General features: G+C 46.2%; 1 protein-coding gene across 2 annotated transcripts; it reads left to right on the top strand.

Moving 5' to 3' along the window:
• Positions 1 to 44,914: 44,914 nt before the first annotated feature.
• LOC144807701 (uncharacterized) lies at positions 44,915 to 109,212 on the top strand. Of its 2 annotated transcripts, XM_078673345.1 has the most exons (5): positions 44,951 to 45,064; positions 53,635 to 53,685; positions 80,605 to 80,655; positions 81,801 to 81,919; positions 102,407 to 109,212. In XM_078673345.1, the coding sequence occupies exon 5, from the start codon at positions 103,673 to 103,675 to the stop codon at positions 105,845 to 105,847; it is 2,175 nt and encodes a 724-aa protein (XP_078529471.1). In that variant the 5' UTR covers positions 44,951 to 45,064; positions 53,635 to 53,685; positions 80,605 to 80,655; positions 81,801 to 81,919; positions 102,407 to 103,672; the 3' UTR covers positions 105,848 to 109,212. The 2 variants fall into 2 exon arrangements, with proteins under 2 accessions (XP_078529472.1, XP_078529471.1); XM_078673346.1 differs by lacking the exon at positions 80,605 to 80,655 and having other exon boundaries at positions 44,915 to 45,064.
• Positions 109,213 to 144,179: the final 34,967 nt, after the last annotated feature.

The following is a 144,179-nucleotide window of genomic DNA, read 5'->3' as shown; positions in this document are numbered from 1 at the left end:
GATATATACCTCCAAACTAGCTTGACTTATATGAGCAGTACACAGCTCAACCTGCCATGAGGTGTAGCTGAGACAGTGGGAGCCCCTCTCCTGCTTTACACCCAAGCACTGAGACACAGAAACACCGTCCTGGGGGGGTGTGAAATGACTTGCTGCGCTCACTACCGGACTATGTTAGAAGTGCATTACTCACACACCCAGTGCCTAGACAGGTGACTGCAGGCTCCTTCTTTCTTTTACAATCACCTAACTTCTCATCACCTAATGCACATCTTGTGCTGGCATTTGGAAGCGAAAAGGATCCTTCATGTCTTTTTCCCAGTGAAAGTGTCTTCAAATCTTCCTGCGAGAAGACTACGGTTCCAGTGGAAACTGAGCACCCAACATTAGAACAGGTGTGCCCTCATCACTGGGCCAAGGTGGGGCATGGATGGGATTAGAAGGTGTAGATTTCCAGCTGATCAGCAGAACTTCAATGCAAGCTCATGTTAGCCCTCAACAAGCTGTTAGCTATTTTCTATTTGTTTACATTTTTAATATTCGCCTTTACTAATGGAGTACTGTTTTTTACAATTGAATTCTGTTTCTTATGGTCTAGGTAATAGTACATAAAAGAGTTGTAAGTATCTCATTGTGATTTTCTTTAACTTCTCAAAGCAACACGTTGTATCTCTTGTATAGCAATTACCCATAAATGACCCTGCAGGCTCTGGGGCAGGCTGAGCTAGTCTCTATACGTCTTCATCCTCAGGAACCATGTCCACACAAGAGTTGGTGTCAATGTTACCTGTTCTGTGCAACCAAAGGCTAGCCACCTGGCTCAAGGGCTAAGTGCAATCTAACTGGGTAGGTTAAAAAACCCATTGACTTATGTCAGAGAAGGGATGCCTGACAATTTGGGTTAATATACAATCACTGCATGTTGTCTCAAAAGGTCACTTTAGGTTTCATGAACGGTTGATTGCAACCCCACCAGATATTTACTTCAGAATTGGGGCTAGTGTTGCATTTTGGCCCAGATCACAACTGATATTCGGTGATTTACTAGTGTGAGAAGATACCAAATGTATTGTATTTGCAGGAAGCATCTACCCGCTGAAGCCACAAAACAGTGAAGATTACACACTGTTGTGGTTCTATCTAGGACCCTAATTCGATATTCCTGATTCATGACCTTATGTGGGTATAACAAATAATATCCTTATAAAGGCATAAGAATCATATCCATATTTAGTAATAGCCCAGGCAGTCCAAATACGGCACGGCTACTCCCATAGACTCCTAGAAAGTACAACGCGTTCTTTAAACAAACCAAGCCTCCAGCAGCACAGGAATTCCCCCTGCTTTTGTTTTGATTTGCACAAGAACTCCTGGAGTCCAAAAAGAACTGTTAGTTCTTAGTGACGTCTTATGTCCAACCTTACGTCAAACCTGGCACCTTTCAGGTATAAAATACCAACAGTTGCCTTAAGCAAACACATGGTGGTTGGGAGCAGAGCGATTTTCTACTTGCCTGGGAGCCCAGCTGTTGCGGAGAGCCAAAGGAAACCGCCCCTCCCTTTGACGCACTGAGAGAGACGCTGTCTTTTTCTCCAGCCGAGAAAATCCAGCTCCGGTGTTCCCAAGTTACCCTCGCGCGTTACTGGGAGATCGAGTCCTGAGAAGCGAGATACAAGAACTCCTTCATTCTATAACCAAGGTACGGAGCTGATTAAAACCTTAGAGAGAATTCTTGATTCAGATCCTTGGCAAAAAGAAACCTAACTTAACTTAAGACTGAAACTTACTTACTCCTTCCCACGTATTAGGCTTAGGTCAGGTACACCGGGGTAGGCGTATCTTAGAAGCACCAGTTGAGTTCGTTAGTCAATGTTTTTATGTATGTATATATTTTATCTATTTTGAAGTATCATATGGCTAAGAAACCATATCAATGCTTTTACAGTATTATTTTATAATACTCCTTTTACTGTACGTACTTTACTTTATGATAAGTATTGCAATTGTGGCAATTCATTTCTCTTGCATGAGAAAGAAGACTGCGCAATAAAATACCACCTTTTATTGAAAAACGCCCGACTCTGCACCCGGGTGAAATTAAGCATGCACGATTGACTGAGTGAAATAGTTGTCTATTGTTTTCACACGACTCTAGAGATACACTCTTTATTCTGAGGGAGCAAAGTTGTCATGTTATATGGTTGTCAGAAGCTAATCCCTTCTTGTCCTAATCAGGGAAGTTAACCCCTCCCTATTCACTCGAGAAAGTTTCTGGTGACCTCTGAGCTAGCTGACAAACCTAATTAAGTCTAACATAGTCAGTAGAGACCTAGATGACCTCAGTCCTATGTCTACACTGCTGTTTATGTTATTCCAATGCGCAGAGCCTATGGGAATATAGGAACTACACTACAACACCACAATGGCCTTTTGTCAGACTGCAGGACTTGTTGAAGAAAAAGGCTGATGCAGTTCATGTGCAAAGTGCTTTTCCATTACCCTTCACACTGTGATAAAACATGATTTTCAGCAGTTGTCCATATCTACATTTTTTTTAAAAACAACTTCCATTCATCAAATGACACATATTGCAGGGCTCTGTAACCCAGAGACATCTGCGCAAAAAGCATAAAGCATCATGACTTTGACTTTTCGATAATGAGATTAAGGAGTAATAAAGGGCAATACAGATTAATTAAAACCATATGGAAACTCCAACCCAATAACCCCCCTCCCCCCTGTCTCACTAACAGCATCCCAGAAACAGCCTAGCTGTAAATTCTGCACCACAACCACTCGTTACAGTAAACGTAAATGCAAGAGACTATAGCTTGCACCAGCAGGGTAAAATTAAAGTGGATGGAGGGGCCATGTGGCAGAGACCGGCTCCAGCAGCAAGCCCACCGCTTCCAAACTTTAAAATGCTTCTGCGGGCACGCTCTTGCAGTAAAAATAGGGATTTCCAAGCCCATACAGCAGTCCAGTCCCTTCTTCCATGCCGACACTGAGGGTGGCGTTGGTGCCTTCCATGCTCTAGCAATGTCTCTCTTCGCCAGAGTTATCGGTAGCAACATCAGATGCCGTTTATAGATATTGCCCCCTATCCCATCCATAACATGTAAAAGCACCAATTTCTGCGATTGGGGCAGGTCCTAGCCCAATATCTCAAAGAGGCAGATCACAACCCCTCTCCAGAACCATAACAGCGAGGGACAGTGCCAAATCGTGTGCACCAGGGTCCCTTCCTCTTGCTCGCATCTAAGACATGCAGGGGAGGCCACCAGTCCCGCCCTCCACAAACGGACCTGTGTGAGATAGACCCAATGAAGATATTTAAACTGGACAAAGTGCAGACGTACCGCTATGGCCGCCCCCCGCGGGGAGCCCAGGGCCTCCGTCCAGTCTTCCTCATCAAGTGAACCAACATCTCCCTCTCAGGCCCCTCCAAGCTTCGGCAGTGTGGGGGAGCTGTGAGTCGCCAGGGACTGGTAGATCTTAGATATTTTATGATCCTGAAGGTCCCCCATAAATACCTTTGCCTCTATCGGGCTGAACTCCGCCTGTGACTCCAAGCCCTCCAAACTAGGGGAGAGGTCATGTCAAAACTGGAGGTATTTGTAAAATTGGGTTTTCAGCATTTGAAAAATCTTTTTGTAGGTCTTGAAAGGACTTCAAGATCAGCCCCCTCATGACGTCCCCCAGGGTAGAGATACCTATGTTGTCCCATCCATGAAACCCTGACAGAGTAAATAGTTGTGGCAAACTGCCATTATTCCATGGAGGGGTTTCCCGTGTCAACGAGTTCCACCACCCCATCCTCCGCAAGGCCTGTCGCCAAATTTGGAAAACAACCTGGGTCGCTGGCGGCAGGGATCTACGTATTGGTGCGGAGTACAGAATCGTGTGTAAGGAGAGATCCCCCATAAGACGCTGCTCAACAGCATAGGCAGGTTCATCTCTACCTCCATATCACCACTCGTGTAAGACAAGCAAATGTGAGGCCATGTAATGTGATAGTAAGTCAGAGGTCGCCATTCCTCCACAATACGGGAAAAGAAAGCATGTCCCCAAAGCGACTCTTCCCGCTCCCCCTGCCCATAGAAATTGACCCAAGGCTGCATTGACCAGCCTGAACCATCTAAAGGGAATCGGGCAAGAGTGATCCTGCAATTGATACAGTAAACGGGGGAGCGAGACCATCTTGAAGATGGCCGATCGACCATATATAGACAACGGCATATGAGACCATGTCTTAAGATCCTCCCTCACACGTTCCCAGACCAGAGCCAAATTCCTGTCCCATGCCACAGTGGGTGAGTCTGATAAAAATAACTGAGATACTTCAGCCCGCTGGTAACAACCCAAACTGACAAAGCCCAGGTGCCCAGACCCGACGTGTACCCAAAAAGCCATAAGGTAGACTTGCTGGGGTTTAGGTATACGGTACAAAAGGTGGTGGTAATGGTCGGAGCATCTGAACCAATCAAACACTCACACCCAGTCAAAAGATCTGGGTTTAATCCATCACCGTTCTTTAGCCCACTCTGCCACCCCAGTTCAGACATGGCTATATGCAAATCAGTCTGACCCTGTGCCTCATGGGAACAGTCCAGCCCGAACTGCCAAGCCATGCCTTCCCTGGACCGGAAACAAGCTTCCGAGGACCGGTTTCTGGCATTCCAGCCGTCTTCAGCCCAGCTTGCTTGAATCCAGTGGCAAAGTGAGCAAGGGACTCACGTCTGAGCACATTCTCTGGGGGCATTCAGCTCCGCAATATATGAAGAGAAGCTTTCAGCAATGTCAGAGGAGTCTGTGAGGGACATCCCACTCAGGCCTACTATACCAGGGAGGGGCTGGGAATGGAACATCCCCTGACACAACCGATGAAGTATCTTGCTAGATTTATCCCCCCATTGGTATACCATACTGCGCGTTGCCAGCCAAGTAAGGCGGGCCTCATCCATAAGAAGAGCTACATAGTTCTGTTGCGCCAGCAGCAACTGTTGCCGGACTTGGTTACCCCCAGCGCCTCTACTGCGATGATCGAGATCTGCAATATTAGCCTCTGCTTGTAGCTGAGACTCCCTCTGAGTCCTGCGGGCTGGCACGCAAAAAAAGATATCTGAACCCCGTAAAGTGGGCTTGAATGCCTCCCACAGATGTTCGGCCCCAGAAACCGAACCCACATTAAGCGTCAATTATTGATCGAGCGCGCTCTCCATGCACTCCCTATAGTATGCCTTCTGGAGGTTCCACGTCGAGAGGCGCCAGAGGAAGGGCTGTTTTGCCCAGCTCAGATCAGAGAGACCCCTCGGAAGGATATCCGCCTCCCACACCCTACCAGCTGCCGCCTGGGGGACAAACAAATAGTCGAGGCGAGAGTAGAAATCATGGATCGTGGAGAGATATGTGTATCCCTGAACATTTCCGTGTATCCGGCGCCAGGGATCCACCCAAACGAGCCCAGACACTAACAATGAAAGTTTTGTGACTAGGCCAGCAGCCACCCCCCCCCCCCCCGGTCTCCAACGATCCCAGGTCACATCCATCACATCGTTCCAGTCGCCCCCAACCAGGCCAACCAGCATATCCGCCCATAATGACATAAGCCGCTCTACCAGGCCCCATGAAAGCGGAAGAGGGACATAGACACAGCCCAGCACCACTGATTCTTCTCTGACCATGCCCTGCAAGAACAGGTATCACCCCTGGGTGTCCATCCACGTCTTGATATGTGTGTATAGAACTAGAACTCGGCGGTGAATCAAAATTGCCACCTCCGTGACCTCCGCACAAACCCCGAATGGAACACCAGAGCGTAACCATAACGCTGGAGGCAGAGTGCCTTTGAGCCCATAAGATGTGTTTTTGTAGCATGAGTATGTCGACATGAGCCCTCTTAGCCTGCTGAAGAATGGTCTCACGCTTGATAGCACCTCCCCTGACATTCCAGCTCACTATTTTGAGAGTGCCCGGGAGATACCCGGGCGCCATTAAGTGTGTTGGCCATGGAAGTGCCTGATGAAATACGCTGGTGCGGAAGAAAGTATGTGGTGTGTGCATAGAGGCCTAACAATACTATAGCAAAGTGTGACCAGATGACAGAAACATAAACAACCCAACAACCCCCACCCTATACTTCAATAACGATGAAGCATTTGTTGTGGCAGGTGCTGCCCACGGACCTCAATGGGAAGTCCCGGCACACCTCGACCAATGGGTCCCCAACTTCCAGCCCAAAGTCAGCGGACACCCTCTCCGTCGGAAAGATCCAACAGAGAAGCCAGCCCTCACTTAGGCTCCTCCGATCAAAGCAACAATGTCAAAGTTACACAAGACTGCAATCTCCTCTTCCAATTAGGAGACCGATGTAGTCTGCCGGGAGGCCGATCCTGCCTGGGAGGTTGTACTGAAGGAGTGGGATCAACGGCTGGATCTGGAGCGTCTGCGATCTTTAAGCTTTGAGTGAGGCTGCTTATGAGCTGCCTCGCTGGATGAAGAGTCTGATTCCCAATGAGGAGGTGTATGAGGACGCAACCGTACTGTCTCATCTGTCCACTGAAACACTTCCTAAGGCGAGTCAAAGAAATGGGTTCGGGATCGATACACCACCCGCAACCGGGCCGGATACAGAAGAGCATATGGAAGTTTAAGATCACGAAGTCGAGCCAAGGCCGCAAAAAAGGACCTTCTCCGCTGCTGGACCAGCTTTGTGTAGTCAGGAAAGATCCGTATGCGTTTACTATCAAATAGCAGAGGTTTCTTGGCCCTGGCATGTTTTGGAATGACATCTCGGTCATGATAGTTCAGCAACATTGCGATGACCGGCCTCGGAGGGCTGCAAGGCGGAGGCTTCTGCATAAGAGCCCTATGGGCACACTCAACCATGAAGCAGTGGGACAGGGACTCCGGGGGAAGCCAGCTCTCCAGCCACTGAGTAGGAAACTGCTCCATGCTCCCCTCACACCACTCTGGGAAACCCACAAAGTGGAGGTTGTTACGCATGGAAAACAAAGGTTGAGGAGGGTCAAGGGGACTATGTTTATAGACCTACCAAACTCAATACCCCTAATCAAACTGCAACAAACATAAAGAGTCGGAAGGTCTGTTAAACGACGTAGCTGAGTCTATGAGGTCCTATTAAAGTGACCCTTTTGGATTGCACTGAACCAGACCAAGTGGTCACATGACACGAATATATGTTAGATATCCTATCAGCCCACCCATCTGGCGGAGCCTCGTCATGTAGGACATCTAACCAGGGTGGTGAGTCCAAGCCCAGATGAATTGGCCAGACAACACGCACTACTGGTTCATCTTGTAAAGGTGTCCGTGCCACAGAGTGGTGCTGAAAAAGTGCAGTGCAAAACAGGGAGTGAAGAATAGGTGATCTTAAAATGACGGTCGAGGCAAAGAAAAAAATGTTTTTATTAAAGATATTCACCAAGACGCCAGGTTAAAAAGAAGTGTAGAACAGTGTGAAAAAATCACTGTGATGCTTTGCTGTGTTATGGATTAGGCCAACATGTTTCTGCCGAAGGTGAAACTACACCGGCATTCTTCAGGGCCAGATACAAAAAGGTGTTGCTACTGCAAAGGTACACTCAGACAATTTATACAAAGTGAAACAAAAAAAGGACAGACAAATTGTTTGTTAAAGAACTGTCCAAACTACTGGTGTGGTCTTGTAGACCATCCTACCATATCCTCCAGATCAGTAGTTGATAGAGGAAGAAATCCTATAAAATGGAAACAAAAGAGACAACAAATGTTGTTCATTCTTAAATCATAATAGACTATTCACAATATCAGGACCATCATATAAACTCAGCTAGGCTAGTCCCTATTAGGACGGCCACATATTATAAAGGTTTCATATTCAAGTAAACCACCAGTCATTGCTGAACATTAATTTCAAACAGGATGTAAAGGACTTACCCAGCAATATGTGGGAGTCGAGCCTCACCTCACCCGGCAACGGCTCGGAGATTGAGGCCCCGCTCTGTGCACAGAACATAAAAATATAACATGTCATCCTGAGTTGACTCAGGGGTCTGTAGTCAGTGTCAGGTTGTACAATCTGTGCATATAAAAACTGGTTGTGTGACTGTCCTCACCGAACGCTGTCCCATGGAGAACAAGGAAAAAGACTGGCTAATGGACAAAACTAGTGTCTAGTCACTGGCTAACACAATCAACCTGGAATGAGCACCTATATTTATCTAGTGCCTGTTCTGTGGTTGTACAGTCAGTTGAACACTCCCACCCTCACTGAGCCAAGAAATAGATGTGAATTGTATGGCTCAGGGATGACTGTTTCAGAGTAATGGGCCTAAGTGAGAAGACCCAGGTACTGTGCTCATCTGGAAGAGTACATAAAGTGAATTGAGCCTGGACCTATCCCCCTAATCTGTTGGTGAAGAAGGAGTTAATAAGGAGCTCAATTTTAAGGTTTAGCTAAAAATAGCGTCTGCCTAGAAGGAATATAACCTAAAAATAAGCAATGCATGAAAAGGGGGCCACAGCAAGACCACAGAACCTAGCGGTGCGCGTCACGATCTAGCTACTCACCTCTCCGTCGGTACCTCTAGGCTGACACCTAAGCCGAAGGGGAGGCAACGAGGAGAGGTGAGGCTCATATATTTATACCCCGTCTGATTGGGTAATCGGCAGCAGCTGTGCTCCTATCGCTGCTGCCGGTATTACAATGACATTCCCTATGCGCATGCGCGGCAAGATGACACTGCACAACGCTGTGTGCTCAATAACGGGCATGCGCGATGATGTATACCCAGCTACTGCATGCGGGCGCCGGATCTGGAGCAGCGCACGCGTAGAGGAAAACGGACTAGTCTCAAGAGTAATTCGGAATCGTCCCTGGTGTGCGCATGCTCAGTTATGCATACACAGTACACACTACCAAGAGTAACCATTAAACAAGCGGAGGGCATAGCGGTACTCTACTAGAATAACCCCTACCACTCGCAACTGTCAAACGAGGGATTCTCAGATGGCGGCCACGTTGATGACACGGTAAATTCCAGCTCTCATTACGAGCGTGGCCATATATGCTCTTGTCCCTGCAACGAAACAATGCATCCTAAGGGGACAGTGAACACCAAATTACTGCGCCTATATTGGCAGTGATGTAAATGGCTACAGACCATAGTTGATCAATATACTGTGTAAATGTAGAGACAATGGGTGTAAAAGTGCACGAAATGCCAGGATCAACATCCATATACAGCGGATAGGTCTAAAACGCGGTAGATGTTATCACTATGAGGCAAGGGGGTTCCGACATATAGCAATGATCGCTGGCTATACCCTAGGGTAAATTTACCAGGGACATAGAAAATGGAGCGAACAGAGTCTAACCTAATGCTGTTGGCATGTTGGAAGTGGGATTAACAATTTTCCGACGTGTGCTACACTATATCTAGTTACTGCAGTGGGTCTCCATCATGTGAAGTATAAGTGAAGCCAACTGATAGTGTATTGAGTCATTGATAGGAGATGGCGTCCCCGGAGGCTCCCAGCTGGTCAGATGGACACCCAAGGTATACTATCATTCAACCCTGAGATGTCAGTTTTCAATTTGAAAATCCAGCGTTGTTCCTTGATGAAAAGAAACCTTGAGATGTCTGTTATATGCGGTGGGATGAATGGTTGTTCCAGAACAACCCACCTAAGGTCTTCAGCTTTATGCTTTTTAATCAGAAAGTGGTTTGTTAGACAGGTGGACTGTTTATTACACCGTATTGTGCTCTTATGCTCGCTGATACGGGACTTCACTTTCCTGGTGGTATGTCCAATATAAGCCAGACCACACGGGCATGTGATCTTGTAGATCACTCTCTCCGAGTTGCAGTTGGTATGATTCAACAACTTCCATGGTCTAGCAGTTCCGATGTCGACGGAGAGTGTCTTGCAGGTCTGCGGACACGAAGCACAGTTACCACAGGGGTGGTGCCCTTGAACCGGAGTGGTATTCCAAATGGTGTCAAGGGTGGTGGTAATTTCCTTCCTTTGTGTCCGTGGTCTTGTGTGGTTCAGTGCAATCCAAAAGGGTCACTTTAATAGGACCTCATAGACTCAGCTACGTCGTTTAACAGACCTTCCGACTCTTTATGTTTGTTGCGGTTGTTACGCATGGCCCGTCTCTCCGCATCCTTCACGCGTGTCCCGAGACCCCGCTGGGTTGTCTCAAGGGTGGCCACCCACATCTGTAGAATGGCAACTTCATCCTCTACTCCAGAGATCTGCGTTTCAGACTCCATAATGCGGGCCACAGCAGCCGCAGGTCTTGTTGGACGAGGATGACATCAGAGTCGACTGCCCCTATCTTGACATCAAGTACATCTCTGGACTGCGTTATAGTGGCCATGAGTGCAGCATTGTCTGACATGTCCGGCGCAGCCCCCTGTGCCCCTCCAGGCACGAACCGGCAGCCCTAGGGCCTGTATATTTATCGAGTGTGCTCTTTTTGCCGAGCCCCCACTCACCTTGTCCCTCATCATGGCATCCACTGAGCCCTCTGGTTCACAAGGCCGCCGCGTCTGAGGGCCACGGGCTGTCCTCGTATGGGAAAGAGAGACACACTCCTGAGCACGTATCGGGCTGACACAACCCCCCCAAGTGCAAGGACAGGCAAGGCGGAGAGAGGCCACTGGGCTGTAGATTCAGGGCCCACGCGACCCTATCTGGCTGCCGAGCACAGGAACACCAGCAGGCCACGGAGAAGAAGCGACGAGCTGAGGGGGCCCCAGTGGATGCCCAAAATCAGGCAGACGGAAGTCAAGGGCAATCCCCACCGTCTCAAAGATGGCTATGGCTGCTGCCAACAGGGTTCACAGTCTGGGAGCCAGGGGGTCACCACCACTCTCCCCAGGGCCCCTGTAAATGTCCACCTCCTACCTACAGGATACGCGGCAAGGACCAGGAACCGCCGTGAACTCCTGCAGTCCCATCAGCCGCTCATGATATGGCTGCCGCATCAAGTGAACAGCGCCGCCAATGTAGGTCGAGGGCGGCTCTCTAGGCGTCTATTGACTCAGGGGCACGGTCCCAACATCAGCCCCAGAGCAGTATGGTGGTCGCCGGATACGGTCGCAGCACCTCTGCCTTTCAGCAACCCCGTGGCCCGATGAGACGGCCGATGACTCAGTTTGTTGCCCCCCGCGGCCCGAGGAGACCGCCGACAGCTCTGCCTCAACCCCAGCGGGAGAGAAAGAATAAGCCCAGTGGGGGTGTCTACTGTTCCCACATTGAATTTCTTGTAGCACTTGAAGATTATGATGATCTGTCCTAACCTTGACTGAGTGACACAAACCTGAAATAAGGTGTCTCCATTCGATGCCGGCCTCTTTCCTCGCCATCTCCATCACTGACTAATTCTGTTCAGATGATGAGAAGGTTCTTGAGTAATAAAAAATATTATTCTCCAATCCGTAATCCACTTGCTGATAGAGAAATGCAGCTCCAAGGGTTTTGTCAGAGGCATCTGTGTCTACTACAAATTTTGTCAAAGGATCTTTCTGACTTACTAAAGGGGCTGTAGTGAAAACCTTTTTAGAGCTTGAAAAGCTGCTTCAGCTCGTGCTTCCTGGAAAAATCCAGAGTTTCATTTTCCTTCTTTATTAACCGACAAATGTTACATGAATACACAGAGAATTTATGGCAAACCCTAAAAAAACTTTGGGTTTCTTTAAATGAAGAAGGAGATGGTCAATTTAATACAGCTGGTATGTTACTTGGATCCACCGACAGACCACTGATAAACAGTATAAACCCAAGGTGTTATATCCTACAAAAACTTGGATTATAATTCCGTAATCGATGTAGGACTTCACAGACATAGTTACGATGTTTATCAACTGAAAAAAATCAAAATGTTGTCCAGATAAACTATTACATTTTGATTCAGGTGATCAGAAAAAAATATTTTCCATAACGCATTGGAAAATATCGGGAGCATTGTTTAAACCAAAGGGCCTCACTCAGTACTCAAAGTGCCCAAACTGATTTGCAAAAGCTGTTTTCCATGTGTCTCTTTTATCTTTAACAAATGGTAGGCTTCTCAAAGTTTGAATTTTTATAGTTATGAGCTCCTCATACAGGTTCCAAGGTATCCTTAATTAATAGCAGAGGGCAATGATTCTTTATTGTGATCTTATTCAAACCTTTATATTTAAAAGCAGGGCTTAACTCATTTGATTTCTTGGGTACAAAGAAAAGAGGAGCCCCTGCAAGAGATGTCAATAGAACAATTTGGCTATTCTCCATATTTTCATCAAGATACTGTTGTAGCATCTTCTTTTCTGACGCTGAGAGTAGATACATTCTACCGTAAGGCATCTCAGATCCTGGCTCCAGATTTATAGCACAGCCACAACTTCGATACTGAGGCAGCATTTTAGGGCCAGATTCCAATCTCGCTAGTAAAGCCCTCCGTACGACTCGGATCCGTGGGGCTTTACGAGCGATTTGTGCAACTGTAGTCCGAACGAGCAAGAATTATACATTCTTACGCTTACGGACTTGGTTCGCTCTCACTGCCATTGAACTCTATGGGAGCCTGTATACTGGACGCGTACACAGGCTCCTATAGCAACAAGCATTTGCAATGCAATAGGTCTCGCATTAGGATATTTTGAGCTATTGGTATTGTAAATGACAAATATTTTATTTATGTGATAGTTTTGAAAACAGCAAAATTAATAGCTTAGTTCTACGAGACCATTGTCAAAAGTGTCTGTGCTTTGGGGAGGGGCTTAGACACGTGCATCCAGTTTTAGCTCTTCTTATAGAAAAGATTGGAGATTTGTGCTAAGAGATTTCCTTACACAAGCACAATTATGGCCTTTCACAGCAACCAAGCCAGGCTACCTTAATTTTAGTTTAAAGTTGTCACTCTTATTTACGAATGTACTTACCCTCTATCTTGCTGTGGTATCTGGTTTTCTTTACGGCTTGTGTTTCTGTTCGTTTACGCCATGAATTGCTAATTTATTTACACCAATGAGAGAGCGTGAGTATTACTGTGTATTTCTGTTGTTCAGAATGACACCGCACTCAACTGTGATAGTGGGATAGATTTTACATGAGCCAGCTTTCTAAAGATTTAAATGCAGAGGACTTTCTGAAGGGTCAAGGGGTCGTACATTGTTGATGCTTCCACCCAGCACTTTCCAACGTTGAATATCCTCGGGAGGAAGTCACTGGAAGCATAAAGGTAGAGGACTGGATAGAATGTAAGAGTATCTGCTTTGTCCTTCCTTCTGCCTTCATGCCCAAATATGGGCTAGTAAAATAAGTAAAAAATTACGTCAGCTAAACACGCAATGCTACATTTTTTAGGGAAGAAGCTTAAATTACCCTCGTGTGGATGTGGTGTAAGGGCCGAGCTGCTGACACTGGCGCTGGGGAACCAAGAATTGCAGTACTGAGATACTCACCTCTGTATCTGCTTTTCATGAAGGTAGGGGAGAATAAGGCCGCGTGTTTGTTGTTACACGCAGACACCCGGCTGTGAGAGTCGGAGGGGGGCGTGGGGCAGGCAGGCAGCAGCTGACTTGACACTGGTTCGTGATGGGGGTCGGTTGTTTGCCTCCCCTTTCAATGTGGCTCCCACGCGGCAGGGGTGGACGTGCTGCTCGAGCCTGGAGTGACGGGGGTGTGACTGGTGCCGGGGGGGGGCCCCGCAGGGGCTTTTTAATAGAAACAATGCCGCCTCTGGCAGGCCTACAGTAAGAGGGGGTTTAGTTCTACGAGACCATTGTCAAAAGTGTCTGTGCTTTGGGGAGGGGCTTAGACACATGCATCCAGTTTTAGCTCTTCTTATAGAAAAGATTGGAGATTTGTGCTTAGAGATTTCCTTACACAAGCACAATTATGGCCTTTCACAGCAACCAAGCCAGGCTACCTTAATTTTAGTTTAAAGTTGTCACTCTTACTTACGAATGTACTTACCCTCTATCTTGCTGTGGTATCTGGTTGTCTTTACGGCTTGTGTTTCTGTTCGTTTACGCCATGAATTGCTAATTTATTTACACTAATGAGAGAGCGTGAGTATTACTGTGTATTTCTGTTGTTCAGAATGACACCGCACTCAACTGCGATAGTGGGATAGATTTTACATGAGCCAGCTTTCTAAAGATTTAAATGCAGAGGACTTTCTGAATGGTCAAGGGGTCGTACATTGTTGATGCTTCCACCCAGCACTTTCCAAAGTTGAATATCCTCGTGAGGAAGTCACTGGAAGCATAAACGTAGAGGACTGGATAGAATGAAGTAAAAAATCACGTCAGCTAAACACGCAATCCTTTAGCAAAAAAGAAAAACAAGCTGTTTGCTGCGAAAGTGAAACGAGACGCATGGGGAGCAGCAGCCTTTGATATGCCGGCGGGCCATGCAGTGAATAATTAGGGGAGGAGAGATGCTGGCCTGAGGCAGAGCGCACCATATGGAGAGGGAGGGGGGTGGGCCGAGTGCAGGAGAAATGCTGCTGGCAGGGGGAAGGCTCGGGCAAGCTCGTGCATGAGGAGCTTGTCACGTGATTCTATTCTCGTGAACTGTTTGAAATATTATATTATATTATATTATAGAGACTTTTGTAGCGCGCTCTGTTACTAAAAAATAGTATCCTGGCGCGAGGTGGGTGAGAAGCAGAGCAGAGTGAAATCAGTGAAAAGAAAGGGAAGAGACCCTATACAGTGATGATAAAGAAATGGGTCTTCAGTCCCTTTTTAAACACAGTAATGGAAGGGGCTGTTCTAAGATGGAGAGGAAGGATGTTCCAGGCCCTCGCCGCTCTGACAGAGATGGATTGGCCACCAAGCCTGCTATATTTAAATTTTGGTACAGTCATTTGGTAGAGATTAGATGATCTGAGAGGACGATTGGGAACATATAAGGAAATCTTTTCCTCAAATAGACTGGGCCGGTTTGATGGACAGCTCGATAAGCAAGGACAAGGATTTTAAAAGAAATCCTATGGGCAACTGGGAGCCAGTGAAGAGTGCGGAGGGGTTGACGAACACTTTAACTTTTTGGAATGTTGAACAGGAGCCGTACAGTGGCATTTTGGATGACTTGGAGACGGTGAATCATGTAGGCTGGAAGGCCACAGAAGAGGCTATTCGCGTAATCCAATCTGGATAGTATAAGGGCGCGAATGACAGTCTCCTTGGCCTCTCTCGGAAGGAGCGGGAAGAACCTGCGTAATGTTTTAAGTGTGGAAAAGCAGATCCCCTGAGTTTTTTTAAGTGATCCTCGAATCTGAGGTTATTGTTAAACCAGACTCCAAGGTTTTTTGCAGGGCCTCCGATGGACTTGGGGCATGGTAGATCGGCAGGCCAAAGAGAGTCGCCAAAGTTGTCTGGGAAGGAGCCATATAGCAGGATTTCGGATTTGCTTTCGTTACATTTTAGTTGGGCGAGGGCAAGCCAACGAAAGACAGATGATAGGCAAGATTGGGCTCCAGACGTATCCAGGTTGTTTTTAGGCCATGTGAACAGAAGTTGAGTGTCGTCAGCGTAGGCCATTATTTTTGCTCCTAGCTGTTCGGCGAGATGGATGAGCGGGGTCAGATATATATTAAAAAGCAGGGGGCTAAGGGTAGAGCCCTGAGGGACACCCGTTGCAAGCTTCTTGGGGGAGGAGGCAAAGGGCGGCACCCAGACTTGCTGATATCTATTGTCTAGAAAAGACGTCAGCCAGTCAAGGGCGGAGCCAGTAATGCCTATGGCCGCTAATCTGGTCAGAAGGAGGGAGTGAGGGACAGTATCGAAGGCGGCAGAGAGGTCTAATAAAATCAGAGCCGCTCTGCCACCTCCGTCCAGGCACTCCCGGATGGCCTCAGATATTTCCACCAGCGCCGTCTCCGTACTAAAGGCTGCTCTGAAGCCTGATTGCGCTGGATGGAGTGCCTGGGAATTTTCTACGAATTTGTCCAGCTGTGTGAAAGCGACCTTTTCACATATTTTAGCTAGAGCCGGCAGCAGTGATATGGGCCGGAAGTTACAAATCCGCCTGTTAGGAATTTTCTGGTTTAGCAGTAATAGGTTCGAGTAAACTCGACCTAAAAAGGGGTGGGTGGGGAAAAGCGTATACACTGTGACGGGCATCCCATGGTGCCCACCACACTGTACATGCATGGGAAGAGGGGACCCATGGGAATCCCCACGGATCCGAATCGGAGGGCTCCAGGTGATCGGGGGCCTGCTACGGGCCCCAAGAGAACAATTCTGGCAGCTTTTTCAAACCGGAGATACCGAATCGTGAAGGCTATCCGAATCATGCATCGTACTTGCTCGCTCCGAAGCGTCGTACCGACTGGATGGGGTTGAGAGACGATTCGCTCAAAGCGGACGTGAACTTCACATCGTACTTGGTCGTTCGGACCACTGTACAAATCGGTTGGGAAAAGGGCTACGAATCGGATCTGTTAAAGTCAAATCCGATTCGTAGGTCTTCCGAGGAAGATCGGAATTGACCATCTAGTCTTGTTTTTTTCAAACACATCTCTGAAGTCCTGATATTGTTCAGGAATGAGGGACAATTCAGAAATTAGAGTTTCGGCCACTTCAGGAGAGACCAGGACTTCCTGAACTTTGGTTTGCTTTAACGGAGACAACTTTGAGCACACAGCTCATAGCAAAGGTATAAAACTCTAGTAGATTAGTTAAGACACGGGTTATGAAGTGCTAGCAAAGAAACTCTAAAAATCACAGGATGATTGGTTACTAAATCAAATTCCATGCTTTTATGATAATTACACAGGGACACATGAAGGGGTTCAGTGCACTGAGTAGCTGGTCCCGAAACTAATGAAGTACCTTCTACACTTTGTACAATATCCACCTAAGCCTTTGCTTGAATCAAAAGATTTATCTTTAAGGCCAATTCTTGTTTATAAATATATCTGTAGCCCCGAAATCCCGATGAGACTCAGACTGATATACAGGATGAACTAGATCCGATGGAGCTGGGTAACAAAAATGGAGGACATTCGCAGCCTCACTTAAGCGTTCAGAGGACCAAACTAGAGGAAAGGTTACATCACCCAATTCTTCCTTCCTCTTAAAGGATGGGTTTCTAAGTTTCCGGGTGTTTTTGTTTGTCGAATGGGTCACTGACAAAGCAAATTACCATTCTCTCCATAGTATAGACAAAGCCCCTTCACCTTCATCTTCTCCTCTCTTCTTCTGACAGCGGCTCTCTTGTAGTTTCTATTTGCGTAGGTTCCTCTAAAGATGAACTGGGAATGGGACTCTTGACTTTACGAGGTTCAAGCACCTTAGAAGTTTAATTCAAAGACTGTGACTGAAGCCCTTTTCTTTCTTTCTTCCTTTCATTCAAACAATGTTTGATATGCAAAGCCAACTTGATTGCTTCATTTAAAAATGTGAGACCCTTGTGGAATAGAGTCATAGCATTTTCTCCACCTAAGTCGTTTACGCAGCCAATTATTTAAAACGTGTCACGTAGGACACTACATCATGAGAGCCCTGTTAGATTTCACACACAGCATTCTCAAAATCCACCCTCTCAAACATTAGGGTGAAGGCCAATTGAAACGCTAATTAATCATTTAGACTAGGGTCAGCAGCCATGACATAAGGTGTCGCCCACACCACAGCGTCTTTGGATATTCCATCCTTATACAGGAATGGAGGTGGTACAATTCATCCAACCCACATGTGTCGATCTCAAAGGAGCTCGATGCTCGAGAGTGATTTCTAATTGCCGTCCGCACCCCCCTTTTTTTCAACAGACTCACGGCACCAGTCGCTGTTGAAAGACAACCGGTACAACCCTTTGAACTAAGGCATCCTCATTTTTCGAAAAGAAAACAAATTAACTATGTGGAAAGCGATTTGAAAATCGAAGCAAACCATTGATTTTCCCTGCACACACAGAACCCACCAACCCCCTTGAGATCGACACATGTGGGTTGGATGAATTGTACCACCTCCATTCCCCGGAGGTTTAATAAACGGGGAAAAGAATTCAATTTGCCCTGAGGAGAGTTTGAGAAGACACATCACAAACTCGAAACGCGTAGGCGGACAAGATTAAGTCTTCAGTCCTGACAAACAGATTAAATTGTTAGGAACTACAAGCCTGCTAATACGACCACCGAGAGGTGGTTTTGTTCCTTTTTTGGAGATTCATCAATAGACTCCTTATTGGTTATATTTAACAAATTTCTGATCATGTCATGTTAAAATATATGATTATATATATCTTTTTTCCCCCTTCTTTTGTGATAAATTGCCACATGTTGTTGTGTTTTTTTACACACTGTTTGTTGTGTTTTTTTACACACTGTAAGCTTCACTCATAGTATGCTTTCAGAATTCACGTTGTATGTTGTGTGAAATTATTGTGTTTTGATGCACTGTTTGATTTAAGTTTTTTGTTGTACGCTGGTGGCTAGTACGTTCAAGACACTGTGATTTCTTTAGACCAAAGTGACTCTTCACTTTTTGACAAAATTGAAAAAAATAAAACGGCGCAACTAATCGCCCGGATAAACATATTAAACTTTGTTTATCTCTTTCTTTTTCACCTTAAGTCGAAGGGTGTGAAATCACTGAAGTGTGGGTTCCTTCTTTTTATACACCTTTCTAAAAGTGGCATTTTCGAAATTGTAACTTAAAATCCAACCTCACCATGTTAGAATTTTTCATTCCAATTCCTGAGACACCAAACATTAACTGGGTACCTGTTCTCATTTGAAAATGAAACTTATAAAATGTAATAAGGTAACTTCAATGTTAGCTTGTGGAAGAGATAGACCTTGCAGTAGTAAAAACTCATTTAAGAGTTTTTCATTGCCAAGACATGTGAAACTTAAAAGTACATGTCCTGCTTTTTAAATACATTGCACCCTGCCCGTGTGCTGTTTAGGGCTTACCTTAGGGGTGATGTATATGTATTAAAAAGGAAGGTTTGGGCCTGGCAAAAGGTATATTTTGCTTGGTCAAAATGGCAGTTTAAACTGCGCACTGAAGCTGCTGTTGCAAGGCTGTGAAATATGCTACTTGAGTAGGTGGCACAATCAGTGCTACAGACCCATCAGTAGAATTTAAGTGAAAGGCCCTGGGCACAAGTAGTGCCATTTTACTAGGGACTTACAGGTAAATTATATATGCCAATTGGGGTACAAACCAATTTAACATTTTTTAAGAGAGTACAAGTACTCTAGCAAGTCAGTAAATATAGGAGTTCTGAAGGCAAAAAGTTAGGGGAAAACCATGCCAAGCATGTCAAGTCTAATAGTCTGATTATTTTAGCATTGAGAGAGGAGCTTGACTGGGATGTGTACTTGTACCTTTTCTGTGCACAATCTATATTAATGGTTTCCAAAAGTGTCTGGTGGCCAGCAAATGTGATATGCCATAGTTTGGTTCACAGCCCATTCCGGTACAATTAAAAGCTGATGATGATTTTGTTATGGCAAAAATTGCAATTCGAGCAACGTGTTACCAAATCATGATTTCTGTTTAATGATTTGGTATCTGGAAGGGGCATGTGTAGGGCGTGCCTTTCAAATACCAAAATACAGTAGTATGTATAAATGTTTTGCAACCGAATTACGGTCACAAAACATTCATTTTTTACCAACACCTCAAGGGGGGTGGTGGTAACCATTGGCAAATGGGAAAGGGTCCCAACAGGACCCCTTCCCCTTTGTGGATGTTGGAACAAATATTTTTCAAGGGAAGGCAGTGGTTCAACAACCCACTGCCTTCTCCGAAAAAATTTAACTTAAACATTTCACGTTATTGTTTGAAATGCATTCCTTTAAGAACGCCAGCAGTCCATCATCCCTGAGATGGCTGTATTTCCCAATGGGTCGTAAACTGCAACCCCACGTCATTAATTTTCATGAGGTATGTCTATTTATGACCCCATTAGGAATAGTTAAATGAAATCTAAAAACACAAATTTGTACATATGACCCTTAGAGCTTTGGTCACTTATTCAGAGTACTACATAACATTTCGCCCCCTTATGCTGTGGCTTTTTACATGGTTCAAAGGCCAATAATAAATAAGTATGGGCGAATTTTGCGAATCTCGCGTTCGCGAATTTTGCGGATTTGCGAACTCGCAATCCGCAAAATCCGCGAATTATAGCGAATTTGCGGATTTTTTTTTTTTTGTGTTCGCAAGGATTTCTGCCAGTTTGCGAGGGTTTCGTACCAGTTCGCAATTGCAAACTTACATTTCGGCACGCAACGGTCACGATTATGTTGTTTCTACGTCTGGTTCATCATCACAGGTTCCCAGCACCCTCTGTTTCACCACTGCAACCCTCTGTTACATCAATGCCACCCTCTGGTTCATCATCACTGTGGATTATGGGGGGGGGAAGCAAGCACACCAGCCCTGCTTCAACTGACATGAATTAATTTGGGGTTAGTTTATTAATGTGTCACTGTTTTAAAATTCCAGTCTGGCACCTGCTTCCTTATCTGTAATTTGCTTTCTGTTGCAGTGCATTTTTTTTCCCCAGGACCTTTGTGGCCTACTTGTAGCTATTCTATGAGCCTGCTGTGAAGGTCAGAGAAAGGGTCATACAATTGTTGCAACTAGCAACTGAATTCTGGAGGGGCCCCAGTCAGGAAGCACTACAGGGAATTGTTACTAATGATGAGTTTGAACTCTTGCCCCTGCCGAGTGCTTTCAGTTTTGAAAAACTCGTTTTTCTGCAATTTCGCGGGATTCGCGGGGCGCGAACACGTGCGAGATCGGATTCGGAAGCCGCAAATTCGTGCGAATATGCCAAGTGTTTTTTTGCGGCGTGTTAGTTGGCAAGGTTTTGTGCGTTTTTGCGAGCCGCTCGTAGCGCAAGGCGCGAAGTTACCCTCGCGGTCGTTCAAGGGCGCGGCCATCTTGTTTGCCTGACGTATTTCCATTTCCGGGCGCGAAGTGTAATCTCGCAAAGTCTGCGGCTTGCCAGTACAGTTTCGCGAGTGTTCGCAAGGAAAATCTCGTGCGAACTTACCCGCGCTGTCGTGAACGGGCGCGGCCATCTTGTTTCTCATTCATTGCTATGGTTCTGGGCATGGTCTTTGTATCCTCTGTCAATCTCTGCCATCCTTTGCTTGTTTGAAGTTTTTTTTAATCTATTTTACTTATTATCTATCCCTCTATTTTTCTAGCCCTATATTTTTGTGTTTACTGCTACTTTTGGTTAATTTTAAACTACTTTTTAAAACTCTTTTCTTTTCTTCTCTTCCCTATTCTATTTTCTTTATTCCTTTCCGCCCAGACCATGGTAAAGGGACCCGGGAAGCATCCCGAGAAGGGGAAGGGTCCCGCACCCCGTGTCCGGCTCCCGTGCGGGCGTTTGAGGGGGAGGAGGTCGTACCCAGGGAGATCTTTACCCCGGAGGAGGTGGGCCAACTCATTTTTTATGTTCAGCGCCGCCTCCCCAGGACCATCATGGGAGGCGGCAAGATCAGTGCCGGGTACGGGGTCCGGGAGCGCCGGAAGCGGTGGGAGAAGGTGTGCCAGGCCATTTACCACCACTCTCGGGTCTGGCGCACCTACAACCAGGCCACCCACCGCTGGACGGATGTCCTGACCCGTGAGCGAGATCTGCTCGACCTCCTTGGCCTTGAGATCCCCGGGCTTGGTGAGTAGTAGTAGCTATTTCTTTACTACTATGTTTTCTCCTGCTGTGTTATTATATTGCAAATTTTTGTTTTTTACCAAGAGCAATAATGCTGCTCATTACATTGTAGGTAAATTATATTTCAAAATCTTCTGTGCATTTCAGGTACACTGCTCTCCTTCTTCTCAGTAGTGTTGCTACTATGCTTATTTGTTTTAGATATTGTGTTCATTTCATTGGCCTGTGAAATTATGTATGAGTGTAGTTTAAAGAACTGCGTAATGCTACACACTAAGGTTCTGATTTTTAATTACCGGCGCATCCCTGCAAAGTAGCAGGGATGCGCCAGTAATTGTGCGTCACGCCACCATCACCCATGGTGCGCCGTATTTACAATGCGGCGCACCATGGGCCCAAAACGTCACCAAAGCGTTACGCATCTGTGCCGTAAAGGCGGCGCATTGCTGGAGTTGCGTCGCAACGATGATGCAGCTCCATCAATGCTCTGGGGTGCCCTATCTCCCCAATGCTGCGTCAAGCCGTACGTCTGTTTCAAGCAGGTGCAGGGTTTGAGTCACGCATCATTGTCCTCAAAGTGACTGATTGAAATCTTGTAGATTTCCCTCAGCCACTTTTAGGATGCGTTCCTGCGCAGGAACGCCCTCCCTTGCGCCGGAACGCCCCCTATTGGCGCAGGGCTTTACAACGTGAAGCATCTCCCATATGCGTCACGTTGTTAATATACGACGCACCATTGCGCCTCTTTTGTGCTGTCGCTGCGTCACAAAAGTCACGCAACAATGGAGCAAAAGAGCCGCAAGGGGCTTCTAAATCAGCCCCTACAGACTCAAGTCCAGTCCTTCCTTTGTACACATGGCGATAAGAAGAAATAGTGGTGGTGGATTAATAGTTTGAGTATTTTAATGACTGGTTAATGTAGTAGGAAACTTTAGTGTTGTCGCTGATCTTCAATCACGATGGACTTTGGCTGTCACTTTGCGTGCTGTGGACTGCTGCCTGCCAATCCTAGGCAAACCTTTTTAGTACTTTGTTTAGTGAGTTACATAGGGTAGTTTCCAATTCGACGGTCCGCAAATCAAGCAATACTAAAGTAATAACGTAGTCGACCACATGAGATTGGTCAATAATATATCCCGTGGAGTCGTTGTCTATTTGCTATTTCGCAAAAATATTTTGTTAGTTCTTTTGAAATGTTTGATTTGGTTGAGAAATATCATCCATGTTTTCTGTTTTTCTTTCTTTCATGTTGTACATCAGCCTCCCCCAGGGGCAAGAGGAGGACACAGGAGGAGGAGGAGGAGGGTGCTGTTGACGATGCAGGCCAGGACCGGGCAGGCGAGGGCTCCTTTGCTGGCCCCAGTAAGTTTTAATTTTAATATAGAGTACTTATTTTTTCCTAGCGTTCCTCATTCAATTTTTTCTAAATCGTCTTTGATCTTCTTGTAGACAGGATCTAAATTCTTATCCTGCCTCGACTATGACTCCGTGTGGTATTACTAGATTATTCTTATTAGTCTGTCTGTGTAGCTAACTAAGATTGCACATTTGGCATTTCCATTGGACTCCCATTCTAGTCAGCAATAGCTCTATGCACTGAGTGCAGTCCTCTGGGATTGTCCATAATGTCTTTTCAAGTATTCTAAATGTTTATGATTTGACCATTGCCAACAATAAAAAGGTGAATGACCACCAAGAAAGAATAAGATACTACTTTACTTTTGGTTTGGATAGGAGGACAATCCATTCTACTACTGTTGCAGGGACAAATCTGCACAAACAGAACTATGGACACTAAATAATGCATTGCTTAGCTTATCAATTATAATAGGTGCTGTTAGACTTTCCACATACCTCAGTGATAACAGACTTTGTAGTTGAACCCCCAATCTCCTTACTGACTAGATAGTGTGACAGAGTCATTTAGCTCCCAAAGTCACCGATGGCAGAGGCACGGACTCATGCTTGCAAAAATTCCAAAACCTTTAGCTCATCCACTCTAGTCTGGAGGACCAAAAACTACATAGTCTATTTAAGTTTAAAAGCTTTATTAAAAGTAAACACATTTATTAAAATCAAGTTTGTCATAAAAGTGAACGTGTAACTGAAAATGGAAAAGTGCTTAGTGCTGACGATTAATTGGACACATTTCTTGTGGTCGAGCCGAGCTCTCACCTGGTTTGAACTTGATCCTGCTCGTGTTCTTAGAAGTCAAGCTTTCGTCTGTTAGGAGAAAAAGTGGTGCGTGTTAAAAAGTAAAAAGCAAACATTCATCAGTTGTGCCAAAAAGTGCAGCAAGACAACAGCCTTCCCTGGAAAAAGGGACATTTTTACTTTAGAGTACACAGTCATAAATTATTAAATTGTATACTGTTTTTTTCACATTTCTTTCTTCCTCCTAGACCAAATATTATATAGTAGTGAGTGGTGTATTCTAACATTATTAAATGTAGTTTGTAGGTGGAACATCTGGAGACGGGGCCAGCGCGGAGGTAGTGGTGGCATTGGACGAGGAGGACAACTCTGGGGAGGAGGCGGTGCAAGTGCCGGACAAGGACATGCCTGTGAGGGCTCACACGTTGGTGGCGGGCAGAGGTAAGCTATACATTCCTTAGTCATTGAGATTGAAGACTGCAGAGTGTGCTTTCTGCACGGGTGTATTATAAATAAACCAGGTAGTAGCCTTCTCTAAATGTACTTCGACTTAGCTGCGAAGTTTTTGGCGAGAAGAATCCCAATCAGATCTGAGGTGAACTTGAAGGATGGGATGAACGAAAAGCGAAAGAAGGGTGTAAGTAAGTGTGGAAGGACGAGAAATGTAATGATGACTGGCAAAGAAGAATGATATGTGTTTGCTTGGTCCCCGAGGTGGCTGGGAAGGAAAGAATATGGTATGGTGCATGGCTGGGTGAATGATGAAGCAAGGATGGGTGGAAGGAGAACAGCCTGGGTGGGTGAGACAGAAACTGTATGTGTGCATATACTTTGAATGGATGGATGCCTGGATCATTCATGGTACTATCTGACTCTTAGATAGCATATGTGTATCTAGAGAGAGTAGACGGTCACTGGATGAACTAAGTGTTACTTTGAAGAGCATGTAACACCGCACCCGCACGTCCGTTCCAGTGTAGGAAAGGCAAGGAAAAGAAGTTGTAACGTTGTCCAAATACTACCATGAATAGTAGCAGTAGTTTGTATTGCAACTGCAAGCACAGCATATATCCGGTTATTACGGTGGACACTCCCTACCTCTCTTAATAACTTTAGTTTAGTAGTAGTACGTCATTCATGTGTGGGGGTATCACTGTTCACTCAATAATAAGCAAAGCACCTAAAGTCATCCCATATGTCATCAAATACATCCCATGTGAAGTGATAGATAATCAGATAATTTAGCTTCTTCATTTTCCTTTTCTAATACTCATTTGCACTGTAGGGTGAAAGCTAAATTAATTAAGCAGTAGCCCTTTTAACAGAGTATTCTCAGTGCCACCCGTAATAGAAAGGTAAGAGCTTCACCACCTGCATGTACTGGACCGGTACAGTAACGCAAGTCTGTCTCACTCACCATGGTGTGCGTCTGTTTTTCTCGGGTGCAAGTTCACTGCGCTGGCATTATGCCGGCTTGCATAAGATAACGTAGCAATTTTCCTAAACAAGAGAGAAGAAGAAGAATAAGAGTGGTGTACTGTCATAGTCGACTGTAATGGAAGTCCATAGTGCTCGTAGAATTTGTTCCTTAAACTCCCACTAATGTTAGAGCAAGGATGAAGAAGTCGGAGGTTACATAGATACTGTCCTCAATAGTTATGTACTGTGCTTTCAATTTGCTACTTGCACTGTGACAACTTTCTGCTCAATCATTTTGTGTTAATCTTAAGGAGCATTGGTTACAGACTATGTCTTTCTTTCTTCATGTAGTTGCTCCTTCCAAATCCAAGACACCATCAAGGAGGAAGGAGCTGGCTCGAATGGCCCGGCAACGGAGGCTAGATGCCACTGTCGCTGAATATCGGCGGCTGGTGGCCCTGGAGGAGGAGGAGACGCAGTCTGGTACAACAACAACGTCCACTGGGACAGCTGCATCCTCCTCCGTGCGGGCTGCCAGCCAGCGCAGTGCTCCAGTGGTACGGAGCCAGGCTACCAAAGCCAAACGCCACCGCCGAGCAGCAAAGAACGCAGCTGCCCCTCACAGGATTTGCAAGGCACACCGGCGCCGCTTATCCCTCAGACTGTCCTACCTGGAGCAGGAGGTCCATAACTATAAGTACTCGGTGGAGGGCCTCCGCTTCGAACTTGCCACCCTCCGCAAGGAGCATGATGCCCTGGCTGCTAAATCCAACAGCACCCTGCCATAGTGGCCCTTGCCCCTTCTTAGAGACTTTTGGGGGGTGGGAATTGGGAGTTGGGTTTTTTGGGGACTTTTGAAGGACAGTCGTTGGGGTTAGGGAGGGTCTTGCGGGAGATTATTTTGTTAGGGCTATAAAAATATACTTTTTGAAACTTTATCTGACCATACCTGTTTTTTACTGCTTTTGAGTCTGGTGGGTGGGGGTTTAACAGTAAGTTTGTTTTCCTGAATAGTCCTAGGACTTTAGTAGTACTACCGTCAATCCAATCTCTCGTCTCTCCTAATACTCCATTATACTACCTCCAACCAAACGCCTATCTTACCTGTAATTTCTGTTTGCAAGTAGGGCTAGGCCCAGGGCTGGCTCCACGGGAAACAGCGAATAAGGTTGGCAATCCTGGGCGGATAAAATTTCCTCATAGCGGTGGTACTAGTGGTGTGACACAGTGGCAGTTGCATGCCTATGAAAAAAAAGAAAATGAAATCTGGTTTGTCCTCCTGAGCAATACAACGGTACAATAGAGAATATAGCAGGTGACAGAAGTACACTAGAACATGCCACATTGTAGCCTAACAAATGGTAAAGTATAACTAATTCGGTTGAAGTTCTTTGACATTAGCCATGGGTCTGTGTCAAGCAGAGTAAGAATATATCCTCGGATTTCTTCACCAGCCTGTTGCTATCACCTTATCCTCCCCAGCAAGTGTGTGAATTTATTTCTGTAATTTAGTCACACATCAATCAAAACCACACAGCCCGGGGGAAGAGGGTTAGGGTTTGAAAAATGGATGGGTACGGGGGTTTTTGGGAAAGGTTTTGGGAGACAAGAAAAAATAGCACAGCATGGACAAACAATTGTGAACATAAACAAATCTCTGGGTACAAACCTATCCATCAATCTTTGAAAGTGCATGCACTACTGCATGCATGTCAGTGAAAAGTAAGTAGTACTTTCGACAACTGTGGAAGAAAGAATGCGACAGAACAGGGCGTGTGTGGAATTATTGATAACTATATTCAACATAAGGTCTCTGTTGCCAGATACCTGAGAGCCTTGCTGGTCACTATAAATCCATTCACAACACCCAATGGGGTTGGTCTGGAAGGTATAGTAGATAGAAAAGGAGAAATTGCTCTTTTTCTAGGTGTCCCCTCACTCACCAGGGTTGCCCCTTGGTGACATGCTTCATCATTGGGGCCATCCCAGTCCTCTACGGGCTGGGGCGTGCTGCGACTTGCGAATTACGTAGGAGCACTTACAAATGACTATGTGTGGTGCAGATGTGATTGTGGAGTGGACTAAGTGATGTGTTAAGGGATCATTTTAGAAGCAGAGAGAGATCCAAGAAATGCAGTCACAGTCAGAGAAAAACACAATGGATACTGTATCTGTATGTTGTTGTAGTTGTCCTGTTGAAAGTGGTAAGTAAGTTGCCTGCAGAAAAAAAATCCTCTTATTAGCGGCACTCCTCCATTGCAGCCGACGCTTCGTCCATCGATGTTGGTCACCAGAAGACACCCTGTAAAAAAAGCACAGCATGGACAAACAATTGAACATAAACAAATCTTTGGGTACAAACCTATCCATCAATCTTTGAAAGTGCATGCACTACTGCATGCATGTCAGTGAAAAGTAAGTAGTACTTTCGACAACTGTGGAAGAAAGAATGCGACAGTACAGGGCGTGTGTGGAATTATTGATAACTATATTCAACATAAGGTCTCTGTTGCCAGATACCTGAGAGCCTTGCTGGTCACTATAAATCCATTCACAACACTCAATGGGGTTGGTCTGGAAGGTATAGTAGATAGAAAAGGAGAAATTGCTCTTTTTCTAGGTGTCCCCTCACTCACCAGGGTTGCCCCTTGGTGACATGCTTCATCATTGGGGCCATCCCAGTCCTCTACGGGCTGGGCGTGCTGCTACTTGCGAATTACGTAGGAGCACTTACAAATGACTATGTGTGGTGCAGATGTGATAGTGGAGTGGACTAAGTGATGTGTTAAGGGATCAATTTAGAAGCAGAGAGAGATCCAAGAAATGCAGTCACAGTCAGAGAAAAAGACAAAGGATACTGTATCTGTATGTTGTTGTAGTTGTCCTGTTGAATTTGGTAAGTAAGTTGCATGCAGAAAAAAATTCCTCTCATTAGCGGCACTCCTCCATTGCAGCTGACGCTTCGTCCATCAATGTTGGTGACCAGAAGACACCCTGTCCACTGCCTGCCTGATGCTGAATTTTGGCTCGCTAATGTGAAGCCTGACTCCATCCTTTTTTCCCCATTGCACAGATTGAAACCCGGCCTGTAATTATTCAATGAAAAACAGGAAGTGATATAATATTACAACACCACTGATAAATAAATATAAGGTATGTAGGCTGTGGAGTGCAAAAAGTCACACTTTGATTTTCCTAGTAGAGAGTACAATATTTTTGAAAGTGCGTACTCTGTCTGAGTCACCTTTTGAAGGATAAATAAGTATGGGCAAATTAATGTAGCGGATCTTTCCCCTCAAGCTAGGTGTACTGTAAACTGTGTTTTAGAACAAAATTAGATCTTCCCAGCAGTGCTCCCACCCAGACCCTTACTAAAGCCAGTCGCAAAAATGTAGAAGACCCCCAATCAAATCTCAAAAAACGAGGCCTAGCAGAAAACTGGTGACAAAACGTACTTTGAAAGTAAAAGTAGGCCCAAGTACCCCCTTGCCCACCGTGGATTGCATTCAAACCACTTGCAAGCAACCAAGCAAAAGTATCCATAGCCAGCATCGCTCCAAGACTCGAAAACCCCCCCACCCAAACACATGCAATAGAAATATTGCTAACCATAACGAACCCTAAGTTAAGAGTAGTGTCAAAGGCTTTCTTTAACTATGCCAAATCCCCCCTTTCCCACCATGGATTTTCTTCAAATGACTTGCAACCAAAATTACACATTCTCACGAGTGCTCTAAGACCCCAGAACTCAGTTGCAAAAATCTAGAACACCCCGAAACACTGCAATCCTGCTGCTAGGGTTAACCCTAACGAACCCTAAGTTACAAAAAGTGCCAAAAGACTTTTCCGCGAGGATTTTGTCCCAACCACTTCTACCCGGTATTAGACCTTCCCAGGAATGCCCCAAGACCCGCCAACCCACCCGCCAAAAAGCATAACACCCCCAAACAGGCCAAAAGCAAAATCTCATACTTGCAATATTTCTCGGCCTTCGGTCCAAACGCGCTGCGTAGCTAGGCCATAGGTCCAGTTTGCCACCACGGATTTCCTGAAAAGCAAATGCAATCAAGATTAGAGTGTCCCAGCAGTGCTCCCAGACCCCAAAACTCACCCACAAACACCAGGAAGCCCCCCAAACAGGCCCCCGAAAACGCTACATTGAGCAAAATGTCAGAAATAGCAACAAAAAAAATCGGCGTGGATTTTGTCCAAACCACTTTTATCCGGTATTAGAGCTTCCCAGCAATGGCCCCAGAGCCGTCAACCCAGGAGAAAACGAGTAGAAGACCCCCCCAACAGCCAAAGAGCAAAAGTACAAAAATGGGGACTTTGTCATTTTTTTCCAAATTTCCCAAATCACTCCACGCGCGCTCTGCAGCTAGGCCCTAACTCCCCTCTGCCACCATGGATTTGCTTCAAACCTCTTGCAAAGTAAAGTATATATAGCCAGCAGTGCGCCCAGACCCCGAAACTCACCCACAAACACCAGGAAGCCCCCCAAACAGGCCCCCAAAAACGCTACATTGAGCAAAATGTCAGAAATAGCAACAAAAAAAATCGGCCTGGATTTTGTCCCAACCACTTCTACCCGGTATTAGACCTTCCCAGGATTGCCCCAAGACCCGCCAACCCACCCGCCAGAAAGCAAAACACCCCCAAACAGGCCAAAAGCAAAATCTCATACTTGCAATATTTCTCGGCCTTCGGTCCAAACGCGCTGCGTAGCTAGGCCATAGGTCCGGTTTGCCACCACGGATTTCCTGAAAAGCAAATGCAATCAAGATTAGAGTGTCCCAGCAGTGCTCCCAGACCCCAAAACTCACCCACAAACACCAGGAAGCCCCCCAAACAGGCCCCCGAAAACGCTACATTGAGCAAAATGTCAGAAATAGCAACAACAAAATCGGCGTGGAATTTGTCCAAACCACTTTTATCCGGTATTAGAGCTTCCCAGCAATGGCCCCAGAGCCGTCAACCCAGGAGAAAACGAGTAGAAGACTCCCAAACAGCCAAAGAGCAAAAGTACAAAAATGGGTACTTTCAAACAAAATGTCTTTTTGTGCCCAATAAGTGCATGCACATTCTTTATGAAATGCTATAACAACAATAAAGATACCATCACTTTTTTTATACATTAGGACCAATAGCGCCTGCACTCATTTCTGATCGCCCTTGATTCAAATCTCTGCCAAATAGCCGTGGATCTCTTTTTTTCTGACGCGCTCTGCGCCGCAAAGGTAACACGTCGCAAAAACATCTAACACCTAGAGGTTTGGCACCTTAGTTTACCTCCACTCATCAATTCTCAACGTCTCTTATAGATTATGTCTTACCCAGACTCAACAGCTACAAGCATTTGACCATACAGAGCCCCACTCTATAGGTAACAACACCAAATTCTTTTCTCCAACCTGGGAAATTATACACTGCTCACTAGAAGAACAATATTAGCACACTGGGTGTCAATCTGAAATTACCACTGGCTCTCTTATACCGTTCAAATCTCCTTTGTCTCCTTTATACTAAAACTCCTTTCTGCTGCACTTTCTAAATTTCATCTTTCTTAGATTCTATTTTTAATAAGGTTTTCTGTGCCTATTCTGAGCAGATGGTGCCTATAACCTAGTAAATAATAATTTAATGCCAAAGATGCACTAAATAAGATGTCAAAGAATGCAAAAAAATTCTACATAAATAGTATTTGTAAATTTACACATGTTTTCTTTATTTTCAGAACAGAAATTTACTGTGCAATGCCCCTGTTGTTTTAACCTGTGTGGAGAATATATGTTATCTTGTTATGTGTTTTCCTTGGCCCTGAGGAAGGTGACACTGTCACCGAAACGTACGTCGGCCATGCATCCACAAATCTGGATATAGTTTGGTCAAATCTACACAGACCAACTTCTAAACTGGTAGAATCACCTCATCTAGGTTCTTGTTGCAATCTACCAAGTACACCTTTTGGGTCTTTTTGTCTCATTGTGTCTAGTTTGTTTTCCAATGTTTGTTAGGAATGTTTTTTAATAACTATGATGGTATGTATGGTATGAAAGTGTGTATGTGAGAATGTCAGGATTGAATATATTGTTAGGGGCATTTTCTCTTAAGTTAAATTGTTTCACCTTTGCAGTTTCTCTGTTCACACCAAATGTCTTTTATACTGTGGCGAATTTCTGTATAATATGTTAACTGACAAAATGAAATATGCAGATGCATAAAAAAATTTCTATAAACGATATAAAGTATATATAAAAAATAAATAAAAAATATGTTTTGATAATACCTTCAAGTGTTAGCTTTTCTCTCTGACATCCTCCTCTGTATAAAGATTGTTTAAGATTTACTCTTAGTCAAAAAGCAATATAGGTCATTATCAGAGGTATTTCGCATATGTTGTTTGCAAAAATGGGGACTTTGTCATTTTTTTTCCAAATTTCCCAAATCACTCCGCGCGTGCTCTGCAGCTAGGCCCTAACTCCCCTCTGCCACCATGGATTTGCTTCAAACCTCTTGCAAAGTAAAGTATATATAGCCAGCAGTGCACCCAGACCCCGAAACTCACCCACAAACACCAGGAAGCCCCCCAAACAGGCCCCCGAAAACGCTACATTGAGCAAAATGTCAGAAATAGCAACAACAAAAAATCGGCCTGGATTTTGTCCCAACCACTTCTACCCGGTATTAGACCTTCCCAGGAATGCCCCAAGACCCGCCAACCCACCCGCCAAAAAGCATAACACCCCCAAACAGGCCAAAAGCAAAATCTCATACTTGCAATATTTCTCGGCCTTCGGTCCAAACGCGCTGCGTAGCTAGGCCATAGGTCCGGTTTGCCACCACGGATTTCCTGAAAAGCAAATGCAATCAAGATTAGAGTGTCCCAGCAGTGCTCCCAGACCCCGAAACTCACCCACAAACACCAGGAAGCCCCCTAAACAGGCCCCCGAAAACGCTACATTGAGCAAAATGTCAGAAATAGCAACAAAAAAAATCGGCCTGGATTTTGTCCCAACCACTTCTACCCGGTATTAGGCCTTCCCAGGAATGCCCCAAGACCCGCCAACCCACCCGCCAAAAAGCATAACACCCCCAAACAGGCCAAAAGCAAAATCTCATACTTGCAATATTTCTCGGCCTTCGGTCCAAACAAGCTGCGTAGCTAGGCCATAGGTCCGGATTGCCACCACGGATTTCCTGAAAAGCAAATGCAATCAAGATTAGAGTGTCCCAGCAGTGCTCCCAGACCCCGAAACTCGCCCACAAACACCAGGAAGCCCCCTAAACAGGCCCCCAAAAACGCTACATTGAGCAAAATGTCAGAAATAGCAACAAAAAAATCGGCGTGGATTTTGTCCAAACCACTTTTATCCGGTATTAGAGCTTCCCAGCAATGGCCCCAGAGCCGTCAACCCAGGAGAAAATGAGCAGAAGACCCCCAAACAGCCAAAGAGCAAAAGTACAAAAATGGGGACTTTGTCATTTTTTTCCAAATTTCCCAAATCACTCCACGCGCGCTCTGCAGCTAGGCCCTAACTCCGCTCTGCCACCATGGATTTGCTTCAAACCTCTTGCAAAGTAAAGTATATATAGCCAGCAGTGCGCCCAGACCCCGAAACTCACCCACAAACACCAGGAAGCCCCCCAAACAGGCCCCCGAAAACGCTACATTGAGCAAAATGTCAGAAATAGCAACAAAAATAAATCGGCCTGGATTTTGTCCCAACCACTTCTACCCGGTATTAGACCTTCCCAGGAATGCCCCAAGACCCGCCAACCCACCCGCCAAAAAGCATAACACCCCCAAACAGGCCAAAAGCAAAATCTCATACTTGCAATATTTCTCGGCCTTCGGTCCAAACGCGCTGCGTAGCTAGGCCATAGGTCCGGTTTGCCACCACGGATTTCCTGAAAAGCAAATGCAATCAAGATTAGAGTGTCCCAGCAGTGCTCCCAGACCCCGAAACTCACCCACAAACACCAGGAAGCCCCCCAAACAGGCCCCCGAAAACGCTACATTGAGCAAAATGTCAGAAATAGCAACAACAAAAAATCGGCGTGGATTTTGTCCAAACCACTTTTATCCGGTATTAGAGCTTCCCAGCAATGGCCCCAGAGCCGTCAACCCAGGAGAAAACGAGTAGAAGACCCCCAAACAGCCAAAGAGCAAAAGTACAAAAATGGGGACTTTGTCATTTTTTTCCAAATTTCCCAAATCACTCCGCGTGCGCTCTGCAGCGAGGCCCTAACTCCCCTCTACCACCATGGATTTGCTTCAAACCTCTTGCAAAGTAAAGTATATATAGCCAGCAGTGCGCCCAGACCCCGAAACTTACCCACAAACACCAGGAAGCCCCCTAAACAGGCCCCCGAAAACGCTACATTGAGCAAAATGTCAGAAATAGCAACAACAAAAAAATCGGCCTGGATTATGTCCCAACCACTTCTACCCGGTATTAGACCTTCCCAGGAATGCCCCAAGACCCGCCAACCCACCCGCCAAAAAGCATAACACCCCCAAACAGGCCAAAAGCAAAATCTCATACTTTCAATATTTCTCGGCCTTCGGTCCAAACGCGCTGCGTAGCTAGGCCATAGGTCCGGTTTGCCACCACGGATTTCTTGAAAAGCAAATGCAATCAAGATTAGAGTGTCCCAGCAGTGCTCCCAGACCCCGAAACTCACCCACTAACACCAGGAAGCCCCCCAAACAGGCCCCCGAAAACGCTACATTGAGCAAAATGTCAGAAATAGCAACAAAAAAAATCGGCGTGGATTTTGTCCCAACCACTTCTACCCGGTATTAGACCTTCCCAGGAATGCCCCAAGACCCGCCAACCCACCCGCCAAAAAGCATAACACCCCCAAACAGGCCAAAAGCAACATCTCCTACTTACAATATTTCTCGGCCTTCGGTCCAAACGCGCTGCGTAGCTAGGCCATTAGTCGGGGTTGCCACCACGGATTTCCTGAAAAGCAAATGCAATCAAGATTAGAGTGTCCCAGCAGTGCTGACAGACCCCGAAACTCACCCACAAACAGACTGAACCCCCCCTAAGAGCACCTCAAAGGCAAGCAAGTCAGCAAAAACACTAAAAAATTTGCGCCTCGGATTTGGTCCAAACCACTTTTATCCGGTATTAGAGCTTCCCAACAATGGTCCCAGAGCCGTCAACTCACCTGCAAAGAGGTAGAACAACACCCCCACAAGTGCTGAGTCTTTCTTCATTGGGCGTAAACCAGCCCTCTGCTTTGATGGAAATAGGAGTCTGGAGGAGGAAGATAGAGGAGCTTGTTCTTCTGAACTTGTGAACCTGAGGAATGCAGACTGCGGCACCTTCAAATCAATTAGCAAACCAGTGAAGACAGTTCTGCTGATGGGCTTGTTTTTGTGATTATCTGATTAAAGTTTGAAATATATTAACTGTGCACAACAAAGAAAGACAGACACACAGGAATAAAAGTGAATAAGGACGAAAAAGAAAGTTATTGATTCGTTGTCTCATTTTCAGGGCTCGGTATCACGGTCCAGGAATAAGAATAAGGCTTCGTCATCATACTCTGCGAATTCAGGCAGGGTGAGCTCAGTGTCACCTGACAGAGTAGAAATTCCCTCATCTATGTTGCTGGCCACCTCGTCTTCATCCGGCGCGCTTTCTCGTACTCTGAAATCTGGTGGTATGAGGTGCTGATTCATCTTGATCATTGTTAACCTCTCCACATTTTTGGGCGAGAGGCGGCTCCGTTTGGAAGTTACAATGCCACCAGCAGCACTGAAAACACGTTCAGAAGACACGCTTGCGAGTGGGCAAGACAAGTAGTTTAAAGCCAGGTTGGTGAGCTGTGGCCACAATTCTTTTTTCCCATGCCAATACGCCAATGGGTCAGCATTAACATAGACCTCTGTTGAATCATTCAGATAGTCCTTCACCATCGACTCAAGGTCCTCATCCAAGGTTCCTCCACTTTGCTTAGCTGTTGCTGTGCCTCTGACCTTTTGAGAACCAAACCCAAGCCGAGCTAGCCAATCCTCTTCAGCCTCCAATGTTTCTGTTGTGTCTGGTGCAGATGATCTGGTTGCCGGTGTCTTTAACGGCTGAGAGGTCACTTGTGCCACAGCCACAGGTGCAGAAGTGGATTGTTTTGACTGGGGATGGCCTGCTGATGTACTGCCATTTCCTTCAATTTTCTGCCGTTCTCTTTCAAACCTCTTGGCTGACAAGGCTAGCCAACGTTTGTACTTTGGAACATGTTCATCATCAAAAGGAAAGAATGCTTGGCCTGCCAGCGCCTTTTTGTAGCGTGGATCCAGAATAGTAGCACAAATGTAATGCTCTTCTGAGTGGATCATTTTAAGACGTTCATCACCTTGTAGAAGCTCTAATAATTTCTCAGCCAGAACAAAAGAGTCTTGATTTTTTACATCTTTTTCAAACACAGAACACACCTCCTTCAGTTGGTGCTCCAGCATGTACAACAATGGGATAGCTTTTCCCAAATTACAGTCCTCCTTGCTGACTGCACGCGTGAAGAACTCAAAAGGACGAAGCATGCGTGTCAGGCTTTGAACTATGTTCCATTGCGCCGGACCCATCCTCAGGTCCTCCTGAGCTGTACCCTCTGTTAAAAAATATTGATCGAGTACCGTATACTGCTCATACAGACGCTCAAGCATGTAGAAGGTTGAGTTCCAACGTGTTACCACCTCCTGGATGAGTGCTTTCACTGGCATTTGACGTTGATATAGCAGGCTCCTCAGCTGCTTCCGGGCCTTAAAAGAATGGCTGAAATGGTTGCACATTTTTCGGCAGGTGTCCAATACTCTGTACGCTGCACTGCCTTTATTACCCAAGAATTTTTGGACAACCAGGTTTATACAGTGCGCTAAACACGGCACTCTGAAATACTCACCCAGCCTCATGGCCTTAACTATATTGGCGCCATTGTCCGTGGAAACATAACAAACCTGGCGTTTTTTGGGGGACAGCCACTTAAGGACCTTTGTGTTAAAGACATCCAAAATGTTTTCTGCTGTGTGACGTTTCTCCAAACCAAACATGGCTAGTGTTGCATGTTTCCGAGCAGCTTTAAAAACAATGTCCGCGTCAACACCTGCGTTTAGCTTTGCTTTAGCCCCTGAAAAAGAGACCCAGTGTGCAGTGATGCACATGTAATCAGCGCCTGCGCCACTGGTCCACATGTCTGTTGTCAGATGTATAGTGTGAACAGCACTCTTCTGCAAAGCTGCCCCAATCACCTTCAGAACATCTTCATGTAGTGCTGGAACCGCAACTCGGGCAAAATAGAACCGGCTAGGAACCTTCCATTTAGGGCAGAGCGCTGCCACTAATTCTAGAAAACCAACCCCTTCTACAAAAGAAAAAGGGAGAAGGTCCAGAGCTAGCATTTTAGCCAGCTTAGTGTTATACAGACGCGTCAGTGGGTGGTTGCGTTCATATTGCGCTTCTGTAAACAACATCTTTTTAATGTTGCCCTGGACCAAGGATTTACGGGATGATGATGATATCTTCGACCCAGTTACGCTCGCTGATGAACTTTTCCGCATTGATGTCTCACTCTCTCCCACACTCTTAGTGTGGCTCACATGGGGTGTGCTGCTGACAGGGGTACTGGGTGTAAGTGAAGTGTTTGAATCGTCTTCATCCTCCTCGTCATCATCAGATGAAAAATCAACGTTTTCATTACGTGCAATTCGGGCTTCCTTGACCGCCTCTAGGTGCGCAAACCATTGGACAGGGTGCGCTCTCCTAAGATGACCTCTCTGGCCTCCGGTACCATTGTTGGTACCAAACTTACCACGACTAACTCGAAGCTTACAAATGCTACAAATGGCTACGTTTTCCATTCTTGGGCAAACACTAAAGAAGTCCCAAACTGGAGACTTGAAATGTCTTTGGGGGCCGGAGGAGGCGGCGATACTGGTGGTGGTGGTCCTGCTGCTAATGCCAGATGAAGTGGAGGATGTGGGTTGCCGAACTTCAGTACGTTTTGCACTTTCACCACCACTAATTGAGGTCGAGGTGGATGGAAGTCTCTTCTTGCGAGGAAGAAATATGGAAGCGGTAGGTGTTGGTGTACTAGTTAACTCCAAATCCAATGATTGTTGTGTTTCCATTGACTCCTTGTCGACATCATCATCACGCTCAGCAGCTTCTCGGGATAGGGTCAAAATGTCTCTTTGCTGCATGCCCGCTGGGGCTGCAGTGACCTTTATGATGACTGGCTCGTCGTCGTGAGAGGCTTCATCAGCAGCAGTATGCGTCACTTCTTGTTAAGCCTCATCACACTCCATAGCTATGAGTTTTTCGACGACCTTCCTTTTACGCTTAGGTATCTTTGTCAGATCATGGTGTGCCTCACTCTCAGGCTGCCGTGGTGGTACCCAATCGTCATCCAGATCATCAGTAGGAGGTGGGCTTGAAGAAGATGTAGACACCCCCCTTGATCTTTTCCTTGCTAGGGATGTGGAAGACAATGAATGATCATCAGGAGGAGTGGCTTCCTCAAATGATACCTCGGTCTGATTGTCAATTTCCTGATGTGCCCCTACTTCGGGAGGAACAACTATTGTGGGCACTTGTGACCCTCCATGCACCTCTGCTTGCGCATCTCCTTGCGCTGCCTCTCCTTCCACATGTACTTGGGCTTGTACTACTTGCACATGTTGTTGTTGCGGCTGTGGTTGTTCAACACTTGTCAGATGAGTTACAACAACCTGTGTTGATTCAGGGACATTGCTGCTACTTTCTTGCGATGAGCCAACATCACTGGTCGATGGTGATTGGAGAAGTACACTGACTGCCTCTGAAGCACTCAAGAGCTTTGACTTGGTGGTGGAGGCACTGAACCCAATGGAGCGGGGGTGCTGCTCCCAGCTTGGTCCCCAGCAGATCCTGCTGCTGCAGGCGTACTTTTTTTTTTGCTCCCAAAAAACGTGGCGGTTGGCACACCAGCCTCCTTGGTAACTTGCTTCTTCTGCTCCTTACTAGCAACTTTCTTGCTAGAGGAGCTACGGAGACCTTTTTTTGGGGCCATCTTCTTCAGAGCAGGTCAAACAGCAGGCCGCAGTTGCACGAATTGTAGAGTTGTCTGAGGCCAGACGTGACGTCGCGTGATGTTATGCTGCACACACACACCGCTGCAGGACTTCTTCCTGGCACTGGTGGTTCTCTTGAGTCTTGTACACCTAAAAACAATGGAAGACAGAGGAACATCAGTTCAGTTATACACCCCCAAAAAATCGAAAAAAAACCCAGAAAAATCAGCACAATCCCATTCCATCCATGCCCTCCATGATGTTTAAGTTCAAGACACCCCACAGAAAGACTAGGCCCATGCAAGACTCACTACCCCTGGGCATAAAGGTTGAAAAGTAGGCAAAATGGTTGCAGGCCTAACAACAATGCCTGCATTCAAAATGGCCACTTGCCTCCCTGCACATGGCCAGGGCCTGTAGCAGCACTCAAAATGGCCCCCAGCCACATGGCCTGTCCCTCCCCATGAACACCCCCAAAAATCGAAAAACACCGAAAAATCAGCACAATCCCATTCCATCCATGCCCTCCATGATGTTTAAGTTCAAGACACCCCACAGAAAGACTAGGCCCATGCAAGACTCACTACCCCTGGGCATAAAGGTTGAAAAGTAGGCAACATGGTTGCAGGCCTAACAACAATGCCTGCATTCAAAATGGCCACTTGCCTCCCAGCACATGGCCAGGGCCTGTAGCAGCACTCAAAATGGCCCCCAGCCACATGGCCTGTCCCTCCCCATGAACACCCCCAAAAATCGAAAAACACTGAAAAATCAGCACAATCCCATTCCATCCATGCCCTCCATGTTGTTTAAGTTCAAGACACCCAACAAAAAGACTAGGCCCATGCTAGACTCAATACCCCTGGTGAAAAGGCCACAAGTACAGCCCCCAAAAACGAAAATCACTGAAAAATCAGCACAATCCCAATCCATCCATGCCCTCCATGATGTTTAAGTTCAAGACAGCCCACAGAAAGACAAGGCCCATGCTAGACTCAAATACCCCTGGTGAAAAGGCCACAAGTACAGGCCCAAAAAACGAAAATCACTGAAAAATCAGCACAATCCCATTCCATCCATGGCCTCCATGATGTTTAAATTCAAGACAACCCACAGAAAGACTAGGCCCATGCAAGACTCACTACCCTGGCCTGGGCATAAAGGTTGAAAAGTAGGCAAAATGGTTGCAGGCCTAACAACAATGCCTGCATTCAAAATGGGCACTTGCCTCTCCCAGCACATGGCCAGTGCCTGTAGCAGCACTCAAAATGGCCACCAGCCACATGGCCTGTCCCTCCCCATGAACACCCCCAAAAATCGAAAAACACTGCAAAATCAGCACCATCCCATTCCATCCATGGCCTCCATGATGTTTAAGTTCAAGACAGCCCACAGAAAGACTAGGCCCATGCTAGACTCAAATACCCTGCCCTGGTGAAAAGGCCACAAGTACAGGCCCAAAAAACGAAAATCACTGAAAAATCAGCACAATCCCAATCCATCCATGCCCTCCATGATGTTTAAGTTCAAGACAGCCCACAGAAAGACTAGGCCCATGCTAGACTCAAATACCCCTGGTGAAAAGGCCACAAGTACAGGCCAAAATAACGAAAATCACTGAAAAATCAGCACAATCCCAATCCATCCATGCCCTCCATCATGTTTAAGTTCAAGACAACCCACAGAAAGACTCAGTCCACCCACCACTGAGTACCCCTGGGCAAAAGGCCCCAAAACAGCTCAAAAATCGAAAATTCCAAAATTTTAGTTGCAGCAACTGTAATGCCCCAAACAAACTTACTTGTAAAATTTCTAATCCAACAGTGATCCAAAGAAAGTCCAAAAGGCCTCAAATCCAAATATCCAGCAGCATCCACAAAAAGTAATCCTTCCAGCTCCAGATCCAAATGAAAAGTGACCAGGAGATGGACAAAGCACTGGGAGGAGCCTGATGGACAGGAACAGGAAGTTGAAGACTGTGGGGCACTTCCTTCCTCCCACCCCCCCCCTCCCCAAAATGGACTCTTCGCTAAAAAAGTGCAGGCAAATGTCAACCTAAGGAGTTATTCAGATAAAAATCATCATTTCAAGAAGGTTTATGCTGCTTGCTGGTGGATTTCTTGTGCAGAATTGCATATTTGATATTTTCGCTTCTGCGAGATTGTTGCTGCTCGCCGCATCTCAAATCTCGCAATTGCGAAGTACCGCGAGACGTGATCTCGCCGTACTCGCGTTGACAAAGTCTCGCTGTGCAAGTTGGCAAGCCGCGATGACGTAATCGCGCTCGCCAAATTCCCGCGGGATCACACAGCAAGATCCAAAATGGCGCAGCACTCGCAAAATATCGAGAAAAACAACTCGGCAAACGATGATAAACGCCGCGCGCCGCAAAAATTGTATCACCAACGACGCGAGCCGCAAAAAAAATCCGCTGCGTGCGAATTTGCGGATTTTGCGGGAAATTCGCAAATCTCGCGGATTGCGAATTTCCCAAAAATCCGCAAAATCCGCGAGCGTAACGGATTTTCCGCCCATGCTTAAATTGTATATAACAGAGATGTTTATCATCGAGCTGGATCTTGGTCACCGCTGGGTATGTATATACGTCACGGTTAGTTGAAATGTATATAACAAAGGTGTTTATCATCGAGCTGGTTCTTGACTCACCGCTGGCTCTGTAAATGAGTCACGGTCAGATGAATTGTATATAACAGAGGTGTTTATCATCGAGCTGGTTCTTGACTCACCGCTGGCTATGTAAATGAGTCACGGTAAGATGAATTGTATATAACAGAGGTGTTTATCATCGAGCTGGTTCTTGACTCACCGCTGGCTGTGTAAATGAGTCACGGTAAGATGAATTGTATATAACAGAGGTGTTTATCATCGAGCTGGTTCTTGACTCACCGCTGCCTGTGTAAATGAGTCATGGTTAGATGAATTGTATATAACAGAGGTGTTTATCATCAAGCTGGATCTTGGTCACCGCTGGCTCTGTAAATGAGTCATGGCTAGATGAATTGTATATAACAGAGGTGTTTATCATCGAGCTGGTTCTTGACTCACCGCTGGGTATGTATATAAGTCACGGTTAGTTGAAATGTATATAACAGAGGTGTTTATCATCAAGCTGGATATTAGTCACCGCTGGCTCTGTAAATGAGTCACGGTTAGATTAATTGTATATAACAGAGGTGTTTATCATCGAGCTGGTTCTTGACTCACCAATAGTTGTGTAAACAAGTCACGCTTCGATGAATTGTATATAACAGAGGTGTTTATCATCAAGCTGGATCTTAACTCACCCAGCGCTGATTATGTAACTGATTCACGGTTAGATGGATTGTATACAACAGAGGTGTTTAGAATTGAGCTTGATCTTGGCTCACCACTGGCTGTGTAAATGAGTCACGGTTAGATGAATTGTATATAGCAGAGGTGTTTATCATCGAGCTGGTTCTTGACTCACCGCTGGCTATGTAAATGAGTCAGGGTAAGATGAATTGTATATAACAGAGGTGTTTATCATAGAGCTGGATCTTGGCTCACCGCTGGGTATGTAAATGAGTCATGGCTAGATGAATTGTATATAACAGAGGTGTTTATCATCAAGCTGGATCTTAGTCACCGCTGGCTCTGTAAATGAGTCACGGTTAGATGAATTGTATATAACAGAGGTGTTTATCATCGAGCTGGTTCTTGACTCACCAATAGTTGTGTAAACAAGTCACGCTTCGATGAATTGTATATAACAGAGGTGTTTATCATCAAGCTGGATCTTAACTCACCCAGCGCTGATTATGTAACTGATTCACGGTTAGATGGATTGTATACAACAGAGGTGTTTAGAATTGAGCTGGATCTTGGTCACTGCTGGCTGTGTAAATGAGTCACGGTCAGATGAATTGTATAAATATATGTGATGAGTTTCTTATTTACAGAGACTCATTCAACCACATTCTAACTGGTTTAGGACAGAATCAATGCTTGACGGCAAAATTATTTATGGGAACTATTGTGGAGTGGAGGAGCTCAGTACAAAGAGCTTCTCATAAACCTAAGAGCATCAAGTAAGGGTAAAGGGTCATCAGTTATAAAGTAATGGTTATTTGATTTTTGTTGAAACGCTCCTGCAAAGGTCATAATCCAGAATGTTGCTCCTCTTAGGTCTCGGACTAACTCATCGTTTTATACTTTTTCTCATAGTATGAGAGGCTATTTTCTGAACACCTTACTGTGATAAAGTCCTAGCAAAGGCTGTCTACGGAGCTTCTTCACTGTGATTACTGAGTAAGATCTTCTTACACCTCTGCCAAGTTACCTGTAAAAGAGAATTTTATGAGATTGTCTAGGGGCTAGTAATTCCATAGTTCTATAGGTGCTTAACTATAAATATTATATATATATATATATATATTTATATATTTATCCACTGAAAAAAAAACAAAATGTACAGGGACGTTCTAGTTAGGAAATAGAATTTAAAAAAACCTGAGAAATTAGCTAAAAAAAAAAGGTTACAGGGACGGTATAGTTCGGATCACAATTTATACACAAAACCATAGAAATTCAGCAGTAATGGTTAGAGTTATCTCAAGAAACTATAACACGTGCCCTCGGGTAACTATAACTTGCACGCCCACCATGCAGTTTTCATATCAATAATTTTACTGCAAATGATATCATCAATGATGGTATAGAAGTTATCATGAGTGATGTAATATGTGGGGTAATTAGCAGTGCATGGCCAGGGTGTGAGTTATAGTTACATTAGGGCACTGCCTCTGATGCTCCACGCCTCCGGCATGTACCAGCATTGCTCCCGCTCGCAGGGAGAAGCTAAAAATGCTGCTCCCAGCATGCAAGAGCAATTTTTTTATGTTTCTCTGCCCACTTCACAGCTGGCAGGGAAACAATTGTAAAGTTTGCTCACAGCAGCTAGGTGCATTTTCTAATGCTCCTGCCTGCTGGGAGCAGACGTAGTGTTTATTCTCGCTTTGCAGGAGCTTTAAAATTGCTCCCACAAAGCGAGAGCAAACACAGGTTTCCGTGTCCGGACCAGTGCGGGCAGGGAAACTGCTATGCTCTGGCTGGGGCGGACAAAGCGATACCAGGTATCTCTTTGTTCGCTTGGAGTTGGCAGGGTATGCCCAGACGTGGGTCACTTGCTCCCTCTACTGCTGGATTCAAGATAGCCTGACTGATGAGGATTATGAATCCGAAACCGGTCCCAGGATGTTTGTTTCCGGTCCAGGGAAGACATGGCTTCGCAGTTCGGGCTGGACTGTTCCCTTGAGGCACAGGGTCAGACTGATTTGCATATGGCCATGTCTGAACTGGGGGGGTGGAGTGGGCTAAAAAATGGTGATGGATTAAACCCAGATCTGTTGGCTGGGGGTGAGTGTTTGATTGGCTCAAAGGCTCCGGCCATCATCCCCTTTGGTATCACATGGTATATCCTCTAGGCACTACCTTGAATACTTCCCAAACTGTAACTGCTAAGAAGAAGTTTGACAAGAGTATCATCTAATAACCACCAGGCATTCAAACACCACATACTTTTCAACTCCCACTGTCGATGTCAGAGGGCTAGTTGGACTGGTGAATGATCGAAAAGCCCGCAGGAGAGAATGACATATTTACCTATGTCATCTACATGAACTGTCTCTACTGAAAATGGGAAGGACCTACAGAGGCGAATGAAGAATGGCAAACCCTGTGAACCACTGAGTAAATCCTGCATGATTGACACAGGTGTATGTGTACTACCAAGGAACACACACGTTGTACCTAGTAAATGAGTCTCTTGAAGTAACAGGATATCATGGGTGTGATGTTCAACAAACAACATAACGTCCCCTCTTAATTTTAGTATTCAAACTATTATCAGTCCATGACTTTATACTATATCCCATCTCACAGTCTGACAACAATTTGTTAGTCATTAGAATCAAAGTGATCCTGTTCAACTCGCAGGAGCATGTGCCTGGTAACATTAACAAAATGAAACCCTGAAGAATCTAAACTAAAATCCATCCCCTTTACACCCCCACCCTATATTTCCATCCTAGAAATATCAGACATCCCAAATAATATGTAATAATGAACTGTGAAACTCAAGTGAAAATACAAACAAGCAAGCAAATGGAGTGATTCACTTTGAATGAAGAGCCCCTTTTCTTATAGAGTCCCTTTTCTTTTCTCTTTCAGGGGCTTTGTATTGTGCAGAAAAGCTGAACATGAAGTCAGTCCTTTCATAATGGTCTCTGTTTCCACATGGGAGTGAGTGGGTAAAAAATGCAGAGAAATGCAAAACTTAATTTGGGGCAAATCGTTGGAAAGTTGTTTGAATATACACAGTCCTATCAAATATAAAGAATTACCCACAGAAACAGGAAAAATAGAAAAACAGAAAAACGTTGAGTAGTTTAATTACGGCAGTTTTCTTACATTTTCATGTATTTAATGAAATTCAGGATGTCATTTCCAATTCACTTTTAAAGACTGGAGGCGGTGGTTCCGTCAGCGGCCACCAGAGGGCGCTCCTCGTCTGCTGATGAAACACTGAACTGTACATCGGCTGAAAGGGAGAAGGGTTTCCTTTTCCGGGTCAGCGGTGGCAGAGACAGCACAAGCAGCGGTGCTGACACCACTTCCGGCCTCTCCTGGTGTGTTCAGCCTGCAGCAGAGAAGGAAGGAGCCCTGTCTGGTGGGCAGATACCTCCATCTACGGACCCCCATCAGCCCCCCAGGAGGAGGAGAGAGCCTGGACAGGTTTCTGCTCAGGTAGGAGACCTGCCAACTCACTTGGCTGCAATTTATTAATCCATGGATCAGATGCCCCCCCCCCCCCCCCTTCCTGGCATTCATGGTGATGAGCCTGAGTGGGGAGCGGAGGAGATGAGGCCTGCCCAAGGGTGCAGAGGAGGAGATGCCTGTCCAGGGGTGCAGAGGAGGTGAGGCATGTCCAGGGGTGCAGAGGAATAGAGGTCTGTCCAGGGGTGCAGAGGAGGTGAGCCCTGTCCAGCGGTGCAGAGGAGGCGAGGCCTGTCCAAGGGAGAGGCAGAAGAGGTGAGGCCTGTCCAGGGGTGCAGAGGAGGAGAGGCCTGTCCAGGGGCAGAGGAGGAGAGGCCTGTCCAGGGGGGCAGAGGAGGAGAGGCCTGTCCAGGGGCAGAGGAGGAGAGGCCTGTCCAGGGGGGCAGAGGAGGTGAGGCCTGTCCAAGCGTGCAGAGGAGGTGAGGCCTGTCCAGAGGAGCAGAGGCAGTGAGGCCTGTCCAGGGGTGCAGAGGAGGAGAGGCCTGTCCAGGGGCAGAGGAGGAGAGGCCTGTCCAGGGGCAGAGGAGGAGAGGCCTGTCCAGGGGCAGAGGAGGTTAGGCCTGTCCAGGGGTGCAGAGGAGGAGAGGCCTGTCCAGGGGCAGAGGAGGTGAGGCCTGTCCAGGGGTGCAGAGGAGGGGAGGCCTGTCCAGGGGCAGAGGAGGTGAGGCCTGTCCAGGGGTGCAGAGGAGGTGAGGCCTGTCCAGGGGTGCAGAGGAGGTAAGGCCTGTCCAGGGGTGCAGAGGAGGCGAGGCCTGTCCAGAGTGCAGAGGAGGTGAGGCCTGTCCAGGGGTGCAGAGGATGAGAGGCCTGTCAGGGGGGGGAGAAGAGGTGAGGCCTGGGGGTGCAGAGGAGGTGAGCTCTGTCCAAGGGTGCAGAGGAGGTGAGGCCTGTCTAGGGGTGCAGAGGAGGAGAGGCCTGTCCAGGGGTGCAGAGGAGGTGAGGCCTGTCCAGAGGAGGGGCAGAGGAGGTGAGGCCTGTCCAGAGGAGGGGCAGAGGAGGAGAGGCCTGTCCAGAGGAGGGGCAGAGGAGGAGAGGCCTGTCCAGGAGTGCAGAGGAGGAGAGGCATGTCCAGAGGAGGGGCATAGGAGGAGAGGCCTGTCCAGGTGTGCAGAGGAGGAGAGGCCTGTCCAGGGGTGCAGAGGAGGTGAGGCCTGTCCATGGGTGCAGAGGAGGAGAGGCCTGTCCAGGGGCTGAGGAGGAGAGGCCTTCCCAGGGGTGCAGAGGAGGAGAGGCCTGCCCAGGGGTGCAGAGGAGGAGAGGCCTGTCCAGGGGTGCAGAGGAGGTGAGGCCTGTCCAGAGGAGGGGCAGAGGAGGAGAGGCCTGTCCAGGAGTGCAGAGGAGGAGAGGCATGTCCAGAGGAGGGGCATAGGAGGAGAGGCCTGTCTAGAGGAGGGGCAGAGGAGGAGAGGCCTGTCCAGGAGTGCAGAGGAGGAGAGGCCTGTCCAGGGTTGCAGAGGAGGAGAGGCCTGTCTAGGGGTGCAGAGGAGAGGAGGCCTGTCCAGGGGTGCAGAGGAGGAGAGGCCTGTCCAGGGGCAGAGGAGAAGAGGCCTGTCCACGGGTGCAGAGGAGGTGAGGCCTGTCCAGAGGAGGGGCAGAGGAGGAGAGGCCTGTCCAGAGGAGGGGAATAGGAGGAGAGGCCTGTCCAGGAGTGCAGAGGAGGAGAGGCCTGTCCAGAGGAGGGGCAGAGGAGGAGAGGCCTGTCCAGAGGAGGGGCAGAGGAGGAAAGGCCTGCCCAGGAGTGCAGGGGAGGAGAGGCCTGTCCAGCGGTGCAGAGGAGGAGAGGCCTGTCCAGGGGTGCAGAGGAGGTGAGGCCTGTCCAGGGGTGCAGAGAAGGTGAGGCTTTCCAGGGTTGCAGAAGAAGTGAGGCCTGTCCAGAGGAGGGGCAGAGGAGGAGAGGCCTGTCCAGGGGTGCAGAGGAGGTGAGGCCTGCCCAGGGATACAGAGGAAGAGAGGCTTGTCCAGGGGGCAGAGGAGGTGAGGCCTGTCTGAAGAAGCAGAGGAGGAGAGGCCTGTCCAGGGGGGCAGAGAATGAGAGGCCTGTCCAGAGGAGGGGCAGAGGAGGAGAGGCCTGTCCAGAGGAGCAGAGGAGGAAAGGCCTGTCCAGGGGTGCAGAGGAGGTGAGGCCTGTCCAGTGGTGCAGAGGAGGAGATGCCTGTTCAGGGGTTCAGAGGAGGTGAGGCCTGTCCAGGGGTCCAGAGGAGGTGAGGCTTTCTACGGGTGCAGAGGAGGTGAGGCATGTCCAGGGGTGCAGAGGAGGAAAGGCCTGTCCAAGGGTTCAGAGGCGGAGAGGCCTGTCCAGGGGTACAGAGGAGGTGAGGCCTGTCCAGGGATGCAGAGGAGGAGAGGCATGTCCAGAGGAGGGGCATAGGAGGAGAGGCCTGTCCAGGAGTGCAGAGGAGGAGAGGCATGTCCAGAGGAGGGGCATAGGAGGAGAGGCCTGTCCAGGTGTGCAGAGGAGGAGAGGCCTGTCCAGGGGTGCAGAGGAGGTGAGGCCTGTCCATGGGTGCAGAGGAGGAGAGGCCTGTCCAGGGGCTGAGGAGGAGAGGCCTTCCCAGGGGTGCAGAGGAGGAGAGGCCTGCCCAGGGGTGCAGAGGAGGAGAGGCCTGTCCAGGGGTGCAGAGGAGGTGAGGCCTGTCCAGAGGAGGGGCAGAGGAGGAGAGGCCTGTCCAGGAGTGCAGAGGAGGAGAGGCATGTCCAGAGGAGGGGCATAGGAGGAGAGGCCTGTCTAGAGGAGGGGCAGAGGAGGAGAGGCCTGTCCAGGAGTGCAGAGGAGGAGAGGCCTGTCCAGGGTTGCAGAGGAGGAGAGGCCTGTCTAGGGGTGCAGAGGAGAGGAGGCCTGTCCAGGGGTGCAGAGGAGGAGAGGCCTGTCCAGGGGCAGAGGAGAAGAGGCCTGTCCACGGGTGCAGAGGAGGTGAGGCCTGTCCAGAGGAGGGGCAGAGGAGGAGAGGCCTGTCCAGAGGAGGGGAATAGGAGGAGAGGCCTGTCCAGGAGTGCAGAGGAGGAGAGGCCTGTCCAGAGGAGGGGCAGAGGAGGAGAGGCCTGTCCAGAGGAGGGGCAGAGGAGGAAAGGTCTGCCCAGGAGTGCAGGGGAGGAGAGGCCTGTCCAGCGGTGCAGAGGAGGAGAGGCCTGTCCAGGGGTGCAGAGGAGGTGAGGCCTGTCCAGGGGTGCAGAGAAGGTGAGGCTTTCCAGGGTTGCAGAAGAAGTGAGGCCTGTCCAGAGGAGGGGCAGAGGAGGAGAGGCCTGTCCAGGGGTGCAGAGGAGGTGAGGCCTGCCCAGGGATACAGAGGAAGAGAGGCTTGTCCAGGGGGCAGAGGAGGTGAGGCCTGTCTGAAGAAGCAGAGGAGGAGAGGCCTGTCCAGGGGGGCAGAGAATGAGAGGCCTGTCCAGAGGAGGGGCAGAGGAGGAGAGGCCTGTCCAGAGGAGCAGAGGAGGAAAGGCCTGTCCAGGGGTGCAGAGGAGGTGAGGCCTGTCCAGTGGTGCAGAGGAGGAGATGCCTGTTCAGGGGTTCAGAGGAGGTGAGGCCTGTCCAGGGGTCCAGAGGAGGTGAGGCTTTCTACGGGTGCAGAGGAGGTGAGGCATGTCCAGGGGTGCAGAGGAGGAAAGGCCTGTCCAAGGGTTCAGAGGCGGAGAGGCCTGTCCAGGGGTACAGAGGAGGTGAGGCCTGTCCAGGGATGCAGAGGAGGTGAATGACAGGGTACCAGGGCACATCAAGTCAAATTGAATCAGTGGTCTGTCAAAAATTGGGGGGTTACTATAACAGAAACCCACTTTCCTACAGGTAGTCTTTGAACAAAATGTGGAGATGCATACCATGCGTTCTAACTTGTCATTTGCTGGTCTATTTTCCAGAAGGGTCTCTCTTGGAGTCCACCAAGCATGTTTCATCGTATTTTCAGCAACTTGTTTGGGTATCCGCGTTCCTTTAATTTGTGCACAAGAATTTCTGCATTCATGAAATAATCACTTTTACCTGAGCAATTCCGTCTTATTCGGAGAAATTGGCCCGAAGGCAAATTGTCATGTAAACTGTGTGGATGATGACTTGTATAATGTAGGGCATTGTTCCTAACCCTTGATTTGGTAAACACTTTATTTCTTTAGTTATAAAGTTTTATATAGCGCAAACTTGATCCCGAAGGATATCAGAGCGCTTTACAGTTAGAGGGAGAGGAAGGAAACAGATCACAACAAGACTAAAATGGTGAAACTAATAAGCATAAAATCACATAGAGCAAACATAACAGATCCTATCTAATTCAGGGTTAACGTAGAGTGGGCTCATCAAAGATAAAATGACATCAAGGGAGTGATGATACATAATGATGTAAGCGGGGCAAATACAATTGTAACAAACAGAATTATCAACCAATGCTGTAGTATTTACAGAGCGATTAGGGTCCGTCGTGATAAGGTAAGAACTTATTCATGAGGAATCTTTTTGCTTCCAACTTGAAAGCATCCTTGGAGGAGATTCTATGAATTTCCGGTGGGAGAGAGTTCCAAATATTTTGTGCAGCGCCAGAGAAGGCTCGTTGATGGTAGTTCATAATCTGCCATTGTGGCCAAAGACTGCTACATCCAAAAATGTGATAGATGACTGGCTACTGGACACACAGAATTGTACATCTACTGATCTGGCATTCAACCATTCAATAAACACATTTAAGATATCATCTTGTTCATCCCAAAAGCAATGTGTACCACCCAGAGGCAATGTCTATGTGGTAATCAAACTCTTGTGTCATCGGTAGGCTAAGAGTAAGATTTATTCACCACTCACCCAACTGCACCAGGAATGTAACTGCCGGTAACAACCTGGCAACGCATCAACAACAACATTCCAGGAGCCGCTGGAAGGAATCATTAGTTAAAGACGCATCACCACAGTCTGGGTCCATTTTAAAAAGCACAGTTTTACTTACAACTTTAGAATGGTTGTATATACCCCTGATCTTGGACATAAATGGGGGAAAGGCATACATTTAGTTAGTGATTCCTGAAGCTCACTATTTCACACATTGTAGGTCAGGAATAAACACAGAGTCTCCTGGTTGTCCAGTTTCGTAGTGCAGTAAACCACACTTGGGGTGTTGGAGATTATGATGGAGAGGCAGAGGGACTACAATCCCTGGATAATGACCTGTATAGTGGCACTGTCGAGAAGTAACATTTGGTGTCTATTTTCAGCATATTTAGGTAAAGTGGTAAAGCCGGGATTAGATGTTATGTCTAGTGGTGTTGTGCGCACATGCCTGTGAATTGCCCACCTCTTTAAGGTTTGTGTCAAGGGTTATTTTTACATCATTTTTCTAGATGTATTGAGCATATTTATAAGTGCCTTCCCACCATCAATGCCCGCTCCTTAGGCAAACATAAGGATGAGATAGCAGAGCTACTCACTGATCATAAACTCGATGTCCTTTTTATAACAGAGACTTGGACAGACCCTGCATCTGGACCAGACCTCGTAGTGGCTACGCCCGAGGGCTATTCTGCCTTAAAACCAAGATAGACTGCACAATAAAGGAGGCAGGCTGGCAATAATTTTTCGCAGCCAGCTAACTACTAAAATAGATCCTATCCCCTCTTCCATTTGCGAAGCACTATACTTCAGGATCCTGCTCACTCCATCCCAAACATTTAAGGGGATACTACTATACCGCCCCCCAGGATCGAGAACAGAGTTTCTGTCCGGCCTAGGTAACCTCCTAGAATCCACAGTAGCCGAAGATACCTTCTCTATTCTAGGCGACTTCAACTTTCATTTAGAAAACCACCTAGATAAGGACACCTCGTCACTACTTGCAGACCTAGAAGCAGCAGGGCTGTCACAGCGAGTTCATAAAGTCACCCACACAGCGGGTCACACGCTGGATGGCCTTTTCACAAATAACCAAAATATCCGTGTAAAAAATATACTCCCTCTAGTGTGGACCGACCATCACGCAATCATATTTGACATTTCAACCCACAGTAAGCCTTTCCTAAACGCCAGCATAAATAGGCCAGATGTAGTTAAAGCTTGAAAAAAGGTAGACAATCATCTCCTCAATACCCAGTTGTCCTCCCCTCGACCAGATGCCTCGCCAGACTCTAATACTGCCGTGGCCAATTACACCAACTGGCTGCAGAAGGCCTTCAATCTGCTGGCACCGAGCAAAACCCTCTCCAAAAATCGAACCTCCCCGTCAGCCCCATGGTTCACTGAAACCCTAAGGGAACAAAAGAAAGTATGCAGAAATCGGGAAAGGCAATGGCTGAAATCCTACACCAGCGAAGAAAAATTCCTCTACAAAGATGAGCTTGCCAAATATAAACGCATTATTGCACAGGAAAAAAGTGAATACTATGTAACCCAAATAGAATAGGCAAAACACTCCAATAAAAAGCTCTATCAAGTAGTCTCTAAGCTATCAGGTCACAGACCTACCGCTGCTACAACACCCTCCCAGTCACTATGTAACTCCTTAGCAGATTATTTCTATAATAAAGTTAACAACATCTATTCGGAATTTGCATCTCACACCAAGTTGGCCGATCAACCTCTGATCAACAGTACCCCAGAACATTGTTTGAAGCAATTTGAAAACATAACAGCAGAAGAAATAAATTCTTAATACAATGTCCTCTATAAAGTCAGGGTCAGCAAATGACCCTTGACCACAGGACGCACTCACACCAGTTGCTGAGCAGGTGGCTGCTGTTTTATCCAAAAAATTTTATGTAATGTTCTCCTCTGGAACCTATCCACCACCTGGAAGAAGACAATCTTAAAACCTCTATTAAAAAACCCAACCTGGACCCAGTTGTTACCAAAAACTATAGGCCTGTAACTAGCCTACCTTTCACAGCTAAAGGTGTAGAGCAACTCATGAATATTCAACTTTCCAAGTATATAGAAGACCATCATCTCTTAGATGACACTCAATTTGGGTTCCGCAAAGGCCATGGAACAGAGACCGCTTTAATTAAGGCGTCGGAAGACATTAGAATTATCCTGGACCAGGGAGGAACAGCAATACTCATCCTGCTGGACCTCTCAGCGGCCTTTGACATGGTCGATCATACTATCTTGATCGATCGTGTCACTTGTATGGGCATCCAACACAAGGCCAGAGAACTGCTGCAATCCTTTCTCACCAATCGCACTCAGTCGGTAAACTTAGGCAATTTCCACTCTGCCCAATTGGCCCTACCATGTGGGGTCCCTCAAGGCTCATCCCTGAGTCCGACTCTTTTTAATATCTATGTGTCGGACCTAGCCAAAGTCATCAAGGCTCATGGGATGGGCCTTACTTCCTACGCCGACGATACTCAACTGGTGCTGGCTATGAACAACAACGGAGAAAGGGTTGCAGCTAACTTTCAGGAAGGCATTCTCACCATCTGTAGCTGGATGGCCAGCAACTGCCTCAAATTAAACTCTGAAAAAACAGAGGTCATGCTCTTCGGTAAACTACTCCTCTGCTGGTCTCAAACCTGGTGGCCCCCCTCCATGGGCACCTACCAACTCCAGTAACCAAGGTTAGGAATCTGGGTGTTACATTTGATGATAGACTGACTTTTCTTCCACATGCTAATTCGGTAGCCTCAGCATCGTTTCACACATTACGCATGATTAAAAAACTTCTGCCATTTCTTCCTCTGAACGCTCTAGTCAGCACCTTAGTTATGTCTCCCATAGATTACTGCAATGGACTGTTTGCGAATGTGCAAAAGAAGGTCATTCAAAAACTTCAAACAGTTCAGAATGCAGCTGCTAGAATTTTATCAGGAACCCCTAAATTCAAGTCCATTTCCCACATTGTCAAGAATTATAACTGGTGTCAGTAAAGAATCGGATAAAGTTCAAGACAATTTGCATTGCCTTTAAAGCATCTCACAAAACAGATCCAAATTTCTAATATATCCCCCAAAGATTCACATACTCTTCAGCTAAATGTGCCACACCCTAAAACAGCTTCTTGGGGCGACAGAAGATTTGTGGTCTCCACGGGTAAACTCTGGAATACTATCCCGCTGGAGGTCAGATCCTGTCAGTCTTTGCTTACTTTTAGAAGGCTGATAAAAACCTGACTCTTCAATCAATAAGATCTCCATCCTACTGCAGTCCGTAGCACCGAGACACCCCAGGGTATTTGTGCGCTTTACAAATCTCCCCAAAAAAATCAATAATAATAAATAAGGAAGCTTGGTCTGTGTGTAAAGGCGCTTTCCTGTACTGGATTCATGTGAGGTGGAGAGCCCATTTTAGGTGTCTCCCTTGTATCTACATAGCCTCTAAAGTTGTGTGCTGTTCCATAACGTTAGTGACAATCTGCATTATCTCCTCTCACTCCATGCCCCGCCGCTGCTTTTTAGATTCTCTCCTCGTATTGAAATTCATTGTAAAGCAGATGACCCTTGTAGAGAAGGTTATAATCTCTCTGACACCACTTGGTACGTAATATCCCACACCTGGCCCAAAAAAAGTGGTGCACAGTCAATATATCGATGTTGTAATATCAACCTACCTTAATATCAAGTTTTTTATATCGTAGGTACAGAATATCGACAGCAAGAATATCGGTGACCAGAATATCGACCTTAAGGTAAGTAATTTTGTTTTATTTAATATTGATGTAAGTAATATTGTTAGCAAAAATATAGTTGTAAATAATATCAAGATTTATATTAGTGTTATGTATTTAAGTATGTATTTTATATGTATGTTTAATATTTTTGTAATGTATTTTATTTATTTTTAAATATATGTATGAAATGTTTAGAAAATATTAAAATATTTTTAGGCAGATTTTGCATTTTAGTATTAGAGCGGGTTGTGGGTTTACAGGGGAATAGGGTGAGAAGTAATTTAATTATATTAATTATATTAAATTAAAAAATCATTTTCATTAAATATAAATTAATTTTAATAACATTTTGTGTTTTAGTATTAGAGCGGGTTGTGGGTTTATAGGGGAAGATGGTGAGAAGAAATGTAATTATATTAAATAAAATAATAATTTTTATTAAATATAAATTAATTTTAATAATCATTTGTATTTTAGTATTAGAGCGGGTTGTGGGTTTATAGGGGAATAGGGTGGGAAGTAATTAAATTATATTAAATAGACATTTTTATTAAATATAAATTAATTTTAATGAGAAATTGTGTTTTAGGTCTGTTGCGGTTTATGGCTTTATAGGGTAATAGGGTGGGAAGTACTTTAATTATATAATTAATATTTTTATTTAATTTGTATTTATTATTAATGTATTGGTAATTAATAATTGGCCATTAGCTTTTATGACTTTATTAATTAATACGTATATTAATAATACATAATGTGCTATTAGTTTTATTTATGGTTATTGATAATTGCATTATTGTGTATTAATTAATAATTGGTAATTCATTTTTATTAATTGATTAATCGTTAATTATATTATTTTGTTAATTTTGTATGTGTAGCGTGTTGTGTGTTTATAGGGGAATAGGGTGGGAACTAATGTATTATAATTAATTATTTATTTTAATTAATTATTATTTATTAATTAATTATTGTTAAATAATTATTAATTGGTAATATTTTTTTATCAATTGATACAAAATAATTGTGTTATTTTTTATGTGTAGTGTGTTGTTAGTTTATAGGGGAATATATTTGGAAGTAATATATTATAAATAAGTCATTATTATTTTTAAATAATTAATGTGAAATTATTATTAATTAATTACTAATTTTTCATTATTTTTAATTAATTTATAATTAAAATAATGTTCTTTTTATGTGTAGTGTGTAGTGTATTTATAGGGGAATAGGGTGAGATTTAATTTATTGTTAATTACATAAACATTTCTTTATTTGTATTGATATTTATTAATAATTCTTTTAATGAACTTTTTCAAATGTTATTTCTATTAAAATATTTAAATTATAAGTGCCTAAAATGAACACCTATGCTATCCACCACTTTCCCTACTGTTACACTGGAGTGGGTGTAGTAATTTTTACCCCTATGCTATCCCACACTTTCTCTACTGTTGCATTTATGGGAGTGGGAATAGTAATATATTATTTCTACGCTATCCAACATTTTCCCTACTATTGCACTCTCTGGAGTGGGAATAGTATTTTAACCCCTACGCTATCCAACACTTTCCCTACTGTTGCACTCACTGGAGTGGGAATAGTAATTTTAACCCCTATGCTATCCGAACACTTTCCCTACTGTTGCACTCTAAGGAGTGAGAATAGTAATTTTGACCCCTACGCTATGCAACACTTTCCCTACTGCTGCACTCACTGGAGTAGGAATAGTAATTTTAACCCCTATGCTATCCAACACTTTCCCTACTGTTGCACTTGCTGGAGTGGGAATAGTAATTTTAAAACATACGCTATCCAATACTTTCCCTACTATTTCACTTACTGTAGTGGGAATAGTCATCTTAACCCCTACGCTATCCAACACTTTCCTTACTGTTGCATTTGCTGGAGTGAGAATAGTAATTTTAACACATATGCCATCCAAAACTTTCCCTACTGTTGCACTCACTGGAGTGGGAATAGTAATTTTAACACATATGCCATCCAACACTATTCCTACTTTTTCTCTTACTGGAGTGGGAATAGTAATTTTAACCCCTACGCTATCCAACACTTTCCCTACTGTTGCACTCACTGGAGTGGGAATTGTCATTTTTACAATTATGCTATCCAATATTTACCCTACTGTTGCACTCACTGGAGTGGGAATAGTAATTTTAACGCCTACGCTATCCAACAATTTCCCTACTGTTGCACTCACTGGAGTGGGAATTGTAATTTTTACAATTACGCTATCCAATATTTACCCTAATGTTGCACTTACTGGAGTGGGAATAGTAACTTTAACGCCTACGCTATCCAACAATTTCCCTACTGTTGCACTCACTGGAGTGGGAATAGTCATTTTAACCTCTGCGCTATCCTACACTTTCCCTACTGTTGCACTCATTGGAGTGGGAATAGTAATTTTTATAGTTACGCTATCCAATATTTACCCTACTGTTGCAGTCACTGGAGTGGGAATAGTAGTTTTAACCCCTACGCCCTCCAACACTTACCCTACTGTTGCACTCATTGGAGGGGGAATAGTAATTTTTACAGTTACGCTATCCAATATTTTTCCTACTGTTCCACTCACTGGAAGAAGCGTGCCTCAATGGTTAGAGCGATTTAGAAAAGGGGGTGGTGATGAACAGAGTGTCTGAGTTAAACAGACCACTCTTACCCAGTCCAAAGATCAGGGCTTGATCCATCACCGTTATTTATCTCACTGCCCCATCCCAGCTCAGAACCTGGCTATATGCAAATCAGTCTGTCCCTGGCCCAGTGCATCATGGGAACATGGCAGACTAAACTACCAAGCCAATTCTTCGCCAGAAAGGAGACAAGCTACCGGGGACCGGTTTCTGGCATTTCAGCCTTCTTCGGCCCGGCTTGCTTGAATCCTGATGGAGCAGTGAGAAAGGGACTCATGTCTGAGTATACCCTGCCACACCTATAGTGGCCAAAAACGATTTAGAAAAGGGGGTGGTGATGAACAGAGTGTCTGAGTTAAACAGACCACTCTTACCCAGTCCAAAGATCAGGGCTTGATCCATCACCGTTATTTATCTCACTGCCCCATCCCAGCTCAGAACCTGGCTATATGCAAATCAGTCTGTCCCTGGCCCAGTGCATCATGGGAACAGGGCAGACTAAACTACCAAGCCAATTCTTCGCCAGAAAGGAGACAAGCTACCGGGGACCGGTTTCTGGCATTTCAGCCTTCTTCGGCCCGGCTTGCTTGAATCCTGATGGAGCAGTGAGAAAGGGACTCATGTCTGAGTATACCCTGCCACACCTATAGTGGCCAAAAACGATTTAGAAAAGGGGGTGGTGATGAACAGAGTGTCTGAGTTAAACAGACCACTCTTACCCAGTCCAAAGATCAGGGCTTGATCCATCACCGTTATTTATCTCACTGCCCCATCCCAGCTCAGAACCTGGCTATATGCAAATCAGTCTGTCCCTGGCCCAGTGCATCATGGGAACAGGGCAGACTAAACTACCAAGCCAATTCTTCGCCAGAAAGGAGACAAGCTACCGGGGACCGGTTTCTGGCATTTCAGCCTTCTTCGGCCCGGCTTGCTTGAATCCTGATGGAGCAGTGAGAAAGGGACTCATGTCTGAGTATACCCTGCCACACCTATAGTGGCCAAAAACGATTTAGAAAAGGGGGTGGTGATGAACAGAGTGTCTGAGTTAAACAGACCACTCTTACCCAGTCCAAAGATCAGGGCTTGATCCATCACCGTTATTTATCTCACTGCCCCATCCCAGCTCAGAACCTGGCTATATGCAAATCAGTCTGTCCCTGGCCCAGTGCATCATGGGAACAGGGCAGACTAAACTACCAAGCCAATTCTTCGCCAGAAAGGAGACAAGCTACCGGGGACCGGTTTCTGGCATTTCAGCCTTCTTCGGCCCGGCTTGCTTGAATCCTGATGGAGCAGTGAGAAAGGGACTCATGTCTGAGTATACCCTGCCACACCTATAGTGGCCAAAAACGATTTAGAAAAGGGGGTGGTGATGAACAGAGTGTCTGAGTTAAACAGACCACTCATACAGCCAGGTTCTGAAACTGGGATGGTGCAGTGAGCTAAAAAACGGTGTTGGATCTAGCCCTGATCTTTTGACTGGGTGAGAGGTTTCTGCTTAATTCAGAGACTCTGTCCTTCACCACCCCTTGTTGTAAATATTTTTGTCCACCCTAAGCGTGGAAGGGTATTCTCAGATGTGAGACCCTTGCTCATTGCACCATCAGGATTCAAGCAAACCGGGCCGAAGACGGCTGTAATGCCAGAAACCGGTCCCCGGGAGCTTGTTTCCTTCCCAGTGTAAGAATTGGCTTTTGTAGTTTGGTTTGCCCTGTTCCCATCATGCACTGGAACAGGAACAGACTAATTTGCATACAGCCAGGTTCTGAAACTGGGATGGTGCAGTGAGCTAAAAAACGGTGTTGGATCTAGCCCTGATCTTTTGACTGGGTGAGAGCTTTCTGCTTAATTCAGAGACTCTGTCCTTCACCACCCCTTGTTGTAAATATTTTTGTCCACCCTAAGCGTGGAAGGGTATTCTCAGATGTGAGACCCTTGCTCATTGCACCATCAGGATTCAAGCAAACCGGGCCGAAGACGGCTGTAATGCCAGAAACCGGTCCCCGGGAGCTTGTTTCCTTCCCAGTGTAAGAATTGGCTTTTGTAGTTTGGTTTGCCCTGTTCCCATCATGCACTGGAACAGGAACAGACTAATTTGCATACAGCCAGGTTCTGAAACTGGGATGGTGCAGTGAGCTAAAAAACGGTGTTGGATCTAGCCCTGATCTTTTGACTGGGTGAGAGCTTTCTGCTTAATTCAGAGACTCTGTCCTTCACCACCCCTTGTTGTAAATATTTTTGTCCACCCTAAGCGTGGAAGGGTATTCTCAGATGTGAGACCCTTGCTCATTGCACCATCAGGATTCAAGCAAACCGGGCCGAAGACGGCTGTAATGCCAGAAACCGGTCCCCGGGAGCTTGTTACCTTCCCAGTGTAAGAATTGGCTTTTGTAGTTTGGTTTGCCCTGTTCCCATCATGCACTGGAACAGGAACAGACTAATTTGCATACAGCCAGGTTCTGAAACTGGGATGGTGCAGTGAGCTAAAAAACGGTGTTGGATCTAGCCCTGATCTTTTGACTGGGTGAGAGCTTTCTGCTTAATTCAGAGACTCTGTCCTTCACCACCCCTTGTTGTAAATATTTTTGTCCACCCTAAGCGTGGAAGGGTATTCTCAGATGTGAGACCCTTGCTCATTGCACCATCAGGATTCAAGCAAACCGGGCCGAAGACGGCTGTAATGCCAGAAACCGGTCCCCGGGAGCTTGTTACCTTCCCAGTGTAAGAATTGGCTTTTGTAGTTTGGTTTGCCCTGTTCCCATCATGCACTGGAACAGGAACAGACTAATTTGCATACAGCCAGGTTCTGAAACTGGGATGGTGCAGTGAGCTAAAAAACGGTGTTGGATCTAGCCCTGATCTTTTGACTGGGTGAGAGCTTTCTGCTTAATTCAGAGACTCTGTCCTTCACCACCCCTTGTTGTAAATATTTTTGTCCACCCTAAGCGTGGAAGGGTATTCTCAGATGTGAGACCCTTGCTCATTGCACCATCAGGATTCAAGCAAACCGGGCCGAAGACGGCTGTAATGCCAGAAACCGGTCCCCGGGAGCTTGTTTCCTTCCCAGTGTAAGAATTGGCTTTTGTAGTTTGGTTTGCCCTGTTCCCATCATGCACTGGAACAGGAACAGACTAATTTGCATACAGCCAGGTTCTGAAACTGGGATGGTGCAGTGAGCTAAAAAACGGTGTTGGATCTAGCCCTGATCTTTTGACTGGGTGAGAGCTTTCTGCTTAATTCAGAGACTCTGTCCTTCACCACCCCTTGTTGTAAATATTTTTGTCCACCCTAAGCGTGGAAGGGTATTCTCAGATGTGAGACCCTTGCTCATTGCACCATCAGGATTCAAGCAAACCGGGCCGAAGACGGCTGTAATGCCAGAAACCGGTCCCCGGGAGCTTGTTCCTTCCCAGTGTAAGAATTGGCTTTTGTAGTTTGGTTTGCCCTGTTCCCATCATGCACTGGAACAGGAACAGACTAATTTGCATACAGCCAGGTTCTGAAACTGGGATGGTGCAGTGAGCTAAAAAACGGAGTTGGATCTAGCCCTGATCTTTTGACTGGGTGAGAGCTTTCTGCTTAATTCAGAGACTCTGTCCTTCACCACCCCTTGTTGTAAATATTTTTGTCCACCCTAAGCGTGGAAGGGTATTCTCAGATGTGAGACCCTTGCTCATTGCACCATCAGGATTCAAGCAAACCGGGCCGAAGACGGCTGTAATGCCAGAAACCGGTCCCCGGGAGCTTGTTTCCTTCCCAGTGTAAGAATTGGCTTTTGTAGTTTGGTTTGCCCTGTTCCCATCATGCACTGGAACAGGAACAGACTAATTTGCATACAGCCAGGTTCTGAAACTGGGATGGTGCAGTGAGCTAAAAAACGGTGTTGGATCTAGCCCTGATCTTTTGACTGGGTGAGAGCTTTCTGCTTAATTCAGAGACTCTGTCCTTCACCACCCCTTGTTGTAAATATTTTTGTCCACCCTAAGCGTGGAAGGGTATTCTCAGATGTGAGACCCTTGCTCATTGCACCATCAGGATTCAAGCAAACCGGGCCGAAGACGGCTGTAATGCCAGAAACCGGTCCCCGGGAGCTTGTTTCCTTCCCAGTGTAAGAATTGGCTTTTGTAGTTTGGTTTGCCCTGTTCCCATCATGCACTGGAACAGGAACAGACTAATTTGCATACAGCCAGGTTCTGAAACTGGGATGGTGCAGTGAGCTAAAAAACGGTGTTGGATCTAGCCCTGATCTTTTGACTGGGTGAGAGCTTTCTGCTTAATTCAGAGACTCTGTCCTTCACCACCCCTTGTTGTAAATATTTTTGTCCACCCTAAGCGTGGAAGGGTATTCTCAGATGTGAGACCCTTGCTCATTGCACCATCAGGATTCAAGCAAACCGGGCCGAAGACGGCTGTAATGCCAGAAACCGGTCCCCGGGAGCTTGTTTCCTTCCCAGTGTAAGAATTGGCTTTTGTAGTTTGGTTTGCCCTGTTCCCATCATGCACTGGAACAGGAACAGACTAATTTGCATACAGCCAGGTTCTGAAACTGGGATGGTGCAGTGAGCTAAAAAACGGTGTTGGATCTAGCCCTGATCTTTTGACTGGGTGAGAGCTTTCTGCTTAATTCAGAGACTCTGTCCTTCACCACCCCTTGTTGTAAATATCAATGGTTAGAGCGACAGACCCTGATGCAGAGGTCTGGCCCGGGACCAGGGTTCCATTCCCGCCTCAGCGGCTCTTAAACACAATTTCCTCGGACCTGATAATTCTCACCTCGGGCCTAGTCTAATCATGGGTCACACTCTGTGACTCTGGGCAATAGCTTGCTTAATCTCCACAACGGCCCCAGCAGCGCTGTGGATACCTGGCTTCACCTTGGGGGTGCCCAGGAGTGGACATTTCACAGGAAAGCCAGGATGGGTTCCACAGCGGTATGAATACAGCGCTACGAGGCCTCCGGGTAGAATTACACTATATAAATACTCTACATTTACATTTACATTTCACTGCAGTGGGAACAGTAGTTTTAACCCCTACGCTATCCAATATTTTCTCTACTGTTGCAATACCTGCCACTCCTGCAAGTTCGACTGCATCAGGACCCACACTAAATCCACAAACCCCAAACAGAACTCCGACACTAACTACCTAAATTGCATCCTGCTCAACACCCACTCGGTCCATAGTCACGCCACTGAACTTTGGAACCTACTTGACACCACATCGCCAGATGTCGCATTCCTTACAGAAACCTGGATGAACGCCTCATCAGCACCCGACATCGCCGTAGCCATCCCGGACGGCTACAAGATCATCCGAAAAGACCGCACCAACCAAAAAGGAGGAGGCATCGCCATCGTCCATAAGAACACCATCCGCATCACGACCAGCTCTGACGATAACCTCTCTTCCGCGGAACACCTACACTTCCAGATCCACACCGACCCCAAGACCACACTCAGAGGCACCCTCATCTACAGGCCACCAGGACCCCGCACACAATTCAGCGAAGACATCACTGACTTCATCAGCCCTCACGCCCTCCCCTCCGAGGACTACATTCTACTGGGAGACCTCAACTTCCACCTGGAAAAGAACAACGACAGCAACACCACCACCCTTCTGGACAACCTCGCCAATCTCGGACTCAAACAACTTGTTTACACCCCCACCCACTATGCTGGGCACACGCTCGACCCAATCATCACCTCCAGCAAACACATCTTCAATCACACCACAGCCCTTCATTGGACGGACCACAGCTGCATTCACTTCAACTACAAAAAGACCACGACCCACAACCACCCACAACCAATTCCCCGAAGATACTGGAACAAAATTACCATCGAACAGCTCTTCACATCACTTCACCAAATCCCTCCTGCCAAATCAATGGACCCAAACCAAGCAGCCAGCAACCTCACACAATGGATCACCCACAGCGCTGACGAATTAGCTCCCTTGGAAAACCATAAAATCAAGCAAGGCAACAATAAAGCACCCTGGTTCAATGATGACCTTAAGAAATCCAAGAAGCACTGTCGTAACCTCGAAAAAGCATGGAGAAAAAACCCAACATCTGACAACCTGACCATCCTCAAGAACGCCACCCGCAAACACCACCAACTGATCCGATCTTCCAAGAAATCAGCATTCAAGGATCGACTTGACAACAATGCCCACAACAGCAAGGAACTATTCAACATTGTCAAAGAATTTACCAACCCCACCGCAGGCACCAACGACATCACTCCCTCTCAAGACCTTTGCGACTCCCTAGCTTCTTTTTTTCACAACAAAATCGCCGATATACATAACAGCTTCGAAAACCAATCCGGAGTCCAGTCCACTCCACCCACCTCAGAACCAAAACACCCCTTTAACAACCTTTGCGCCTGGAACCCAATCACCACTGAAGACACCATCCGCCTGATAAACTCTATCCATTCAGGATCGCCAACAGACCCATGTCCCCACCACATCTTCAACAAAGCAGACTCCATTATCGCACCCCATCTCCGAGACGTCATCAACTGCTCCCTCAACTCCGCTACCTTCCCGGAAAGCTGGAAACATGCCGAACTCAGCGCCCTTCTGAAGAAACCCACAGCTGACCCCACTGAACTTAAAAACCACCGCCCCATCTCGCTCCTCCCTTTCCCTGCCAAAGTCATTGAGAAAGCCGTCAACAATCAACTCGCCGCCTTCCTAGAATCCAACAAATCCCTCGACCCCTCACAATCCGGCTTCCGAGCCAAACACAGCACCGAGACCGCCCTCATCGCAGCAACCGACGACATTCGAACACTACTGGACCATGGGGAAACAGTTGCCCTCATCCTACTAGACCTCTCCGCAGCCTTCAACACAGTCTGTCATAGCACCCTTATACAACGCCTAAGCGACGTCGGAATACAAGGAAAAGCATTAGATTGGATCATCTCGTTCCTCGCCGGAAGAACCCAGAGAGTCCGCCTCCCTCCTTTTAGATCTGAAGCCACCCCAGTCATCTGCCGGGTACCACAAGGATCATCACTCAGTCCCACCCTCTTCAACATTTACATGAGTCCCCTCGCATCCATAGCGCGCCAACTCAACCTCAACATCATCTCCTACTCTGACGACACTCAGCTGATCCTCTCCCTCACCAAAGACCCAAACACCGCCAAAACCAACCTACACGAAGGGATGAAAGAAGTAGCTGAGTGGATGAAGAACAGCCGTTTAAAACTGAACTCAGACAAAACAGAAGTCCTCATCTTAGGCTCATCCCCCTTTGCCTGGGACGACTCATGGTGGCCACCGGCTTTGGGAACCGCACCCATCCCCACGGACCATGCACGCAATCTGGGCTTCATCCTAGACTCCTCCCTCTCGATGACCAGACAAGTCAACGCCGTCTCATCATCATGCTTCAACACTCTACGCATGCTCAAAAAAATCTTCAGTTGGATTCCCACCGAAACAAGAAAGACAGTCACCCATGCTCTAGTCACAAGCCGACTGGACTACGGAAACACCCTCTACGCCGGAACCACAGCCAAACTACAGAAAAAACTCCAACGCATCCAAAACGCCTCAGCCAGACTCATACTAGACATCCCCCGCCAAGCTCACATATCCGGGCACCTGAAAGACCCCCACTGGCTCCCCATCAACAAGAGAATAATGTTCCGTCGCCTCACTCACGCACACAAAGCCCTCTACGACCTAGGACCCGAATGCCTCAACACGCGCCTGTCCTTTTACACCCCCTCCCGCCAACTACAATCGTCCAAACAAGCCCTCGCCGCAGTTCCATGCATCCACAGATCTACCATGGGAGGAAGATCCTTCTCCTACTTAGCGGCCAAAACCTGGAATTCTCTCCCCACCCACCTCTCCTTCAGAAAACAACTAAAAACTTGGATCTTTGATAAGTAACTTAACCCCCCCCCCCCACCCCCCAAGCGCCTTGAGACCCTCTGGGTGAGTAGTGCGCTATACAAATGCTTAACTTGAACTTGAACTTGTATGTGTATATATGTATTATATATTTAATTTATGTTAACATTATATATACTAGTTATTTTAAAATATTAAAAAATATTTAACTATGTTTCTTATATATATATATAGTTATTTTACATTCTTTTTTAACTTTAAAAAAACTAATATTTTTAACAACGATATTTTTTTGTTTCGATATTTTTGTGCTTAATGTAGATAGGATATCGATATTCTTGACTTCGAAATTTTGTTCCCCATATTTTTGTAGGTCGATTTTCTGTCCGTCCATATTATTAAAAAAAAATAAACTGACTGCATGATTTACTATATGGTAATACTTCCTTGAAATATTACTCATTTTGCTCATACTTCAGGCCATATGAAACTAGTCTTTGCCCTCCCACCCTCTTGTCCACACAGTACCCTGAATCCCGCCACCTATTACATGCTACCTCTCAAGAGAACTTACAGACAGAATAGAACTTTTCCTGCTGTTAGACACTGAACACTTTCTGTTAGTAACTCCACTGGGTGCAAACCCATTGGTGCCTGGTCTGTGTTATTGCATTGTTTGCATCATATTCACCTAGTGCCTGGCCTGTGATATTGCATTGTTTGCATCAGATTCTCCTTGTGCCTGGCCTGTGTTATTGCATTGTTTGCATCAGATTCTCCTTGTGCCTGGCCTGTGTTATTGCATTGTTTGCATCAGATTCTACTCGTGCCTGGCATGTGTTATTGCATTGTTTGCATCAGATTCTACTCGTGCCTGGCCTGTGTTATTGCATTGTTTGCATCAGATTCTCCTTGTGCCTGGCCTGTGTTATTGCATTGTTTGCATCACATTCTCCTTGTGCCTGGCATGTGTTATTGCATTGATTGCATTAGATTTTCCTAGTGCCTGGCATGTGTTATTGCATTGTTTGCATCTCATTCTCCTTGTGCCTGGCATGTGTTATTGCATTGTTTGCATCACATTCTGCTTGTGCCTGGCATGTGTTATTGCATTGATTGCATTAGATTTTCCTAGTGCCTGGTCTGTAGTATTGTATTGTTTCATCAGATTGTCCTAGTGCCTGGCGTATGTTTTTGCATTGTTTGCGTCAGATTCTCCTAGTGCCTGGCCCATGTTATTGTATTGTTTGCATCAGATTCTCCTCGTGCCTGGCCTGTGTTAATACATTGTTTGCATCAGTTTCTTCTAGTGCCTGGCCTATGTTATTGCATTGTTTGCATCAGATTCTCCTAGTGCCTGGCCTGTGTTATTGCTTTGTTTGCATCAGATTCTCCTGGTGCCTGGCCTGTGTTATTGCATTATTTGCGTCAGATTCTCCCGATGTCTGGTCTGTGGTATTGCATTGTTTGTGTCACGTGTTCCTAGGCCTGACCTGTATTATTGCATTGTTTGACTCACGTTTTTCTAGTACGTGGTCCGTGTTATTGCATTGTATGCGCTGCTTTTGGTGTGTTATTATTCTAATAGTTGCAGCTTTTTTAACAAACATGGTACCTTTTATATTTCAATCAAGTGCATCTGACTACAAGGACGCTGCACTCATCCTGCAGTAGCAATCTATTTCCAATTTTTGTTGCAACAGACAGCACAACATGTCAGACAGAGATGTTATAAGGTCAGAAACAGTACATAGGTAAGTAGGTATGATGGAAAACAAACTGTTGAGTAACGAAGAAGCTGCTGTGATAGACGGCAAAACATCCATATCTAAACAACAGCAGTAGAACAATGGTACATGGAATGATAATGGTAGATTTATTTACACTTCTGTGCAGTGCATGTCACTTATTGTTCTTTTCTTCCACTCTCATGAGATGGTTTTACAAGGGAACTCTGAGCTCACTGAGTGTGTAGCTTCCACGAATCTCAGAGATGAGCCGTTCCAAAGACGGTAACAGAGAAGGTTGAAAGATCTGAGTCTTGCTGCTGGTAGATGGACTGGTGATCCCTGAGGGGGTGTAGTTGGTGTGGTGTTGCCATGGCTGTCCAGGGGGTGTAAGAAAATGTCAGCAATTTTTGGAGGGCCTTCTTTTGTGTGAGAACCACCCAGCTTCAAGCAATACGGACTTGAGGGGTTGTGTCTGCGCAGGATGAGTTACATTCTGATGACAAAATGGAGGACCTTGTCCAAAGGGAATAGATGTTACCAAGGTTTAACATCTTCAGTTACGACAGATAAAGAAAGTCCAAGTACCACGAAGTGTCTGAAAAGCTTTCTGCACTCTGCTGGTGCTGGCTGGATGTTTATTCTTCAATTGGCATTTGCCAGGGGATGTTCAGATACAGTGGTTGAATTAAACTTTGGAGCAGCACTTGTAGCGTTGACTCTTGGAGTCTTGTATATGCTGGATGCGGTATGACTGTCCCAATGCTCTACGGAGATCAGAAAATCCAGACTCTCCTTCATCTCAGACCTCGAGCTCTGTGGCTTGACCAGTAGAGCTGCAATAAAGAAGATGACCGAGACCAGTTCTACCTCTCCCAACTTTTGAACTGATCATTGAGGAAAGAAGCCCTTGTCTGGAAGAAAGATCTGCACATGGTGCACTTGACAGAAATCCTGCCTGGAAGGAAGATCAGCACAAGAAACTGCTGACAAAAGTCCTGCCCGGAAGGAAGATCTGCACAAGGCGCAGCTGATAGAGGTCCTGCCTTGAAGGAAGATCTTCACAAGGCACAGCTGACTTAAGTCTGCACATGGCAAAGCTGACAAAAGCCCCTGCCTGGAAGAAAGATCTGCACAAGGCACAGCTGACTGAAGTCCTGCCTGGAAGGAAGATTAGCACAAGGACCACCTGACAGAAGCCCTGCCTGGGAGGAAGATCTGCTCATGGCACAGCTGACAGAAGTCCTGCCCGGAAAGAAGATCTGCACAAAAAACAGCTGCACAATCCCCAAGGAGCCCTTCTACCCTTAGTTATAATGAGATTTGATGTATAAGATATGGGCAGTGATTTTTTAGTGACGTACCACTGGAAGCGTCGACTAAGGTATTCTGGACTGGAGTTAAGCAGTGCCTTGAATGCAATGCATGAAGATTTGAACTCAATCCTATTTTAGGTGTCACCTAGCGTTGCTTCACATGCGCTGCTTGCCCTTTAGAGTTATAGTAAGAGAGGGGATTTGAGAAGGGGACTCAAAGCGCCGCCCCTCACTTTCATTGGCTTGCATCACCATTTATGCTAAACGGTGGCCTGCCATTGGAAATGGGGTTTTGTAGCCGCTGTCCGTTCACCTTTTCGTCCGGTCCATCCGGACAGGCTTGTCTGCTTTGCTGCTGTCGCAAAGCAATTTCTTATCTTTATGGGGCCGTCTGTTTTTACTCAGCCCCATGTTTATTTTTGCATGGTGCTTTCATTTAAAGTGAAAGTGAAAGCGCGATGCAAATATAAACACACGGCTGAGTGAAAACAGATGGCCCCCTCCCTTCCCGCAATGGCGAGCGCTGGTTCCCACTGCAGGCAGGCACAAAGTGCATGGCGCTCTTTCACCTTCCTATTTTTTGGATAAATCTTGTTTTTGCATTTTTCATGTTTCACATTAAAAAAAACATGTTTGAAAGCTCTTGTTGGGAGTAATTTACCTTCGGTAACGCTTTTTCTGGTGGATACAGTGTCTGCCTGTGGATTCCTCACCTTATGAATATCCCCTGCGCCAGCATTCCACAGAAACATTTTTTCCTAGCTCTGCACGCCAATAAGGACGTCACAATACCACACCTCCGCACGCGACTCGTCACCTGAGCCATAAGAGAGGCTAGTGGGTGTGATGACATCAGTTCCACCCATTTTTTCCGTGCCACCGAGGCAAAAGGGTGAAACGACAACATACTCAATGTATGCACAGTACATAATATTCGAATCACTGACAGAATTTCGACTACAAAAATATCGACCTACAAGAATATCGAGTCAACAATATCGAGGGCAAAAATATCGACATCCTATCTACAACATGGTAAGTACAAAAATATCGAAAAAAAATATCGATGTAAAAAATATCGATGTTAAAAATATCGTTTTTTTTTAAATATATAAATGGAATATTAAGTCTATAAGACTAATAAATAAAATAAACATATTTAAAAGTATCTAATAATGTCTAAAAGTAATAAATAATACATATATATTAAGAATACATTAATTAAATATATACTGTAAATATGTAATATATATGCACTGAACAATAAATATTAATAATTATTTTACGAATTTATAAATTAATGAAATATATTCTAATTTACTAACACATATACAAACATAAAAGAGTAACATAAATAAAATGTAAGTAATATAAAAAATAAAATAAACATTTGATATTTTAACAATTAATTAAATAAAACGTTGGATAGTGTAAGGGTAAAAATTTCTATTCCTACTCCAGAGAGTGCAACAGTAGGGAAAACTGACCCTGAACTCAAAAAACACCCCTTTACCCAAGAACTGAAACTGACCCTGAACCCTAAAAATACCCCTTTACCCATAAACTGAAAACTGACCCTGAACCCAAAAAATACACCTTTACCCAAAAACTAAAAACTGACCCTGAACCCAAAAAATACCCCTTTACCCAAGAACTGAAAACTGACCCTGAACCCTAAAAATACCCCTTTACCCAAAAACTGAAAACTGACCCTGAACCCAAAAAATACCCCTTTACCCAAGAACTGAAAACTGACCCTGAACCCAAAAAATACCCCTTTACCCAAGAACTGAAAACTGACCCTGAACCCTAAAAATACCCCTTTACCCAAAAACTGAAAACTGACCCTGAACCCTAAAAATAACCCTTTACCCAAAAACTGAAAACTGACCCTAAACCCTCAAAATACCCCTTTACCCAAAAACTGAAAACTGACCCTGAACCCTAAAAATACCCCTTTACCCAAGAACTGAAAACTGACCCTGAACCCAAAAAATACCCCTTTACCCAAGAACTGAAAACTGACCCTGAACCCAAAAAATACCCCTTTACCCAAGAACTAAAAACTGACCCTGAACCCTAAAAAAACCCTTTACCCAAAAACTCAAAACTGACCCTGAACACTAAAAATACCCCTTTACCCAAAAACCCAAAACTGACCCTGAACCCTAAAAATACTCCTTTACCCAAACTTAATTAATATTATTGAATTAGCAATTAATTATTAATGAACAATAACAAATAAAGTAAATATATTAGCACATTACCTGTAATTAATATAATTTAATAATTAATATTATTTTCCCCCAATTAATTAATTAACAGTAACTAAAAATTATATATAAAAAATTACTCTAATTAATGTAACTAATTAATATTATTTAATTACCAATTAATTAATAATTTTAAATATGTACAAAATTATAATAATTAATTAACTAATTAATATTAATTATTTCCCAATAAATTAAATATAATTTTTTAAAAACATATATTAATTAATTAATTATTATTAAATTACTTCCCACCCTATTCCCCTATAAACCCACATCCCGCTACAGAAAAAATATATCAATTAATCAATTAATTTTTTCCCAATTAATCAATATTAATTAGCAATTAATTATAATTTATTAATTAATCCTACTAATTATTAATCAACTTACCATAATTAAATTACTTCCCACCCTATTCCCCTATAAACCCACAACCCGCTACAGAACATATATATCAATTAATAAATTAATTAAAATTATTTTCCTATTATTTTCACATAATTACCAATTAATGATAATTTATTAATAAATCCTACTAATTACTAATCAATTTACCATAATTAAATTACTTCCCACCCTATTCCCCTATAAACCCACAACCCGCTCATAAAATTTACTTATAAATTTATTTATTATTATATAAAATGTATACACATATAATAGTAATTATTTTAAATACTTAAATTAAACATATAACACATACATAATAAAAAACTATACAATAATACAAATATCGATATTAGTGTCATCGAAATTAGTAACATCGATATATATGCTATCGATATTACTTACTTCGATATTACTTACATCGATATTAAGTATTTCGATATTACTTACCTTGGGTCGATATTCTGTCCTACGATATTCTTGCCTTCGATATTATGCACCTTCGATATTTCAGACTCGATATTATGGTAGGTCGACATTTCCTACTCGATATTTTGACTGTGTACCATAATATTCAATAACTACACATAGGGCTCGATTCCGATCCGGTAAAATGCGCTCCGAATCGTCGTACGGAGCAATTTTCCCCGTACGAATCGTACCCGTACACGTCCCCGTACGTACGACGAAGTACGATCCGTACCAGGAGCCAAAGACCGTACGAGTCGTACAGGACTCCGTACGACTAAAATATCCGTACGAGTCGCACTCGGAACCCTCTGTACGTGACATCGCTACAGTTCGCGGCTGGTTTTTACGACCCAGCAAGTACGATTCGTGTCGGGTACGCAACGTACAACCCTTTTTTTTACGGGAGCTGGAAACAGCCGTAAACGCATAGTTCGCGCCGAAACAAGTACAGTACGCCCCCCCCGGGGACGCCGCGTACCCCCCATGATCGCCGGGGTACGCGCCGTACCCCTGCGATCATGTGGGGTACGCGGCGTACACCCAGCGTACATGGGGTACGCACCGTACCCCATGTACGGTGGGTGTACGGTGCGCACCCCATGTACGCTGGGTGTACGCCGCGTACCCCACATGATCGCAGGGGTACGGCGCGTACCCCGGCGATCATGGGGGGTACGCGGCGTACGGTGTGTATGTGATTCAGCGCTTTTCCGTACGAATCGCACTTACCTGACGTGGACCGTACGAATAGCGTCCTGATCACCCGGTCCGGATCGTACTCGCCGAGTCGTACGGTGTGTTTACGAGTCGTACGGAAACGGCTACGAATACGAATCGTACGGGGGATTTTTTTTACCGGATCGGAATCGAGCCCATAGTGTAAATTCGAAAGGAAAGCCAAAGAGCAAAAGCATTTCTTATAAATCATACACTGTGGGGGCGTGGCTTGGCCGGCTGCAAGATGGCCGCACTCTAAGTGGCCTCTGCCGGCCAAGCAACACAATCCGTCATTTTCCTCCTGGCATCTTACCTCGCCAGCGCTGCTCTTTTGATCTCCGCCCCGTGGGCTGTCCTGCACCTTCCTGGCATGTTTCCGCCTCTCTGTTGGTCCGCTGGTCGACGCTGTTGGCCTCGTGGTGGGCCCGGAGCCCCTGTACCGGTGGCGAGCTCCAAGCTGCTGGACCTGCCGCTGCTGCTGGTGGTGAGCCTGCTGGCTGTGCTGGGCTCCGCTGCGGAGATCATCATTCCGTTCCCCTCTGGTGAGTTGTGCCGCTGCCTGGGGTTAGTGCCTGCAGGGTTTGGGGGCCATCTGCTGAGCGACCGGGTGGTGTGATGCTGCGGCCTAGTGAAGCCTAGTTCGCTCCTGGTCTCGGCCCTTCGTGCGGGCCGTGGTGCTGCCGTTGCTTGGCTGTCCCGGCGGGGAGCCCCTCCTTGCCTCCCCCATCGGTTCCTTTTCCCGTGGTGGGCGCTGACCCCCGGGGCCTTGGCTCACTGAACCCGATCTGCCTCCTCCTTCGCGGGATCGCCCTGGGCCTGCATTCCATCGGCCCGCCCCCGATCCTGGACCTGCTGCTGGGCGGACCAATGTGCCTCCGTGTCCTGTGTCGCCTGAAGCGGGGCCTGGCGGTGTTGGGACTGCCGCGGAGCTGCAGTGCATCTGACCACTCCCATCTGCTCAGCAAATTAAAATCCACAATTGCCTTTCGAACCCCTCCCCCATCTCTATAGGAGTTCCGCAAGGATCCATACTATCTCCCTCTCTCTTTAACCTCTTCATGGAATCCCTCACCCTCATTCTCAAACAAGCTGGGATTAACTATCACCTCTACGCTGACGATACACAACTCTACCATAAGATAAAAACCCATGCTGACAACCTCCACCTCAACAACACCCTCATCAAAATTCAAGCCTGGTTCCACTCGAACTATCTCAAACTTAACCCAATAAAAACCTGAAATTATTCTTTTCTCCCCAAAAAACAACCAGCTCTCCATTCAAAAGTGGATCACAGACCTTAACGCCCTTAACTGCTCCTTGTCCCTAGCCACCTCAGTCAAATCCTTAGGCATCTCCCTTGACAACCGCCTAACTCTCAACGTACACATCAACAACTCTGCCAAAGGAGCCCTTTTTACCCTCCGTAACCTTAAGAAAATTAAGCCCTTCATCCCAATTGATGACTTTAAACTGGCAGTCCAATCTCTTACTCTATCGTACATTGATTACGGCAATGCCATCCTCACCGGAATTCCTAAAACCCACCTGGCACCTCTTAAATCAGTGCTCAACCTCGCGGCTAGGCTTATCACGGACTGCAAACGATTTGACCACATCTCTCCCGGCCTCAAATGGCTCCCCATTGAAGGTAGATCCACATATAAAACCGCCTGCATTACGCACAAAATCCTCCACCAAAACACACCGACATACCTCTCCAACAAACTGACCAAAGCAGGCTGCACGCGATCACTGAAAAGCTCCAACACCCTCCTACTTATCCCCCCCTTCAGAAAAAGAATTCCACTCAGTCACGCTCCTTTTCAGGCAATGCCCCACTTATTTGGAATGCCCTCCCAAAAGACATCCGTTGTAACCAGTTCTACCCCAGCTTCAAAAAAGAACTCAAACTTCTTCTCTTTAATAAATACTGGGGCTTCTAATCTCTCCCTAGTAGCCTCGCCCCTCTGCATCACCACACCTAGCTGCTCCGCATATGGCTAGTGACCACCCGCCTACCCAACCCCCTTTCCTTCAATCTGATCACCTTACCTCCCCTCCTTATGACCCTCAGTTTTTTCTTGCATGTTTTTGTAGACTTAGGTGAAGCTTCCCACCAAGCTGTGACCGCTATATTGTATTTCTCATAGCGTCTAGAAATTGTTTTTACTTTTTCATCTAGTTGTCATGTATCCTATGTGGACTTACTCTTTTATTAATCCATTGTCTGTGCTTATACACACTGTACCTGTATTGAAACACCTTGTAAAGTGCTCTGATACTCCTGGGTCCAGACAGTGCTATAAAAAAACCTCTTAAATCAGCAGAGACCCCCAGGCTCGTGGGAAGCCAAAAGAGAGGCGAGAACCGTTCTGGTGGAGAATGGCGTTGAGTGACTATGTGGGAAACAAGACTGGCTATAGGATGCGTCACCTGTGCAAAGGCTCTGAACAGGGAGCAGCAAGGAATGGACTTCACTCCAGTGGCCTTGCTGTTGTTGGGGGGGGCCCTAGAGTGGGGAGGGGGGACAACGAAATATAGATGACAATGGGAAGAGATATTTTAACCAAGGCACTATGCAATTAAACAAAACTTAATAGTTACAATGGGCTGGAAACGCAGGCGAGAATGGGTCAGATGAGAGACTCCAGCCTACCTTAGCATTAAGCATGTTCTATAGGGCGAAAAGCTCCCTGCAGGTTGGGGAAGAGGGTAGTTCAAGCAGGGAAGCAGGGTGGGGGGTGCAAGTTAGAGGGATAGAAACCCATCAAGTGGGTGTGATTGTTACAGTAGTTGTTATTTTTATGCTCGAAACTAAGAAACACAGTAATACAGGAGGGCACATGGATGAGAGCTGTCGGACACATGAAACAATTCCATGGAGGTGGACACAGGTGTTGAGGAGATGCACTTAACCAGCTGGGGGCGCGAGGGGTTGAGAGTTCTCACCCACCATAACATGACCAACTCTCCATGATGGCACTTACAATTTTGACGTGGAATATCAATGGTTTGGGTAGTAAGGTGAAGCGAACGCTGCTGCTCCACTGCCTTCGTAGGCATGGTCCTGGCATGGTGCTGCTCCAGGAGACCCACCTAAGAGGCAATCACTGAAATGCAATGGATAGATATGGGTACAAGTTGCACATGCACGCAGGGTATACCTCAGGCTCAAGTGGAGCGGGGATTCTAATTAAGGCATCCGTTTCACTGATAGTGAGTAGGTGTTGGCTCAACAAGCTAGGACAGTATGTAGCAATCACCAGCTCTTGGGAAGGGAAAACTCTGAACCTTTGCTCAGTAAACATTCCTTCGAGGCTGCATAGTGATACCCTTGCACGGCTGGGAAACACCATACTTGAGTTGCCCGTAGGCATGCCCATTCTTGGGGATGCCATGAATGCAGTCATGGACCCGCAGTTAGATAGACTGACCGAGGCAATGGGGACACTCGGAAGAGAACCACTACAGGGATTGATAGCAGCGATGGGCATGATTGACCTGTGGCAGGCTCATAATCCATCGAGTCAACAGTACACACATACCTGCGCGGCACATAAAAGCCACTCCAGACTAGAGTACATCTTCACATTCAAATCACAGGTGGGACAATTTTGGGAGATCACTCACAAAGCGCTTGCTATATCCGACCACTCCCACAGTCACAGTGCAATTAAAGAGACCAACGAGAAACACTACACTGCCATGGCACGTCGGAAACAAGCAGTTCATGCAAAAGGTACAGATGCATACTACACAATACTTTCAAGACAACGAGGACTCGGTGGAATCGGCCTCCAATTTGTGAGAGGCTTACAAGACAGTGATCAGAGGATACACCCAGGCACAAATAGGCAGTCATAGAAAAGAACAAAATAGAGAAGCTGAAAAACTTGAACTGTACAAGAGTCTAGCAAGTAAGGTTGCTCCCCATCTTTTAAATGTGAGTTAAGAGAAAAAGGGGAACTCCCCCTGGACCAACGCACAGCCACGATAGTGGTGATCCCCCAAAAAGGTAAATCGCTGGTCGAGTGTGGGTCGTATAGGTTGATATCCTTGCTAAACACATAGGCATAGGTGCTGGTGAAGATACTAGCACAGTGGTCCATCTGGATCAGTCAGGGTTTATGCGTCATAGGGACACACGGCTCAACCTTCGAAGGCCATACTGGACCAAAAATACACAAGATGAGGAGGAGGTACTCCTTTCATTGGATGCCCAAATGGCATTCGATAGTATTGAATGGCAATTCATATTTGTCATGCTATTAACACCATGGCTGCTGTGCATTTTCCCCTCCTGTGCTGACATTTTATGAATCCTCATTGTTCATGACGAGCTCAGCTCGTCATCAGCACAGCTCAACTGTGCCTCATGACGAGCTGAGCTCGTCATGAGCATCGAAAGGGTTAAAAAGAGGGAACAGTTATTGGGCTTTTTCTAAGTCCAGCGGTCATGCCCTATATGCAGTCAACGATGATATCCCCTGGGTTTCGCCGAACACCTGAAGCACCTGCAGAACATATCTCCTTCATTATCTCTAATTGTTTTTTATCTGGCCTACTAGGGACAATGAGACAACTAGCATGATTACAAACGCCTCCATCACCCTAGCACTTATTCCTCCTGGAACAACTACGAAGTAACATACGTTTCTGTCACCCAACACAACAGTAATATCAAGCTGGCCTTAAACACTTTCTTCGCTCTACCCTCTTATAGCTCTACCCTCTTATAGCCTCTTATAGCCAAATATAGGGTACTCTGACGGACACATTGTGCCTACCTGTTGTACTGTTTTGGCCCATAGGAACCTCTACCCTAACACCACTTAAAAGAATAACTAATTAAATGTCCAAGACATTCTACCGGGTGGTTTTTAACTTCACATCGACCCACGTACTCTCTTTCAACTTCGCATGGACCTAGGTGGCTGTTCACCCCGGCACAGTCTAATATAAGGGTTGCTGGCATACGCTTTACCATTACTGTGCCAACATATTTATCACTGATTTCACCTTAACTAGGACTTATTATATACCCTTATATTACATTGAATTGTATATACACTTAGACAACCCACAGGGCGATACACACTCAGCGTACGTAGTTTTCTAGGGCCAACTACCTCTTAGCTGGGTTATGTACTACACTCCAAGATGGCCGCTTTGTTTTAAGCATTTAACGCATGCCTCTCAGCCTTCTTCGCTGTTGAGTAACGAGGCCACTCCTCCACCACAGTCATTCCAACATGCATGAAAAGTACTTATACTCCGCGTCCGGAGTAGACTTCCCCTTCCTGATGAGCAGCGGTATGAGTAGGTCGAGAGACTGTTTCTGCATTGGGAACAGGTAAGCACCACTGTAGGTGTTTGTGTCGTCTTCTTTTTTGTAGCGCTCGTACAGCATGGAATAGTGACTCCTTGTTTGCCCGCAAAAGCTACAAACGGTTTACGAGTATGGTAACGGGGTGTGTCTTGTTTTGTTCTTCCCCAGTGTATCCGCTGATACTTTGGTCCCCGCCCTACTGTTCACACAAGTCCGTACGGGCAGCAGGGAGTTGTTTTTTGACTGCCTCGAGACTGCACACATATTTAGCCACAGGAAACATTGACACTGCTCACTCCCCACGGTTCTTTGTTTGGGATACGATACGAGTGGGGTGCCACGAGGTTGAAAACACAACAGTCCCCCTTGTTTATAAACCAACATTTCATGACACTTTTTGAACCTTCGTGTGCGAGACAGTGCCTCCTCCTAGCGCATGTGTGCTTCAACCGTTGCAGACTTTACACATTCGTGCCTGCCTATCTCGTTGACTCAATGAATTTCGATTTTCCTATTTTCATAGTGACACCACTGTTTGGGTGTCTTTTATCCGTTGCATCAGATGAGACCAGACTTCACACTAATTTCGGTGAGTCTTGCACACACTGGCGCATCAGCCTTGTGAATATCAGGTGGTCGCTGATCAATGGATTACCCCTCTGATAAACAGTGCTTTTCAACTTTCTAATGAATATAATGTGCAAAACGTCTCATGACCTGTAGTATAAAAACTCAGGACTGCTGTGCCTTTTCACTGTTTGTTTTTATTACAGGTGATCTCTGTTCCCTAGGAGGCCATTCCCTAGGCGAATACCAGTGGTAGGTAGCATTGCACCCTTACCACACTTGTATGTAGATAGGTTGTTTTTCACAATTTGTTTGACTCACGGTCCTGAAGAATCACCACTGATCAATTATTGACATTTCTAAGGCGAGAAACATGTCAACCATCTGGGAGTAGAATAGGTATTTTGTCGCATAGATAACAAAACACACTACTGCTCCCTTAGTATAGAATAAAGTCTTCAAGAGGAACCCCTAACCTATTTTAAACCACACCACACACATCTACACTTGACTAAGGCCCCTCACACCCACTACACCCATACGGCAAGGAACAAAAGATCTTCGATAAAGAGCCCCTGTAAGGGTGCCCGTTGGGCTTTGCAGCGCCGGCCCAACGAGGAGCAGGCTCATGTTTTGAAGCATGACACCTACCTTGCTGGATGTGGAAGGGCACTAGCACTGCCATAGTATATGCCCCATGGACACCCTCATCTCTCAAAGACCAAGTTTAGCGTCGTTGAAGAAGTTTGTCATCTTAGAAATGCTTAAAGTGGGTTTGATTGCCAGGTAACCTTTACTCCATTGGTTTGGGCATGCCTAGGAGTCATTCCCACGTAATAGCCTGTGCCGGCATAAATGAGGCATCTGCAGGCACCCACCTCAGAACACTCCTAGACCTGAGGAAGAGCAGACGAGGACAGGACCTCCTGTCTGTGATCGGAAAAAAGCCCCGAAGGACTGGATCTGCTCCGTATTTTACTCTGGACTAAGAAATAGACTTGTAGGGTCATACGGCTGACCTCCTGTTCAACCTACAAGGATACAGAACACTAAAAAGGCCTTTGCTGCAACTGTCCAGCTGACCAGTGGCATGGACTGGACTGGTCCTGGCTGTTGGTCCTGGACTGAGCCCATATGAGGCTCTAAATGCTTCCCCTGAGGTCCTGGGAGGCTATAGAAGTGCACTCCTATTATGGAAGAAGACTAAAGTCAAAAGGTAAAGTCTTTGACCAGCACAAACCTGGTTGATGTATCCGACCTGACTTCCATTGCGGTCACCATCAGTTTACGCCTAGGTCTTCCTCAACAATGGAGTATCATTGGCACCTTGTGATTCTTGGCACTATCTCTACTTAAAGCGTTACAGTTCATATCTCAGATTCCGCTTATTGGGTTTTGTCATTTTAGTGTTATTTTGTTCATTACATTTCACTTTATTTTTCTATTTCGCTTTTTTATTTTTTTGCATTTTGACTTTTACTGTTTTGGTTTCTGCATACATATTTTACATAGTACCCTAAGTTAAGCCTGCCTGTTCCGTGCCTTAGGTACCAGGGGGTTGACTCCAGATTACTTTTAATGGCGTTGAAAATTCACTCTGACAGGGGTTGTGTTTTTTCCTCTTTCACCACAAATAATAATTCCATTTCTTGCAGAAAGTAGCAGAGAGTTTTTAGAAATGATCTGAAAATAAGCAGTTGATATCCTACCAGGGTTGAAGCACTTGGAATATGGGACGAGTATCGTGCGGGAACAGAACCTCTAAATAATTCAGTTTGGAAATGAACCAAGCATCACGCTTGAACGTCACAACTTTTTAAAACAAGGTAGTCAGGAAAGTGTGAGGAATATATTGCAGCTCTTTGCATTTTGACAGCCCCAAGCAAATCTGAAAACAGAGTGGATGTATGTAGCAGAGATGAGTTTGTGTTTAACTGATTCTCTAAGAAGTTGCAGGAGAGATTACTGAGCTGAAGGAACCCAACTCTCCCCGAGAAGTGAATATTCCTAAAAGCATAGAGCGCTCCACGCTTTCATCTAAGTCACTGAACTTGAGGAGGGCGCATCACCAGTGAGTCGCATTCTTGGGACTGCTCTGGGTTGTTCTGTGAACTCCAGAGAAATGGGAATGGGGTTCTGAAAGCTCATCATGGCAGTTGTTACAGGTGGGGGTTTAAGGCACACGTGGGAAGTAATGGGAAATGCCCGGATCAAGGACAATGTTGCAGTGTTGGGGCATTTTCAAGCAGTATGAGTGTATGCACTACTGTGAAAGTCGGCACAATTGATGTTAATGAGGAAGAACGTCCCCAGAGGGAATAACTTAGCTTTAGCAATTGATTCCATAGTTCGTTCCACCTTCCTGCGACAGGTAATGTGTCCCTTGTGTATGGTTCATGCTGGTGCGGTGCTGTTAAATGGAATGGCGGATTCAGGACTACCCATCAAGATTTTGTGTGATGTAGCCTTCGAGAAAAGTAGAGATGTGAGAAATAGCTGACCAGCTCCAATATAAATCCTAAAGCCTTAGGTGAGCAGGATATCGATATATACTGGATTACTTTGTTAGTCCGCTGGAATAATTGGGTAAAAAGATTCCCTCAAAAATGTGTGTATCTATCAATGGAAGGTAAGGGATGGAATGGCAGAATCAGACTAAGTTGGTTTCGCTATGAGGCCGGTGCCTGATAATGCAGCGGTGTTGAGTGACATGCCGGTATCGAATGCCAATGACATTAAGAATACTTTACTACATTCTCCTTATGTTTCCCGAGTGGGTGCAGTGAATGGTTAGAGCATTGTATCAAACTTAAAGCTCAGGCGGTACCTCTCATTCAAAGAGTGCGCTCTGTTTTTCTGAGGGTACGGAGTGAGCTTACTGCCCTCTTACATGATTTATGATACAAATTCCTCTGAATGGTTTCACCAGTTCTTATTGTCCAGAAGAGGTCTGGGGGCATGCATCTTTTAAAGTTCACAGACCACAGTCCTTTGCTTTGAAACCTTAATGGTGTCAGTAAGGCCCCTGTAAGGTTGCTAAGGCTGTTTTTAAAATTACAACTTTGACATCAAATTAGTACACAGAGACAGACACTACAGGGCTGGCTGCTTATCTAGAAAGCCACTTTTGGGTAGTTTGGGTGACGAGGATTTGGATGTTGATGAATGTTTGTGGCAGCGGTGTTAGACGCTGTCCATGATGCTGCTTGTGCTGACCCAGGAGTGGTGCAAGTTCACAAGGACATCTCGGATGGGCTCCCCTGGGACTGGTGCTTAAGTGCTGAGGTGTTTGGGTGTGCTCAAGTGGCGGCAGAGCCAGCTGTGACTCTGGGTATGGTTATGAGACCCGATTCTTTGGTTCTGCTTGGTAAGCCGAGACCGTACTTATTAATATTCACTCAATTTGAGTGGTGAGATCTGCATTGCTGGTCTGCCTGAAGTTGTGATGCTGCTGACAGTAGCGTGTCTGCTAAAAGCGATGGCATGACTGGTGGATCTATGAAGCCAAATAAGAGAAAGTTATCTTCCGACATCACAGTATTCGTGACTGAGACCAGTAACACTGAAGACTCTGAGACTCACAGCAGTAATTTCTCCTTTCAGAGCGTTATTGCTGCAGATGGAGTGAAGCCAAGAAGTAAGCACATTACTAAGGTACCAACAAAGTTTAATATTTTTCCAATTGTATTAACTGTTTCTCTTTTGCAGCATTTGGAAATGCATTTTCTAGTTTTGTTGCTTTTTGTTTAGTTTTTTCTTGTAGACTGCTACCTTTGGTTTAAAGGCAATGATGCTGTAGTGTGTGATCGTAATGCTGCAGTTTGCATTTCATTACCATCATTTGCTTACCCAGGAGAATCTCCAGGGTAGAGGAGGTTTGCTGTTCCAGAGTTCTTTCTTCAGCTTCTGGGCAGTTGTCACTCTGTGGCGATCTGTGGTCCTGTTTCTCTGTTCTCCTTGTAGTAGCTCTTATCAGAGCTTCATCCATCCGCCAACGATAATAAGATACCAGGCATCACCCAGCACACAACACAGACTATGATGTGCTACGTCTATCTACTCAGCGCAGTTAAAGTGCAGATAAAGTTCTCCGGACCCATCTGGCTGTGAATGTAACCTATGGGCTTAAGATGAAATGAAGAGCTTACCTCCTTACTGAGTGGCTCCAGACTGCTGTGTGTACACCCGATAGCTGGCAGCACCCTGGAGTATGTATGTATAAATAAGATTATGTTGGAAGTAACCTGTAATATAGTGGCAGGCAACACCCTGCCAACAAGTAGGATTTCCTGGGTGTGAAGGGCGGCTGATTCCGATTGGGTGCTTGATAGTTTTCCAGAAACTCATGTTTTTGATTGTTCATGTAGTTAATGAAACATGCCTAGGCGTTTTATCTCTTCAGTTGACAGAAGCTGCAATAAAAGTTTCTTTGTCGTTGCAAAAAGATATGAACGGCCGACGAGCCTCTCTCTGTCAAAGAATGAAAGGGCTGGGGAACTGTCAGTCATCTCACTGCTAAGCAGAGCAGTGTCATGCTTCATCCTCCGTCAGGCCTCTGATTTTGACCAACATCGCTTAGAACACTGGGACTTTAGAGCCCATCCTTTTAAAGAGAAAAACAAAACTACAAGTCCCATAAGCAATAGTGGTGGAGGGTGTCACACATGACCAGGCGCAACATCCGATTCAGCATATCCAGTTTCATTTTATAAGTATTTGACACAATATTGAATTTATAACTTTTGTTTTTTATGGTCATGAGTCACCAGAATACTAAAAACATGTCTTTTATTTTCTAGGTCAATTAAGTAATGGTCACCAGCTTGGAAGCTCTGTTAATTCTTCAGTATTTGTCATTGATCTCCACATGTGGCTGGTTTGGGTCTGCCCCCTGCATCGTTCCTGATAACTCACACAGGTAAGGAGCTTGTAGCAGCAACATGATAACCCCATACTCGTCTGTAAGAAGTGCGCTCCGAAGCAGGTATCCGATAATTTTTGTGAATCAAGGAAGGGCCAATATCTGCTATGTACATTTGTTAAAATAAAACACAATCATATCACAGTATACTGTTCCGGAGGTTCAGTCCCAGAGTCATTATCTGTAACTGAACGCAGACACCCTAGGACGCATGTGCTTTTAAGACATGTTGCGTTCACACACCTGAAGGTGACCTGCTTCATCATTGGGCTATACTCCTCACCAGGCCGGCGCTACAATGCCTGGCGGGCACCACAAGAGGGCACTTTGTTGGACATCTTTTAATAAGTACGCCGGATGCGCATAGTAGGACAGAGGATGTTGTGTCATTAGATGTGAGATTGGTGAAAGTCTGAATATAAGATCAACTATCGACCAGTTGCCACAATATAGTTAATCCTGGTCCATGTTGAGATTAAAAACAGTGGCAGAGAAATTGAATAACTAATGGCCCCTATCACTGTGTGAAAGTGTCGATCACCTATGGACCTGCTGGTAAGCTGGGGTCTATACTTCAGGTCAACTTTGTTCATGCCCTGTGTAGCCATGGAGCAATCTGTTGGCATTTCATCAGGCCCAAATATGGGAAAATGGGTAAATGTGACCTAATCTTCTCCACAGCGTGAGGAGCTCTGTAACTCAAAGCCCTGTACTGTGCATAGGTGATAAGGTGCCTATTACCATCTTACCACCACAGGTGAGCGCTGTCTAACAGAGTGCACTAGATACGGTAATCCTCCTAAGGGTCAGGACATACTGACTTATCCAATAGCGAGGACGCCGCATCAGAAGGCAACTGGTTTGAAAAGCACATGTTTCCTAGAGTGCGTTCAGTTAGAGATAATGTCTGTGGGACTGAACCTCCAGAACAGTATACTGTGAGTTGATTTATATGAAGAATGTGTATACTGGACTGTCATTTTCCTCGTCATCTCTTGTGATATGTAAAATAAAACACAACACACAGGGAGGCCAACAAATCTATCATACATTTAATGCAAAAATAGCAAAAGGCCAAGCAAACTAACAAGTCACAATTGTCTTTGCAATGGACGAGAGCATCTACCCTAAAGCAAGTTGGAGTATATAATGCTAATGCTACACAATGTATTTTTATACACTTTTCTCCTAATACAAGTCAATGAAACCTGAACACGTGATAGAAACAGTTACTGAAACAACACTAATGAGTAGGAGGCAGGATCTTCTCTCGAGAGGAATGTGAGGAGTCTGTGAGGTGCAGATAAAAGATACACAGACAAGCTGCAGAATTCACTGTTTCTGGAAATAACACTTCTGTTTGTCAATGTTCAATTTACTACAAGATGCAGGAAAGTGTGCAGATGGACATCACTAAATAAAAGGGTTCTGGGCCCTAATAGAATCATGTAACTTTGCAGGTTATCATTCTAGCCAACTTGAGTCATTAGTAGGACTAGTGATCATACTAACCAGCTTCAGTCAGTATTGGCCCCCTGAGACCTATTATCCTGCTAAGTAACTCCAGTCAGTAGTGACCCCTGTACCTTAAATCCTGCAAATATTCAAAACCGGAGGTCAACTCTACTGCCAACCAGTTCCAGTCAATATTGACATGTATTGTTACCCTGCTTGTAAGGCATACCAGAGGCTAGCGTTGTTGCTAGCCAGCTCCAGTCACCAGTGGCCCGTCACATATTATCCTCAATAGGATCAGTGCCCAAGGCCTGTGCAGCTGCTAACCTGCTCTAGTCAGGAGTGACCTCCCAGACCTGTTATTCTGCATATAATCAGCAAGGCTTTGGCCCTAATAACACTCACCCCCACATCCTTACCGTATAATAGCAATATAATTTATTTACTTACATCATACGGTAGGTACCGCACTATTTCACACGATCCCAAAAACAAAGAAAATCTAAATTTGCCTAATTGTTTAGCACTCCACCATGGCAAAAATGACCAAATCACACCAAGCACTATAGCCTGCCACATCACATGGCACACTCAGCCACAACATGACAAGATACCACGGCAGGGATTTGGGGCCATTAATCCTCTTTTCGAGGCTTGTGTGCTGTATATGCACATGCTTTACGTACTCCTGCCATCTTGTGTTGGGTCCGGATGTTTGCAAGTTATTTTCCTTTGAAGAAGCCTTTCCAGTCACGAGGTAAGGTGACTCCACCTTTCGGTGATAGTGCGCATGGGCATCGACTGCATTGTTAGATTGTTTTTTAGACCAAACGGGTTTGGATGTGTATTACTGCACTCCGAAACCGCTCTTCGGGTTCCCCTCAGTGCGCAGTCCACTCTACCCTCAACTGTATTGTTTCAGTACACGTTTCTCTGTTCTCCGTGTTTCAAATCAATTGGCAAACTCTCCATTTTTGATAGAAAACCTCGTGGGCAACCGTCGGGCCTTGCTGCCATCTGCAAATGGAACGGACTCCATTCTATTTCTGTCCTGGGTGCCGCGCCAAGTACCCTCGCATCGACGTACATCAAGTTTGTAACTTGTGCATCTCTCCGGAGCACAAGAAGAAGACTGCGACGCTTGTAAGTCGTTTCGGTCCAAGAGGACTCTTCACGATCATCAGGCTCGATGATGAGGGAGACAGCATCAAAGCATTCAACACACTATGGAGATCTTCGGGGAAGAATCTGACCAAGACGAGATAGAAGCGTCCGCCGAAGAAGAAGAGGCCCATCTCCATGCCAGAGCACAATCGATGGGGCATGCTGGGGTAGCCATGTGATTGCAATTCTACGTCATACCATTACCATAGGCGACTGACCAAATGTATAGGTTATCTTGCGCCCTTCTGACATCTAAACAGGCCTAATAAAAAGCATTTGGGTGTCAGCTCAATACTTAGTTGTGTGGCATGCACCATTTCTTCGACAGCTAGTTTGATCTCACATCAGAGTACTGGCTGATAGGTCTGACGACTCCAGGAGCAAAATAAATATCTGCATTTCCAACCACAGATTGGTATTATCAGTTCACTGTAATGCCCTTTGGTTTGAAAAATGCTTCTGCCACTTTTCAAAGGTTGGTGAACTAAGCCCTTGCTGTATTGGAATCCCTGAGTGCAGCATTTCTACACAATATTGCTGTCTGTAGCTCCACCTGACAGGATCACCTGATTGACCTTAGGAAAGCACCGGGGGCTCTGAGAAGTGCAGGCCTCGTTATCAAGGCATTCAAGTGCCAGATAAGGCAGGGAAAGGTTGCCTACTTGGGTCACTTTGTTAGTGGAGGCCAGGTTCAACCTTTGCAACCCAAGATCTAGACCATTCTGGACTGGGTGGCTCCAACTACCCAGACTCAAGTGAGGGCCTTCCTTGGCTTCCCTGGATTATGTCAAGCAATTAATTGTGCAGACCGATGCCTCTGAACATTGTACAGGAGCAGTGCTATCCCAAAAACATGACCACGGTCAAGATCAGCCACTGGCTTTCATCAGTAGAAGGCTAATCCCCAGGTAACAACGTTGAAGTGCCATTTAGATGGACGCCTTTGCTGTGGTTTGGTCCCTCGAGAAGTTTAGGTCAAACCTCTTTGGCTCCCCGCCATTCCTGAGGCCGCGGTGTTTCCCGGAGGTGCAACAGGTCCCCCACTCTTCGGTTCCTCTTCTAACTTCCAGGTCTGGCCTTTGCCCGTCCTGCTTGGCTTTGATGACGGCCGCCTTAGTTTACAGCCGTCGCCCACAGAGGACCTGCTTTCTCCACTGTGGGGCCCTATGGAGGCGGGTGCGGCCTTCGCTCACGCAGTGTCCACGGCTCTGGGTTTTCTGCGCATGGGTGACCCGGTTGCTCATTTCCCGGTAGACCATCTTTTGGAGGTTCTCCACCAGGGCTCTGGTGGGAGGGAACTATTGCTACCCTTTGAGGGTTCGCTCCTTTGTTCCCTGATGGAGACCTGGGGGCGTCCCGCCACAGGCGATCCGGTGCTCCAACACCTCCTGCACCGGCACCTTCCAGCGCCACGTGACCTGGCATGTCTTTCCCTCCACCCCTCTGCCTCCAGTACACTTTTGCGGGCTTCTTTTCCCTCCTTACCGCCACTGTTATCTCTGCCATCGCGGGAGGCCCGCTGGCTGGACTCTTGGGGACACAATATGTTCGTCTCGACCAGCGATGCTTTGCGGGCCCTTAACACCTTATGTGTGTTGGCTAGGGCCACCTCTTCTTTTTGGGACTCGGCTGAGTCCATGGGATTCGCCGCTTCACTGTTTAGGTCGACTTACGGCATCATGCGTTGGATGGCCGAGAGCTAGCAGCGTTTATTCTCCGCTCCGGACATCTCTGAGGTGCTGGGCCATGCCATGGCTACCTCGGTCGCCCTCCGTCGGCATGCTTGGCTTGGTGACAGTGTGTTCCCTGTAAATGTTCGGGAGCGGCTGGTTGATCTTCCATTCGGTGGCACTCTGTTATTCCATGCCCGGCAGACTCCGCCATCCAGAGGTTCTTGGCAGGGCTCCATCCTCCTCCTCCTCCTCCTTCTCCTTCTCCTTCTCCCCCTCAGTGACTGCTGAGTTGATCTGGTTCTTGGACCTTCTTTTGGGCAGGTTGCCCTGGCTGTGAAGTGGGTTTTATGGCCACTCGAGTCCTCCTTGCTGAGACTGTGGCTTTGTTGGCTGCTGGAAGGCCCTTTGTTGACTGTGTTTGTTTTTGCTTGAGTTATCTGCACAGACTTGGCCCTGAGATTAGGCCTTCTGTTTTTCTCTTGGGCTGCTTGGCAAGCCTTCTGCTGTTTTTTTTCCCCGTGGCTCTTTTGTTTTTTCCTCTGCTGCGGAAGTTTCTTCCAAAGAGGGATCCCATGTCTTGGGACTTAACGTACCCTATGTGGGGTAGTAGTAGCTGTTATATAGCTTGCGCTCTACTAGGGAGTTATGCTCGCCTTCGGGCCTATGCTCTCCATGGCGTTTATGTATGTTGCTGATGCTTCTTTAGGTCGTGTGCGTGGACCCCTCGTAGTAGTGTGTCCGGGCATTTCCTTGCCTTCATGCTCCTTTCCTGGAGGCTGGGTTGGTTCTGTGTTTCTCCCTTTGTCAGGCATAGCCTTCCCGGTCTTCCTGGGGCCCCCGGGCTGTTCTTCCTGCTTCTGGCGGCTCATTAGTGCTGGCACCGCTCTGTCTGATCTGTTGCCTTCCGTCTATGGTGGGCTTGCCTTCTTTTTCATCGTTTACTTGGGCCCTCTAGGCTTTTCTTCTTCCTCTTCCTTGCCCTGGCATTGGATGGAAGCTCTGTTGCCTTGTAGGGGCGTGGGGTGCTTCGGCCTCCCTGGCCTTGCCCGTGGTTCCTCTGTTGAGAGTGAACAGGCTTTCTTCTTCTTCTTTTTTCTTCTTCTTCTTCCACTCTTGGGTTCGGTGGTGTTCTGCTTGTGGGGGGCTGGGAAGACGGGGCTCTTCGCCCTGTCCATTGGATTAGTCCCCTGTCTTGTCCAGGCTGGTGGGGTCCTTCCGCAGACCCTTTTTTCCCTAGGGTATGGCTAGGGTATCTATTCAACGTTAAGGAATCTGTGGCTAGTAGTCTCTATCAGATGTACGAGTTACTTCCCTTCGCTAACGATGTATCTGGTAGAGACGATTCTAGCCGTAGATTCCTTCACGGCCCGCCCTTCCTCCCCGTTCTGCGAGGACCCTTTGGCTTGCCCTTCTGCACTCGCCTCCCGGTGGATGGCTATGATGAGTGAGTGCAGTCTTTCGCTCTCTCGCCAAGACGTTGTCTTGCTTTGTTCCTTCCTCTTCCTTGGCAATTTAAAGACTGGGTCTATAGGTACTCCTGTGCCCCTCTGCTCTGGTTGCTCCAGGATTGAGGCTGGCGTCCTTTCATCCCTCTTGTTCCTGAGGGTCCTGGCCCCTCTGCTATCCTCTGGGTTTGTGTCATTTGGCCGTGCCCTGTCCTGGCTCCCTTGGGGGGGTTGTGGCACTCTGTGCTGGGGTTGCCTTGGACGTCTTTCGTTCCCTTTTTTCTTGGAACTTGCTCCCCTTCATGGGTCTTGGTCGGGGGTGTAGTCCTGCTGCATGTTGTCATGATATTTTGCATATTTTCCTTGTCTTAAGGGGGTACTGTTTTCATACTGGCAGAGTGGCTGCTCAGGGCTGTGCTCTGTTCTTTCTTCTTTCCCTGCTTTTGGGTACTGCAGTGTTGGCACTGCTCCTTATTGTGTTCTTCGTCACAATTCCTTCTTTTCCATTTTTCTGCTGTTTCACACACTGGTCCCATGCTCCCACAGTTTCTCTGCTGGCTCCACGTTGTGGTGCGGAAAAGTTCTCCGAACAAAACTGACGTAGGCGCGCCGGGGTGGGACTTATGTGACTTTGCTGACGTCACGTACGCGGACGACGCCTGGTCGGAGTCGCGTGATGCTGTCCCCCCAGCGCACAGGGATGCTGTGGCAAAAAGTTTTCCAGATCCAGTTTCACGCCTGAGGATAATTCTACGTTAAGGAATCTGCGGCTAGAATCGTCTCTACCAGATACATTGTTACCGAAGGTAAGTAACTCGTACAACAGGTACATCATAGAAAGACTGATGGACATATTGAAGCGGACCTAGAGATATATGCATAACACAGAAAATATAGCGGTCTTGATTTAGAGTTTGGTGAGCAGGGTACTCCTTCACAAGCATGTTTGAGTATCCTGTCCAACAAACGGATGGTCTGCCTGACCTAAAGCAAGTCAGGTGGAGTGTCATGTGTCGAGCCTTGCTTGGGTGCCGTTGGTTTAAATACATCGGACGGCCATTCCTTTTTAGATCAAGCAGTCTGATGTATTTTTCTCTTATTCAGGACCACCAGGGAATACCTGGCAGTCGTGATGAGAATCTTTTTTTTAAATGAACCCCACTTCCTGGGGGAAAATTAATTAGGGAGAAAGTTCCTAGGGTGCGAGGGTGATTAGTTATTGGTTTTTAAAAACAAACTACTGCTTTGGAAGCTTGTTTTTGAAAAACACACAAGTTGGTGAATGGCCGCCTGAAACATGGCAGCCGCTCACCACCCCTGCAGTGCCTCCAGAGGAGCCACCATGGCTGCTGCTCTTCTGAAGGAACAGAGAGCGCAACAGGGCCAGCAGAGATCTCTAACAAATCGGGTGACCCTTTGGACTTTAAATCAAACACATAGTCTTGATAATTGACAAATAGAGGAGTGGAGAAAAGAGAGTTAATTAGAATGCTGCCGCTATGTGATTTCTTGTATGTGAATAAGTAAATGACAAGACGCTGCGGTGTTCCTTACCTTAACTCAGCCTTTTTTTTAAAAACCTGCTATATATGTCGCATTGATTTATCTCTGCAATGCCAGCTGAGCAAGTTACTGGTTATGTTAAATTATGTCATACTGGATTGCGGTCTAGAAAACATACAAGGACCAAACGCTTCAGCTTGACAAAGCAAGGCAGTTTCAGTGCCGCCTCTCTGTTCAGTCTAGTTCCAGGGCGACGGGATAGGTAGCGGCTACTGGGTTGAGGTCACTTTCCTTTGATGTTATGTGACCTGTCCTAGTAATGCTGCGCAAACTGACCAAGTAAACCCTTTTTTGTACTTGACTCTCAAGTTAGCGAGGGCGAGCAGTCACAATATTCTCAGCTTTGTAATGTCGACTGCTTGAACTCCGAGCTCAGCAATAGATCAACAGACTCGATTTAATAAATGACCAGCACGCTGCTTATCTTGCCAAGACACAGTTACTTTTAAAAGCTCTTTTTATTGAACTAGTGCTCAATCGATGGTGTTGAAAACAAAAATACAGTGCACATTAGTGAGAGTGATTAGACCAAAAACACAAAGTCTGCAAATATGGAGTGAGTAACATAGCTTGGCTTGTCCTGACACTCCCTGGCTAAATACGACTACATAAAACTAGCTCGCATATTTAACTTTCACTACTTCATGGCGCGTCACATGGCCCGGTAGCTCTGCCATCCCTCCCATATCTTTTCCCATTTACAAGGGCAGCCCCTGCTGAGATACACCCTGTGTCCACCCGTTGACACCAATCAAGATCTGCTTCCCAATCCTCCACCCTGGGGGGGGGGGGGAGCTGGCTCCCCAACCGCTGCAATATTACGCTTGCCAACCGCCGAAGCCAGGGCCAGTCATATTCTGCGAATACTATGCCATGTCACCTCACTCGTGATATTCAGGAGGCGCCATTTGCCCCCATGGGGATCGCTAGTCCCATGACCTGGGACATTATTCTCATGATCTCTACCCAGTAGCATTGAATTACCGGACAACTCCACACCACATTAAAAAAAGCCCCCCCCACCCTCACATTCCCTCTACACAGAGAGGTGGCCGCCCACCCTATTCGGTGCAACAAAGCTCTGGAGTAGTAGGTCCTATGTAGGATCTGTAGTTAAATTAGACCAAAACGAGTTCTAATTGCCACCTCCCTGGCACCCTGAATGGCCTCAACCCAATCGCCTTCTCCAAGCATGCCTAGATCCCTCTGCCACACAGCTCTCCGCGTCCCCAAGGGATCCAGAGAACTGTAGATCAACTTCCTATAGATGGTTGAGATTGCTTTTTCGGTCAGGGGATTAGATTAGTTAGATGAGATTAGTTAGCAGCTGGTCCTCCAGTGGGGATGCATCAGGCAACAGCTCCCCTTCCCAGATGTGACCTTGCAGAGCGTGATCCACCTGCGAATTTCAGAACCATTTTTAGTCACCTAATTTATACTTTTATTGTAGGATCGTGAAGGACTCAAGCGCCTTTCCCCTCCACACATCGCCTGGCCGTTCTAAGCTCATCAATCCCCATTTTGTGAAGCCCTGCAATACTCCTGCTGCAATTAAGATATCACCATCATACAGTGGAGTAATTTCAGTCAGCTTACCTTCTCAGCCTAAACACTTGGTAGCCTCTCTTCACACCCTTACCAATGTTTGGATATGGGTAGGTAGGGTGGGTAGGTAGGGTGCACTCATACTTTCTTCAATACAGCACCGGGGTGGGGTAACCTCTCTTGTCCATGGCCAATCTATCTACCTGGTTAGCAGGATCCTCACGGTCCACAAAAACCCAGTTGTTGACTGCCACCAGCTGCGTGGACCAGTAATATTTGACAATGCTCTGGACCGCCGGTCCACCTTAATAAACTCCCCTCTGCAACTTACTGTGAAGTGCCACTATCCCACAACAGGAGCCGAAGTTCTCAGTCTACCCTTTGAAAGAAAATGTCCGGTGGGATCTTAAAGGACGTTTTTTGCACGATGTACAGGAGACCCTGGAGGGTCATCACTTTAAATAGGGCCACCCGGCGCAGTAAGGATAGCGGGAGTGCCTGCCAGTTTGGGGTATCCCTGTGACACCGGTCTAATTTCGAAAGCATGTTCCTGCCTGTGGCTCTCTTGTAATGAACACGCCCAAATATTTTGTTTGAAATCTATTTTTATTTTGTAGGTAAAGAATAGAAAACAGGTCCTGATGTACACAGCGTAAAGCCCACAACCCTATTTAGGGTCGGCAGCGTACTGTAAGAGAGTCTCCAAGAGTATGGAGAATCAGTAGCAAAGTAGCTTGAACACAGCATGTCGCTTACAACCCTTGCTGCGCCGGACGCGTGACACATTATGTATAGCAATATTGGTCTATTGTGGGAAGTCGCAGGACCCTTTAAAAACAACCACACTAAGAACACGGGCAAGAGGCCCATAAGAAGTGAGCAGTGATGAGTAGACAGAAAAGTGTCAGAAAGAGAAGAGGTAGTAGGAAAGACAGATTACGCCCAAATATTTAAAGCCATGTAGTGCCACCCGAGCTGTGCACCTAGAGTGCAGCCGCAGGGTCCCTGCCTCCAGCAGGAATATTAAGGACTTCTTCCAATTGATCTTATATCCTGAATGATCTCCAAATATGTGAATAATTTGTAGGATTCGTTCACTCGAGAAGACTTGTTACGTTTCATATAGCAAAACGTCAGCGTAGAGGAAGATTCTCTCATCCCACTCCTGATAAACATGAATACCCCATATGAGAGGTCCTGCCGAACCCATGCACGTGAGAAGAACATAGGAGACAAGGAACATCCCTGTTGGAGGGCAAAGACTCCGGAGACTGTATTATTGACGCGCATGCGCGCTAGAGGGGCCACATACAAGAGCTCCATTAAGTTGTCGGAGATTTAAGCGTGTTCCCTGGTGTGGCATAAAGCCCGATTGATCAGGATGACCCACTGTTGCAATTACTGTCCGCAGGCAGATCGCCAGGGCGTTCGCAAGGACCTTAGTCTCAAAATTAAACAGGGAGGTAGGTCTATAAGTCCCACATTTTTGGGATGACCGCCACCTCAGACGTTCTTTGGTCCTCTGGGAGACACCCTTATTTTCAGGCAGTCTGAAACCTCCTCTGGAGGCACTCCCTGGTTTTATCGGTCATGCTTTTATATAATTCTAAGGGTAGCTCATCAGGCCCCATCGCTTGCCCTGTTTGCAAGGTTCCTATTGTCTTATTTATTTAGTCTACTGTCAGGTCTTGGTCTAGTGCGTCTCGGTCCTCATTCGTTAGCATTGGCAGGGTCAGGTCTTTCAGGAAGTCTCTCCCAGTATTTCCGTCCCCTTGTTGTCAGTGTCCTCAAGGATCCAGTTCCGTCCTTTGTCTTGTCTCTATAACCATGCAAGCAACTCATTGGCTTTATCACCGACATCATAGAGACAATGCTGGGTAGTCAGCGCGTGAGTGCCAGCTATTTTCCATTAGTGCTCTTAATGCGTGCTGCTTCAGTTGATGGTGTAATGGGAGAGAAACTGATTCAACAAAACACTGAGGGTGGAGGGTGCTAGGGGAAAGTTTACCGACCTAAACTGCTATGACCCCTAATTACTTAACTACACCAACAACAAATAGCAGTAAGTCAAACAAATTATATATATAACTTAAGTATGTATCTGTGTGTAAACCTTAATACATAGAAAGGTAGTAAGTGAGATCTTGCCTGTGGAACATCATCCAAATGTGCGAGTTCCCATCAGTCAACTCAGGAGACCGCCCTTCATCATTTGGGGACCGTCACGTTTAGAAGGTCGAATATCCACAATAGATTGGCAGATGTTATAAGCCTAATCTATATCGAACGTGTCAAGAGGAAAGCGTGTCTGTGGATGACTGAGTAGCAGTGCAAAAGAAATAAGTGGGAGTGAATCAGTGAACAGTAAAGCAGGTGGTCTCCCGCTGCTCCTTCAGTCTGTCTCCCCAACAGACAGCCCAGAGGGACGTCCGGGGTACCGACGGAGAGAGCGGTTCTCCAGGTACCTGAGCTGCAGCCAGGTGAGGTGGGGCTATTCCTTCCTGCTAATAAGTCAGGAAGATGGTAACAGATCACGTTTAAGGTGATATTAATTCCTCTTTTTTTAGCAGTAGCATTCAATTGTCCTGAAGAAGCAGCGGGAGACCACCTGGCTCCGGTAGTCTGCAGAAACATGTCGACCTAAGATACTTCCTAGTAGTTATTTTGTTACACTACTACTGCACTGTTTTTAGATCTTGGGACTGAAGGGGTACAGAATAAATGTTTTTTCCCCTGCCACTACCCAATCTTAAAATTCTTTTGCTTTACTGTTCAATAGTTGGTGGAAAGGCACTAGTCTCTAGCACATGCGCGGTGCTGCTTGTGTCTATTGCGCATGAGCGGGGGTGAGACACTAGTTATTAGTGCAGGTGCGCGGTAGAGTATGTGTTGTGTTGAAGTATGCAATCTGCCACTATCAATAGTGCGGGCATGGAATTTCAAGGAGGTGCATTAGGTCGGGCATAGTGTAATGAATCATCAAAAGTGTAATGGCACTGGTGGTACCATTATTGTGATTATCGCAAATAATTGGGGGTGGTGTCGCTAAAATATATATGCATGAGATACAAAGTGTGATGGGGCATAAGTAAACACTCTTACGCTTAGATTTTGCAGCCAATGCCTCCAGGAGTGAAGCGGTAAGGGGTTGACCCTGTAGGGAAATAATGTTGGCCACTGGGAGTTAGAGACCTGTAAGGTTCACCAGCACTATCAGTGCACACCAACTTGCTTTCCTGGACCTAAATATAACAGTCAAAGATGGCAGACTCACCACGACAACCTACTATAAACCCACGGCCAGAAACTCTTTACTCCACTTCACAAGCTTCCGCCCACGCCCGCTAAGGGAGAACCTTCCCTTCGGGCAATTCTTACGTATACGCAGGAATTGCAGTGATATAGCAGACTATAAAAAACAGTCCGCTGAACTATCCAAGAAACTGGAGGCCCGGGGCTACCCACCAGCCATCATCTCCAAAACCAGGAAGAGGGCCAGGAACCAGAATAGAGAGGCCCTCCTTGAAACCACAGCTAAAGAGGAGCAGGAACAACCTATCACCTGCGTCACTACGTACAACACAGCCTCCAATGAGGTAGCCAAACTCATTAAGAAGAACTGGAAGATCTTGAATTCTGGCCAGAGGCAGTGGGACATACCGCGTTTTGCTTACAAGAGAAGCAATAACTTGAAGGACCAACTACTTAACACCCGTCCCAAAACACATAACACACAAGAACCGAACACCATTCTGAATGCATGGGGCCTACCAAAAGTAACTGGACACTACCCCTGCAATGATTGCAGTGTGTGTCACTTAACCACCCACACCAAAACTCTAACCCTAGAACCTAACAAGGTGTGGACACAACGCAGCCACACCAACTGTAATTCACGTAATGTGATTTACCGTCTCACCTGCTCCTATGGTCTCCGCTATATCGGCATGACCACCCGCAAAATACCCACTAGGGTCACTGAGCACAGAAGCACCATTAGGTGTAAGAAAAACATCAGTAAATTAACCAACCACTTCATCACCCATGGCCATACCCCAAATGACCTCACATGGACAGTCATCGAACAAATCCCTGAGCAGGCATTAGACAATGAAAGAAGACTGATGAGCAAAGAACAGCGTTGGATCTATCGCCTTTCCTCACACATCAATGGCCTGAACGATGCGATCCCTTGGAACTCAGTCACATGCTGACGTAAACCTCTATACAGAGGTCTTTACTAGTACCCATTCAACCCAGTTGACCTATGAACTCCCACTCAACTGAGGCTACCACCCCTAATCGTGCCCAACTTATATCGGGTTGTGACTAGTTGCCATACCCAGCCATAGCCTCCTGCTCCTACAGCAACCTGTTATGATTTATTACACTATGCCCGACCTAATGCACCTCCTTGAAATTCCATGCCCGCACTATTGATAGTGGCAGATTGCATACTTCAACACAACACATACTCTACCGCGCACCTGCACTAATAACTAGTGTCTCACCCCCGCTCATGCGCAATAGACACAAGCAGCACCGCGCATGTGCTAGAGACTAGTGTCTTTCCACCAACTAGTGTCTCACCCCCGCTCATGCGCAATAGACACAAGCAGCACCGCGCATGTGCTAGTGTCTTGCCAGCGTCCATGAGCAGACCGCTAGGAACACACCCGGGGTAGTCTGTCTACTCTTACTCCCAGCTACAGGTGCAGATAGTTAATCCAATTAGCAAGCATATAAAAACGAACAAGAAACTCCAGCTCTTTCTACCGGAGCACAAGGACGGTGCAACAGGTACAAGGCAGGCTCTGACCAGAAAAGCTGCGAGTATGACAACCTCCAAGCAACAATCTCTGGGTAAGCGTTTTTCCCTCCTTAGACGTCTCTAACTCCCAGTGGCCAACATTATTTCCCTACAGGGTCAACCCCTTACCGCTTCACTCCGGGAAGCATTGGCTGCAAAATCTAAGCATAAGAGTGTTTACTTACGCCCCATCACACTTTTATCTCATGCATATGTGTGATACCCGTGTTTTAGCGACACCACCCCCAATTATTTGCGATAATCACAATAATGGCACCACCAGTGCCATTACACTTTTTCCGACTGTAGTCTACCCACTGAGCACTGTAGATTCGGCATTCTATGTATATGACTATGTGGCGAAGACGCCTATTTGACTCTCCTCTTCTTACATGTTTTGTCTATGTCTTCAATGTTGTCGGTACAGGCATATATGAGAAGGGAATCCCCCCTCTCACACTTAGAGAAACACCTTAGTGAGTGTAACACATAGCCTGGATTACACTCCTTTTGAACCTGCACTACACTCTATTTTAAAAAGGTCCTGAGGAAAGCCAGATTTAGTTTAAGGCACTGGCTGAAACATGTCGACCAACTGATGGATGTAGGAGGTAGTAACTCGCCTCCCTTAATCATCCCCAAGCCTTATTTTAACCGCTGACGGGGGCCCAGTTATTAAAATGTTATTTACCCTCGAGTACTGGGACCCTCGCCAAGCCGTTTTAACTCACACTTCATTTTACACCTCACACTACACTCTCAGTAAAATACCAGCTCCGCTGTAATCAGGCGTCGCAGCACACCCGGGGCACATTAGGTGTCACTGGGTGGGCCCGATGATGAAGCATGCCACCAACCAGGTTGGTGGGTGAGGGCTTCATGAACTCACCAACGAGGTGCCTATGACAAATCTAATCAGAGTCCTAACAATATTGGTCATATTAAAACTTGGAATTGACCATAAGCAATTTTGCCATTGTATTTCAACATCTCTATCGTAAGACCATAGCATATTCATGTTATAATCACCGGTAATAATAATCTCAGGTTGGGTGCCATTGTCCAGTTGCTGCAATATCATAATGATCAAATCGGTCGCCATTGTTCTTCGTAATTATATATGTTGATTACTACAAGAGATTTAATTATATTTTGTTCCTTGTATCGTATTTTGACAATAAGATAATCCTTTTGACTTGGGACGTCCATTTCACTTTCCATTTTTAGCTCAGTTGATATAAAAATAGCCAAACCCCCACACTGTCTGCCATAGTTACTTGTTGTCTAAGCTAATGAGTAATAACCCTATACCCTTCCAATCTAAAAAGAACTAAAGCCCAAGTGTCTTGTAAACAAATGATTTGAAAATAGCACAGAGTAGCGAGTTGGTTATTCTGAATCTTTGCTTGAACCCCATTTATATTCCACGAACATAATCTGACCCTTTTATTCATAATTGTTGGCCCCCTTAAAAAAACTTCAGATTGTAGATGTCAATCCTGCCTGACATTATGGAGAGCTGCTGTTAACCAACCTAATTTGAAAGTGTCAAATAATAGGTAAACTTTTTTTTACCTCTAATAATTTTAAAAGATGCCCGTTGGTCATACCTGTGAGTTTTTTAATATTGAGTATTTCTTATTATTATCGGTTCTCATTGGTTATGATTTTGTAATTTTGTTAAAACAAAAGGGCTAGGATAGGAAAGTTGCAGGGGAGTTGTTATTTTTATTCCCCAGTCTTGAAAGAGATTATGTTCTTGCATAATAAGGCTGGCGGCAGTAGATGATGTCCAAGTTACTAATGTTGATTTGCAATTATTATTCTTGACGTGTGGAATTCAATTGATTCTATGTCGGTACATTTAATTTTCTTTAATGAGGGTACTGCATTTTAATATGTTCCCACGAGTCATGATATCATTATTACCCCTAGATTAATATTCCAGCGTAGAAATTACCTGCACCACTCCTTCTTTTTGATCTGAGTTATTTTATTTAATTTGTTGCAGGCTATTTTTACCTTGAGCATGCTCAATTAACCTTCCATTATGATTATTAACAGTTTGAGAGCATGATTGTCGATGTTTATGTAACTGCTTCGGTTCGGTTCCCAGATCTTGTGGTAATTTAATATCCTTCCAGGTTTTTAACAAATCTCTCTTCGTTTCATCCCCTCTGATACTCTCACTCTTTGCTCTATTTGTTTCCAATTGTGATGGCTTATTGTCCACCTGTTTATTACATTCCTCCACTTGCAGCATTTCTAAGGACTGAATTTTCCCATACTCTATCATTTTTATACTATCAGCTTGCTTGTTTAGACATTTATATTTCATAACTGCTTGTACCTCCGATAGCTTATTAAATAGAGGGTAAAAGGGTTTTGTTGGAGACATTTGTTTACCCTCACCTTCACAATATGATATTTGGTTATGGTTGTTTCCAGTGTTCAATCTCACTATATCTGATGCATTTGTATTTTTTTAATACTTTTAGAAGCTTTATTTCTTTCTTTCCATTGTTTTATCCTCTGACTTTTTGATAGATGAACCTCCGGAGCTGCGTCTGTCATTGTTGATTGTGTCGAGCATAGGTTTATCACTTCTTGATCTTTTGTTTTATCATCTATTTTTTCTTTAACAACAACAGTATTGTCTTTACATTTTATTGTATCTTTAGAGGGCAGTCGGTCTTGATGGATTGAATTCCCACATTAGGAACATTCCCTTTTACATCGTCAATTATTGTTTTTAAAATATCCGGAATGGTAGCCAGTTTGTTAATTAGTGGGGTACAACTACACTCTGCATATGTAGATATTGGCTGAGATTGTGCCCTTACTATTAGATTATTTTGTGTTGTTATCTTCTGCTCAGTTCCGGCAACAGAGGATGCCGTAGCGCTCAAGAGATCAATTTGGACCTCCTTTTTGTTGGACTGATATGTTAAAGCTTTCAGAGTTAATTGCGAGGTTTTGAAGAATAAATCCCAAATTGCTCCTGCGTTCCCACTTCCTGGTACCTGAGTACCTGGGCTATGGTGTTGCCCATTTATGAATGATAGGTCATTATACTCCTCTTTTTGTGGTCCTTGAAAATCATCTCCCTCGGCACAAGAATTTATGAATTGTGGACTACTATTCAAAACGTATTTTTGATACGGAGTACTCCAACGCTGCAGAGTTTCTGGGTTGCTGTTGTATTCGTCCTTATTAATTTGAGATCCCTTATTTTGATTACATTTTGGCTGGTCCTGTTTTTTAACTGAATTTATCTTAGACAGAGTAAGATCCGATTTCAGTGGGGTATTGGCTTCCCTTATGATTTTCACCCCACCATTTAGTTCATTTGGAGCTTCTTGCTCTCGTTGATTTATTTGTCCTAAATTAGATGGTTCCCCTATCCCGTGAGCTGTTCTGATTTTCACTTGCACTTCTATTGGCATTGGATGCCTAGTTGGTAGTAAGTGCTGAGTATCTCCCATTGTTAAATTTGTGCATTTTGCGTCCTCTTGTTGTGAACGACCAGTAAGTGGAATAGTTAACATCTCTAGGTCCGTTATTTGACCCCAATGGTTGACTCGGTCCTTAGTTGAATTTGACATTGGTTCGACTTCAGTTTCAGACTCAGGGTGGCCTGGTTCACTTACTCCTTGCTTAGGGGATATAATATTTTTTCTACTCAGTGGTTTAACCGGAGTTTGAAGATCACATGGGTTAGTTAGCAATTTTAGCATAGCACCGGTTGGATCTTTCATAAAATCAAACTTTGACGGCGACTTTCCCAGTTTCCCAAATGTATGGACCTTAGATGATTTAAAGGACTATACGTCACCTGTCTGTTTTATTTTAAACATATCTAATATTAGTGTTTGTTGTATTTTTCTTTTCCTTTTGATAGGAGGGAAAGGTGGCCGCTCCTTTCCTGACCTCATAATACATCCTCTAAGGTGAAGAAGTCTTGCTTCTTTCAGAGAATCAAACAGGCCAGTGACAAGACCAAACGGTGCTTTGATTGGACAAAAACACCTCCAAACACCTCCAAGGGAAAACACCCCCAAAGCACACCTCCGTACAGAACCCGCTGGTGCTGCTGGTTACCTATTTAATTAACTAATTAATTAATCGATTGATTAATATCCGATCTCCGGGTAGGGCTGTAGTCTAGGCATGCAGAGTAATTCAGGGGTCGAGGGGTGCTTCAACAGGATCAAAGTCTATTGTCACTTTCCCCTTTGCATAATTTCTCAGATTTTGTATTACAGACTTATTACAGACTGAAATGGCTCAGCGACTTACGGACCGATCAACCTTAACTACTCGCCACATGCCACACATCTCTTGTCACTTGTCACTCACCACTCACTGTTCATTGCTTGTTCGTTGCTATTCATCGCTGTCAATAGTACAAGGGAGAATTCTGGCAATCATTCAGGAGCAGTAGCGGGATCCAGAGCCAGTCCACCTACAGACGGCAGATGTAGGCACTTCCCTCCACTCCTCTTCTCATCTCTGCTCTGCTCAATGCTTGGTGTATACGTAAAATCAGGCGGCAGTTCCCTGAGTTCTGAGGAATGATTGAAGCGTGCGATGTCGGACCATAGATGCGTCCATTCCTCATCGGAAATAGGACGGTGAATTAAGTCTTCCCACATAGACATATACCGGGGGCGTGTGGAAAGCACTGTTTTAAGGAGGAAGCTATAGATAAATGAGGTCACCCCTTTCATGTTAGCAGTCTTGGTGAGAAAGGCCTCAAATGTTGTGAGAGGTCGAGTAGCAGCCTCCCGTATCTGAGGTGTGAGGGCCCAGTGCATTTACTGGATATACTGATATCTTTCTGTGTTCTTCAATACAAAGTCCCTTTGACATTGATCAAAAGTAAGGGGATCAAAATTGTGGAACCAATGTATTAGAGCTAAGCAGCCTCCCCTTCTCCAGGCATCAAAGGGTCCCTCATGTTGGGCCGGGGGAAAGCTGGATTGAAATGGTTTGGAGTAAATGGGGATGGAAAAGAAGTCCATCCCCGATGTCGCCCGAAATTGAGTCCCATACTTTAAGAGTGGTGCTTGTAGGGCAGCTAAGGTCACCCTGACAGCCGCCTGGAAGAGAAGGGAGGCTCCAGCTATTTTCCTATGGCACTCTCGTCTTTGGAGACTGCTTAGCCTAGAACGTATGGCTGATATTTTCAGGGATGATGAAAAGAATTTTGAATTTAAATGGGGCCCCCTTGTCTCATTCCTCTCCCAGGGCCGTCCGTCTGCGGTGTGTCCCTCCACCATCAGAGCCCGCCATCTCTTCCAGTTTTGATCACAATCCCAGTGTCGACCAACCTCTCATTAGTATGAACACGCCACCACCACGGGTGAGGTGGGGAGTGTTTTTTGTTGTTTTTTTTTTCTTTGTTCCTTGTTAGATTCATAATTACTTATCCCATGTTACGATGAGTTTTTCCACGCCTTTTGTCTATTCCGCATACAACACCTCGGTGGAGCAACCTGGAGAAATTACCGTTACAGAAGGACGTTGAATTTTCTTTAGACCTATCTGCTGGCTTAGCAAAGTTGCATGATCTTCTTTATCTCTATCTCTCAGCTCCTGGGCACTTAGAAGCTGTATCTTTCATTTGGCTTATCTAATAAGAGGAGGAGCTGATTTATATTGATCAATGCACTTTGTCCACCTGTTATAATTCTGTTGAGGCTTTCTGATCCCCTGCGTGGGACCAAGTGATGATGTAATTTTTGCCTGTAGACAGCAGAAAAAAAAATTAATAAACACATTTTTGACATAAATCAGGTGGCAGGCCAAGGCTCCTCTGTGCTCCTGGGTGCCCTGCAGCAGCCGCTGCACGAGCAGCACCAGCAGCGCCTTAGCACCGCTGTGCCGGCAGAGGCCGTTCCTGCCTCCATCGCAGATCCGTAGAACTTAAAGCGCCCTTATAACAGGACGCGGGTGAAGCAGGAACCGGTCACAAAACAAACCCTGGCAGTCGTCCCAGGCTCCGCTCCGCTTGCTCGTCAACTCCTCCTCGGCTCAGCCCCTCGGCTCTAATCGATACGCTCTGCACTCAACACCGTATCACAGGCCGACAACAACTGTGAACACCAACAGAGGGAAGAATCGTGTGTTTCCCCCAGTTAGTGAAAAAAACAGCATAAGTCTTGGCTGCTTCTGCTGCACCCAGAGTCTTATGCGTCTTTTCAGTCTGATTTTTCTGTCTGGAAAAAGATTGTGTCCTGGTTTTCTGCACCCGGTAAATCCAGGTGCAGAAAAACCTAACAACTGATAATCAAGTGGAATAAAATGAACACATGAAAGTACGGCTTCATTTCATTGCCCTTGATTCACACTCTGGACCATAGTTGAGGGATAGGTCTAGGCATAGTCCTCGCAGCACACAATAGATTTGCTTGAGGCAGAGGCCAAAACTCAAAAGTCAGGAAACCAGATACAAGTAGGTGGTAACTCAGGGCAGGGGAAAACGCCTGTTGTCCGTGGAGGAGTCATTCCGTTCCCAGAAATCTGCATTACAAATTAATTAATAGTATATATTTTTTTAATATCTGTTTGGTGCCAGTCCATATGACTTTCATATCTGCCTTTGGGATTCTATGTTGCAACTCCATAGGGTACATGTATCCTTTGTGAGCTTAATAAAATGTTGAAAATTCTACAAATCCTCACTCCTACATCCAATTACTCTCATGCTACCATTCTACACTCTGCTCTGTCTGAAAAACAGCTCAGCAAATTCTGCATTGATTTGGCTTGTAAATTATATTTTTGGAAATGCACATGTATTAACTATTTAATTTTAATACTATAGGTGATTGAAATTACGGACGAAGAAAGCAAGATTTGAATGTCAGTGCCAGAAGAAGGATTATTTTGAAAAACTGAAGGACATCCAGCATTCTACGTTTAAACAATTTCCAAAAATCTAAGTGTGGCGAGGAAAGTACTATACCTGTAAGTGAAGTCTCTAATTTTGCATTTCATTAACCCAGAGCAAAGCCATATCTGTGCACACAGCATCAGAAATAATGTAGAAAGACTGCTTCAGCATCCTCATCTGAAATATTATCAGAAAGACAAATTGCCTCAGCATGACAGAATAACGTTCATCTAAAGCATCATGTAATTCTAGAGAGGAAGCACACACTGCATAAAAAGTTACAACTAAAGGTTTCTTCTGCATACCATCAAAGAAAAGACACTGAAAGAAGACTCCGAAGCTGACACGTTAACAACTAAGAGATTGGAAAATCGCCTTTGTTCAACAACCGTTTTAACCAGTTATGCAAGTTTGAGACTATCTGCCTCGGGATATAACACCTTGACCCACTCTGCTCACTCTTGCGAAAACCTTAAAAATTCACCACTTTATTGTGTTAATGACCATCTCAGATTGTTTCCTTTTTATTGTGTACTGTTCTGTAATTCTATGTAAATCGCCTCAACATTATCTGTTGTGCAGTAGTGATATGTAAAACTGTTAAATATAAAAATGGATTAAAGGAGCACAGTTGCGCTATAGCTAATGTAAATAAATCCTCATCTTCAGAACTACAAACCTTAACCTTACACCAAACATAGAAAGGGTAGAAGGAACTGATGTTCTGCGACTAATGATCCACAATAGTACTCTGCACGTTCAAACGCCCTCAGTTACTGCCATTACATCAGTGCAAAAAGGTACTTATCAGTTTAATCATTAAATATCAGACTAACACCTTATTATTGCATTGCTAAGAACCTATACAAATCGATTTGAGAAAAACTTCAGTCACAAATTAAGTTGCTGCCGGAGAGGCTATAACCTAAAGACTATTATCTGCTAGGAAAATTTCAACAGGTGTTACAGGACTGCTTCCCGACATTTTTTGCTCAATTCAAGTGTTGAGAAATTTACACACAATTTCTTTTAGAGATGAGTGCTGAACATTATCTAAACAAGCCCGACTCTAAAATCGAGGCAAAATAACCGAAGTTGGGGAAAAAAGTTACCTGTGTCAAAAAGATACAGCCATAAATCTTATCTCACAGAATTTGACAGAATGCACACAGGGGTAAACCACTTTCAGTGCAAAGTATGCCAAAAAAAAGTTTCAGGCGTAAATCTTATCTCACTGAGCATATGAGAATCCACACTGGGGGAAAACACTCTCCGTGTAAAGTATGCCAAAAAAGTTTCAGACGTAAATCTTATCCCACTGAGCATATGAGAATCCACACTGGGGAAAAACCTTTTCAGTGCTCTGAATGTCAGAAAAGGTTTAGTTTCAAACTGAGTCTATATCGACATGCATTAACCCACTCTGTGGAAAAACCTTACCAGTGCGCTGAATGCCAAAAAAGATTCAACCAAAAATCTCATCTCACTGAACATATGAGAATCCACTCTAGGGAAAAACCTTACCAGTGCTCTGAATGCCCAAAAGATTTCAAACTTAAATCACTACTAATGGCACATGTGAGATTCCACACTGGGGAAAAACCTTATCAGTGCTCTGAATGCCAGAGATGTTTCATTGACAAATGGAGACTCACTAAACATACAAGGACCCACTCTTGGGTAAAACGTTATCGGTGCACTGAATGTGACAAATGTTTCAGTGAAAAAAGCAGTCTCACTCAGCATATAAGAACCCACACTGGGGAAAAACCTTATCAGTGCTCTGAATGTTACAAATGTTTCAGCCAAAAAAGCAGTCTCACTGAGCATATAAGAATCCACACTGGGGAAAAACCTTATCAGTGCTCCGAATGCCAAAAATGTTTCAGCCGTAAATCTTATTACACTGATCATATGAGAATCCACTCTGGGGGAAAACCTTACCAGTGCTCTGAATGCCAGAAAAGTTTTTGTAAGAAACAGAGTCTATCTCGACATGCAATAACCCACTCTGTGGACAAACCTTATCAGTGCCCGGATTGTCAGAAATGTTTCAAAGACAAAAGCAGTCTCACTCAGCATACAAGCTACCACTCTAAGACTAAGGAAAAACTTTATCAGTGCTCTGAATGCCAGAAATGCTTCGGTAATCAAAGCACTCTGACTCAGCATACAAGAACCCACACTGGGGAAAAACCTCATCAGTGCACAGAATGCCAGAAATGTTTCATTGACAAAAACAGTCTCACTCGGCATACAATAACCCACACTGGAGAGAAACCATATCAGTGCACGGAATGCCAGAAATGTTTCAATGAAAAACGCGATCTCACAGTGCATATAAGAACACACACTGGGGAAAAACCTTATCAGTGCTCTGAATGCCAGAAAAGGTTTTGTTACAGACAAAGTCTTTCTCAGCATGCAATGACCCATTCTGTGGAGCAACCTTATCAGTGCTCTGAATGCCAGAAATGTTTCGGTAATCAAAGCACTCTGACTCAGCATATAAGAACCCACACTGGGGAAAAACCTTATCAGTGCTCTGAATGCCAGAAATGTTTCAGTTTAAAAAGTAGTCTCACAAAGCACATAAGCACCCATACTGGGGAAAAACCTTATCAGTGCTCTGAATGCCCAAAACATTTCAACCGTAAATCACTTCTAACTGTACATGTGAGATTCCACACTGGGGAAAAACCTTATCTTTGCTCTGAATGCCAGAGAAGTTTCAGTGACAAAATGAGACTCACTAAACATACAAGGACCCACACTTGGGTAAAACGTTATCGGTGCACTGAATGTGACAAATGTTTCAGTGAAAAAAGCTGTCTGACTCAGCACATAAGAACTCACACTGGGGAAAAACCTTATCAGTGCTCTGAATGCCAGAAATGTTTCAGGGGAAAAAGTAGTCTCACACGGCACATAAGAACCCACACTGGGGAAAAACCTTATCAGTGCTCTGAATGCCCAAAAGATTTCAAACTAAAATCACTTCTAACTGCACATGTGAGATTTCACACTGGGGAGAACCCTTATCAGTGCTCTGAATGCCACAAATGTTTCATCCATAAAAGCCATCTCACTCAGCATATAAGAATCCACACTGGGGAAAAATCTAATCAGTGCTCTGAATGCCTGAAATGTTTCAGTGAAAAAAGTAGTCTCACACGGCACATAAGAACCCACACTGGGGAAAAACCTTATCAGTGCTCTGAATGCCCAAAAGATTTCAAACTAAAATCACTTCTAACTGCACATGTGAGATTTCACACTGGGGAAAAACCTTATCAGTGCTCCGAATGCCAAAAATGTTTCAGCCAAAAATCTCATCTCACTGAACATGTGAGAATCCACACTGGTGAATAAAATTATCAGTGCTCTAAATGTCAGAAAAGATTCAGAGGTAGAGATGGTTACAAGTGCCATAAGAAAACACACTGTAGGAAGGTGGATATCTGACTATGGTTACCCCCAACTTTTTGCCTAGTGTTTAGCTGGTTTTCAACTTAGTTGGCCTGGGATCCTGCTATTCAGGGCCCCAGGCTATCGGCTCTCTCCTTAAAATGGACTCCATGTACCTTAGGTACATACACAATTGGATATTGGTTCACCTTATGAGTCCCTGTATAGTGTACCCTAGGTACTCAGGGCATAGGTGCAACCAAGGCCTACCAGGGGCTGCAGCATGTTTTATGCCACCCCTGGCTGGCCACCCAAATAGACACAACTGGCTGATCACTCAGCTGGGGCAAGGTCGTGTAATTACCCCTTGCTTAGGTGTAGTATTCCTATACCTACATACATATAGATACATAGTAATAACTATAAGTCACTCCTATGGCAGGCCTTAACAATCCTGAAGGCAGAGTGCTTGGTTATATGTGAGATGGTGCTCTAGCATGAGCTGAGCCTGTCTGCAGCGTTCGGAACTACTTCCTTATAGCTGTTCTATGATATTGCCATACTATATACTCTTAAGTGCATTATAATCCTCGCGGTTAATGCTAACTTTGGTCTGGCTTTATCGAAACATGTCGTGTAAGGTGTCATACGCTTTGGAATACTACCCCCTCGCCAATTCTGGAGACGGGGGTAGCATTCCACTCTTCTAGACGGAGAAGACATGTTAGTTCTGACGATCACGGTTAAAGTTAACCAGAGCCCCAGCGTTACAAAAAGAACGCTGCTGCCCCAGACACAAGTCTGGCCTCCTGCTGCTGGGAGTCCTTCCAGCTAGGGATGCCTGGACAATAGGTTTACTGCCTGGAGAGGTGCGAGCGCCGCCCCATACAGGAGTTTGTGTATTAGGACAGGGAGGGTTGAAAAGAAACACACTGTCTGGAGCACTCTAGGTGCTCCATGCATACCCCAGTTCAAACCGGTTGCTGGGGCAACCCTGCCCCAGCTCTGGCGCGAAACTGGAGAAAGGAAAGGGTGGTTAACCACCCCCCTTCCTGGTCCCACCAATAGGAGGGACCTAGTAGGTAAACCAGCCCACTTTAGTTGTATAAAGATAGGAGCTGACCCAGGAGACTTTGGATTAATCCTGGAATCGAACTGAAGACGAAACTCTGGACCCTTCGACATTCACCTGAGCTGAAGACTGAAGAATCTCCCTTGTGGCCAAGGAGTGACCACCCTGGGCAACCAGGCACCATCCAGCAACTTGAAGGCTTGCTTTGCCCCCGTTCCCGCCGGAACCCGAGCGCAGTGCCTGACAAGATCCTGACTCCCTGAGCCCTCTGACCCCACTGCACGACTCCAGCACAGCTGAGCACTGTGGACGGCGTTAGACCTTGTGGACCGGACATCTTGAAAAGTCCTTCTTCTTGCTACCAGCGCAGCTCCTGAGGCATCCTCGAAGCTGTGCACTGGGGACTGAGACACCCCGAGACTGAGCACCACCTGCACCGAAGATCAGCCCTCCGCATTCCATGTGTTCTGCGTGGGGCCCTTCTGTTTGTGTTCTACTCGACGCGTTGTCCCGGTTGCTGGCCAGTTGGCTAGTAGCCCTGAGACGACTATCCTTTAAGAAATCCATCGCTGGTCTGGTTGCTCCAGACTGGCACTTGCTTCCCTGAAAAGGTGAAGTACCTCAGACCCTCCTGGTCTGCACCAGAAGCCTTTTGTGTATCCTGGGTGGGTTACCTTTGCTTAGGCTTGTTGGCTCCGATCTTGAAGTCGACCCCTCCTTCTGCGAGAACCTTCGTGGGACAGCTCCTCGCTAGCGTCTGGTCGTCCTCGACCCCTCCTGGTCCATGTGGCTGCAGAGACCAGCTTCAGAACAGCACCTGATTGCTCCTCGACGACGTCTGGTTTCTTCCTGGTTTCACCCGGTCACTGGCTAGTGACCTAGACTCGTCCCCTCTGCTTTTAGGTCCTTTTTCAACTTCGATCCACCCTTGGATCCACCCGGACATCTTCCTCCTGGTCGCCTGCAGCATCTTTCTTCACGGCTCCATTGGAATCAACGGCGAAACCCGACACACTTTGACACCTATGCACCCGCAACCCGTGGGTGAGGTAAAGCGAGTACTTCGGTGCTCCTGCAGGGATTGACTATCCTAGTGTCCAGATTTGCTTGTAGTTTCCTCCTATCTAAACCGGAAGTGTCCTAAAACTATAATTACTTACCTTTTAAGTTCCCATAGACTTTCTATTGACTCCCCCGTGAGTGTTCCGACTCTTCACGTGCCGCGTGTGGGCCTCCTACTCCTAACCTAAGGGTCAGATAGTGTAGCCCCAGCGATGCCCTAGGCCTACTCCTTTCACCAGTCGTGGTTCTTATACCACTTAAATTAGTATATAGTTTTACACGCCCCTAGGGCCTAACTGTAAATTGTGCTATTTAAAGTATTTCTAAGTGTAACTTGTTATGTGCTTTTGCTTCTGTCCTCATAAAGAGTTCAGAGGAGTGGGTTAGTGAATAAATACATATACATTTTATATATATCCTGTGAGGTGTCCTTTCATTTGGTATTCAAGGGGTTACGTATGGTAAAACAGCTGGCTTTACACGCCCTCTAGAGTTATAGCCTAAGACTGCTCTGTCCATGCTACCCCTAGGATAGCTGGTCTATAAGGTGTCACGTGTTTGTAATTATACCTTCACACTGTGTTAAGTTAGCATGAGCGTTTTACAAGTTTAAAAGCCATTTTCCTTTTCTGCTGCCTCTGCACACGGCACATTATGTTATTACAGCTTTTCGCCCAGTTGCATATTTTGCTTGACGTGAGAATAACAAGGTTTGCTTGATAATCTATGTCTGTACAGTGAGTGCCGAGGCCTTCAAGGTTTTCCAACACAGTGCTTGTTGTTCGAGTTGATCAGGGCACGGTCTAGACATAACACATATGCAGCTGTGACCAACTTTGGGTTTGAGCGGGTTTAATAATGCACTGCACAGAGAAGTAAAACACACTTGATGGAGATTCGTATGCTGAGTGTTGGTGCAGGAGATGATGTGATCCGTTTCTGCTAAGACCAAGAGGTATGGGTCTGCCCTTCTAAACCCAAAAGAGACCTTCTTTAGATATAATATACTGGCTAGGGAGGGTAAACTTACGTTTAATGTCACCTTTTACTATTAGCATTTTGACATGCTTTCTCCTTTTGTATTTTATGGAATAGTAACAATGCTGATAACCTTGTTCTTGATAATATGTTTCCTTGTATTATCTAAGACACTGCGCTTGAGAACACAGCATTAGAAATAAACATTTCAAAATTGCACGTGTCTTCATTTACTCCTCGTTCTGGACTGATATGTTGGTATGACGAAAGAGTGTTCATGTATTCCACTTTACCTGAGGTGTTCTGAGTTCATGTTCTGGGTTGTCTAATCATTGGGGATGAGAAAGAACCAATGAGACACTGATTGCTAGTCTGGTAGGGGATTTTGGATACTGAGGTGAGTTTTTGGCACACCCTCATTCACTGATGTTCTGGGTCTCTATGCACAGTTCTGTATAGGTACAGAATCCCTGCTACAAAGGTTGAGTTTACAACCATCACCATAAGGGTTGTTTGGACTTGTGCAAGGTGCTCACTAGAAGAGTGAACATCATTTATGTGTGTTCTGAATGTCAGATAAGGTTTAGTCTTGAATACAATGTCATTTCACATGAGAATTCACACTGGACTAAAGCATTATACAGGAGGGGTGTTGGACGTGGCCCTTCTGGCAGGTCCCCCCCTGAAGTTTTGTGCTTGATATATGTGACCTGGGACTGGTGATCTCCCTTCTGAGTGTGTGTGTGGTGAGAGAGACCGCCTCCCATAGGAATGCATGGGGAATGTATGTGGCTCTGGTAGTCCCTGATGCTTGGGGCGTGCCGGGTCGAGTTTGGTATGTGTGCCCTCGTGAGGTTGAATGCTACAAGATGATGTATGCGGCATGTGGGTGACTAGAAGGGAAGTGCCACTTCTAGACCCTGGTGCGTGTGTGCAGTAGGTGTGCTGGCGTATGATTGGCTGAAGCCGGCTGGGCCTCCCCCCACCAGGCTGGCTCCACCCCCCGGGGGTGCGTCCGGTGTCCCTAGCCTGGCCAGTACCAAGAAATTCCTTATAACCAGTTCTAGCTGGTTCTCTCCCTGCCTGCCCCTTTTGGAGACAAAGGGAGCTCCTGTATAAAGCTCCTGTATAAAAGGAGGGTGGGCCCTCTTCTCTCTCTCTCTTCTTCTTCCTGCTTGGGACCCTGCCAGGGTCGTGCTGCTGCTTGGGCTCAGGGAAGGGCGTGCCTCCCTGGGCCCTGCTCTGCTCCTGAACTACGGACTTCCTATGGACTCTGCTTTCCATGCCACTAGCCCTGGGGAGCGCTTTCCTGCTGTCCTAGCGCCTTGGGCGCTTCATCAATGCTTCTAGCGCTCGGGAGCGCTCTCCTGCCGGCCTAGCGCCTTGGGACGCTTCATTTATGTTTCTAGCGCTGGGAGCGCTATCTTTCACCAGCCGGTGCCACCCGGCAATTGCCCGATCGTGTGAGGGGCCCGAGCCCCCAGCGAGTGCCTACCTCGCTTGCCCCCGCCCTTGCTGTAATTATCGAGGGAGCCCACTCCTCGTTAATCCCTCCGGTGTTCACCGCCGCAGCCCGGGAACCCTCGTGAGGCCCGCCCCCGGGCCGCGCTCTGATTGGCTGATGACGCTCCCCCGGGCCGTGCTCTGATTGGCCGGCGGCCCGGGGAGCTGTGGAGGCGGGGAGAGAGAGCCGAGCAGTGCAGGGGGCAGCGGGAGCCGACTCCGCGCCCCTGCGTCCCCCAACAGAAGTGCCGCTTCCCCCCGGGGCCCCCCAGGAGTGAACGGGAGCCCCGGAGAACGAGGAGGAACCGGCGCGACCGGAGCGGTGAGTGCTGCAGGAGGGGAGGCGGGGCGTCGGAGCACATTGCCGGTGCTCGCCCCTCCCTTCCCGCGTGGGCACACATGTGCATAGAGGCCCGCGGGGCCCCCAGGGATGCCGGGTCCCCCGAGGGGGACCCCACCTGTCCGCAACTTCCTCCCTGAGCCCCGCGAGGCTCCGTCACGGCCCCTGGGGCCCCCATTGATGCCGGGTCCCCCGAGGGGGATCCCGCCTGGCCATCCCTTGTCCCCTGAGCCCCGAGAGGCTCCATCTGCACACTCTCCCCCGAGCCTCGAGGAGGCTCCAACGTGTCCTGGCCCCCTGAGCCCCGAGAGGCTCCATCTAAATTCCCTGGGCCCCGAGGAGGCTCCACCCCGGGCCCATTTGCCCCTGAGCCCCGAGGAGGCTCCACCATGTGTCTCTGGCCCTCCGAGCCCGCGAGGCTCCGCCCAGTGTTCATGAGCCCGAGTGGCTCCAGCTATAATCCCCGAGCCCCGAGAGGCTCCACCACGTGTCCCTGACCCTGCCGAGCCTGGGAGAGGCTCCACCATTGCCCCCCTGTTCCCCTGAGCCTGCAAGGCTACGTCCAAGTCCCCCAGCGGCCCAGCACTTCGTGGGCTGCTGCCACGTTTAGGTTTGCCCCGGGCCCCTTGCAGCCCACTCTGGACATCGAGACTCTAGAGCGCCCTTGCCCCAGGAAGGCCATCTGGCCTAGGGGGCGCTGCTGACTATTATCAAAGTAATGCTGAGAATTCTTATGTGTTGCCCTGTTGATGGGGGCCTCTGTTGTGTTATGTACCTTGCCATTCCTTCCCTCCTGTATAACCTTGCCTCATGTATGTCTATACTGGTTAGAGTGAGTTCTATTGCTAGTTCTATGAGACCCCGGGGCGTGACGTATTCTAATGCTAAGCTCCTGGTGATTATGTGTTCTAGTCCTAGTCCGAGGAAGCTCCCAGTGGATATGTGTTCTAATGCTAGATCCATCATGTGCATACCCCTGGCAGGGGCCCCTTGGCCCTGCCCTGTACCTTCTTCCCTGTAAACCCTGCCCGTGCCCCTGGCACCTTGTACAATGTGTGTTCCTATGTGTCCTTCTTAATACAAAGACTATTTTCATATATACTTTGTGTGGAGTTCCTTTTGTGGGAGGCCTGGGATGTTGCTGTTGGTGGGTGCGTGCGCAAATGCTTCACACATGTCCTCCGAGATAGGCCTGACTGCCCACGCCGCGTTACCTAGAGGTTGAGCAGGGGTCGACTTTATATAGGGGTGGCGGTCTCTGACTGGCTGTGGCGCAAGCCCTGGCCGGCCGGGGGTCCCATTTCCTACAAGGGGAAAGCCAGAAACGTTTTACTCAGAAAGGAGATCTCACTAAACATGAGAAATGCATCAACATGAGGTGAAAAGTAAGGCGTATCTTGAGTTGCAGAAAAGCTTCTAACAACCTGACTTTACATGAGAGAGCACATATTGTAGTTGCAATAGAATTCATCAAGAAACTCTGCATGATAACTTAGGCTGCCCGCTTGCAACCTCCAAAGAAATTTCAGGCCTGGAAATATTTTTCATTTCAACAGAATCCACAGTTTGAGTATCTGAAAGTTACAAAACTCTCAATGTCTTTACTTTACACGGAGAAGTGTTAGTGCTTGCAAAAATCAACTAATTGCACAAAAAATCACAATAATAATGTCTTAAATTTTACTCCATCCAAAAGGTTTCTACTCACCCTTGTTTCTTAACATATGACTGATATCTATTTTTTCATGATAAGATTAAGCCTATGCGGAGTTCCTCAGTGAGGAACTCCGCAAACTGACAAAAAAACTCTGGCGGTCAACGCGGAGTTCCGCAAGCAGCGGAGTGCGTAAGGGTCATGCAGTTTGTGGTGATTTCATCCCATGTCAGAGGATCATTTGGCCCTTCTCTTCCAGGAAGTTATGGATCTCTTTGCCAAGGGAGCTATCAAACGCATCCCTGTGCCAGAAGTAGGTCGGCGTTGCTACTCCCACTACTTGTTGGTACCCAAGAAGGACAAAGGCCTGCATCCTATCTTATTCCTCAGGGACATCAACCGCTTCCTCCGAAAGGAGAAGTTTAAGATGTTAACCTTGGCTCATGTCTTGTCTGCCTTCGAACCTGGAGATTTGATGGTAGCGTTGGACTTGCAGGACACTTAATTTCACATCCCCGTCTTGCCTGCCTACCGGCATTACCTACGGTTCACGGTAGGCCACACACATTTTCAGTTTACTACGCTCCCCTTTGGCCTTACCAGCCCCCCCCCCCTCCCGGGTGTTCACGGAAGGGATGGCGGTGGTCGCAGCTCATCTGCGCAGATCAGGGGTTCCAGTCTTCCCCTCTCTCGACGACTGGCTGTTGAAGGTGAGCTCGCCCAGGCTGTCGTCTCCCGCCTCCAGACTACGACGGACTTCCTGCATTTGCTGGGGTTCTCAGTTAACGTGCTGAAGTCACACCTGATTCCCTCCTATAAGCTCCTTTTCATCAGAGCGGTTCTGGACACAGCACAGTTTTGGGTCTATCCTCCCTAGCAGCAAGTCCAGTATATTTGGGCTATGATATCGATGTTTCAGCCTCCATCCAGGTGTTCGGTGACAATGACCCTGAGGCTGCTGGGCCTTATGTCCTCCTGCATCCTGCTGGTGCATCATGCCAGATGGCATATACGTGCTCTGCAGTGGGACCTGAAGTTCCAGTGGGCGCAGCACCAGGGGAATCTTTTCGATGACTTTCAGATTTCGGAGGGGACTACAAGTTAGTTGCAGTGGTGGTTCACAAACCAGTATTGGGTCAACGGCAGACCCCTCTCCCTTCCCCAACCTGAGTTCACAGTAGTAATGGATGCGTCACTCCTGGGTTGGGGCAGCCATATGGGAATGGCGGAGATCAAAGACCTCTGGTCTCTGGCAGAGTCCAGGCACCACATCAACCCTCTGGAGCTCCGGGCGATTTGTCTTGCACTGAAGGCATTCCTTATTTCTGTCAAAGGAAGAGTGGTGCAGGTGTTCACGGACAACACCACCGCCATGTGGGACTGCAACAAACAGGGCAGGGTGGGGTCGTGGACCCTATGTCAAGAGGCTCTTCGCCTTTAGACATGGCTGGAACATCAGGGCATATCTCTGGTGGTTCAACGCCTAACAGGTTCACTGAACGCCAGGACAGACAAACTCAGCCGTCAGTGCATGATGGATCACAAATGGCATCTTCACTCGAAGGTGGTGCTAGGTCTCTTTCAGTAGTGGGGAGAGCCTTGGTTAGATCTATTCGCCACCGAAGAGAACGCTCAATGTCAGCAGTTCTGCTTGTTAGAGTTTCCAAGGCGGCTTTCGCTCGGCGACCCTTTTAGTTGCGAGTGGAGTTGCGGCCTCCTGTACCACTTCTGCCAAGATTGCTGAAGAAGATCAAACGCGATCAGTCCCAAGTCTGGTACCCCGAGCCCTTGAGCATGGTCAACGATCCTATTGTTAACAGATTTTTGAAGTGCATTACTCTTCTCTTTCCTCCTTCTCCTTTCGTAATGCCCTAGTGGGAGTTGAATCTTGTCCTCACTTATCTTATGTTTGCTCCCTTTGAGCGCCTACATAATTGTCCTCTTCGCCTCCTTTGAAGACTGCTTTTTTGCTTGCCATCACCTCTGCTTGCAGGATGGGTGAGCTTCAGGCTTATCTTCCAGACCTCCCTTTCTTGCTGTCCATCCGGACAAAGTAGTCCTCTTTTCTGCCCAAAGTGATTGCCTCTTTCCACATAGGTCTGACCATCAGATTACCTACCTTCTTCCCACCTCTGCTGTGTTTTTCTCTGCCAGGCGCACAACATATAAACTGTTCACACACTTTCCGTAGTATGCTTCGTTCTGGGCAGATAAACTCTGATCCCCACTCTACTTCTATCCTGGTGTTAGTGCAGCCCGATGTAAACAGTAATTGTAATGTATTTAGATTTACATAACACTTACTACCCCATATGAACTTTGAAGCGCTTTTTCGGCGAGTAGCACGCTACTCCAGGATCCAAAAATGATTATTGGTGAATTAGTATAGGGAAATATAAAATGTATTTGAGAGCTGTACATGTTGGTCTGTTAGTTGGGTTAAAAAAGATAGTGGGGGATAGAAGAGGGAAGGTTTTGCATTTATATAGCGCTTGCTGTGAGAAGTTGGCCTGGTATATGATGCTCACTAGTTCTAGTGATCACCTTGTACCATGCCAAGCAACCCTTATGATGATTGGTTGTAAGTCAACCTTATAGACCAGCTATCCTAGAGGTAGCATGGACAAAGCAGTCTTAGGCTAAACTCTGGTAAGGCATTTGAAGCAAGCTGTTTTATCATATACAATCCCCTTGAATACCAAATGAAAGGACACCACACAGATATGTATTGAAAATATATATATATTTATTTACTACAAGTATCCCCTATACTCTTTATGAGCATAGAAGCAAATGCGTTAAAACAGAACACTGTTTAAATATACAAAAGTTGCACAATATGGATAGGCCCTAGGGGCCACTCAACTCATATACTAAAATAGTGGTATAAGTATCACTAATCGAAAAGGAAGTAGGCCTAGGACCTTGGGAATCGCTGGAGCTATGCGGGACTAGCAGTGATGAAGTCGGGAAAGGCCCGCGGGACTCGGGTGCAGCTCTTAAAGCACACGCATGTACCAATGCAAAGTCAATGGTGCGTAAAAAGTACAAAGTTACTGCAAAGGGAACCTTCCGGATGACCTAGAACCTAGCAACTTGGAACAAAGACACTAGAGGTGTATTGCTACACAAGAGCACCGGAGTGCCAGGGTTACCTCACCCACAGGAAGCGGGTGCATATGTCTCAAAGTGTGTCGGGTTTCGTCGCGCTGGTCTAATTAGCCTGTAGATGAAGATGCTGCAGGCGGGTCGTCGAGAAGAGTTCCGGTGGATCCAAGGGTGGATCTGAAGAGGTGAAGACCTGAAAGCAGAGGGGACAATGTTCAAAGCCACTAGTTAGTGACTACCGTGTAACCAGGAGGGAACCAGGCGATGTTGGGTGCAAACAGGAGAAGAAGTGAAGATTGTCTCTGCAGCCACGTGGACACGAAGAGGTCGAGGATGTCCAGGAGTCGATCACGAGCTGTCCCATGAAGGCTCTAGCTGATGGCGGTGTCGGCTTCTTGATCTGAGCAAACAGGCCTTGGCTAATGCAAGCCACGCAGGAAACGATACAAGCTTCTCACTCGGACCAGCAAGGTCAGAGGGGCTGCTCCTTTTTACAGGAGCGAGGGCCAGTCTGGAGCAACCAGACCAGTGGTGTTGAATTCGGATTTTGTCACCAAGATGGCCACTAGCCAACGGGCCAGTAACCGGGATGACGCGCTGAGTGACAAAATGCAAAAGGGCCCCACGCAGATCGTGGAGATGCTGGGGGGCTGATCTTCGGTGCAGATGCTGCTCGGTGGCAGGGCTTCTCAAACCCCAAAGCACAGCATCAAGGGTGCCTCGGGTGCTGCACAGTCAGCTCCTCGTGGATCTTCCAAGATGGCCAGTCCCACATGTCTCGGTGCCTCCATGGGTCTCTTCTTTTCAGGGACTGTGGATCGGGCTCTGAGATGTCTGAGAATCCAGGTCTTGTCGAGTTCTGGGCTCGGGCTCCGGCGGGAGGCGGCGGCAAAGCAGACGTCGAGTTGCTGGATGGTGCCTGTATTCACAGGGTGGTCACTCCTTGGCCACAAGGGAGATGCTCTTCAGTCTTCTGTGCAGCAGAATGTCGAAGTCCAGTTTTCTTCTTAGTTTCAAGTTGAGTTCAGGATGATCTGAAGTCTTGGGACACAGCTCCTACTCTTATTCCAAATCTAGGGGCCGGATCACCTGCTAGGTCCCTCCTCTGGGTGGGACCAGGAAGGGGGGTGGTTACACCCCCTTTCCTTTGTCCAGTTCCGCGCCAGGACTGGGGCCGGAAAGCCCCAGCACCGGTTTGAACCGGCATATGCACAGGGACACCTTGTGTGCCCCAGGCATGTCTCATTCTATTCAGCCCTGTCCTACCTAATACAGAAAATCCTGTCTTGGGTGGTGCTAGCACCTCCCAAGGCAGGAAACCTTTTGTCCAAGCCTCCCTCGCTGGAAGGACTCCCAGCAGCAGGTCAGACTTGTGTCTGTGGTGGCAGCATCCATTTTGTGATGCTGAGGCTCGAGTTAACTTTAACCGGGGTTCAGGTTATTTACATGCCGTGTCCCTCTAGAAGGGTGGAATGCTACCCCCGTCGCCAGAATTGGCGAGGGGGTAGTATTCCAATTCGTATGACACCTTACTCGACATGTTTTGATAAACCCAAACCAAAGTTAGCAAGTAACCGCGAGGATTATAATGCACTTAAGAGTATATGGTATGGCAATATCCAGGAACAGCTAAGGGCGTTGTTCCCGACAGCTGCAGACAGGCTCAGCTCGTGCCAGAGCACCATCTCACATGAAACCAAGCACTCTGCCTCCAGGATTGTTAAGGCCTGCCATAGGAGTGACTTATAGGTTACCATGTGTCCATATATGTTAGATATAGATATACTATATCTAAGTAAGAGGTGATAACACCAACTTACCCCAGCTGAGTGATCAGCCAGTTGTGTCAAATATGGAGGCCAGGCCAGGGGTGGCACAATACATGCTGCAGCCCCTGGAAGGCCTTGGAAACACCTATGTTATAAAAAAGGTGGTCGATTACACCTATGCCCTGGGTACCTAGGGTACACTGTTACAGGGGCCAATAAGGTGAACCAGTTCCAATTGGTAATGTACCTAAGGTACATGGAGTCCATTTTAAGGAGAGAGCAATTAGCCTGGGGCCCTGAATAGCAGGATCCCAGGCCAACTGAGTCAAAAAACAGCTAAACACCAGGCAAAAAGTTTGGGGGTAACCATAGTCAGGTATCCACCTTCCTACACTTGCTACCCCTGATGAAGTGTTGAAGTGCTTTTCGGCGAGTAGCATGCTACTCCAGATCCCAAAAAGATGAATAGACGGATCAATTATGGTGGGTAGGTTGTTTTATTGTATACACACAACTGTACAAAAATTAATAAAATTCTGTTGTAAAGTTGTATCCAAGAGGCAAGTATAGTCTCTGATAATAATGTGTACAATACTGATAAGTTTTAAGTTGGCTTGCCATCAAGACTGATGCCCCGTAATGTTGATGCAAAGTCAGTTGTGCTGAAGTATCTTAGACTCTTGTTGAATTGTACCATCCACCTTGTAGGTACTGCTATTCATATCAGGTCCACGTTGTAGGTAGACACAAACGCCTAAATTGTGCACTATTTATATTAGGCATAATGTAAGTGAGCAGATGACAGTAAGCACTGTACAAGCTGTATTAGGTGCTTAGAAGTAGAGTGACATAGAGGGCGATAAACACTCACTAAATCTTTTTAGGTCTCGCACCTGCGAACCGGATCGCGAAAGCGATCCGTCGCTGCGAGACTTATTGTGATCATTTCAGTTTTCAAGGGCTCAAGGGGAACAGACAAGAGACAAGAGATGTGAACGCGCAGATCTTCGACTTGGATTAGGTCGCGCGCGCGTCAACTGTGAAGAGCATGTCAGTTTCAGTTTTACACGAGCAGTTCTACATTTTGTTACTTTGTTGCAGGCTGGTTTGTGAAGAACATGTCAGTTTCAGTTTCCCCTTGCCGACTGTGTGCAAACAGCTTCTGCATACAATTTTTTTTAATGGTTTTTTTAATATAATGTGCGTGTTTTAATACAAGTGTGTTGAAAAGTGGGTGTTTTCGATAATTAGTCCGTAAAAAAGTGTTTGTGTTTAACTACAATAATAATGTGTGTGTTTTCAATACAATGAGCATGTTAGGAACTGTTTGTGCTGTACAGTGGAGTGCTGCGTTGTAGAGTGCAGCGCTGTATAGTGGGGTGGTGTGTTGTAGAGTGGAGCACTGCGCTGTAGAGTAGAGCGCTGCGCTGTAGAGTGGAGCGCTGCGCTGTAGAGTGGAGCGCTGTAGAGTGGAGCGCTGCGCTGTAGAGTGAATCCGGCACTGTAGAGTGGATGCTGCGCTGTAGAGTGAATGCCGCGCTGTAGAGTGGAGCGCTGCGCTGTAGAGCAGAATGCTGCGTTGTGTAGTGTTGCGCTGTAGAGTGGAGTGCTGCGCTGTAGAGTGGAGTGTTGCGCTGTAGAGGGGAGTGTTGCGCTGGAGAGTGGCGCGCTGCGCTGTAGAGTGGCGCGCTGCACTGCAGACTGGACCGCTGCGCTGTAGAGTGAGTGCTGCTTTGTAGAGTGGAATGCTGCGCTGTACAGTGGTGTGCTAAATTGGGAAGGTCTGCGCTGTAAAGTGGAGTGTTGTGTTGTGCTGCGCTGTAGAGTGGAGTGTTGCGCTGTAGAGTGGAGTGTTGCGCTGTAGAGTGGAGTGTTGCGCTGTAGAGTGGAGTGTTGCGCTGTAGAGTGGAGTGTTGCGCTGTAGAGTGGCGTGTTGCGCTGTAGAGTGGCGTGTTGCGCTGTAGAGTGGCGTGCTGCGCTGTAGAGTGGCGTGCTGCGCTGTAGAGTGGAGCACTGCGCTGTGGAGTGGAGCGCTGTAGAGTGGAGCACTGCACTGTAGAATGGAGCGCTGCGCTGTGAAGTGGAGCGCTGCGCTGTAGAGTGGAGCGCTGCGCTGTAGAGTGGAGCGCTGCGATGTAGAGTGGAGCGCTGCGATGTAGAGTGGAGCGCTGCGCTGTAGAGTGGAGCGCTGCGCTGTAGAGTGGAGCGCTGCGCTGTAAAGTGGAGCGCTGCGCTGTAGAGTGGAGCGCTGCGCTGTAGAGTGGAGCGCTGCACTGTAGAGTGGAGCGCTGCGCTGTAGAGTGGAGCGCTGTGCTGTAGAGTGGAGCGCTGTACAGTGGAGCCCTGCACTGTAGAGTGGAGCGCTGCGCTGTAGAGTGAATGCTGCACTGTAGAGTGAATGCTGCACTGTAGAGTGGAGCGCTGCGCTGTACAGCAGAATGCTGCGTTGTCTAGTGTTGCGCTGTAGAGTGGAGCGCTGCGCTGTAGAGTGGAGCGCTGCGCTGTAGAGTGGAGTGTTGCGCTGTAGAGTGGAGCGCTGCTTTGTAGAGTGGAGTGCTGCGCTGTAGAGTGGAATGCTATACTGGGGAGTTCTGTGCTGTAGAGTGGAGTGCTGCGTTGTGTAGTGCTGCACTGTAGAGTGGAGCGCTGCGCTATAGAGTGCTGCGCTGTAGAGTGGAGCGCTGCGCTGTAGAGTGGAGTGCTGCGCTGTAGAGTGGAGCGCTGCGCTGTAGAGTGGAGCGCTGCGCTGTAGAGTGGAGCGCTGCGCTGTAGAGTGGAGCGCTGCGCTGTAGAGTGGAGTGTTATACTGGGAAGTTCTGTGCTGTAGAGTGGACTGCTGCGTTGTAGAGTGGAGTGTTGCGCTGTAGAGTGGAGTGTTGCGCTGTAGAGTGGAGCGCTGTGCTGTAGAGTAGAGCGCTGTAGAGTGGAGCGCAGCGCTGTAGAGTGGAGCGCTGCGCTGTAGAGTGAATGCTGCGCTGTAGAGTGGAGCGCTGCGCTGTAGAGCAGAATGCTGCTTTGTGTAGTGTTGTGCTGTAGAGTGGAGCGCTGCGCTGTAGAGTGGAGCGCTGCGCTGTAGAGTGAAGCGCTGCGCTGTAGAGTGGAGCGTTGCGCTGTAGAGTGGAGCGTTGCGCTGTAGAGTGGAGCGTTGCGCTGTAGAGTGGAGCATTGCGCTGTAGAGTGGAGCATTGCGCTGTAGAGTGAGTGCTGCTCTGTAGAGTGGAATGCTGCGCTGTACAGTGGTGTGCTAAATTGGGAAGGTCTGCGCTGTAAAGTGGAGTGTTGTGTTGTGTAGTGCTGCGCTGTAGAGTGGAGCACTGCGCTGTGGCGCGCTGCGCTGTAGAGTGGCGCGCTGTGCTGCAGACTGGAACGCTGCGCTGTAGAGTGGAGTGTTGCGCTGTAGAGTGGAGTGTTGTGCTACGCTGTAGAGTGGAGTGTTGCGCTGTAGAGCGGCGTGCTGCGCTGTAGAGGAGCGCTGCGCTGTGGAGTGGAGCGCTATAGAGTGGAGCACTGCGCTGTAGAGTGGAGCGCTGCGCTGTAGAGTGGAGCGCTGCGCTGTAGAGTGGAGCGCTGCGCTGTAGAGTGGAGCGCTGCGCTGTAGAGTGAATGCTGCACTGTAGAGTGAATGCTGCGCTGTAGAGTGGAGCGCTGCGCTGTAAAGCAGAATGCTGCGTTGTCTAGTGTTGCGCTGTAGAGTGGAGCGCTGCGCTGTAGAGTGGAGCGCTGCGCTGTAGAGTGGAGCGTTGGGCTGTAGAGTGGAGCGCTGCTTTGTAGAGTGGAGTGCTGCGCTGTAGAGTGGAATGCTATACTGGGGAGTTCTGTGCTGTAGAGTGGAGTGCTGCGTTGTGTAGTGCTGCACTGTAGAGTGGAGCGCTGCGCTGTAGAGTGGAGCGCTGCGCTGTAGAGTGGAGCGCTGCGCTGTAGAGTGGAGCGTTGCGCTGTAGAGTGGAGCGCTGCTTTGTAGAGTGGAGTGCTGCGCTGTAGAGTGGAATGCTATACTGGGGAGTTCTGTGCTGTAGAGTGGAGTGCTGCGTTGTGGAGCGCTGCGCTGTAGAGTGGAGCGCTGCGCTGTAGAGTGAATGCTGCACTGTAGAGTGAATGCTGCGCTGTAGAGTGGAGCGCTGCGCTGTAAAGCAGAATGCTGCGTTGTGTAGTGTTGCGCTGTAGAATGGAGCGCTGCGCTGTAGAGTGGAGCGCTGCGCTGTAGAGTGGAGCGCTGCGCTGTAGAGTGGAGCGCTGCACTGTAGAGTGGAGCGCTGCGCTATAGAGTGGAGCGCTGCGCTGTAGAGTGGAGCGCTGCGCTGTAGAGTGGAGCATTGCGCTGTAGAGTGGAGTGCTGCTCTGTAGAGTGGAATGCTGCGCTGTACAGTGGTGGGCTAAATTGGGAAGGTCTGCGCTGTAAAGTGGAGTGTTGTGTAGTGCTGCGCTGTAGAGTGGAGCATGGCGCTGTGGCGCACTGCGCTGTAGAGTGGCGTGCTGTGCTGCAGACTGGAACGTTGCGCTGTAGAGTGGAGTGTTGCGCTGTAGAGTGGAGTGTTGCGCTGTAGAGTGGAGTGTTGCGCTGTAAAGTGGAGTGTTGCGCTGTAGAGCGGCGTGCTGTGCTGTAGAGTGGAGCGCTGCGCTGTGGAGTGGAGCGCTGCGCTGTAGAGTGGAGCGCTGCGCTGTAGAGTGGAGCGCTGCGCTGTAGAGTGGAGTGCTGCGCTGTAGAGTGGAGTGCTGTAGAGTGGAGCGCTGCGCTGTAGAGTGAATGCTGCACTGTAGAGTGAATGCTGCACTGTAGAGTGGAGCGCTGCGCTGTACAGCAGAATGCTGCGTTGTCTAGTGTTGCGCTGTAGAGTGGAGCGCTGCGCTGTAGAGTGGAGCGCTACGCTGTAGAGTGGAGCGCTGCGCTGTAGAGTGGAGCGCTGCGCTGTAGAGTGGAGTGCTGCGCTGTAGAGTGGAGTGCTATACTGGGGAGTTCTGTGCTGTAAAGTGGAGTGCTGCGTTGTGTAGTGCTGCGTTGTAGCGTGGAGCGCTGCGCTGTAGAGTGGAGCGCTGCGCTGTAGAGTGGAGCGCTGCGCTATAGAGTGGTGCGCTGCGCTGTAGAGTGGAGCTCTGCGCTGTAGAGTGGAGTGCTGCATTGTATAGTGCTGCGCTGTAGAGTGGAGTGCTGGGCTATGAAGTGCTACACTGTAGACTGGGTTCTGCGTTTTGTAATGCTGCGCTGTAGAGTGGAGCGTTGCGCTGTAGAGTGAATGCTGCACTGTAGAGTGAATGCTGCGCTGTAGAGTGGAGCGCTGCGCTGTAGAGTGAATGCTGCACTGTAGAGTGAATGCTGCGCTGTAGAGTGGAGTGCTGCGCTGTACAGCAGAATGCTGCGTTGTGTAGTGTTGCGTTGTAGAGTGGAGCGCTGCGCTGTAGAGTGGTGCGCTGCTCTGTAGAGTGGAGCGTTGCGCTGTAGAGTGGAGTGCTATACTGGGAAATTCTGCGCTGTAGAGTGGACTGCTGCGTTGTAGAATGGAGCGCTGCGCTGTGAAGTGGAGTGCTGTAGAGTGGAGCACTGTACTGTAGAGTGGAGCGCTGCGCTGTAAAGTGGAGCGCTGCGCTGTAAAGTGGAGTGCTGCGCTGTAGAGTGGAGCGCTGCACTGTAGAGTGAATGCTGCACTGTAGAGTGAATGCAGCTCTGTAGAGTGGAGCGCTGCGCTGTAGAGCAGAATGCTGCGTTGTGTAGTGTTGCGCTGTAGAGTGGAGCGCTGCGCTGTAGAGTGGAGCACTGCGCTGTAGAGTGGAGCGTTGCGCTGTAGCACTCTGCACTCAGCAACAATCTGCACTTTGTGTTCAGTGGCAATTTGCACCTTGCATTCAGTAACAATCTGCTGTCTGCGCTTAACAACAATATGCACTGTGCATTTAACATTGTACACTTAATAGCGATCTGCACCCTGCACTCATTAACAATTTGCACTTTGCACTCAGAAACAATCTGTGCCCTGCACTTAGCAGCAAACTGCTCTCTGCACTTAACAATAGGCACTCTGCACTTAACAACAATGTGCATTTTGCATTCAATACCAGTCTGCAGTTTACACTACTATGTACTTTGCCCTTAACAATACATATCGCTCTATTACATACAACTCAACAGCAGACATCCACTACAACACATACCATCTATTACAGCATACACCACACTACAAGCTAATTCTTGAGACAATAAAAAAGCTTTCTAAAACAACAATACGTTTGTTAAGTAAGGCACATATAGCTTCAATGAAGGGCAAATGCTTAAACAATTGTAAGGCATACAGCTATTTACATCGAGATGGCACTTCCCTGTTGTTGCAAAATATGTTTTTGCTTAGACATTTAGTTTCGTTCTTAGCCGTGCTTACACATTTAGTTTCATTTTCAGTCATGCATGGACAGCTGGCTTCAATTTGGACACACGAAACTGTTTCAAACGACAACATTTGCCCATTTAGATGCTATATATTCGTAGAAACTTTCTTATAACATAAAAGCCATTTTAGCACAAACAAAGCGTTTTTAAACTGCGTACATGTAACTCAGACATTAATTTTTCTTTAAAAGGACTTAGAACATTAGGTGTGTTTTAAATAGCCTTTAAAAATAACTACAATTCTTCTGAACAAAAAATGTTAAGATATCATTCTCTTTATGTGTTGCAGTTTACGCTTTCACGGCTGCAAAATACATAAAGAAACACAAAATAAAAGCTCAAACAACTGAAAGGTATATTAGCAATTCCATCCTATTCATTAAGTGCTTTTGCAATCTCACTTAAACAAAATAACTTCACATTCTCATTATTATTCTGTATTGCAGTCTATGACCACGCAGTTTTTAAATCACAAACAGTCTTACAAACCAACTAATGCTCAAATTAATATGCCATATTGTTAGAAAAGTACAATTCATTTACACGTTATTAATACTTATTACGTATACACTGTTCTATAACTAATCTACATTGCACATTCCTTTACAGTGTGCGCGCATCTTACTACAGCATGCGCCCTCACAGCGTGCACCTCTAGACAGTGTGCACCACTTTATAGTGGAAATTTCCTACAATGCCCACCCCTCTACAATGCGCACCTTACTACAATACTTATTCCTCTACAGCGTACATCCTGTTACAGTGCGCAACATTATAGCACGTACCCCTTTGCAGTGTGCACCTCTCTACAGCTTAGGCGCTTCTACAGCATGCACTACTCTACAGCGCATGCCCTTCTACACTGCATGCCTTTTGAAGCGTATGGTGTTTTACAGCGTGTACTACTGTACAGTGCACAACGCCTGCAACACCTACTCCTCTACAGCAGGCACCTTACTACATTGCGCATCTCTCTACACCATACATCCCATTACAGCGCACATCCCGGTACAATGCACATTCCTCTACAGCGTGTAACACTATAGCGTGCATCACTGTACAGCGCGCAGCCCTTTACAGCACAGACGCCTCTACCACCACTGTAAAATGCACACTCCTGTACAGCATGACACACTTCAGCGCGCACCCCTCTATAGCACAGACGTCTCTACAGGGCGCATTTCTTTACAGCATGCACCCTTCTACAGGGTGCACTTGGGTACTGCATGCATCTTTATACTGCATGCGCCTCTATACTTTATGCGTGCGCCCCTTTACAGTGTACATTGCTCTAAAGCACACGCCATTGTACAGTGCACACCACTCTACAACGCATAGTATTGTACATCGCACATTTTCTACAATGCACAGCATTCTACAATGGACACCACTCTAGAACGCACACCACTCTACAAAATGCGCACCTGTAGAATGCATAGCACTCGACAACGCACAGCACTCTACAATGCACACTTTAAAGCGCACATTGTTCTACGACGCACCTAATTGTACAATGAGCACTGCAACATACACTACTCTACAACACACACCTATTTACAGCGCACACCACTCTAGCACGCACACTAATCTACAGCACATATCACTTTACAATGCATACCAATCTAAAGCACATATTAATTTACAGCGCATATCGCTCTGCAACATGCAGTCCTCTACAACACATAGCCCTTTACAGCGCACAATGCTGTACAGTGCACATCCCTGTATAGTGCATAAACTTCTACAGCATATAGCCTTTTACAGCGCATACCATTGTACAATGCATGTTGTACTACAGTACACGTCATTTTACAGCGCACGCTCCTCTACAATGCATGCTCCTTTACAGCGCATGCCCCTTGACAGCGCATGCCTAATTACAGCATATGCCCGTTTACAAAACATGCCCTTCTACAGCACACATTGTTTTGCAGTGCATACTACTATACAGTACATACAATTCAATAGCACATACTGCTCTACAGTATGCAACACTACAGTGCAAAACATTCTACAGTGTGCAACATTTTACGCACATATCAATCTACAAAGCACTACTCTACAACGTACACCGCTCTACAGCACATTCTACTGTACAGCATACATCACTCTATAATACACATCACTCTATAACATACAGTACTTTACAGTACATATTACTGTACAATGCACCACAGCTCATGGTACAAAGAGCCAAAGGTTTGGGTGCCCATCAGGTATTGCAGCGCCGACCTGACAAGGGGAAGGCTCATATGATGAAGCATGACACCTAGCTTTGGGTGTGTAAGAGCCCTAGTTACGATAAGGGAATCCCCCCTCCCTTGTCCCTGCAAACACGAAGTGGTCCAGTTGGACTCACTATGCTTTGGCCCCTCTTGGTCCTCTACCAACCACACACAGAGGAACTTCTTACTCTCTTTGCTTACTAGTCATTTTGGGGCTTGTACATGGACGTCGTTAAACACGCCCCCCCAGTCCCTCCTTTTGTTGAATAAATTATTAAAGAGATATCCCTCAACAACATAGGTAGCTGCTTATTCAGTATACCCAAAGACATGCCGCGCACTGCTCCAAGCATACGTGCCCGTGTTTCTAAAACTAAAATGCTGTAAAATATGTGTGTGACGTGCAGCCTCACATACAGACAGTTGCACACTGTACTATCTATGTAATGTGCTTAGTGCAGCAATATAGAAATAAATAAGGAAGTCAGCCACACAGACTGAAAATTGTTCCCTTATTAGTTATATGTATCATGTGTTTGGGGTACGCAAGATTCAGAGCTAACAGTGCACTATTAATGCATTTTTTTTAACATAACTGTCCCTTCCATACCTGGTATGGGGTAGTAACGGCTATATATATATATATATATATATATATATATATATATATATATATATATATATATATACACTTACAATTAAAAGCACACACTTACTTTACAGCTCAGTTGTCAACTCTTTGCACTGATGCTCAAAAACAATAAATATTTGCCACAAACCTTGGAGTGATTTGATCAATAAATGCCAATTTCCCAATACCCAGCTCCCAACCACCCCTTACACTTGCAGATTAGCCTTAACAATTGCAGATTAACTTGTTGTAGTACATTTGAATTTCTTTCAGTGTTCCCATACAACAGCACTCAACCTCTACACAGCACATTCAAAGCACGGCAGCGAGAACATTACTTAAGTTGCAAAAGTGTATAAGTGTTAGGAGTTGCAGTTCGCCTCCGTTCTGCAATAAAACCGGTTAGCTGAGCTCGAATCTGGAATTATTCTCAGGGTCTGAAGATATCATGGAGGTGATTTATCTCAGCCTTTCATCATTTTGTGTTCCATACATTCCGCTCAGTATAGTGTCAGAAAAAGGGGTTCATTTCAGATCCCTGTGTGCAAGCAGCTGTTAGGAGCGCACTTGTGCGTGCTCGGAGTTCACTAGTCTATGCTGAACAATTTAATTTAATTTAATTTAAAATTTTAATTTAATTTAATTTAAAAAGTATTTGTTAAGCGCAACGTTCACCATGCGGTTTCTTGGCGCTATGGAGGCAAACTTTAGCAGTGACACAAACAAGACTAGAGATGACAGGGAGGGGAAGGAATTACATTGGGAAAGCTTGGGTAAAAAGAAAAGTCTTGAGCTCTTTTCGGAAGGCAGGGTAGTGAGTAGCCGAACGTAAATGGTCAGGAAGGGAGTTCCAAAAGGAGGGTGCCAAAACAGAAAAATTGGATCCACCCCATTTCTTACGTCTGTATCTGGGGACTTGTAGGAGTGATTGGGTAGATGACCGCAACTCGCGAACAGGGGTGTATTCTTTGAGTAAAGAAGAAATGAAGGCCGGAGCAGTCCCTTGGCGTGCCTGGAAGACCATGCAGCCAGTCTTAAATAAGGTTCGCTCCTTTACAGGCAGCCAGTGCAGTGCTTTCAGCAGGGGGGTGGAATGATGGAAACGAGAGAGTCCGTGGATCAATCTGGCCGCCTGGTTTTGAACCAGCTGGAGCTTCTGGAGACTGTAAGCCGGGATGCCGTTGTAAAGGGCATTGGCGTAGTCCAGCCGGGAAACAACCAGGGCGGACATGATTAACCTGAGGGCAGAAGGAGAAAAGAAACGGGAGACAGAGCGGATGGTGCGGAGAACAAGAAAGCAAGAAGATACAACAGAACTGATTTGTGAGTGGAGGTTGAGATGGTTATTGAGTTTGATACCCAGGGTTTTAACTGAGGAAGAGGGTGTGGGAGGGGGTCCCAAAGAGGAGGGCCAGAAGAGGGAGTTCCAGGGACTGGATGAACCACCTGTAAGGACCAACTCTGTTTTATCAGGATTCAACTTCAGATGATTGTGGTTCATCCAGTCCCTGATAAAAATCATAGTAGACTGAAAGTTAGAGATAGAATGAGGAGAAGAGGAAAGGTTGAAGATAAGCTGGAGGTCATCTGCGTAGTTAAACACAGTGACCTCCAGCTGTTGAAGGGCAAAAATCAAAGGATAGATATAGAGATTGAATAGGAGGGGAGAAAGGGAAGAGCCCTGAGGGACACCACAAGTGAGTTGGAGTTGAGTGGCCGAGAAATCCCCCAGCCGAACCGCCTGGGTACGGTCCCTCAGGAAGGACGCTAACCACACCAGGGCTGGGCCCTCGACCCCCGCCGCTCCGACACGGGACAGTAGGATGGTATGATCAACCGTGTCGAAGGCGGCGGAGAGGTCGAGGAGCACCAAGGCCTGGTTGTTGTCATGGTCCATGCCCTCCCTGAGATGGTTCAGGACCGACACCACGACGGACTCGGTGGAGTGCCTAGGCCGAAAGCCCGCCTGGCTGGACGCAAGGCCACCATTTGCTTCCACATGGGCACTGAGGACTGATGTAACGTGTCGCTCTAGTACCTTGCCCAGATAGGGCAGGAGGGAAATGGGGCGGTAGTAGGCTGGGATAGAAGGGTCCAGCCCAGGCTTCTTAAGAATAGGGACTACGGTGGCAGATTTCAAGGCTGGAATTACTACACCCTGAGCCAGTGAGCTGTTAAGAAAGGATAAAGGTGGTTTGGGGCAGACCGAGTAGATTTGTTGGAGGATATAGGCAGGGCAGGTATCCGCCGGGGAACCAGATTTTATTTTGGGGAGTGTTGCAAGGAATGCCTCCTCAGTGAGCGGAGGGAAGGAGGAAAGAAAGCAATGAACAGTCGGAGGAGTGGGCTCCACAAAAGCGTGGGAAGGAGGTGGGATGTTAGCTCTGATATTAACAATTTTTTCCAAAAAATAGATGTTCAATGAATCGCAGAGGGACTGGGAAGGGGGAGGTTTGGGGGAAGCTCTGTCTGAATACGCCAGGTCCTGGACAATGGAGAAGATCTCCCTGGACTTGTTCTCTGCTGCCAATATTTTCGCTGAGAAATGAGCTGTTTTGGCGCTCAATATAGCTTTTTTATAGTCATTCAGCAAAAATAAATAGGACTTTTTTAATAAGGGGCAGTAGTCCATTCTCCAGTGCCTTTCTGCACGCCGAAGAGTCAGCTTCTTTGCCTTTAGATCGTCACCAAACCAGCGATTGGATTCCTTAGGTCTTTGAGTGGATATCCGTCGTAGTGGGGCTACCTTATCACAGCCTCCCGCAAGCCAGGTGTCAATGGCGGCGGCTTGGGAGGTGGAAGATAGGCCCTCAAGGTTAGGTGCGGAGGTTAGCAGCGAAGATGACAGGGCGGTAAAGTCCACCCTATTCCAATTGCGTGCCCAGATATTTTTGGCAGGTGGAGTCTTAGTTGCCAACCTAGGGTGGAGAGAAAAGGATACCGTGGCGTGGTCTGACCAAGGACATGGGGACACGGTCATGGAAGAGACCGATACATTAAGGGACCAGACCTGGTCAAGTACATGACCGTGAGTGTGGGTGGGAGTGTGTAAGTGAGAGGCAAAGTTAAGGGAAGTGAGTGAGTCGGAAAATTGTTTGGAAGCTAAGCTTTCCTGAGGGTCTGAGGGCCAGTAATTAAAATCCCCCAGTACCAGAATAGAGGCATGATTTATAGCTAAGGTGGCTAACAGGTCCTGAAAAGCCGGCAGGAATGACTGGGTAGGTTGGGGTGGGCGGTACATCAGTAGGCAAGTGAGCGGGGGAGAGAAAGCCAGAGAACGAGCTGCCAGGTGCTCGGTGGAGTTGATAGTGAGGGAAGGAAGGAGTTGAAAATTATACTCGGCTCTAGAAATAAGGGCTACTCCACCTCCTGACTTACCCCCTGATCGATCGGCACGAAGGGCCACATAAGAGGTAGGGAGAGCAGCCAACAGAGAGGGCAATGAGGTTTCACAGAACCATGTTTCTGTTAGAAATAACATATCAGGCCGGTGGGTGTCCAACAGCACAAATAGCTCTTGATGGTGCTTTACGGCCGACCTGGTATTAAGTAAAATAAGAGATAGAGGGAGGGGAGGAGGTGCAGGGGAAGGGTCAAGTGGGTGGGACAAGGAGAGTGAGAAGGTGGGGGATACCGGATAATGGGGATTAAGATACAGGCCAGAATCAGTGATGTGTCTGATGGTAGAAGCTGCTAAGGGCCAAGGGCCACGAAGAGCGATGAGAGCCGAGGAGGAATAAGGGGGTACATATGGACGCGCCCCTAGCCCTGTCCGGCCGCGGACGGGCGCAGACGGGCAGGACTTTGGCTTGACTTCGGCGCGCCTTCGTCGCGCCCGCTGCGCTCCCTCATTAGGGGACGACTAAATAGGGTCGGAGCGCGGGGGGTGTGGCGTCGAGCTAGGTCGCCTGACCTGCCCAGCTCAAGATGGCGCCCACACTCCACCGAGCCCCGAGGTGAGTTATAAAAGATAAGGCTCCAGTTGCCTTTAGGAAGGTCCAAGGATGATAAAAGTAATTTTTAAAAGGCGGCGCCGCTGCTCTCGCTCAGCAGGGCGTCAGCGTTTCAGCAGTCTCAAATGTCACACTGCAGGCGCGAACCCACTGCCACCGGGGTCGCCTGCCTCCAGGCTGAGCTCTGCAGACGCTGCTCCTAAATAGGGGCGGAGCGCGGGGGGTGTGGCGTCGAGCTAGGTCGCCTGACCTGCCCAGCTCAAGATGGCGCCCACACTCCACCGAGCCCCGAGGTGAGTTATAAAAGATAAGGCTCCAGTTGCCTTTAGGAAGGTCCAAGGATGATAAAAGTAATTTTTAAAAGGCGGCGCCGCTGCTCTCGCTCAGCAGGGCGTCAGCGTTTCAGCAGTCTCAAATGTCACACTGCAGGCGCGAACCCACTGCCACCGGGGTCGCCTGCCTCCAATCTGCATCTGTTCACGCCAGAAGTGCGTGCGTGTTTTCGGTATTACCCCCTGGCTGATAACTGAATCCATGTGAGTCTGTCATGACTAGGAAAAGTGGACGGCAGTCAGACATGTTTGAACTGGAAACAAACCACCAGTCTCTGTGCCCTTTCATCATTCAGAACTCTTGTTCCGCACACCCTTTGTTCCATTGTCCTTACCCTTCTGCCCTCTTTCGTACTGTTTCCTCCCTGTGCTTTTCTCTGCGCTATTCGCTTCTCTTCGCCCTTTATGCTTCAGTTCTCTGTGCCCCTCTACACCCTCGGATTCTCCTGACCTCTGTAACCTTCTATTCTCAGCGTCCTTGTACCTCTTCCTGCACCATGCGATGCTCTGGGTCTCTGGGCCCTTCAGTTCTCCTAGCCCCTGCGCCTTCCTTCTTGGGACCCTTTGGGCCTCTCTCCCTGGGGCCTCCAGTTCGGTCTCCCTCCTGTACTCTCTATTTCTCTGTGCCCACGACCCATTCGTCTCACTCTCTCTCTTTCCTTGCATCCTCTGGTACGCTAGGCCCCTCCTCCACCCTTGGCCTTGGGTTCTCTCACCCCCTCCCTCTGGTTCCTCTGCATCTTGCAGTTCTCTTACTTGAGCCTTCGGATCTTCAGTCCCTCTCTTTCTCTGTGGCCCCACTCCCTTCAGTACAGTGGGCCTATGCAGCTTTCGCCCCCCCCACCCCTACAACTTTTGGTTCCATTTGCTCTCTTTGAAGTTTTCTAAACACCTCCACCCTTCGGTTCTCTGCTCCTTGCACCCTTCGGTTCTCTGGCCCCTCCACCCTTCGGTTCTCTGCTCCTTGCACCCTTCGGTTCTCTGGCCCCTCCACCCTTCGGTTCTCTGGCCCCTCCACCCTTCGGTTCTCTGGCCCCTCCACCCTTCGGTTCTCTGCTCCTTGCACCCTTCGGTTCTCTGGCCCCTCCACCCTTCGGTTCTCTGGCCCCTCCTCCCTTCGGTTCTCTGCTCCTTGCACCCTTCGGTTCTCTGGCCCCTCCACCCTTCGGTTCTCTGCTCCTTGCACCCTTCGGTTCTCTGGCCCCTCCACCCTTCGGTTCTCTGCTCCTTGCACCCTTCGGTTCTCTGGCCCCTCCACCCTTCGGTTCTCTGCTCCTTGCACCCTTCGGTTCTCTGGCCCCTCCACCCTTCGGTTCTCTGGGCCCCTCCACCCTTCGGTTCTCTGCTCCTTGCACCCTTCGGTTCTCTGGCCCCTCCACCCTTCGGTTCTCTGCTCCTTGCACCCTTCGGTTCTCTGGCCCCTCCACCCTTCGGTTCTCTGCTCCTTGCACCCTTCGGTTCTCTGGCCCCTCCACCCTTCGGTTCTCTGCTCCTTGCACCCTTCGGTTCTCTGGCCCCTCCACCCTTCGGTTTTCCTCACCACTGGGCCCTTCAGTTCTCTTGGCCCTTGCACTCTTTGGATCTCGGGGCCCTTGCGGCTTTCGGTTCTCTCTCTCCCAGCACCATGCGCTTCTTTGGGCCTCTCTTCTCCTGCAGCCATCGGTCCTGGGACCTGTTATGGCTGTCTGTCTATCTCTGCTCCCGCCGGCCCTGGGTCCCTTCTTGCACCCTATGGTTCGGTGGCCCTCCTGTACCCTACGGTTCACTCTCTCTTCGCCTCTCTCAGCGCATCCACTCTTCCGTTCTCTTGCTCTCCTTGCAACCTTTGGTTCTCCCCCCTGCATCTTTCGTTTATCTTGCTACATATTTCGGTTCTCACGTCCGTTTGGGTCTATAATAATAAGAAATAAATGGGGTCTCTCTTTTTCTCTCCTTACATCCTTCGGTTCTCTGGGCCTCGGAGTTCTTCCGTTCCAGGAGTCCCGTCGCGGCCGGCAAGAGGGGGTAAAGGGGGGGGGAGGGAGCTCGGCGCGAGTGTGGGGGGAGCGACAGAGTCATGTAAATAAAATTTCAACTAAACTTACCTTAACACCTTCCTCCAACTGCGTCCTTCGGATCACGTGCCACCGCTCCTGCTGCTCCTGGCAGCCTCCCTCCCGCTCCCCTAAGCCACACTCACTGCATGTGGGGGCGTGGGGCCCCTCAAGAGATTCATTCCCGGTCTGATCTGGGCGGCGCGAAGAGGGGCCCAGTCCTGAGTTAGAAATGGCATCTGTTACGCCAGGGCCCGGGCGTGCGCATGCGCACCAACCATTTCATTAATGAAGAGGCCATGGCATGCGCGCACTGAAGAGGCTTGGTTGCTACCTTTGCTGAGTGAGGGGCCCCCTGAAGCGCGAGGCCCCCGGGGCCCCCCCACACTGCGGGGGCCTGTGTTACGCCCCTGTGGAGAAGGGGCAAAGTCAGCCACTGTCCGATGGCAGAACACAGAGGGACATATTCAGAAAGGCATATTGGAATATATGAAGCAGGTAATTACTTTTACATGCCATTGTGAACTGTCTCCAAAAGATTAAAAAAAATAATAATGATACACACTTGGTGCACATAAAAAGCTCTGCACTCTGTGTGTGCACTTTCACTAATATGGAATTGGACGTTTGGGGCCGTTTCACAAAAGTGCAATAGCATGTGAAAGAGCATTCGTGCATTACTACTTCCTGGCCTCATAAATGCCTTTGTAAACAGACCTCTCTATCCTGTAGTATGTGCCTCCCAACAGCCTACACCGAAAATCAATTGGTGCTGGGGTGCGTGCAGGGCGGCTGGGGCCTCTCAAAGTATAAAGTCCACTCTGTCGAGCAACTGTTGGATGAAAAGTCCCATGCACAACCAGAAAGAAGCATCTCTTATTAGGGCTCCAAAAGTTAACGTTAAAAATCTTTATTCATGCCATTTTCACTTCATTCTTTTTCTTGAAATTATCAATATCAGGATTTCCGTCCTTTTACAGCATTCTTTCCATTTAACAATAATTTCAGCTCTAGCTCCTCCCCAGACTCTTGACAGGCATCCCTTCCACAGAAGTTTAAGTGAGTCATGCATTAAACTGAGGCAACGCCCTCCACAGACTTTTAAATCACTCATATTAAAGAAGCATTTGCAATGCAATAGATCTCGCGTTTACGCAAGTTTAAGCCATTGGCATTGTAAATGACAATGCCTTTTATGTTTTAAAACCAAAACATAAATAAAAAGCATTGTCATTTATAATGCCAATAGCATAAACTAGTGTAAATATGAGACCTATCCTCTCCATCCATCCATCCCCTCCACTCCACTCCATCCATCCATCCATCCCTCACTCCATCCATCCATCCCCCACTCCATCCATCCATCCATCCCCTCCACTCCATCCATCCATCAATCCATCCATCCATCCCCACTCCATCGCTATCATCTTGCAAATCATCTTTATACACCAATACAGACTTTGTTAAAAATGTAATGCAACACATTGTCATATACAATGCCAATAACTCAAACTTTAATGCTGCGAGACCTATTGCATTGCAAATGCTTGTTTTATTATTAACAGTCCTCATAAGACCATACAATTCAATACGATGTACAAATAGCCCACTGGGGAACAGTTCAGGCATCATCTGGGGATTACACATCCGAGAAACACAAGTGTGTTTCATGAATACAAATTGACTACTCCTCCAAGGTCTGCACTGTATTATTGACACGGGCGAAAAGGCAAACAAGCAGTTAGGTGGCGCACTGATTGTATACCCCTACCTGACAGGATGGTGACAGACCCCAACCACCTGCAGGGGAAACGTGCCACCTCGTTTAATAGCTGCCAGACGCTTTACTATGTAAGCAGACTGGTGGTTTACAACTGCCCCTACGTTGGGGCACCACATGTTTTTTCCAGCATAATCTGGTGTACTCCCCCTGTGTGACATGATAGCACCCACTGAAAACTGCACCGTTGTGCAGTCTGGGACAGTGCACCTTCCATATAATTCTGAACTGGGCCTTTAAATACGGTACTATTTTGTGTGCCTATTTAATTCAGGTATACAAAGAATGTGGTACTACTTGTATACTAGGGTAGGACAAGGAAGATTGAATTTCTATGGTGGCAGAAATGTTTTTGTGAAAGTGCTTTATGCCCTAAACACTCTCCCGTACCCTGAACATAATGAGATTGCGTAGATTACACCTCTGCGTGCCTAATGCTGCCATTTGTATTTCAAGGCCAGTGATTAATGTGGCTTTATCAAGTTTAAAGCCATTAGGCGTTTCCGACCTGTCTGATACTTGCATATGGAAAAGATGGGTCATTTGAACCTAAAGATAGATAAACATATTCATAGGTCACGATTTATGTCTGCATCTAATATAAAACTGTAAATTAGGAGAGGTGATAACTGAGAAGTTAAAGGCAGCCGTTAATCGAGCTGCATTTGTACATAAGCCGTCCTATATTATGATATCTATTCCTGCTTAAGTCTTTAATTGTAATGAATACTTTAATACCCAGGCATGAAGTCATCGTCGAGCTGTTTAGATAATCCACCTGTCTCGCCACTTCTTCCCCACTGCATCCTTAACCAGTGGCCTAGCCTGTGTGCCTTGGGCCCCAAGGCAAGAAAGGAAATGTGACCTCTGCCGTTTATTTGGACTGTGGAAAACAGCAATAATCATTGTTCTGTGGGCCCCTCAGGCCTCTGTTTGAACTGTGACAAACAGCAGTTATCAGTGTTCAGTGGGCCTTTAAGGCATCTGGGACCTGGTGCCACTGCACCTGCTGCACCAATGGGAATCTAAGCCCCTGCCCTTAACAGCTTCTATTCTAGCCCCACTGGAGAACCGAAACAGCCAAGTACTGATCTGGCCATATATGCAGGCATGCAGCCACCTCTTCCTCTGAAGGGATTTAAGTCACATGAAAGCAGCATGCGGGAAACAACCATTTTCTGAGGCAAAGTCAACCAACACCTCTTCTGTTCCAACCTGAATCCATTTAAAACCAGGGACAAAAAAAAGTTCATCGTCATCCCTTACATTACAGTGTACCACATAACAAATTGTGATTCTGTTTACAAATTAAAACTAGCATGCATATAGAAAGGGCAGCCTTTGGCCAAAATAGCCATTTTCCCTACCCATACTTTTAACACATCTTATACAAAAAATGCTAATTACATTGTCATCTGGAAATAGTCATTAGCGCCTACTCATAACCAAATGCCACTTAGAATTGTCTTTCACTTCAAGCTTCCAAAGGTATATTAATATAAAAGCAGTATTGAATTTTTTGACGTTGTGTACTCTTACCAAAATTTAACGCATCAACTTTATATGACACACCATAGAAAAAAGGAGTTGTTTATATATACTGAACCTCCAGAAACGTTTGATTAACTAGTTATAAAGTCACGTCTAGCTTAGTTACTTTATAGTCTTCTTTCTTTTAATAGTAATTATTTCACATTGTTACTGAATATGCATGGCTAAACACTTATAAGGTCCCAAAGACGAGACCTATTGACTATGACAATGCTTGTTATTGATTGAGTACAATCAGCGGCAGAACATTTGATTAAGTCCTGAAGAATGCTGCAAACACCTATTTGAAAGGTTAATAGGCTGAAACATGTTGACCTCTTATTGACTCTAACAGTGCATATATATTTCTCCCACAGTGTCCTATTTTTAATCCTGGCCCAGGGGTGTACAAATAATGGAAACCACATACCCTTTAGCAAGTTTTAACTTTCACTCTGCTGCCCCCACTACCCTGAGCTCATTATTGTGGTATTTAGTATACCTTTCTCTATAACAAAATATACATGAACTCCTCCCTCTCAGTGAGGGGGTTGTTTCATGGTGCAAGGAGATTCCCAATAAGGAAGCATGCCAACTATGGTGGGTGAGGGAAATTGTCCTTTTAAAGGGATATTTCATCTTAGCTAGGTCTTCATTTGCAACAGTAATCCTCAGAGACCCAAGGGTTTCTTGATTGTGGTAGAAATGCATTTTTACCCCTTCATTGTACGTTCAAGCACAGACCATTGCATGAAATGTGATCTATGTAGGGAAAATACTCTGTGCACTGACAAAATGTGTTAAAATAACAGAAAGTTGATCATCGCAAATATAACTAGAATGTTAATTCTAGCATATTTTTGATACCACAAGGTATAAGAAATTTGGGGAATTTTATGTGATATCTTTATCAGTAAGTTATCTGAAATTATTGAACATAAACTTTTCCAAGTATTATTTCGAAAGATTAAGGAATTGGTCTTTTCTAAACTAACCCCAGTGCGTATGACTACAATAATCACCTCTCTCAAATCAATATTGTGCTTGTTTTAGTGAGAAAGCTAAATGATCTAGGAGAAACCAGGAACTGGCGTCAGTATTTTTCCTAGGAAGCTTCAAGTTAGAGAGTGAAAACACTTTTTAGAATGCCCCAAAAATTGTGATAAAGATATTTCAATATGTTTGACAAAAAGAATAGGTACATTTCATGACAATATTGAAATTCTGAACTAACAGGAACAAATATTTACACAACATTACAAAAATATTAGATACTAAATTTCAGCAATATAGGAAATACTGAGGTTCATGTACTAATAATCCATTTGGTAAAAAGTGGTTGCTTGTAGAGTCAACACACTACTTTGTCTGTGATAGCTTTTAAATAAAGGCATTTTTTAATGCACCCCATTTTACTTTCAGATTCACAAATGTCCCCCTGGGTTACTACCTCCTGTTACTGTTTTTCAGTCCGCATATGGTTTCAAAGCTCAATACATACCTTACCAATGTATTAAATATTCATAAGGGAAACTATTAACATCCCCCTTCCAAATTCTGAATTGTTAAATGGGCTTAGTACATTTCAAAAAGGGGTTTAGCATTTGCAAACTCTGTGAATTACTGAACCAGTAGATTTTTTTAACAATAAAACATGAGGCGATTTTTCTCAATTCCCTCCAAATTAAGTTTGCTAATATTGTTAGTTGAATGATAACCTGTGCATGCACCTATTTAGTGTTAGTGTTGCTTCAGATCAAATAAAAAAACATCACACATAACTCTTACACAATACTTAAAGACAGAATTTCTGACATCCAGCGTTAATGTTTTGTTAAATATATTTGCAAATGTTGTCACTTAAACAGGAAAGCAGCTAAAGCAGTCTCTGGACATAAAATAGGATGTAATCATAATCTTTAGATACATTTTCTGAGTTTCAGGAACAATGTGTGTCTTCTGGGTTTACTCTAAACTACTATAATAAACATATTCAATGCTTTTAGATTTGATCTGTTGTGGTAAATAAATAAATAATACCCTATTTTTGACTAGACTTATAGCATAACAGATAGCTCAATAAATAAGAGTCAAGATTCGAGGTAGTAGGAGTTTCTGCAGGTTTATTACAGCATAAGGACAGGATCAGGACAACCTGCATAGGAATAGGACAATAAGGCCCGGCAGCTGCCGGGGCTGGGTCTGGGATGAGCGCGCTAACATTTAATAACAAAACATTGACTTATATACATAGCGCAAACACATAGCATTACATTGCAGTAGGCGTAACAGTAGGTGGAGTAGAAGGCGTGACGCGTAGCAGTCGCGAGAGATAAGAGAAATAAGAGGTGTAACTGGGAGTTTACTTAGACATGTGATGCAAAACGTAACAGAATATGTCATGAATGGGCGGAAACATTGGAGGGGGCTACCTAAGGAGCCGGGACCTCTAACCTAATGGTGCGCGAAAACTAGCAATGACGTGTTATTAGGAGAAGCTGGGGGCTACGAACTCTGTGCTAGGAGTAGAGACTAGAGTCTGGAGGGTCGGAGCGACATGTACCTAAACCCTATCTGGTATCTAATGTTTAGGGTATCAATCTGTAGTATCCCTGGGCACTCAAAAGTTAATGTTTATATTGAATACTGTTTTTGTAATTCGGGGTTGCGCGTACATCTGACGCACGTCGTCACTCGTGCCTTAAGAACTGAGAAACTGTAGTGAGCAACAAGTACTCACAAGATGCGCGCGAATTATTACATGGAACAGTGAGTTCCTACACATTTTTTGTCAAGTTCAAATCCACATGATTCTACAACATCCTTGTGTGATTTCCAAATCTTCATTTATTTATTTTGTAATTGTACTGATGTCATCTCAGTAAATCATTTATATTCAATCCTCTCAAAACACCCAATGCATTTCGGGTCATGAAAACAGAACGACCCTTCCTCAGGGGTCTGTAAAGAAAACATACAGGACCACATTAGTTACCAGTCAGGTTAAATCAAGCATTATATATACACAGCACGTTCAAAACATATGGCGTTACAAAATTCAATTGAATTGCTCTGCCACATCAATATACGTCAGTTGTTAATAAACCACTCGTTGCACGTTAAAAAACTATAGAGAACATAAACAAAGTGAATGAAACCGTTATCAAATATATGCAGGCCACTCCTGCACCGTATAGCGGAAGCCTATAGTTGTGGTGAATCCATTCTAAAAGTATATATCACAGACACTAAGTCTACTTACTAGAGAGTCGAACAGGCTAGAAACGCTCTCACAGCTTCAACAAGCGAGGGGACGCGCTGCACAATGTTTTAAGCGAGAAAGCCGGTAAGCATTAGTGACGTGCGGTCACATGATCAACGTCAGGAAACACTAATTATTCGCAGCCGCGCCAAGGCGGGGAATCACCACTCACGTGACATGGGCATGCAATGGCTTCAAGATGGCGTATCAAATTTAACATCAACAAAAATATTAGAAAGCATGAAATAAAACGTACCAAACAAAAGAATATAAACAACCTAGCTCAATATGCGCAACGATAAGCTGATGTTTCATGTTATATCAACAAATACATGATGGTATCGATCGATTGTGTATGTACAAGTATCACATTTATGTTTGAATTTAAACTCATTCAATCAGCTGAATACATAAAAGATATAGTGAAATTAACACAACGGAGGAAAGACCTTTTACCAATGTCTGTCAGGATGAAAAAGCAGTTTATAAAAAGCACGTGTACTCAATCCTGTCATTCATCCCAAATGGTTGCAACGAATTCAATTTTTTTATCCAAAAAAATTCAGCTTGTAATCGCTGTTTTTGGGGGTCGATGTCTTGGCGCTGTTTTATCACCTGCAGAATCGTACATCTCAACTGTGAAATTTGATGACGAGCTTCGATCCAATGATTAGCCACAGTAGATTTTTTGTTAGAGAGTCTGATGTTGCTCTTGTGTTCTGTGATACGTACTTTCAATTTACGTTCAGACTGTCCTACATATACTTTCCCACATGGGCACTTGATGGCGTAGATTATGTTTTTGCTATCACATGTTGCAGAATGTTGTAACTCAATTTTGTAACCTTTTAAAGGATGGGTAAATTGATTGCCTACAATTACGTTGCTACAATGCACGCAGTTCAAACACCTGGACATGCCTTTATGTGTTTTTCTTTCTTTTGTGGGACTACTCAAAATCTCTTTCAAATTTCGTGATCTTTGATGAGCGAACATTATTTTATCACTGTATAGTTCTTTAAGATCAGGTTCCTCAGAGATCAAAGACCAATGTTTGTTCAGGATACGCTTAATGCGTGTGACTTCTGTCGAATATTTGAGTACACAAACTGTTCTTTTATCTTGACTTGAGATGCATGGTTCAAGCAATGTCTCTCTGGATCTGGTTGTTGCTCTTTCAAGTGACTCTTTCAAAATAGCCTCAGGATAGCCTCTCTTTCGGTATTTTTGAGTTTGAATCTCAATGGATGTGGATAACTCTTGTTCATCAGAGGTGATGCGTTTCAGTCTTAAGAATTGTGAAGTGGGCAGGTGCTTTTTTAGCGCCTCAGGGTGAAAACTCTGAAACAGTAAACAAGAATTGCGATCTGTGGGTTTGGTATGCACCTTCGTGCTCAATTGTTGATTGTGAAGGGTAATCCTTACATCCAGGAAAGAAATTGATGACTCATCAATAATATGAGTGAACTTAATTCTGGCATTGTGGGTATTCAAGATTTCAATGTTCTTTTCCAGAGCCTCTTTGCTCCCTCTCCAGATTACAAATATATCATCGATATACCGTTTAAATAGAATAAGCCCACTTGTCCAATCTGAATTATTCAATACATGATCAACTTCAAATTTATGCATGTAGATATTGGCGTATGAGGGAGCCCCCCCAAACCCCATGGATGTTCCATTGCACTGGTTGTAAAATTTTCCACTCCATTCAAAATAACTGTAGAACAATGCAAACTGCATTAATTCTAAGATGAACATTTGTTGTGATTGTTCGAGCTCACTGTGTAGTAAGCTCCATTCCAGTGCTTCAATACCCTCATTATGAGGTATTGACGTGTACAACGAAACTACGTCAATAGTACATAGAAAGTATGTAAATCCATTGACGTAGTTTCGTTGTACACGTCAATACCTCATAATGAGGGTATTGAAGCACTGGAATGGAGCTTACTACACAGTGAGCTCGAACAATCACAACAAATGTTCATCTTAGAATTAATGCAGTTTGCATTGTTCTACAGTTATTTTGAATGGAGTGGAAAATTTTACAACCAGTGCAATGGAACATCCATGGGGTTTGGGGGGGCTCCCTCATACGCCAATATCTACATGCATAAATTTGAAGTTGATCATGTATTGAATAATTCAGATTGGACAAGTGGGCTTATTCTATTTAAACGGTATATCGATGATATATTTGTAATCTGGAGAGGGAGCAAAGAGGCTCTGGAAAAGAACATTGAAATCTTGAATACCCACAATGCCAGAATTAAGTTCACTCATATTATTGATGAGTCATCAATTTCTTTCCTGGATGTAAGGATTACCCTTCACAATCAACAATTGAGCACGAAGGTGCATACCAAACCCACAGATCGCAATTCTTGTTTACTGTTTCAGAGTTTTCACCCTGAGGCGCTAAAAAAGCACCTGCCCACTTCACAATTCTTAAGACTGAAACGCATCACCTCTGATGAACAAGAGTTATCCACATCCATTGAGATTCAAACTCAAAAATACCGAAAGAGAGGCTATCCTGAGGCTATTTTGAAAGAGTCACTTGAAAGAGCAACAACCAGATCCAGAGAGACATTGCTTGAACCATGCATCTCAAGTCAAGATAAAAGAACAGTTTGTGTACTCAAATATTCGACAGAAGTCACACGCATTAAGCGTATCCTGAACAAACATTGGTCTTTGATCTCTGAGGAACCTGATCTTAAAGAACTATACAGTGATAAAATAATGTTCGCTCATCAAAGATCACGAAATTTGAAAGAGATTTTGAGTAGTCCCACAAAAGAAAGAAAAACACATAAAGGCATGTCCAGGTGTTTGAACTGCGTGCATTGTAGCAACGTAATTGTAGGCAATCAATTTACCCATCCTTTAAAAGGTTACAAAATTGAGTTACAACATTCTGCAACATGTGATAGCAAAAACATAATCTACGCCATCAAGTGCCCATGTGGGAAAGTATATGTAGGACAGTCTGAACGTAAATTGAAAGTACGTATCACAGAACACAAGAGCAACATCAGACTCTCTAACAAAAAATCTACTGTGGCTAATCATTGGATCGAAGCTCGTCATCAAATTTCACAGTTGAGATGTACGATTCTGCAGGTGATAAAACAGCGCCAAGACATCGACCCCCAAAAACAGCGATTACAAGCTGAATTTTTTTGGATAAAAAAATTGAATTCGTTGCAACCATTTGGGATGAATGACAGGATTGAGTACACGTGCTTTTTATAAACTGCTTTTTCATCCTGACAGACATTGGTAAAAGGTCTTTCCTCCGTTGTGTTAATTTCACTATATCTTTTATGTATTCAGCTGATTGAATGAGTTTAAATTCAAACATAAATGTGATACTTGTACATACACAATCGATCGATACCATCATGTATTTGTTGATATAACATGAAACATCAGCTTATCGTTGCGCATATTGAGCTAGGTTGTTTATATTCTTTTGTTTGGTACGTTTTATTTCATGCTTTCTAATATTTTTGTTGATGTTAAATTTGATACGCCATCTTGAAGCCATTGCATGCCCATGTCACGTGAGTGGTGATTCCCCGCCTTGGCGCGGCTGCGAATAATTAGTGTTTCCTGACGTTGATCATGTGACCGCACGTCACTAATGCTTACCGGCTTTCTCGCTTAAAACATTGTGCAGCGCGTCCCCTCGCTTGTTGAAGCTGTGAGAGCGTTTCTAGCCTGTTCGACTCTCTAGTAAGTAGACTTAGTGTCTGTGATATATACTTTTAGAATGGATTCACCACAACTATAGGCTTCCGCTATACGGTGCAGGAGTGGCCTGCATATATTTGATAACGGTTTCATTCACTTTGTTTATGTTCTCTATAGTTTTTTAACGTGCAACGAGTGGTTTATTAACAACTGACGTATATTGATGTGGCAGAGCAATTCAATTGAATTTTGTAACGCCATATGTTTTGAACGTGCTGTGTATATATAATGCTTGATTTAACCTGACTGGTAACTAATGTGGTCCTGTATGTTTTCTTTACAGACCCCTGAGGAAGGGTCGTTCTGTTTTCATGACCCGAAATGCATTGGGTGTTTTGAGAGGATTGAATATAAATGATTTACTGAGATGACATCAGTACAATTACAAAATAAATAAATGAAGATTTGGAAATCACACAAGGATGTTGTAGAATCATGTGGATTTGAACTTGACAAAAAATGTGTAGGAACTCACTGTTCCATGTAATAATTCGCGCGCATCTTGTGAGTACTTGTTGCTCACTACAATCTAATGTTTAGGGAACATGTTGATATAAACTAGAAGTCATGAGGGGAGAGGCTAACCTGACTCTAAGACTGGACCATGCATTATTCTACATGTAGTGCGTGAAGAATATTAAATGACCATTAAATACAGTATTTCTCTAACGTGGAGACGAGAAGGCTAGACAATGACGGAAACTATTGATGCAGTTCAGTAGCTTAGGAATGCAGAGGAGGAGGACTGAACTGATAGCAGGAACTATAACATACTTTTGGCAGACTCAGAGGCAGAGCCGGGGTGCACCGGGCACTGCAAGGCAGGAAGTGAGTGAAGGGTCGAGGATACAGGTGGGGGCTGTATCGCTCCTCAGCGAGGCTTTCAGGAGACAGGAGCTGAATCTGTGGTCCGGGCCCTTTTGAGG

This window comes from Lissotriton helveticus, chromosome 1_2 (assembly GCF_964261635.1).
Source record: "Lissotriton helveticus chromosome 1_2, aLisHel1.1, whole genome shotgun sequence".
Classification (NCBI taxonomy): domain Eukaryota; kingdom Metazoa; phylum Chordata; class Amphibia; order Caudata; family Salamandridae; genus Lissotriton; species Lissotriton helveticus.
This window is presented reverse-complemented; position numbering and strand designations above follow the sequence as displayed.

Bases quoted from the DNA above. Each gene is read 5' to 3' on its own strand.
- LOC144807701 (XM_078673346.1), top strand. From the start codon at position 103,673: ATGCCAAAAAAAAGTTTCAGGCGTAAATCTTATCTCACTGAGCATATG.